Source organism: Sturnus vulgaris, chromosome 5 (assembly GCF_052056855.1).
Source record: "Sturnus vulgaris isolate bStuVul1 chromosome 5, bStuVul1.hap1, whole genome shotgun sequence".
In the NCBI taxonomy this organism is placed as follows: Eukaryota; Metazoa; Chordata; class Aves; order Passeriformes; family Sturnidae; genus Sturnus; species Sturnus vulgaris.
Window position 1 is genome coordinate 23023575 of NC_142247.1, and position 144179 is coordinate 23167753.

Below are 144179 nucleotides of genomic sequence, written 5' to 3' on the forward strand. Positions count from 1 at the left end.
GGCATGCCAAACTTTTCCAAGAAGATATTGTAAATTCTTCTGTACTGGGGACTGAGCTGGAACTGCACCATATTAACTAGTCTTTTAAATTCCAATGACCTCTAAGGAACTAAAAACATTCAAGCTGCAGCATTAAGAAACAAGCAGCAGGTATTCCAAAATACATAATAGGTTGCAATGCAAAATCTATTTATTAGTGGTTTGCTTTTTAACAAACTTTATCACAGCATCAAATTTTTAAATATCCCTGAGTGTTGGAGTTGATAACAATTAATTATTTACTTTCACCGAAAAAAAAGTTGTAATCTACTTGTTTGTGAGGCGTACGTTGTGAAGTCCAGTAGAAGAAAAATAGCTGGATGTATGGTAAAATCTAAGACAAAAATTTAGGGAGTAATATATAACAATAACTGTAATAATTAAGAGATAATTGAATTTGAAAGCAGTTAACCTGTTGCTATTTTTCAGCTGATACGAGTCATAACTAAAATTTGAGAACTTCCATCAGACTTTTCTAGACACCTCAAGAGATAGATAAACCCCTTATTAAAAGGGTTTAGATAGTTATAGCAGAAAATTAAAAGCTGATGATTCATTTTGCTATTACAGAAGAAATAACATTACATTGAATTTATAAATTATTCTTTTTGTCATAGAATGCATAATGAATCACAATTTTGTTCATCACTTGCCTATAATTAATTTAACAAGAATAGAGATGGTGTAATATATTTTCTCCATTCTAATTTTTATTAATAGAATTCTTCCTTTTCAGGTTTAGCATAGTGATCAGGAGGAATGTAATGTTGGGGTTACAAAGGAGCAAATGAAATAAATCTCCTCGAATATCTGTTCTGTTTTACATAGAAGTCTGTTTAACAGATAAAATTATTCTGTTTCTCACAATAGAACATGCACATTATGGAAGAGTGTTGTAAACTGTTTTAATGAAGCCACAGACTACAACACAGGGATTGTGAAAGGATTTTTTGGGTATAGATTCTTACCCAATTGCAGAAACATGCAGATAATGTGTACATTTTGTCTTTCCTCCAGCAAATATGCAAACAGTTGTAAGGGTAATGAAATTAATTGTATTGCATCAGTGATTCCACAGAAAATATTTATTTAAATGTGTTTATATATAAAATGTCAGCTCTCTTTCCATCAAACAACTGTCCTTACTCCTGGAGCAACTTTCAACATTTACCTTTCTCTGGAGAAAACAGTACAAAAGTTAATGAAAGCAGAAGTTAATTTTCTAAAATTTCAAGTTTGAAGATATCAGAGATATATATTAATATATATTAATTATATATATTAATATATATTATATATTATAATATAATTATTAATATAATTATTAATATATATTATATATATTAATATATATTAATATATATTAATTAGATATATATTAATATATATTAATATATATTAATATATATTAAGGCTCCTTGAAATATATTAAAGACAAGGCCTCTAATATTTATGTGGCATTTCTCAAAATGAAAGCAGTTCAAGTCTCAGGAGTTTCAGAGGAATTCTGCAAGGCACAGAACAGCAGATATAGTGAGTCTGTGTTGAGTGGGTGTTTAGATATATCAGCAAAAGAGGAGATTCTGGCTCTGTCCATGTTGCACAGCTGTAGTACCCCCAAAGCTTTTCTTCGGCATTCAGAGTGAATCCTTGGAGTGGCTACAGTGTCTGACTCCAGAAGTGCTCTCCAGGACATCCTGAGCACAGTGTGGCTGGAGGAGGCTGGCAGAGAGCAGCTGCTCTCTCAGGAGCATCAGAATATCCTCAGGCAGCCTGTGAGTGGCTCTGATATGGAGCATGCCAAGTGCACAGTAATCCCCAGCTCAGGTCTCACCTGGGAAAGAGAAAAGGGAGGTCCTGCAGCTACAGCATCCAATAGATGGCTCTCCTTAAGGAATACCTGTGATCCATTCAGCAAATCCATATATTTTTGGTCTCGTCTCACCACAAATGAATCTGTAGTGTCAGCTGATGGTCTCATATTGCAGAATGGTTTGGGTTGGAAGGGACCTTAAAGATCATCTAGTTCCAACCCTCTGCCATGGTCAGGGGCACCTTCCACTAGACCAGACTCAGAGCCCCATTGAACATGCTCTTCAACACTACTTGAGCTGGGCATCCAGCTGCTCTAGACAACCTGTTCCAGTGTCTCACCAACCTCATAGAATTTCTTCCTAATATCTAATCTAAATCTACCCTCTTTCAGTTTAAAGGACAGACATGCATGTGATGTAGCCCAGGTCAGCTGATTATTAAGAGTGAAAAATGCATGGGATCACCATCCTGCTGTGAAAAAGGCAGTGCAAATATCATCACTCTGTACAGTGCAAGCACAAGCTTCTCCAGTACCTAGGCCTCCCCCAACCATTCACCTGTCTCCAGAGCTGAAAACCAGCCACTTCTCAGCTTGGGAACAGCAAATCTACATCTGGGCCCAGACATAATTAGCATAACCAGTAAAGCAAAGACAAATGGCCCTTTTGAGGCAAACTCTTTCTGGAGTAGGTCCTAGAATCTTTGGATTCATCTATTGCTCTTGACACACAAGCAGGTCACATATGTCCCGTGGCTTGTCCAGCAATGAGGTCCTTCACATATTATGCCTTGTTCTTTTCTTGCATGCTCTCTAGGACCTTTATTTTCCCACTATTTTCCAACCTCATCTATGATATTTTGTGACACATACTAACTAATGCAGTGAGTGCATTATAGGGTGTGATGACAGCACATTTTGGAGTAATAAGGTATTTCATGTCATAGACAATACAGAGTAGATGAATACTAAGAGTGTCTTTCTAGACATGCTATGAGGACCTCTGGTATTTCTTGATGAGAAAACCTTATACAGCCGGGTTATGTCTGAGCTACCCCAAAAATGCCCAGGGAATTTGGTACACTGACATTAAATATGAGCATGAAATGCCCTTACTGACATGGTCCTTTTGAAAAGAGTAGTGGCCTCCCAGCCTTTCCTCAGTTGCCACAGGACTCCTGTCCCTTATCTTTTCACTCTCAGAGCTGCTCTAAGACCTTCTAGCCTCCCCTTTTCCATTCATCACTGAACTCTTCCCACCTCAAAGCCTTCCTTGTCTCTGTCTGTCCTGGCCCAGGCTCATTCTCCCTGACACTTCTGACCACAGGCACAGCATTTGGCATTGAGGTCCCTGCACCCCTCTTCTGCATTTTCTGCACCCTGTGGTGTTAGCTGCTGCCACACCAAGCCACACTGTTGCAGGCATCTGCTGGGACCTTTCAGCTCAGTTTCACTCGTCTCTCCAGCAGAAGTTGTGCACCTCATTCTGACAGGGATTTAAAAATACCACTAAGAGACATTTATAAAAGATCACTCTAGATGCATTTCAGAGGAAATGTTCAATAAAAAGGGGGAAAAGAAAGCCCTCCCTGAAAGAGCATTCTCTCCTCCACCAGCCACAGAAATTTTCTGGGATGATCTTTGAGGGTTTATTTAGTTTTCTCTCTTAAAAGGATTGGCAAATGTTTTTAGGAGCCTTTGGCTTTGTCTCAAAACCTTAATAAAGCATTAAGGAGAATTACATAATTTAAAGGCAGCAAAGGCCAAGTAGGTCATCCAGTGCAACTTCTCAGCAGTGCAATCTGGCGTTGTTCAATGTATTTAGTGGTGCCTTTGTCCAGTCTAGATCTGATTTACAAGGGATAAGGCTTCTGACAGTTTACAACTTTTAATCTTTAGAAGTTTACAACATACAAACTGTCATACCAGTGACTTTCTTTAAGATAAAGGAACTTCGCTTTTACACCATACTAATTTCATTTATACCAAAAATCTCAAAAGCCAAAACATGCTTTCATAGCTCAGCAGCAACTTAAATAGAAGTGTAAAAGGGCCATTCAGTGATTCTCTCTTTGCTGCCCATCCACAGGAAAAAGAGCTCTGACTAAGCAAGACCTCGCTATAATTTTCAGTACACCTCACCTGTTTTCAACCCTTCAGCTCTTCTGGATGTGTGTCTTTCTTTTTCTCCTTTCTCTCATTTCTCTTTCCACTTTTGACCTTTTTAGTTATTTCCCAATACCTTTTCTCAGAGGCTTTGGAGGATTTTATTAAATACTTCAGAGTGTTCAGTAAAGCTGTAGGATGCCTGAAATTCACGGTAAGTCTTTTTGATTTACTTTATCAGTAAATCAGAAAACCGCTGTTCCACTGAAACGAACAAGGATTTTTCTGTGGTTCAAATGCCACCTAGTTTCTGCTGTTTTTCAGCTTCACCTTTCACTTCCCACAAAATTTTGAAATCACTAATTTGATCCCAAATTTTAGAGCAGCAAAGACGATGTGCCAGCTTGATTTTTAACACTTGTGTCAAGCAGGATTTTGTTCTAGCAGGCAACAGTACTGCAAATCCACATGCTTAGTTGGGCAGGTAAGAAATATCACATTGATTTGAGCAGGACTGCAAATCAATGGAGGCACAAATTCATAATGGATGATTTTGTGATGGTGTAGTTACTACATGACAGACTGGGACAACTTGGCTTGTGTTAGTGTTGAATAAATAACTTCACAGGATTTCAATTTTGTGCAAAACCTGTATTAAAAGCATTCATAGACTTGTAGAATCATAGAATATTCTGAGTTAACAAGGATCATCAAAGTTCGACTCCTGGTCCTGCACAGGGCAGCCCAAGAGTCACACCATGTGTCTGAGAGCAATGTTCAAAGGCTTCTTGAATTCTGCCATGATGGTGCTGTGACCACTTCCCTGGGGAGCCTGTGCCAGTGCCCATACACCCTCTGGGTGAAGAACCTTTCTCTAGTACATAAACTAATCTCCTCTGACTCAGTTTCATGCTGTTTCCTCGAATTCTGTAACTGGCAACCTGCCAGCTGCCCTTCTGCTTCCTCTTTGAGAATGTTGCAGACTGCAACGAGGTACTTCAGCCTCTTCCTCTCCAGGCTGAACAGATGAGGTGACCTCAGCTATTCCTTGTATGGCTTCCCCTCAAGATCCTTCATCATATTTGTAGCCCTCCTTTGGATGCTTCTAATAGCTCTATTTCTTATACTGTGGCACCCCAAACTGCCCCCAGCACTGGAGGTGAGGCTGCCCCAGCTCAGAGCAGAGGGGACAATCCCCTCCCTTGCCTGGCTGCTGATGCTGTGCCTGATGCCCCAGGACAGCCCAGGTTGTCTGGTGCCTCCTGGCTGCCAGGGCACTGCTGGCTCATGTTCAACTTGCCAGTGACCAGGAGCCCCAGGTCCCTTTCCACAGCTCTCCTCTCCAGCTTCTCATTCCCCATCTGTCCATACATCCAGGAATGCCCCATCCCAGGAGCAGAATCTGTCACCAGCATTATTTGAGTGCAAAGAAGAAAGGTAAGAACTGTACTAAAACTGGAATTGAAATAAGGAGATATTATAAATATTTCTGCTTTCAAGTGCTTGGGGTTCCATTTGAGTTGTCAAGTCTTTTTATATGGAATATATTATCCACAAATTTCACCTGTTGTTGAAAGACATTTCTTTGCCAATATATTTTTAGTGCAACACATTCCTTGTTATGATAATAAATTATGAGATTTACAATTAAATTCTCTGTAAATACTTCACCAAAATATTAAAGTTAAAATGAACAAGATATGGCCTCTGCTTGAATGTGAAAGTGCAGTGGATATGGTATTATCTGTCATACAACAGGCTGGGATCTCTCTTCAGAATTCTATGTGCCCTAGATATATTTGAAATAAATCTGGGTAAAATGTTCCCTATTATATAATGAGCCTTCTGTCCAGTCTACCCAGACAAAACACATACAACTTTTGCCTCATTGTAATTTTATGTGCTCAATTTTTATGACGCACTGCTTTTTACCCATTGGGCTGAAATATTCATAAGTAAAAAAAACCCAAATTTGCAAAACCTGCATTTTTCCATGAATCAAATAAAGTGGAAGCCTAGTAAAAGTTTCAAGTTATAACTTATGAGTCAAGGTGAAAATGGGACATTATATTGCTATGAAAATAATGATTTTGAGTCACCTTCATTGACTTAATCCTCCTGGAATAAAATACTGAATCTCCAAGCTATAATATTCTTTCTAGTAATCTGAATACTAAACAAGATCATTGTGATTAATGGCTATTATAATCAATGTAGAATGAATTAATAATGACTTTTGATTTTTTAGTAAAATGATAACAGGTATCTTCTGTGGTATATTTTATGTCTAAAAGAGATTAAGGTTTATTACAGACCATTAAATTACGTGAAACCGCTATTCTTCATTTGTTTTGAAAAGAAATATATTGTAGCTTACTGTTTATCAGGTAATAAAAGCTCATTAAATTAGGTATATTTCTGCAGGAAGTGTGTAGTTATGTCCTTAAAGAGAAATTAAATTTCTGGACATGGAACATTTATAATGAGATGTAACCAGACTCAGTCTGAATTGCAACAACAAACCTTGTTAAATGAATAATAATTACTTCAATACCTTTTTTCTTAAAACAGGACTTTCAAAATCTAGAGAATTTTATACTCAACAGTATCAACAGATACATATGGATTTTGATAGTCAAATGGTCTTTTTGGAATAATATATGAATGTATATACCGAAGGACATTTATCTTTACTTCTGAGAATATAAATGTTTTAGACAGAGTAAGGATGACAGAAAATAAATAATGGGAACTTGAGAATTTATAGTATAAACATCTCTCCTATTTTTTATTTTGTTTTGTTGTGATATAGAAAATTAAATATTACAAATTCTTTTGTATTTCTGAAAAGTCTGATGAAGCAGAATGCTGGAGCTCTACTCAGACATGGGGCACAAGGTTAGTTTCCTCCTTCTGGAGTTAGCGTAGAAAAGTTGAACTTTTTTTTTTTTTTTTTCACAAGTCCTTCTTGCTACAAAGGGAAAAGCCATCAACTCTTGGGCAAACATTTGACCTTTCCCTCAGTTACCTACAAAAAGCTGCTGTGCATTAATTTCAAAAAAATAGATGTAATTTATCCACTTCAGCAGCTCTTGGATTTTGCACCAACTAAACAGAGCAGTTTACTTTATCCTAATTCAATCAATTTTTTTTTCTACTGGGAGCAAAAATAATAAAAAACAACCTTATTTAAAGACCACTGCAGTGAGCTTAGGACAGTTATCCAATAGTTTCAGTGTTGTAGTAGTCTTTGTTTGATAGTCATGCAGGTTCCCCCTAGGTCTGAACACATTAAAAATCTGAGGAAAGCCATTTTCCTTCTTAATAGGAGAATCAATTTTGCTGAACACCTAGTTCAGGCTGATAAAATTAAATTATATGTACTGAGGAGATGGAATTCTTGCATTTATTTTAGCCTCCGAAGAAACAAATGCTAAAGAGCACTGATATTCAAGCCAGACCAGATAAGAGCATAAAGGTAGACAAGGTGATTTCTCTTTTTTGTCTTTTTGTTGGTGGTGAGGTTTTTTCCTTTTTTAATTTTTTAAATTATTTTATTATTTCAATTTTTTTGTGGTGTGCATATTACAAGCTGCTTTCTTTGATTTATTGCCTTCTGAGATGAAAGAAATCTGAAACCTTATAGTAGGCTTCAAGGATTAGAACTCAGGGTGAAAAGGAACATTTCTTTGTTTTATACTCCTACAAGGTCCATTGGCACATGGAACTAATTTCAAGGTTCTTCATTTCCCCAGACACGGGATCAAAAAATGCTGCATGTAGCGCAAGATGCAAGGGACTAAATTGAGCTCAGAAGTGTAATCTCCAAAGTCCAGCTCCTTGTGATAAAATTATCCCCTTTGGCTGGTCCCCTTTCCACTACTCACAACAATTTGGTGATTTTATGTGTATTGAGATTTGGAGGCATTTAAGTACTAATTTTGCTAATAATGCTAAAATAAACTGTCTTTTTTCACCATTAAATACTTAGAAATCCTATAAACAACACATGAAGGGTATTTCAGTATTTTTTACTCAATTTCTCATCTGTAAATATATAGAATAGTGAACACAGTTTCACTACTTTGTTCCACACCACATCCATGTCAGAATGTTTGTCCTTCCACTAAAAGGCATAAATATCTTCAAAGTTTAATTTTAGATAACAGTGTCAATAACAATGCAGCCTTTGTTTGCACATTTTTTTCCTTTAATGGTAAAAAAATGTGGGTTATCCCACTTTGTTTTTTGCAGTGACCATGTGTTTTATATAACTTGTATCACTTTACAGAAAGAGGAATTTCTTTTCCAGGAATCCTGCTCTTTATTCTTTGAAGACAGTGACTATAGTGCTAGTGAATTTCCTGAAATTAGAATGCAAATGTTCAACCTCCATGTAATCTCTTTTAAATAGATTTGTTTTGTTTGTATTCTATTCGGTTGCCTTTGGTTTGTAATGATTGGTTTCTGGACATTGAAGATCAGTCTTTCAATAAACTATTTAGTAGACCACTGGATTTTCTTAATCTTCCAGATTATTTTTAATGGTCTTTTTTTTTTTTCCTCCTGTGGAAGGAACTTTTCAGCAGTATTCTATAGAAAAAATGCTTAGGTGACATAATAATAATTGTAGAAGTAAAGATTCAGCTAATGCAGAATATGTTCCAACCCAGTTAGAAAGAAGAAGAGATTGGACTTTGTTATTCTGAGCTGTTCTCACATAAACCCAAATTGATGTTTGCTATACAGATCACATGCAAGGTTTTTTAGATATCTGAAGGAAATCAGATTATATGCCCTCTTAAATGTAGAATACTGACACATTAATTTATCCATCTTCTCCTCAGAAAAAGAATAGCTGTATTCAGTTAGATTTTCCTCATTTCATTATTTTGGATGTGAAAGTCATTTATTCATCAATAAAACAAAAAATTATCATGATTTCATCATTGCTAATTGATTATCAGTGTAAAATCGCATAATCACTGAAACAAAACAACGAGGCTCCTAGGTGCAAAATATCCCTGAATCATCTTTGCTTATTTTGGGAATTCTATAGAAACAGGTCCACAGATCTGAGTAATGTCTCCTGAATTTTGTGGCACTTCTCAACCTGTGCTGTGTGTGCTATTGAAACTGCCCACACAAGCATGCAGAGAACTTTCCAGCACCTTCAGCTCAAAGCTAATCCATTTCTCTGTGGTATTACAAAAAGTTGTTTTTCTCTGAGGGGAAGTAAATTTTCAATGAATCTGAGAATAAGGGGCCATCATTTATAGCAGTGGCAGAAAAAGCAGCTTACAAGACTTGGTACATATATTAAGGACTGCAGTGATTATGTAGTTTGACTTTTAAGATTTTAAGGACCACAGCCCCGAGTAAGGAAGGATTTTCTCACTGTGCAACAACATATTTTAGGTACAATGTGACATGACCAAGTCTGCCTAAAAAAAAACAAATATACTTTTTAAACTTATTTTTAAGAAGTATTAAAATAAGTAAATATTATTTATTTAATACCACAACAAAATGTGGTATTAACGAGAATGAATTTATCCCTCAAAAATCAAACGGCAACAACATGGCAAATAGCAAATAACAATCTTATTAATCCCAAATTACACTGCAACCAATTATTTTCTTTAGATTTGCTGGGATTTATATCTTTGTTTCTATGGTAAACTGTCAGAGTAAATGGAATAAAGTTACTAAGCAATGCTTTGCATGATGATCATCTCTAACTCCCCCACAACATGCATATAACTCACTAACTTTGGTGTGTGTGCAGAGAATAGGAGCACAATGTTCTTGCACTTCATCACAGACTACAGACTGGCCTCTAAATCCCAGGATGCCTTCTGCATCCCCTTCCACTGACAGGACTTATGTTTACCATCCAACCCCAACCTAGGTGCTTCTTGCAAATAAATTTGTCAGCATTAATATTGTCAAGTATCAGAGATAAGCAAGTTTGCCTGTTTTATTATCTTGCAGCCTGAGAGATAAAAGATACAATCTTTTTTTAAAAAAGATGTCAAAGGCTTGTTTATAGGCAATGAGATTAACTTGATTAAACATAATTTCTTCAGTTAATACAAATTATTAGCATTTGCTAATCGTAGTTTATTGTATTTGATAAACTCTTAAAAGAAAATGGGTGCTCTTGGGACTCAGTAATTTAAAAGAAGTTGCTGCAAGTCCTAGAAATAATGTCAAGACAAAGGAAATAACGAATTCTGTATTATCTGTTCATGATTTTGCAACAGATTAGAGAATAAAACTAGCTTTAGAAGCAGTAATATTAACAGCAATAATAATAATGACTAAAATGGCAATATGATTATTGGAGATTATAGGTAAGAGCTTTTGGAATATTTTAGCACCTTTAGAATGGAAAAGAACTCTTCTAATATATCCACCTACATTTACAATACAATACAGATACAATAGACGTTATCAGTACCTGCTAGTGGTTAGTAGTTTGTTGTGAAAGACTTTAGTGGGAAAGCATTGTAGTCAATAATTGCTGTCAATTCACCTCATTTCATTGATGTCAGCAGAGTTGCAATTTGATTGACCATATTCGAACCTGTCCCTTACTACTTACAAATGATATATAGAAAACATTTGATCGACTGTAATTATTCATAGATGACTGCAGGATTATGTGTGAGAATTCTGCTGAGTCTGAATTTTTCATACAAAGGTGAATAAAGCTAGGAATCAGTATGCTCATCCTATGCAGATACTGGATTTTTTTTTTTTTTTTTTTTTTTTAGGGAAAAAAACCCAATGAAACACAAAAGTGGAAATGTGTAACATAGCATGGATTTCTTTGAAACAAATTTCAAGCTAGTAAGTAATTTAGGCCATTCTGGCAAAACAGAGAACCCAAGAAGCATTTATTGCAGTTATTCAGCCACTGTAAACCAATGGGAAACAGCTGAATGTATTTAAAACCAAAGCACAAAGCAGCTCAAAATAGTAGCTGTGATTGAATCACTACACAAAATAATCAGCAAAAAGGTATTCTTAAAGAGTGCTAGCAGCTGACTACACAGTACAGGGCTATGGTAAGAACATAACTACTTACTATTATTCTTGTCATGAAATATCATTTGCAGGGAGACAATTTGGGTTTTGTTTTAAAAACATGATGAACAAGCCAAAATATATGTTGGAACTACTTGTCTGTTTCTGAGGAAATTACTCCTAAGAGTTATCTAATATTTTGTCCCAGATGTTTTTGCTGTTATTTCCTGCAGGTCTTATCTGGTCTGCATGTTGTTATCAGAAGCTTCAGAATGCATTCAAAACATATATATAAAAAATAGACTTGAGGATATTTACAGATAATTTCCGGGTTTTTTTTGTTTCCTTCCCTTTCAGCTAAAGGCTGAAGAATACTAATAAACCAAATTCTTTAGCTGTAGAAAAATTAAAATTAGACTAAATCAGTCTAGAAATACTGCTTTTCAGTTCATTTCACTCTCATTCAATAAACATCAGTAGCAAGCAGCACAGGGCTGTCAATTACCTTTAACTTGCTTTAGAAACTTAGAATAAAAGTAATTTTATTCCCCCTGGGTATAAATAAATTAAGGAAAGCAAAGAGCAAATTAATTTGACTGGTCACAGAAAATTAGTTAGATTTATTCATCAGTTTCTAGTGAATAATTATTCAACTCAGAAATTTGGAGGATTCAAAGCAGCCAAGAACAACGAAAAGTGCAGGGAAAAGTGGTCTTCTGGCTCAGAGCTGGGAAGCAGGTTGTCTTTATTCTGCTGCTGGCTTTCATCATGACTGAAAAAAGCCATTAAAAGTTTCTGGTCCTCATATGAGAAATGCTTTAGCAGATCTAGAAAGCGATGCAGAACAATGGAAAGCAAATATTTTACATAACTTTTGGGAATATTGACTAAAAAGGATGATTAAGAGAAAGAGTATTAAAAGAAATAAAACTGTAAAGAAGATATTTAAAAATATGCTATCTATTGTGATGCATGCCACAGCCTTGAGAGATAAATGATACAAATCTTCTTTACAAAACAGGATGATAAATAGTAGTACGGTAAATAACCAAGCATTTGTAAACATTGCAAAAATGCAGTAAAAGCAGCTCAGTGTAAATTAAGGACAAGTCCTGAGCTGTCAGCAGTTATATAAGTGTAAAATCAGCACAAGTGAGGTCAGAGCAGGGTATGGGAATGTTAATGTGTTTGAACTGGAATGTTAATGCATCTGAACAGGAGTGCCAGGTACAACTTTACAATGCAGTGTCTGGAATTAATATTCAGTACTCTTCCCCTCTAATAGACTTTGGTGCTGTGGAAAATACAAGAAGCACAAAAGAGGAAATCTCATTTGTCTGCCAAAACCACAATCAGCAAAGCAAACTAAGAGCTGATAAACAGCTGGTTTTCATTCTGGTGTAATAGGAACAGAAAGAGAAATATGGAGATAAGAAAGCTGCAAATGAGGTTGTTTCCCTTCCTGTTCAATGCTCTAATGTCCCAAGGAACAAACAGCACCTGAGTTTTGGGTGTCCTCCTCTGGCATTGACTTGCTTTTGCTGTTTCAAAGGCCTCCAGCACTCACTTGTATCTCACAAATGAATGCTGTCATGAGTCATCGATATAGAAAGAAATTAGTATTTTTTTTAAAAAAAAGATTGCTGCTGAAGTCACACAGCCAGTAGGAAAACAAAACTAACTAAGCCTCCCCCACCCCCAAGACAACAGCCAAACATCAGACGATGAAAAGTTTTGATTTGAGAGGATCAGAAAAAATAGGGAATGAGAAAGAAAGGATTAGCCTGCATCATTTAGGATAGGGATGATTCAGTGTGGGGGGGTTAAGGCCATCATAAGCTGAAGTAAGATCACAGTGGACTTGTCTGGTTATCTGCTTTGACCTACTTTTTTGGGCCTGAAGTATTTTTCAGGGAATATTATGAATTATAATTGCAGATGTTTGTTTCACAGCATTTTAGCTTTTGACACGTCACAGTTCTGTGCCAAGATACGATTCTATATGAACCACATTGTATTGTGCCACCAACTTAGCAAACATGAAGATTATTAAGTCAAAAGCACACACACATACACACACACAAAAAGTGTCACTCTTTTCCATTCCTTTAAAAGATGCTGCTGAAATGGTTGTGAATAGTTGTTTAGTCGTCCTTTTAAGCTACATACATTTCTCATAAAGCAACAAGAAATGCCAGATTAAAAAAAAGCAAACACTGAAGGGATGCTCTGGATTCAAACCTACCTTTGACCTTGCCTTTTGCTAATATGAGACAAACCATTCCTCTAGCCAGCAGGACCGTGGAGGCCTTGAAATTAATCAGGTCCCTGCCCCAAGGTATTTAACTCAAGGAGCCCTCTTGGGCGATGGGAGTCACATTCCTGTTTGACCGTGCTGGGGAGGGAGGACTGTCTCTTCTGGCACAGCTCCTGGCATGCAGTTGCAAAGCTTCAAGCACAGAGAAGAGGCAAAGATGTAAAATGCTCATCCTCAAGCCATCATCATCATATTCTTATCTGCTCCTTAATGATATCCAGCTGAAGGGCTAATGATAATAATAATAATAATGTTTTGGGCTGAGGAAGCTTGACCTCCCTTGTTGCAGAGAAGGACATTTATCTGCTTCCACAGCTGGCTAGCTGTGAAGTGTACAGTTGTTCTTCCTACACACTGCTGTGTGCTTCCCCAGCTGGGAGCAACAGCAGCCATGCTCACATGTTTTCTGGAGGTGGAATCAGAGAATCACTGGGCTCCATCCCGAAAATGGACAAAAAACCATTGCCTGTCTCTACCTTTATAAATCCTGCTCTGGGCTGTGGCATGGCATTTTCCAGCTGGGGATGCCTCTGCTACTCATGGGGGTTGTCTTAGACAACAGATATGTACTTTTCTGAAAGATTTATTCTTCCCATACCTAAAAGCCCCTCTTTTGTGTTTTTATTTGGGGATTTTTTGTGTGTTTTTGTTTGGTTTTTTTTCTGAGTACTGTACACTTGCATCCTTCATGAGAGGGTAATCCTGGTTATGCTCTTGCAGCTGTGAAGGAGTTTTCAGAGCAGCTGATGAACTGCTTTTTTTCCTCAGTGGGACAATGCCCATATTTAGGTAATAAACCATATTAACTTCTGAAATTTCGGAACTACAGACAAGGAAATGCAACACAGTACATTATCACCTGAAAAAGGCAAAATGAGGCCTAAAGATATCAATGGAGAGAGTTGTAATCTCCACCATTTAAGAAATCAGTGTCTTTGTGGAAAATAAGTAGAAACAGGCAAAGAAGAATACAGTACAGTATGGAAATTATCAGCAGATTTTTGGTTTTCCTGAATAAGGTGCTTTGGAGAAGTCAGGGCTAAGAAAATCTCTTCAGAAGATACAGAGGAAGTGGGTAGATCATGGAGAGGACTTGGCATCATACGTAGGTTATTTTAAATTATCTTAAAATTTAAAAAGCCAAATTGGAGCACCTTTTCTGGTTCTGCATGCTAGATGAATGTCCTTTTGGAGGGGAATAGGTGCACACATCCTCTGAGAGGTGGAGAGAGTTAATTTATCCTGATATGACAGCCTTTACAGTGGGGCTGGACCTCATGAAAACATAAGCAAAGGTTTGTTTTCTGTCTAAAAGGAGGACATTAAATAGTCTTAAGTCATTTAATATGATTTGCTCATTTCATCTGTGTATGGCTTTATCCATCCCGTGTTAATTTACTTAAGTGTTTGCAAGGAGGGGCCAAGGGGAAAATCTTCCATTAGAGCTACAGAACTGCTGAGTTATCTGACAGTAATTCTATTTCAAATTCATTTATTTAAGTACGGAGAAGGTGGGGTTGAGGAGTGACTTTTTCTTTCCCTGATATGGATAGGATAAATAGTTGAATGGAAATATGTGCACTGATGACTGGAATTGCTGAAAGCTCATCCCTTAATGGAGTTGACCCAGTGTACTGCTCCATGGGTTACTGGTTGGGCCTTCTTTTTGTACCTGGCACACATTCCTGCTGCAGACCAGACAAACCACACAAAACAGACAAATTCTCATGTCTACATACAAGCACAAAATCAGAAAAAGCCACAGTGAAAGCTTCACCTGCACTTTTATTTCACTGTGTCTGAGGGCTCCCAAGGGGACGATTTATTTGAGAGAGTATTTCATTCCCCAGGATTATTTTCTATCCTTCTTGCAGAGGCTGCAGAGATGACAGCTGTGGTGCTGGTTACAAAGATGCGCTTACACAGTGCACTGACATTGTACCAAAATTATCAACAGGCTTTTCACTTGAGTACCAGTCTCCTGGGGACAGATTTCAGTCACTATTAACCTTAGCTGTGTTCAAATCATTCACATGGAGATAAAAATCTTCATATCTTGTTACCAATTCTTCGAGTCACCTGCTCCTCCCTTTTATTGGATAAAATAAAACTGACTGGGTATGAGTTGTGGCTTTTGGGATTTTGTGTTTCAGTGGGGTTTTTTGGCTTTCTTTCTCCTCCCTCTCTTTAAAGGGAAAAAAAGAACAGTATTAAATGCTAAAAGTTTAATGTCAACAGCCTCTCTGAGAAGAATGGTTGTGAAGTGTGTCTGCACCTCTCCACATTACTCCTTGTAACCAGAAATATTGTGTAGTTAGTTCTGACTGGGGTTGCTCTACTTCATAAAAGAAACAGAGATAAGGGGCCCTAAATATGACACCTGAAGCAAAATACACTTTTGTTTAAGGTATACAGTTTTATTAGGACATGGTGAATATCCTACTACATGCCAGGATTTTAAATCAAATAATAGCTGAAAAGTGCTAAAGAATTCATAATAAGAAATTCTACTAACTTTAATTTTGCTATCAGGATGCAATATAAAATAAGTTATATTTTTTCCCCCAAATATACTGCTTTTTAAGTGATAGCCTGGCTTGAAAAAAAAAAAAACTTCATTCGCATTCGTTGCTAAAAGTTGAACAATTTTTTTAATTTTAAATTTTAACTCAATTTAGATTTTAAATGAAATTGTTTTATTGTTGGTTACTACACCAGTAAATTAACATACATTAACTTTAAATAGTGGAAATTCTGTAAATATTTAACTTAAAATTTTAAAAACACTTAGTTTTAATTCGTTTACTTTGATAAAACTTAAATACACAATGACCTGAGTAAAAGATAAAACCAGTGTTAAAGGGTTGCTAAATTAAATAAATGAAAACACTAATTGAAGAGGCAATAGCCTCTCTTTAAGCATTTATTCAGCTATAGATACGAAATCTAATCTCATCTGGATTACTTAGAAAGTATCAGTTTATATACATATACACATATATGCCTTGTTTTTATGGATTCCAAAGTTATAAGGCCCTTTATGTCCTTCAGGAACAGCACCCATTAATCTTGTATGCCATTAGGTTTGTCTTGAAGACTTTGAAGTATATTTTCCACATCTGGCTGTGTGGAAGGTCAGGATGTTCCCAGCTTTACTTAACTACAACCAGATTCAGATGACTCTTTTCCAGACCATCTCATTTTTATGTTGTTTGTCATTTTGCATAGCTCCCAACACAATATTAAAACTAAAATCACAATGCTGTTGGTAATTTGAATTACATATTAAATTAAAATACAACAATAAAATAGTTCATTTCCATATCATTCCTCACAATAGCCTTAGACTATATTATAATTCAATCCATATTGTTATTTGTAATAAGTGGAAATTACTTCAAATTTTAATATAGAAAAATGCAGTGCTTTAAGAAATTTACATAGTGAACATCCAATAACTTTGACTCAAATAGCTTTCAATGATAGATAAATAAATCAAATATGAGGTAATTTAAGATGGGTACTTGGCCAGAGTACCCAGCACAGTTTGAAGATAGGATACAGGAGTGGTAGATCCGTGTCAGCCCTTGCCAATGAGTATGCAGTACAGACCTCAGCCCTTATCCGTGCCATCCCATTTTAAATGGGGAAAGTCTCTCTAACAAAAATCATGATATCACTGTATAGTGGAAGAAATTCCAACATTTAATCTGCAATGGCTTTTCACCTCTGTTCTTGTATAATACTCTGTAACAAGAGTGTTGTATATTTGGCTATATTAAAATTGATATATGGTGTACTAATGAAATCTAAATGTCAGATTGTGAAAAGTGGCTCATGTTGCTCCTTTGGTCCAGATTTCCTTTTTGTCTCCATGTCTCCCCAGCTCCTTTCTTTCTTTCCCTCTTTCTAAATAAAGTACACAGACACTATCTGTAATTTAGGGAAAATACTTTTTTAGAAATTCCTCACTTCCCATAAAAAATTATTACAGGCACTTCAGCTCTTTCAAGGAGGTTAAGTGGACATTTACAATCAGCCATTTATTTGCTCTGGGTCTTTTGCATTGTTCTTTTAGAAGGTGCTCACAGCATGCTTCTCTAACTGTTTAGAATTGAATTGCTAAAAGAAGTTTTCTCTCTCCAGCATCTCCAATATCTGCAGCAGTTACCCCTAGTGACTTTAAATAACTTATACTTTCTCTGAAATTTCTTTTTCCATGGTCTAATAAATCTTTCCTCACAACTCAGGACTTGTGCCATCTATTCCAAATGAAATATTTTATCCTGAAATTTTGTTCTATTTTTTACTTTATCTCTTTATATAAAATTTTATTTACAAATTTATTTCATATGAATTGTCATTATAAATATCCAAAGCCTTTACATGCTATCTTTGCATCTCAGTGTCTCACAAATATATTTTAGTTTACCCAACCCATGTACGAATTATTTGCAGGAGTTATTCATTCACTGTATAAAAGTAGGGTGAAATAAAGAAGCACCTCTCAGCATTATGCAATGATTTAAGACAAAAAATGGGGAATGTCATATCAACTGACTCTGGAGGAATGTGGAAAGGCAAAATGCTGTTAACCTAGTTATGGTTTGGGAGAGAGACTTACAGGCATTATGGAGTTTTCTCATAGGGATGTAAAATAGCAGTGACTCATAACTCTCCCAAAGCTACATAAGACTTTTTCCTTCCAGACTTACTGCACCAACAGCATGCTACTGAGGAAAATTTCTACATAAGATATTGTGCATGAAGATAATGAAATTTAGTCAATTCAAAGTACTGTAAACTCTGTGTGTTAAAATGTTCTGTCATGCAGAAAACAATATTTGTAATAAATTCTTCACAAATCTCTAGGATCAAGGAAAGTAGCTTTAGCAGAAACATCTTTAGCCAGAAAGCACCTTTTATCAGAAAGTGAGGAAGTTGAATCTCTGAAAAAAAGCATGCATCAGAAATTGATCTGTGCCTTCTGGAAAACTTTGGCTTAGAGAGAAGTGGAGTTCAACGCACAGAGAGTTCCCAGAGAAAGTTAGAAACAGCTCTGGGACAAGTCACGGCTGTTGGGTGCAGTGACTGAGCAGCAGGTCTCACAGGAAAGCAGGAGAATAAATGAAAGACAGGGCAGGAGGACGTATCCATAAACTCATGCTAACAAATCCTTGTTCATGGGAAGTGGACACTGACTGGCATGACACCCAGGGTTTCCTTCTGCCTGTTCCATGGCATAGCTCCTTCAGTTAGTCATGTCCAAATACATACCTGAAACCCAACCTCTCTAATCCACCTTATGACTTGCCTTTAAATCATCTTAAAACTCTACCTACCAGAGTCCTTCCATCAGCCTCGCACATGCAGCCTGTCTGTGAGCACAGTCTGAAGTGAAGCTTCACGGAATGACAAATAAAGCAGCCCATGTGTGCTCAGGAAAAGATTCACTTTGGAGCACGAGAATGGAAGTCCTCAGTCTCCCATCTATAACAGCTCCACCATCTGTGACAGATCATTCACACACGGGCTCACAGCAACACCGTGGCAGGAGACAATGCATTTCATGCATTAATTCTTTATGAATCATCTACCGAGCTGTACAAAATGTTGCACTCAAACCTGCTGGAATCAGATTTGGATATTTTTATGATCATTAAACTCTGATCATGTTATCAAAGCTTCTACATTCTTATCTGAACTGGAAAGCCAGTCTCCTTCATCTGGAGACAAAGAGGGAGGTAGCAGACAGCTACTATGTTCCAGTGCAGCCTCCCTAGAGGCTACAAGGAGGTTTGTTCTTCAGTATTTAAGACATATTAAACTACAGAGGAAAAAGATCATCACTCCAAATATAGGAGTTCTCAAAATTTCAGGTGTCTACAAGTACATTTTGCACAGGCTTTCGCTTTTTTCACCCCCCCCATATCTGCCTCTCTTAGGTGCCCAGTAACCTCTCTCCCTCAAAATGTAATGTACAATTCTTCCCTCAGCACTTCCACACAGCTGCCATTCCTTTAAATCAACCTGTCAGAGAAGCATTTCCTCATTGCCTCTCCAAGTACAGGCTCCTCTCTCCCTTCTCACTTAATCATCCTGGCTTAATGCCCAGAACGGGCAATGTTCAGTTCTGGACAAATGACAATTTTTCTTTACAGATGAAAATGTGTCTGTGTTTAGCATTTTTTTTGCCAACCACACAAAATTAGGAACAAGAGTTTTATGCATTTGTAGAAGTTGTTTCTGCTTCCTAATACTGACAAGTCCTAAAGGGTTTCTGGTCAACAGATTTCGAAGTTTTATCATTTTTCTGAACAAATGAGTAAATTATTTTGTAAGTTGTTTTGTATTTATTCAATTTAATTTGTCTTTCATTCTGAGACGTGTTGTCAAAGAGAGGAAACAAGAATGAAAAAGAGTGGAGTAAGAGGAGAATAGGAGCCATCTGAAAAAAATTTTAGTAAAATGGCAAAAAAGGCGTGGGAAATGTTGCATGGAAAAGAGCAAAGGCATAGACAGCTAGAAAACAGTGCTGTGGCTGCTGGAAGGAAGCTGTATCTACTCGACATAAGGAGAGAAAATAAGGCTCAAAGTACATATGGCAGTAAAAAAAAAAAAGGAAAAATCCCTGGAATATTAAGGTTCTAGGATCTACCATTATGATCTTTGTGACTATGAGTCTTTTCTGAGTTTGAAAATGAAAAAAAAAAAACAGTTTAGATTTTCTTAGTCACTTCTTGACAATCCATTCTTAAAATCATATGTCGATATGAAGGACTTATCCCTGTAGTGGAATTACCACCTGATACCTTTAAGAAACTCCTAGATTTTACTCCAGTCTTGATACTTCTAATTATGTGCTTTTTGGATGCTGTATCAAGCATATTATCTTAATTTCCCTGCAAGTCTGTCTATAAAGGGACTTTTTCTCAGTGTTGTCACTGAACTAGACTAGCACCTCCAACTCCAGTGAGACATGGAGTCTGCTGTATTTATCAGTTTCTGGCCAGAGTGTGTCAGAAAAAGCCCTTATCATTGTCTCCATGTCCATAAAGAACACACAGTGACACATTTGACGACGTCTCCCTCTTATGACTCCTCCTGGCGTGGTTTCAGAACTGGTCTTCACCCAGAAGAGTGTTTGGGTAACTGTCCGGAAGAACCACCTTGTGCCCAGGGAATCTGTCGATAAAACATCATCCAAAAAGACTCCTAGGCATGGCTGCTTCCTTCTCTGTTCACACAGACAGCAAACAGCCACAGCCTGCCAAATGCTCATGGGCTCACTCATGTGACCAGTGAATTCTCTCTTGTGCCAGTTGAGAACTCCTTCTACTGGCTGCAACACATGCTGACAGCAACCAAGACATTCACTGCAAATAACAACATTGGCAAACAGTTGTATTTACTTCCACTTGCTTCTGGGTGCTCTTCATGGTTACCAGCATACAAATAGCATGCACAGCCCTCACTTTCCTCTAGGTCTTAAATTTATGTTAAAGACTACACTAAAACATTACATAAAGCAGTATAAAAGCTTAATGCTAAGATGCAGCACTGCCTGCTGGTGACAGTGCTGTCTCTTTGGGCATGATGATGCATCTGTATGGATACTTACTGAACTACATTAAATCGACTAAAGATTGCCAAAAGAAACTCTAAAGGAATAACATCGCAATGCACTATTGCGAGCTAGGCTTATTAAAGTTAATCAATTTTTTATGCATGCAGCAAAAAGTTTAGAAGATCTATACTGTAATTCTGTCAGCAGCAAAATCTTGGACTTCTGATATTCAATGAGAAAAGTCACATAAAGAGTGCAAAGTCAGTTTCTAAAGTGCAGAAGTGAATGCATTACAAGCAAATTTGATTTTAAAGTCTTGTAATATCCTCTCATAATTTATATCTGTTATTTAACAAATCACAGCAAAATTGTTTATGTGACCACCCTAGGGATCATTCTGGCAATTAAGATGAGAGAGAGAGCCAGCACTGGGGGATTTTCCATATCTTTTGCTTTAAAATTAAAATCTTAATTCTGCACCTCCCAAGCAGATAATAATTTTTCATCAAAAATAAGGCACTTCATTTTTCACTCTTGAATTTCTTTGCTGCTTCTACCTATTAAGCACATCAAGTCCCAGGTCATGTAATATTCAAAAAAGAAAACAGCATTAATGAAAGTTATCAAGGACATGGAATAAGCAGGCACTATGGGCTTTCAGTTAGGAAGAGAATAAGAAAGATGAGTTCTCAAACACTCTGTAGTCTTGGCAGCATCAGGCTTCCAAAATTAACTCTTAAGGGTTCAGCCAAAAACATGAATGTATTTAACAAAGCTGGACTGCAAAGAGTAGATGAATATTATCATCTTACTGTTAAAGTCTGTATTTTACAGGTATTGTATTCACACAAACATGTACTTCACACATTTTTAATACAAGCTAAATAATAAATTTTGGTCTAGACTTTATCCCAACATATTATTCTAAAATATGAGGTTTTTCAATCAAGGAACATTCTATTGCAGGTCAAGGAAAAACATAATGGAAGTCAATAGCTTCGTGGAAGTCAATAGTAAATTTGAATTAATTTTCAAGCCGTTGCGTTTCACTTTTGTGACTTTGCTAAAAAGCACAGAAGAAGAGAGAGGTAGTGGTCATTTTATGAACAGAAGAAAAAGAAGAAAAGGAAGAAAAGGGAAAAGAGAAGAAAAGAGAAGAAAAGAGAAGAAAAGAGAAGAGAAGAGAAGAGAAGAGAAGAGAAGAGAAGAGAAGAGAAGAGAAGAGAAGAGAAGAGAAGAGAAGAGAAGAGAAGAGAAGAAAAGAAAGAAAAAAGAAAAGAAAAGAAAAGAAAAGAAAAGAAAAGAAAAGAAAAGAAAAGAAAAGAAAAGAAAAGAAAAGAAAAGAAAAGAAAAGAAAAGAAAAGAAAAGAAAAGAAAAGAAAAGAAAAGAAAAGAAAAGAAAAAGAAAAGATTTAAAAAATCTTTTCTATTTTAGAGGCAGAAGGGTCAGGGAAACAATAAAGAGGAAATACATTTGTCTTCCACCTCCCAGCAAAATTTTTCTTTGAACAGACATTATTAAGGAGAAATAAGAGATTAGAGGAAGAAATTGAATTTAGATCAGAGGGAATTGTGTACATTTGGTGTTCACTGAAATGGTCACTGAGGAGCAACTGGGGCACAGCACCTTCAAGAGCAGGACAGTCAAAGCAGCAGCAGGGAAGCAAGCTCATCCAAAGGGTCTCTTTTGGCCAGGAAGGATAAGAACTTCTCCCCTCTTTATTAGACTATGGCTGCTGCAAAATTGACTGTGTTGAGAGTTTACCCAAAAAAATCACATAAAGCATTATGCTTTGGAGACAATAATGTTACAGAGTCTGCCTTTTCATCTGTGAATGAGTTAATGTATAAAGAACACCATTTCCCAGGAAAGTTTTAAGGCCAACACTAGACTATATGTACAAGCTTTTAGTCTCAGAAAACTTTAAAGGAATTATGTAATACTGTACTGAAGGGAAGCCACAGTATGATTTTGTGTTTCTTGATGTTTAGGCTGAATTCATCATTAACAAATGGATTTGTAGTTCCAATAGTCAAACACTTTTAACATTTCTGCTTGTTTTTCAGACCTTGTTTTCTGTAGCATGATTAAAACTAGATTTGCAGTCACTTAACCCTAAATTGTTTACTAGAAAACAGTTAAGGGATGTTTTATACAAGCCTTATGAGCAAAATATAAATGATGGTACAATTCTATTGCAATGAGGCAGTGAGGTGGAATAAGAAACTAAAAATTTCCACCATGTTTTTCTTGAATCAACATTAAACGAAGGTACTATTATTGTTATGTTGTTATGTAATTAATTCATTACAAGATATTAAAAAAAAAATCCACAATATCAGAAAATAATATTAATTAAAATATAGTGCTTTGGGTGCATCTACTACTCAGCCACAAAAAATTAAATATAGACATAGAAATACACCACAAACGCCAAAGCAAAGTAGTATGCCTCATTATAAGTAATGTTTCTGTGCTTGAATATTTAATGTAAATGTTACTTGAGTTGGAAACTGATATTTCCTCATGCACCCATTATCATGCATTTCCCACTTATCAGGGAAACACATGCAGAAAAAGGTAGCTTTTAAAAAATTTTTAGGAAAGAGGTGGTCCTGCAGTCCATTCCCTCTTTCCTGCCTTTACACTGTGTTAGATAAATGCTAGGGCAGAAGCATCTCACAAGGAAAGAAATGCATTAAATTTCCATAGATGTTTGCTCTCGTGAGGCTGCAGACACAGTCTGGTTGTCCAGAAGGTCTGACAGCAGAAGGAAGGACCTCTGAGATGACAGAAGTGTAGTGTAATTGCATGGTGAGGGTGGCCTCCATCAAGGGAGCAAACTGCTCCAGAGATGATAAAGTGGCAATCTCATAAAAATTATTTTCAGTCTCTAACAGCTGCATGCCATCATGAGCCTTAAGTATACATTATCAAGAAAGATCAGAATATGCATGTGCCCTCTCATCATGCACGTTTAATCCTGACTGATTCCAAATACACGTCTGGCGTTGAAGGTTTGAAAATTAAGGCAGCGAAAGACCAAAGTCATAGATACAAATTGACACCTTGTGGCAAGAGCAAGCGAGACAGCAGCCCTCATAATTGCTTTTTTGCCACTTCCACATTAACTTTATCAGGACAAGTTACACCTTTTATATGTTCAGGTTTTTCAGCCTGAGCAGTTCACCATGTTCCCGGGCTCCTTGCATTGCTTTCAACTGAAAAGGGAAGTTGATTATGTGTCAAGCAGCTTAGCTGGAATCATATCTACTCACTAAGAGTGAACAAATGTCCTGATTTTCTGAATGCAACAGGAATCAAGCAATAGCACAGAGCTTCTTTGCTTTAAGTCCCTTTCATTCCAATGTTCTTTATTTTTCCTTAGTAAGTGACTGCTTCAGTTTTTGATCAGCCATGTGCTACATTTCTACTCCTTTGTGATTTATTCTGTGGTGTTTCATACACGTGCAGACTCCTAACTAAAATTTTATTCAATCAAGCCCTGCTCACCAGATAGTTTCAACTCCAGTACTATCTCACATCTTTTTTTAATTGGAACAGTGATATATGCTTGCACTTTGTTTTTTAGGAGGCAGCTCTCACTTCAAAAACCAATTTATCTTTTATGGACTACTTAGATGGAGGAAAGGATTTACTCCTTAGTCTTAGTGTACCCATCAGTCCGTCTCCAAACTGCATGTTTTTGTAGCAACTGGCACAGACTGTGAGTCTAACAGGGGCCATGAGGGTCTAACATTATTAAATCATGAGGAGTACAAATGGCATCTATCCGAGTTTGCATCAATACAGGTTATGATCTCGGCAGAAACTTAGAGATATTTCATGTTCACCAGGTGTCAGAGACTGAAATGGTTCATGCCTTAGACACTGTTATGAAGGAGTTTTGCCCACTATAGCAAAAACTGCACAAAGAAGCTACAGCCACCAAAGCCCACCCCTCTTTGAAGAAGTCTGACTGGAACTTTGGACTGTGAGTTAAGCTGCCCAAGGGAATTCGACATAAGACACCATTGTTCAATCAACTCAGGTCTAGAGAAAAGTAAACAAGGCTGAAGGAAAAGAATACATCCACAAGAAAGCTAAATCCAGCAGAAAATCATCCCTGGCTGGGTTTGGGATGGGGGAGACCACAGCCCACAGAGGCCAGGTTTACACAGACTCACCTCCCCAAAATGAAGTGGGGAGAAGAGTTTTTTGGCATGGGACAACCTCAGATCAGAAGTGGTGAACACCCATCCTCCCTTACATAAACTGGCTCAGCTACAGAGCCTCCAACCCCAGGAAGGCTGCATCCATGGGGCACTCATGTGCAAGGCAGCTGAGGAGGTGTCACAATCCATCAAAGACCCCTGAAGTGCTACCCAGACACATTCCTGTGACCTTGCACCACAGGACTGCGCAAGATACAGAGGGATGCAACAGACAGAGTCTGCTGCAGGAGATTGTGTCAAACTTGCTCCCCCTCAGGAACAATCTGGGCATTCCCACCTGGCCTGAACATATATATTAACCCATAGGATTCTATGTTTTTTGGGGGAACCCTTACCACCAAGGAGAACAGATGGAGAGAATCAATAGAACATTTTGGGATCTATGGCTAGTGATATTCGTTTTAATCTATCTCTGCCTTCCTGTCTTCTACCCCACCTCTTTTCTATTTCTTTCTCTTACTTTTTATCTCTCTCTCTATCTCTCTCTCTCATATTCACTATTAAATAAAATCTATACTATTGACTTTGGAATATGGTCTCATTTGCACCTTAATTCAGGCAGAAGCATTTCTAATAACTTTAAAAACTGGACTGTAATGCAGGAAAGGTGCAGCCTGTGTGATACCAACTGTGTTTTAGCTCAAGCTCTGAAGCCCCAGACCTGCATCCATATGGAGCCAGCAGGAATCTTCCCTTCATCCCACCTATTTGCTTGGGTTCAGCATCCTCAGCATGGCTTCAGAGCTTCTTCACCAGTATTTGGCCAGGCTTGCAGCACTGGTTCATCCAAATATGTAATCACTCGCACCTGCTGAGTGCAACCCAGTGAAGACCTCACAGTGATCCACTGGTGGCTTTTCGTGTGACAGAGCTGCAGTGTATGGGCCAGTCTCGGAAATAGCAGAACACAAAATCTGTTTTTATATGAGCAAAGAAGATGATGATAAAGCTCCAATGCCTTCCGAAAAGCCAGTCTAATTGTTTGCTGTTTGGAGAAGAAGATTTTGTTTTGTGGAATCTATCGGGAAGAAGAGGGAACAAGTCGAGTTCCTTCAGACTCAATGAGAAGTGATTGGCTTTGGTTTGCTGACAGCTGCTGTCTGCTGGCAGACATGGGCTTACACAGGTTTGGTTTCTATGCTTCAGTTTTCTGCAAAGCAAATAAAACAATTTGGAGAGATTGACATGAGTGAACCAAATGTGTTTTCTCCTGTTGGAATACTGAATTTTCTTTGGCGTTGGAATGAGGGAAGAAAGAACTGGACACAATAGATGAGGAACAGTGAGAAGACACAAAGCTGTCTGCTTGAAGAATTAGGGAAGGATAAAATCCTAAAAAAATTTCCATCTGCCTGTCACACATGAGGATTACTGGTGACAAATTGGAGTAGAAGGAAGCAGACTAATTATAGCATGAAGCTTTGCATTACATTTACTTTTTTGGTCAGTGACAAAACCAGAAAGATGGGTAGAATAATGAAACATAATAAAGAGAACTACACTATGTTATTACTACTTCTAGAAAATACTGTTAACTTTTCCAGTTCTCTGAGTTCAGTTTGCTAGCTTTTAGCACATATTCATTTATTATGTATTGTATTTTGAGTATAGAACAGCTGGATGTTGTTCCACAGGAGTTCTTTTTTAGATGAAGCTCTGCTGTTGTACAGCACCCTACAGCCAATGTTTCCTGTGCTGGACCTGCATTGCCTGGTTTAAGTTCAGCTTTGGGGTTAAAACACACGGAGGTGAGGATGAGCATGTGGGATCCAGGCTTTTCTGTGAGCAAGTTCCCAGGGGAATTCTGTTGTTGAGGGAATTTGGAGAGGCGGGAACCAGCACTGATCATCTGCATCTGTAGCCAGATAGTGGATGTCACAGGAGCAAAGTGAAACACATGCTTGGAAAATTCTTTGGAAACCAGCCATATTCAGGAAATAAAGAGTCATTTATATCTGAGATTTCATTGTGGAAAATAAATCCACTAGTTAACTCTCAGAAAACTTTCCAGAAAAACAGGAGTTTTTTCTGACTAAAGTAAAGATGTCTCATGGAAAAGGAACACTGTACTTTCTGTTTTAGGTGTTGTTCATCTATCTTATCCATGTCCTTGAAATTGCTAATAAAACTGGAAACCCTAGACCAGTGTGGATTACAGTACTCTCGTGCCTTATGAGCACTTACATTCCCTTACCAAAGCAGTATAAGAATTGTGCTTTCTAATCCAGTGTAAATGGAGTTGCTATTCCACACTTAAAGGGTCATTTGCACATATTCTCTTTTAGTCATCATCTTTCCCTGCCTCTTCATACCTGTTTTTCTTCCAGCTTAAGTTGGAAATTTTCAAGCTTTTAGGCATGCTTTTCTTTTTTTTTTCTTTAATTCCTCATTTGATTTCCTGAAATATACTTTTCCTATTACAATATTTCTCTGAAGTATAGTTATTTACTATTTTAAAAAGACCCATAGAAGCATGCCAATGATAATAATAAAAAAAGGATTTATATTACTGAATGAAACTCACACCTTAGGTATATTGTAGGTTTGAGTTCCCAAAGAAAACACAGGGTATATTAAGTTATTTATAAGTGCTGCCAACTCTGAACTTGTAAAGTCAATAGATTTGATACTGTAGCAGACAAAGATTATCTTAAAAATTTCTGTCCCTCCAGATGAAGATAGTGGAAGACTCTTGTTTCTTCGTGAAGGTATATCTAATTGCTTAATTTCTTTAGCTTTGTTTGTGTGCAGTCTGAATCACAGTGACTGTTCATTAGTTGCATTTAAACACAAAGATCTTGATTACCACACCTCACCAGGAGGAAGAAAGCTCTCTGTGTGAGGGAAAAATTCATCCCAGTCTTTCAACTCTTTTTCAACCTCTTGCCACTATGAAAAGATAATCTCTGCTTACTTTTTCAGCGAATATCAACCATGTCATGTCTGTTTATGGATGAATGGATTTCAGTCTTGAAATGTTTATTCTAAGCCTCTGTCAGTGGATTATTTTATCCTATGGTAGTGTGTTGCAAGGAGGAGGTGCTCCCTTTACAAATCTGAATGAAGCGATGAAGAAAAAATTGTAAAGGACTGAGACTGGATTGTAGCTTTGAGTGCTGAGCTGAGTTTTGTGGATTTGTAAAACTGCATTATATCCCATTGTGGGAAAGGTGAGGTGCATAGAGTAAAGTATAAATGTAACTTCTAACTAAACAGTTAAGAGAAGTGAAGAGTGAAACTGGAGAGTTGAACAGTGTGACAAAAATACATTTGGTGAATTATTTTCCAAAAAATGTACCTAGTGACAAATTTCTAAACATTGCTAAAAGTGCAAATTAATAAAAATTGTTTAATATAGGCAAGTATAAATACATGTCTCTACAGAAAACGTGTTCAGTTGAAGAGCTAAGGAAAATTAACAGAATGTGAGTGCGAAAATAACAAGTTCAAGTCAGATTAATGACGATCACTTCAATATGTCCACACACAAAGAAATATAATACAAAAAAGATGAATAATATCACAATAAAGAGAAAATGGTACCTAACCCTAAAGGACAGGGTCCCACTCAATTCTTTCATTTTAGTCTTTATTCTCTCTATTAACTGTTGTGGATCAAAGGACAGACTCCTTTAATTCCTCCCTACATCAGTTTTCAAAATCAATATAAAACAGTAAAAAGAGTGAGGGCTCGTTCACCTGTGTTCTTGCTCACTGCTCTACCCAAACTCAGATGGAAACATGTCTTTGCATGTGTGCAACCTGACAGGTAAAATTTTATCTCCATTCGAGATCACTACCTAAACTTTTACTGATTTTTTGATCAATTCTGTCTTTTACCATCCACAAACAGAATGTCAGCTAGCACCACCATCTGCATCTCTTAGTTTTGCCTGCCCTCCTCCTAGAGCGCCTTGAGCAGGCTTTGCCTCTGGCTGTTGTTGTGTGCCCAGAGTCACTGGAGCTCAGACAGCAGTTACCTTTCAGTTCAAAGCCTCCTGAACTGAATAAAAACGAAAACTTTTCCTAAATTGATGTTTTAATGTGTTATGCTGAGTCTGTGACATCAATATGTTCAATCTTCTATTATTAAAGACTAAACTGCAAAATCATAGATTATAAAAAAATTACATGGGTTAGTAATTTTGTCATTGAGAATTTGTGTCACAGTTGCTAGCACTTGCAAATTACTAAAAATTTCAAGACACTTTGTGTCCTTCCTCAAGAAGATGTGTAGTTGCATAACTAAACTCAACACAAATTTGAACATACAGATATAGAGATTTTCATAAGATCTCTTTAACAATTAAATTTAATTCACCATACAACTTGAACAAATGCATTTTCCTCATTTTTAAGACATAATTAGTAACATTCAAATAATTTTTCTTTGAATTAATCTATTTCAAAATAAATGCTGATTTGAAGAAAGTGAAGCCTTTCATAACACAGGTTTAGTTCTGAGCATATCTTTCTTTTTGATGTACTATTAAGAATTTTCCATCTTAAAATTTAAGACACTTTTGAGCAGAAGTAACACATAGACATTGAGACCAGAGCAAAAGTGATGCCAGAGAGATTCTGGGCACTTCTTTCAAGGTTAGAGAGTATCTCAGGGTCCGAGGGAAGGAGTTGTGTCTTTAAGGCAGAAGTTAAAGTTCACCCTGGAGAGGAAAACATCTGGAAGGATGGACTGTATGGGATATTCCCTGGGCACTGGTATGCTTGAAGCACATCCCTTGGTCCTTATAAAAAAAAAGAATATTTAAATCAGAATATTTCAAAACAATGGAAACATTATGGAAAGACAATTAACAGAAACAGTCCAGTAAAAATAGATAAAAATTATAAGAAGTATGTAATTGGGAGTTAGATAAATTATTACAATATGTTGTCTGGGGCCAGTGATTCTGTCCTTACACATAAGTCAAGACATGTCAAAGATTGAAGTCAGAGGGCAGAGCTTTGATGTTTATTTAATGTTAACACTTTTAAAATTAACTAACACATGCGAAACTGCTCTTATGACAGTTTTGATTCCCTTTATTTGTACAAAAAGTGACTTTTCTAACCTAGTCCCGAGAATATTACTTGATAATTTAACATAGACAATTTACTAGCCTCAGCCATGGTATGTACTGCCTATGTGTCTTGTAGCAGGAGTGATTAGACTGAAGCAATTTTTCGTGTTGAAACTTGTTTTGTTTTGTGTTAAAAGATCATTCTCCAAATAAATAACAAGCTTGAATTTTCAGCTAAAAAAAAAAAAAAGTTGTATTTCAATGCTTAATTTAGGGGAAATGAAAAAAACCCAAAAAATACATAGAGTGATTTGATTGACCCAAAATGGGAGTTGACTTAGGATTCTTATGAAAAAGTGGAGAAAAATTCACTTTGTTTCATATCGAAATAGTTGTCAAAGTTCATTTGATCTTAAGGTGCACTATTTAAATCATTGTTTTGTTCAGTGCTAGACAAAACTCATCACAGGGCCTTTTTACCCCAAACACAAAAACATCTTAAATGTGGAAGAGCTTATGGATCATTATGACCATTTTCTCTAACCTGCCTCCTTGAATGTTATTAGTCAGAACTAGGTTCAGAAATGCCTGTCACTGCTGCCTGGGATGGAGTCTGGGTCACTGCTGCAGAGTTGCCATTGTGGCACAGAAGACTGGCCTTCAAATGAACACAATTTAATGCTTGTTTCTCTGTTTCAAGCCCAAAGAATAATAATTTCTATATTTATCTTATCCATAATTGTTGGTTTAATAAAACAGATTTCTTCTCCCGCAAAAATATTTTTGCTAATTTTGCCATCACAGTTAAAACAGCCCAAACACTAAGAGTCAGGCCTGTCTGATATATATATGTGCTGTCCCAGATGGGCAGGTCCACTAAAACATAGGCCTGTAGACCTGTGTCTCTGCTTTACATCTCAACTCTTGAAATCTGTTTTACCTGCAACTCAAGTTTCTGCTAGACTAGCCCTCAAGGGACAAAAACATCTTGCTCTGTCTCTCTTATGAAGTGTACCAACATGTCCCCGTTCTCAGCATCAGGAGGGTATTGGAGAGGCTGTCAGGCACCATACATAATCTGGATGCAATGGCATTTTAATGCAAGCAGAGCTGATCTGTTTGCCTACCTGTGACAAGACCTAGAGCAAACAAGTGAGTTATGTGACTCATTTTGAGCAGTCACTCTAATGGAAATGTGAGAAGCAATCAACCAAATATCAAGCATTTCTACTCAAGAGCTCTACAGGTTTTTTTCCAATCAATCAAAAATAAACGTATTAAATTAACATTGTGTATTCTGCCTTGAAATGTTTCAGTAAAAACACACCCCACATACAAAATACCTGAGTCTGTATTGAAATAAACCAAGGATCTGGAGTAAAAAGACAAAAAATATAGAGAAAAGTCACTGCACTAGTGTAAAGGAGAAAACCAGCCCGTTTGAGACTGAGAGAACCCAAATCTACCTGCTTGAGCTCTGCCTGCTCCTGCTTGTGCACCCTGAGTGCTCCTTTCTATCTCCCTCCATACAACTGATCTCATGTGTGTCTTGTCACTTTCTGCAGTAAAACCATTTAACCTTGCAGTTCCTCTCGTGGCTGGATCACTCCCCAGGGAAGGGGCTGGACTGATGATGGATCTACTCCAGTGTGTTTTCTGGTGGCCACACAGGGACTTTTCCCCATGACCTCTCAGTCTTCCCAGAACCAGTGCATACATGTGGATTCAGGCTTTACATGAGAAAAAGCTAAGAAAATGGCACACTAACTTGCTTTGCTTGCAGATGCCTCTGTTCACCATTGACTCACAGCTGCCTGAAAAAAGTCACAACTGTTAATACTAATAAATGTTTGGTGCATGCAGGGAAATCACACAGTTTATTGCAAATAAAAATTGTAAAAGCTTTATTTCCCTTTGGAAGCAGACACACAAGGTCAAGGAATATTTATAACTAAGGAGCAAATAATCTTCTTGTCACCCTTCACATCTGCCATTTAAGAGGAATGATTGCCCAGGAGATTTCAGTCAATGGCAATAAAATCACCTTGTACATTATAATTTTCTCTAGGCATCACATATATGAAGAATAGTGAGACCAGGTACAATTCAAGAAAAGCACAAGATAATAGAAACTAAAAGCTGCCATATGAAATTAATGTTATTAACAATATTTTTAATTAATCTAAAGACACACAATTCTGGATACATTACAGAGTTTTAAAAATCAGATTACATTTGAGTTCATACGCAATTTTTAATGTTTTTATTAATTAGTGTCTCTCACGACACCTTCTGCTTTTTACTTTTATATTTATTTATATATTTATATTTATTTATATATTTAAACATGTAAAGACAGAGAAATGGTTTTCCCTATTCTATAGTTCTATGCAACTTAAGCTGATAGAGATTCTGAGGTAGCTTTCCAAAATATCTCTATTAACTGGCCTATTGATCCCTACAGTTGTAAATACCCACAACACATTAATTTAGCAGGAATGCAATTTAGTTAGAAAAATTAAAATTGTTAAATGATCCATCTGGAAATGACTGTCTTCTTGCCAAAACACCATTTGGGATGCATTTTATCCAGTCTGGCCCAAGTCACTGACACTATAAAAACAGTCTAGGGGCTGTATTCATTTTAAAATGTTATATATTATGCCATCAAATTAGTCACAGTATCATTCATTTCCAAATATAATTGGGGACTATGAAATGTAACTGTATCATGGAGCAGCTGGGTAGCTGAGGAATCTTTACACAGAGTGAGAACAGCTCTAATCCAGCATTCGAGGCTGATTCCTATTGAGGACCAACACCTGGATTTTCTGAACCTCAAGTGTGCCAGCTGCCCTTGATAATCTCTGCTTGTTCTTGTGTTTGTACATGTTTAATATGAATAAAACATTTGCAGGATCCTACAGTAGCGTGTAGAAAATCTGGTGTTGCTATATTAAATATTGCTGTTACAAATATCTGTGAAGTCTAATTTTGTTAGTCCTTAAGTCAGCTTTTGATTTCGTTGCAATGTGTCATGAGTACATTAAAATTTAGATCCAACCACAGTGTATCTCATTGAAGTCAACTTTTAAAAGTTTAATTAATGAAAGCTGAATGATTAGCCCAGTGAGAGTCGCAGTGCAAATCTAAGCCAGTTTGTCAGACCACTTTACATGGGCTTGATGGCCAGCTAGAAATCTGGGAATTCACAGTCAGTCATTTATGAAGTCTCTTAAACAATTACTCAGAATTGCTCAGAAGCTGCCTGGAATTACAGTTTATTTAGTAAAACTCTGTGTTGCTGGTACTTTTGGAATAATGCTGGCCCTGCCTCCAAACTTCACTCTGGGAGCACAACTGGCTGGAGGCAATCTTTCTTATGCATGGGATGAGAAATTTTAGGTGGGACAGCAATTTTAAAGGGTGTATTCCTCCCAAGTGACATTAGAGATTCCTTAGAAATGACACAGGGGAAAATCTTGGGTGTCTGGGGGAAAAAAAATCAGGGACAGATTCAAGGAACCAAGGTCACATGCAGAAGCCCCAAAGCTGGAGCTGTAACCTTGATTCCTGCTTGCCACTGACCACCAGGCAGCTCCTCTCGTGGCTCACATATCAAGGTTGCAAACAGCTTTCTATGAGAGCTGGCAAAAGGAATCATTTTACCCCAGTGAGCTCTTGCTTCAACAGCCATGATTATACAATGGGAAGTGAATTAAAGCAAGAGATGTCTCTTGTACATAAAGGTGGAATAAATGCCGTAGCCAGAAATTGTACAAAGCACTGGAGTTAGAAAGAGAGCTGGAGTGGCTTCTTAAGGTTGCTGAGACACGACAATTTTCACTTCATTTTGTGATTAGACACAGGTTTTGGGCTATCTCGTGAGCTGTAATAATATTTTGCAGTGCAATCAGGCAGAGGAAAAAAAGCAGTGCACTCCCAATTACCTGCAGGAACTCTTTATGCTCATTCTATTTTAACGCAGCAGGCTGCTGTTTCAGTCTTTCATTCATGTTCTAAGCTGCTGACAAAACAAAAAAAACTGAGATGTGTTTGAGAAGGAAAGTTTATGTACTGAAAATTTTGTTTATTTAAAAGTTAAAATAGGAACCAGGCTTAGGAACAATCTGTGAGTTGCAGGTAGTACTGCAAATGATTCTGCAGAAATACCATAATTTCCCTACCTAGGTGCTCATTTTTACTGTAGGATGCATAGCTATAAGGCACCTATAACTGTAAAAGACAAAACTCTTTGGTATATTCTGAAGAGATCAAACTTATAGAGAATGTTCAGTACTTTTGAAACACTTTATACCCATGAAACTAAACCATTTTAAAGCAATTTCTCTGCAAAAAACATGTGCACAGTTAATCTCAGTTCAGGACAGTTCACAGTCTATGGAAATAGCAAGATAGACACCTTAATCTGACAAAAGATAAATTCTTTTGAACAAGCTCAGGAAAAGTAAGCTAGCTAGTAGGCTAGAGAGTTTTGGGGAAGACTTGGGTTAATAAGAAAGAGATTTCCTCTCTTTCTTGAAAGCAGAGAAAGAAAGGATCAAAAGACTGGCAGGCAGTAGGCCAGTATTTGGGCTGTGATTGGTAATGCTATTATTACAAAATACCTTTACCTTTTTTTTAAAGAAGGAAACCTCTCTTTTCCCATGCAATTACCTACTACAATTCATTGGGTTGGGAATATGACCTTGCCCAACAGAGCACTGTTTTATGTCACTGAAGTGAATGGTAAAACTGCAGAAATTACTTGAAAGGACCAAGAAAAAACACGGAAAATGAAAAAAATAAAGTAAAATTTACTTCCAATAAGATATTTCTATAGCATTTAAGCATGATTTTAATTAATAATTCTGTTTCTTTATTTTAATGCACATTCATTCAATATACCTATATCATCACATTATGATGATAATAAACCTCAAGCAGCTGACAAAAGTTTACACTTTTCATTCATGTATATAACTGATAATTATGAATTATTATCAGTTATATACATGAATGGCAAGTGTAAACTTTTGTCAGCTGCTTGGGGTTTATTTCAACTTTCCTGAACACAAGGGTATTCACAATAATTTCTTTTAATAAAATATGGAGAAAAAAAGTACATGAGTGAGAGAAAAAAGTTAATGCCTGCTATGCATTAAGGAACACAGTACCATAGAATTTTTGGGAAAAGACCTTTAAGAACATTGAGTCTGACCACTAAACAAGCAGTGACAAGTCCACCACTGAACCATGCCTGTAAGTACATCTCTACATCTTTCAAATGCCTCCAGGGAGGTGACTCAAGCACTTCCCTGCAGTGATATTGTCTGGCCATTCATCATGCTTCTATTTTCTTTTCAGATCACTTCCTCTTCATAACCCTGCTTGTAGAAATTAACATCAGTGTGCGTAAATTAACCAGCAGTGATTTTTGCTGGGCCAATAAATTGGTCAGGTTAGAATATTTCAGTGAAAAAGGGGGAAATACGCATCTATGTTTGGGTAAGGAAATTGTACAAAATACCACATCTGATTAGAGCCATTATAGCCAGTAATTAGCAAGATAACACAAAATCTTAGTGTGTTAGACTCTCTTCAAAAACCTATTTATCTTTTATGGACCACCTAGATGGATGACAGAGTTTATTCCTCAGTCTTAATGTATCTATCAGTCCATCTCCAAATTGCATGTTTTTCTAGCACCTTGCACAGAACTATGAATCTATTCACAGCATTTTCCCCTGCTATTTGATTTGATTCTACTGATGAAATTCATTTAATGTATAAAAAAAATCAAAAAAGTTTTGTCCCAATCCTTTACCACTGGTATCTCTGCAGCAGCATGCTGTATCTTTCTAATTTTAATGAATTTGGCTTTTAGGTACCAGTACAAATTAACAAAAATAATCATTTAAAAAATTTATATACACAAAAATATGTCTGTACCCATAATGTTCTTAGAAGAAAAGAAAAATATCAGATACAGTTTTGCTTAAGCTTTCCCAAATGAAAAAAAATCAAAAACAAACAAACAAACAAATCACAAAAAAATCAAAATATTAATTTTAGGAAGTATCCATCAATGTTAGTGTACTTAGAGTCAAAGTTGATATCTTAGCCAGGAAAGGTTTCCACCATAGTTTAGCTACAGGTTTTGTGCAAGAACACAATAGACATTTGAAATTTTGCTTTGAATGGTGTTCGTACAATGATGAGTATAAATTGAACTAATATTAAAACATAAAGTGAAAATTTGTTCATATGAACTGGAAAGTTTGTATTTCCTCTGTTTTCTTGTTGTGTGATATAATTTCTGCTGATTTATTTCAGTTTATACTAGGGCTTTAACTAGTGGTTACAAAATGACTCAAAATGGATAAACACTATTGTTACAATTGCCAATTGAGCTGGTTTATTTCTTTTTTTTTTTTTCAATGTATTTATGAAACACACAGAGGCGATTTCCTCATTGCCAGATAAGCAGGATTGCTGGGAAATAGTGGATTTTGATTAAGTACATGTGTAGGTTTCTATGTACTACCCTTCCAACCCTTTCTATACTAACCAGTGGAGTTGAAGTGTTCTATTACTAGAATGATTTGGAATGTCTTTGATAACATTTAGCATTTCTGAATATTGCAGTTGAATTTACTGTCTCCATTAAGAAGGGAAAACTGTCACATTTTAATAATCAAAGCTTAAATTTAAATTCTTTTTTGTGCTACTTGCTCTCCAGTAATGCAGAGCTAGGATAGACTTTTTAATCATGTTTGGATACAATTAATCCCCAGTTTTTTGGCTTGGGATGGGTTTTTTGGCTGTTTGGCTCTCGGATTGTGCCATCTGCAGGGATGTGGACACCTGGGACCGAATGCAGCTGCCAATGCCTCAAGCAGACAGTAAGGTAAAAACAGCTGCTGTGGAGAGAAGAGACAGGAACAGCAGAAGCCACAGAGACATTTCAGACAACCAGCAGCACATCCAGGTCGACTCCTTCCTGGCTCCTGCAGCCTCCTCTAAAGGACTGCTCTGCTAAAACCAACACACAGCGGTTCCCCCAGCGCACCTCCTGCTGCTCAGCCAAATCTGAAATCAAACACAAGCTGACTCAAAATGTCTTTAGCTAGTCCTAAACAATGTATTTATTGAGCAGCTGCTCAGCTTGAGGATGGTGAAGGTCAAAGAGGGGTACAGCTCCCTTTACAGGACAGTTTCTCTACCTTTTATCTTTAGCAGTTTTCAGGAGCACTTTTTGTTTTGTTTTCAATGAGCATCTGCGCATTTCAATGGGTAAATACAGAACAGTTCATTTTCCAAAACAGAGTCCTTAATGTCCAACATAGGGGTCAGTTTATCTCGAAATGCATGAATGTAATCTGTGTAATGTTTATTTTAACCTGTCTCACAAATAATCAATTTTTTACTCTTTTGAAAGAATCAACAGGGTCTGAGGTCTTCTCTTTTTTCGTTGGTTTTGTGTTTCTGGGACTGAAGTGTTTCATTATCCTTAATTATATGATGAGCTGCTTAGAAAATAAAAGGCACACAGAAAAATAGCTTGAAAAGAACAAAAATAACCCAACAGTTAATTATGTTAAAAATACTAAACACTCATCAGCATTCCATTAACATCTTAATGAGGGGGGAAATAACCCTCATCTGTCTCAAAAAAAAAAAAAAAAAAAAAAAAAAAAAAAAAAAAAAAAAAAAAAGCTGCTTTAAAAAACAAAAATCCCAACCTAGTTTGTAAATTTTCCACCCTGAAAGACACGGATAATTTCTCCTCATTAAAATCCTACTAACTGGGTACCTAAGAGTTACAAAGTGTGAAGAGAACAGTGAGGCTTCTTCTCTGGTTGTTATTCAGTTAGTGTCCTGGAGGAAGATTAATTAGACCGCAAGACCTTGTATTAATAGGACTCATTAGAGCAATAGATCTGTAAGGGAAGGGAATGGAGGCTGGACAGCTATGATTTGTAGGGTGATTTCTCCCACATGGCATAGAAATTGCTCTCAGTCTGCATTCATTTTCTCAGCTTAGCTTCTTCTTATTTCTGTGGTGAGGTTATGTCCTGGGCTGGGCAGGTTAGAAGGATAAACCACAGACCTGATCCCTCTTTTGGTTGTGGAGGGTTGGTAAGCCATGCTCTTGGCAGCAGTGATGGGAAAATGGTTCTCCAGGGCTCTCGCCAGGAGTGACAGAACAGTGAGGAAAACAGTGTGGCTGCACTGCTCTAGCAAACAGCAATACCTGCACTAAGGATGTAACAAAATTATAATTAAAATTATAATAATTAAAATCAAAATAAATTTAAAAATAAAAATAAATTAAAATAATAAAATTATTCAGATATTGCAGTGCTGACATATTAGTCCACAGTTCTTCGAAAGGTTCTTAAAATAACTCTTATTTAACTCTTAACTCTTATAATAGTATTTAAAAGCTACAGCCATTTCACTATACTGTCAATGGTATTTAGCTAAGAAACAAATGCTGGAAATTCATATGGGAAAAAGTAGAAAAAACTTAATTTTGAAAAGTTTAATGATTCACATCTGTTCTCTACATGGAAAAATAAATTTTGTACACCAAAAATAACTTCCATTATATATGTGTCTGTATATATATGTATATATATGTGTGGGTTTACTGACAATAGCTAATTAATAGTTCTAAATATTCTTATATCTCATGAAGAAAAGTTTCTAGTTACTTCTGTCTTTGTAATTATCTGTCACAGTAACAGATTTGCCTGTTTTAATCTGTAGCTGTCCTTCCCATGTTTTGAATAAAAATTAGAACAAATCTTACATCCAGAGCATATTGATTTATGAATACCTAAGAGCAAAAAACCAAACACAAAAACTAGGAAAAAAATTAAAACCACCAGCCTGTGATCTTTATTCCTTTAGGTAGTTAAATGATCTCTTGGCAGTCTAAGCATTTCTCTGAGCAAGACTGTTAGAAGGAAAGAACTTCCTCATGGGCCTTCTCTATGCCTTCACATACAAGTAGACTTTCTTAGGGATTTAAAGGTGCAACTCCAAAAATTCATCTGAATACCCCTTCCTCAACACTCTTCTATTTCACTTCTTGAAAAGTATGCTATCCTGCTGTAAACATGTGGCCTGTTAGGTCGTATTTGTCTGAAGTATTACAAGTTCAACATTGCAGTAGCTGCTCTGCTATGTTCTGATGGATGGAGCAGAGGTGTGCTCTACTGCCTGGTTGCCATGCCTATTGATTACCAAATGAAAATAGGCTTCAGACCTGTTTGTAGAAGGTCTCTGCAGCCCAGAAGAACATCTGCTGATGATCCATATTTTTATCATGTTTTGAACACCAAAGAAACCAGTAACATTTTTAAAAGATTTGGTGTCTGTGATAAACTAAGTTTATACCCCACAGAATTGCCTTTCTCAGAGAGATTTCTGAGTCTCACATACAAAACAATGCATCTTACAGATGATGGAGACAGCAGTGACTGTATGCTACAGCCACTCAGCAGTTAATGCATCACTCTGTGCAAGATGTTACAATTACTCTCTATACTACATAATTATAAATGACATCTACTTGCTTTTTATTTTTGACCACTGTAGCAGTAGAAAGACAATTCTTTTCATAAAAAAGCATTCTAAAAGTACATTATGAATAATACTCATCCATTAATATCCAATAATCAACACTTTTCTCTGTCTGCACATCTTTACAAGGACATTTTTGTCCCCCCAGTTTTTGAAGCACCCTACTGAGACAATCATAGCTACCATTTAGATGAGAAACAAACTAGGGCTTTATTACATTACTTTTCCAAACAGATCACATGATGGTAAGTTGCAGCACATGGAAATACTTTTTGAAAGATACAAAGAGAGGCAGACTTCATATTTTGATGAAATGTACTAGCTAGATTTCCAAATGAAAGGCTTGTTTTATGCTGCAGCCTATTGCTTGTTTAACTGCTTATATATGTTTCCAGCATTTGAAATTATACAACATACAGCTATAGCCAAACCATAAGATGCACAAATTAAACTAGTAAATATGCTGAATTCAGAATGATAGTCATAGACATTCATAATCTCCAGCAGCAAGTTTCTCAGGCTGCCAAATGTTTTTACTTTAAAATGAATGTCAAGGATTTATCTATATTTGTTCTCGAACACACTGCAGGAGTGCAATGCAGTCTCTATTTGCAAACTGTAGGAAATTTTCCCAAGTAAATATATAAATTGGCACAGTCTATATTAATGGAAAACCTATTATTTTAATTACTAATGGGTTGTGTACCCTTCTGCTTTGGATTTTTTTTAAATTAGTAATTAATGACTTCACCACAAACAAATCCCCATTTATTTCTTTAATTTCAGGGAATTAAAATGAAAATAACTCATTTTAGAGAATTTTCCATATTACCCCAGGTTTACCAGAAGGGCAAAGAGTACCATAGGGGAGGAAGGAGGCAGGATGCAGGTTTAGGAGAAACTGAAGCCAGAGAAAAGTTAAATGTGAAATAACATACACAAACATTTCTGATTATTGGTATTAATGACTGTTTATCTTGAAAACTCTGTTGTCAAGAAGTAGAGGTCATCTTCACCAATAAACTAGATATAAAACTTGATCACTGGAGGAAAAAAGAAGAAAAAAATTCCTCAGCACAAGGGTAAAAGAAATCTGGCTAGGAGACATGTCAAGCCCTGGACATTGTCATAAAGAAATTGTCCAGTTTTTCTTTACAGATACCAAAACTTCTTCATCAGGCTTAGTTTTAGAGGCCTCTTTTTGCCATTGCTTGCCCCTACTCCAAGTCACATCAGAGCATACTCCAACAGGAAACCTTTTCCCTCTATTTGATGTTGGTATAACCAGTCTTTGGATAGACTCAAATCATCACAGCTCTTTGGACTCAAAATTATTTTGTGTAGTTGACACTTATTTGAGTTTGCTTCCTCTAGAGAGATGGAAAAGACAATTCCAGTTTACTAAATCCATTGTATTTCCATTAAATACTACCCAAGCTTTAAACGTAAACAGAAAATTTAATCAAGCAAACAGATACATTTTGGCTTGTAAACCAGAAAGCACATATATAAAAGAGCAGCATTTACATAAAAGACAAAGTATAACAAAAAAAAGAGCAGAAAGAAAAAAAATCTAGAAATTTACCTGAAATCAGCCTATTCCTCCAGCTGCTGCTCAAGGTCTTGAAGAGGTCTTTCTCAAGCAAGTACTTAAGGAAACAATTCAAAAATATCTTGCCTTTGCAGCAGTTGGTGTTAACATTTTATGATGTATGGACCACCATGAATTTTTCAGCAGATAAGCAGCTCTTTTGAAGCAAATAGAAGAGGGCTATGTTTTCAGTTATTTTTGTAGTCCCGTTAGGAATAGTTCATGCAAATTATTCAGTAAAGTGTTGTCTTTTAAAGTGGACTCCTGCCTTGGGCTTTCAGGTCCTTATTTGAACCTAAGGATTTGCTTGTAGCAACTAAAGTGAAGTAATTTCTTAGTGTTTTGAAGCTTTTCTATCATAGGTGAATTTAGGTTTTTCTTTTGTTTAGTTTTGTACTTTTATACACACATATACACACGTGTATTTATAACACCATCTTGTGCTTCACTGCTGCTTTGTTTGGGTATTATATTTTTAATAATAACCAGACAATCTTTGAAAAACTTACCTCTTTGCATGTTTTAACCTTTTTCATCTTCAAAAGTCAGTTGAGTTTCAGCTCTTTATTTAACACTTTAATTTTTTTTTCAAAACACTGTTCTTTATTTCTTTTAAGTTTGGGGGGATGTTTTTAATTTTTTGTCTTTTCTTTCTAGCATTCTCTTTTAGAAGACTACATAGAAATTATTCCTATGTCCTGCTTGTTTTAGGAAGTTCCAAGTGACATTACATCAGGTGTAAACAAAGGTTTTTTTCTTATCCCTTGTAGTGATGGTGTCAATGTTCTACCAGCAGAATGCAATTCTAGACATCCATTTTAGGCATTTTCTCCATTTTCTTGATTCATACAATGATATGAAACTTTGTTCTGCTACTTCTCCTTACAGCGATGTTGGAATATAAGCCCAAACAACAACTTGTTTGATTTTTTAATTTCTGAGATGATAGAGAATACTACATATGTTGAACTCTTTCAATTCAAAGAGAAGAAATAACACCCTGATATTTTAAGCAGAAATCACCACGTATAAAGATACGCCTGAAAGTAGGAATAGAATTTAGAAAATTAGACAAACATTTTTGCAGACTGAACATGAGACTTCTTTCTGTTCCTGAGAGCCTAGTTTTCAAGTTAGTGTAGTACAAGCTATGACTATATTTATGTATCTTGTCTTGTCTATGTCCTTAATTTGTCATGACTCCAGCACTAAATTATGGAAGATGAGTATCTTCCATAAAGGCAAGAAATGTAGACAGGGTAGAGAAAAGAAAGGATTTAACAAATGGCTGTGATAGAGGAAAAAGTCACTGAGCTTACTTATTACTGTTATAATAGAAAGCAAGAATTTGTGCTACCCTAACTAGTATTTGATCTTATTTTATAAGACTGTCTGTGAAGTATTTTACTTTCGCTGCTGATATATCTCAGGTACAGTGTCCAAACAAGTGCTTTTTGCTACATAGATCCCAAAACCTGAGCTTCGTGATTCTGCACTCTGAGTTTTGTGGCAAAATTATGCTTTAGTAAAACCAACCAAAATCAATCAGCCAGCCAGTTAGGCTGTAAAGGCTGTCTTTGCACACTACTTTGGTACTGCAATGATTTTTGCCTAGTTCGGGGACTGATTTTTCTCTAACAGGTTTTTGGAAGACATGTCCTACACATTGCATCAATTCACGTCTCTTGCAGTGCTGCATTAATTCCCAAAATCATTTGTAAGGACAGATAGTATTGAATGCATTGTTTGTTCATGATCTGTCTGCATTTTTCTTGCCTTGCCTCCAAACTCAGATGCTCCAAATTTGCAGGCAGTCAATCTGCATGGACAGCCTGGTTTGAGTCATCGAGGAGCATGGGGTGAGATGAACTACAATTCTGAATGCTTCAATAATATGATACACCCTACCAGCTATATTTGCATCAATTTTGAAGAAAAAAAAATATTATTAGATCAACTGCAATATCCTCTAATTATCAACAGTGCAAGTTTGATGAGGATCTGCTGTGATTTAAGTACTCATGCCTGCTGGTCAGGGAATATGATCATTTGTTATTTTCACAGGAAACTTTCCTGATATTATAATTTTGTGTTTTTAAAAATATATTTTATTAAGAATATGCAAGAAAAAATGTATTAGGGTTACAAGACAATGAAGTTATATATTTTATGTGGTTGAAAATATCTAGATAAGGAAACGGTGTATGAATTTTTTCCATGTGCATATTCATGGGATTTTTTTAATTGAGTACCTACTTAATCAAAGACAAATTAGACCCTGTATGATCCTAATTACAGGGCTACTACAGCTACCAGAGTGTCTAAATTCAAACATCTTGAATTAATCAATCTTTTCACACTGCATATTTGAACAGATTTCCTTAACATGACTCTATTTTTGAATGAAAGGAATCAGCTGCTGCAATGAACTGCTCAGGTTCAGTCTAGAGAACAAAAGGGTAGAATGACACCTCCCAGACACTGAGTCATGCTAGTTCTTGAGTGGTTTGCTATGTGGTGTTTCCAAATGAATCCTGAGGACATTATGACTACCCCCAAGTACTCCTGTGTATGATTGAAAAAGACACCTGGATTTTACACAATTACAAGCATATTCAGCAAGGCAGCTCCTGGCCTCAGGATACAAGGGTGGCTTGCAACCCATCACATTAGGTGCAGCTGCTTTTTCTAATGTTCTCATGGATGATTTTGCATTTAGGAACCAAGAAGGAAGACTAGGTGTGATTTTTTTCTTTTTCCCCAAAGTACAAAATAATTTAGATATTAGTCTTGCAAAAGGGACACACTTAGAAATTAATCTAGATCCAGAATCTTTCTTAAAGTAAATGAACAATTCTTTAAGTAAATGAAAAATTAAGACAATGAAAAGACATCCAATTAGCATCAAATGGAGATGAAACCATTTTAGTGATCAGAAGTGTCATCAAATATGCACCACTGTACCTCCAACTGATAACAAGACACCTTTCCTAAATTATGCTCTTCTAGTTGATGTGCCTTGAATAGTCATGTATTATGCATATAGTATTTGTAATAAAAAAATAATTCTGTGTATCTGAAATTGAAATGCATGTCTATACAGCATGATTATTTTGATTAAACTGAAACAGAGAGGCAAATTTTCAGGACTCTTTAGTTTATAGACCTTAAAAATGGGTAAAAAAGGTACCTGTTCCCACCCAGCAACTCAATGACAGTGATGTCACATCTCACTGTGAAGTGGGAGGCACGCCAGGGGCTCATGCCTTCCATGGCAGCTGCCCACGCTGGAAATGCCTGCCCAGACTCAGGTATCATCAGTTGCAACTACTGGACTTAGATGTGGGAAAGATCAGAAGTCTGTCTGTCTGTCCATTTAAGCCTATGAAAATATCATAGTTGTCTCAAATGGAAAGAAGGTTTCTCCTTCTTCATCCCATTGACATGATGAGGAAGACTGGGATCATTGCTAATATTTCAGTTTTAGAATTCATCTCATTTAAAACAAATTAATATCTCCAAGTAGATAACCAAGCTGCAAGGATCCCTTAGGAAGGAATGTGTTTTCATTTTTTTGGCTTGCCCAAAAGCATGTTTTTCAGCCTCTGTTTCTTCTCAAATACTATAAACCAGATTTTGGAATGGAAGTTGTCAGCCCCTTCCATGCATGTGGATGGGCTCCTTAAGGATACCACATATTGATTCTGCAAAAGAAATTCGTATAAGAAAGAAAAAAACATATTAGTTCTCTTTTTGCTCGTAATTCTTCATTCTTCTGAGAGGAGATGCACACAAGCTCTGCCTCTATCTGTTTTTAGTTGCCAACCTAGTAGCCAAAATGTGGGTTGATGGCAGTGTACTGGCATACTTGGATCACTGATATAGATTGAAGGTGCTTCTTATTTTCTCAAGTTTAAATACTTTGTTGCAATCAATCCTTGTTTTCACAGATGCTAATAACACATTGCTTCTTCATTTTTGGGAGTAAAATCAACAGGGCCAGGCAACTGTTTAGAGTAGATGGAGACGGGCCAATGAGCAAAATCAGAAAGTCAAGATATGGACTGAAAGTCTGCATAACAGCATAACCTACAGTGCATGGATTAATTACCTGACAGATATATTTATTTTTCTTTTTGAAAAAAATCTTAGACCATTTCTTAATGACACAGAATACCTTCACTCTACTTTACTCTAGTCCATTAACAGGACTGAAAGACCAAAAATGAACAATTTGTTTTTATTCTTTTTCCATGGTGAAGTTCAGTCACACTCTCTTAACAATTTGAGAAGCTAGGTTAAATTCGGGATCTGACATTATTCACAAAATTGTGGTCATAAAAGGGACAGCCTGATCAAAGAATATATCAGGTAATGAAAAACCCATTGTAGAGGATAATCTGAAAAGGTTTGCTACTATGAAGAAATTCCATTTGTTTTCTTCTAATTCTGCTTATTCAGAACTTTTATCAATTGTTAATTCAGACTGCCAGACATTTCATTTTGTTTTGCATTTCTTTGGAGCTTTAAAACATACAAAAGACCACAAATTTTTCTAGGTTGCTTTCAAAGCCTCAACTAATCCTCTTGCAATTCTTTGAGTATATGACAAGGAAAAATATTTGTGCATATCTGGTTTATATTCTGACTTAATAACAAATGATATGATTAATGATAATCGATGACATTTAGCAGTTCTGATCCTCTAGATGCCAAATCCTTTGATAGCTAGTAACCATTGAGATATACATGTCAAGAAAGCCCCATATTTCACTTTATAGAATAAAAATATCACAGAAGACAGTCCCTAGGCTATGTATAGAACAGATATTTCACAGTAAGATTGATATTAGTGACTTTTTTTCCTGTGAGAATTATCAAGAAAAGCTGAGAGAAAATACTCTGTGTCAGTAAAGAGGTGCTGGGGAGAAAAAAAGGGAAATTGGAGGGATGCACAGTGCAGACACAAATGTTAGGCAAGGCAGAGCACTGGCATAGCTGCTCGTGGCTCAGGTATATCAATGTTTATGTGCCTAGGAAAATACCTTAGCTTTGATTACCAAAATGTATCAAAAATGAAATCAGCATCAACTATTTTTGTGTAGATAAAGAGTAGAGAGAAGAATGTGCTACTCCAGAGGTTTTAATTTCCATCTAATTACAAGTCTGAGAGATAGCAGAACAACTAAAAGGCAGGCAAAATGTGAGAAGGCTGGCATAAACTGCTTTAAATTACCCTTCTCCACTGGCTGGATAGTGACTGCTTTCCTGAGTGAGCTGCTTTCAGCCCAAAGCCAGGTTTAACCCCCACCAGAGCACCACTGGAAGTCTGCTGAAAAGAATACCTCGAAGAAGCCAGTGAAGGGTCTACAGAACAAGTGTTATGAGGAGCAGCTGAGTGAGATGGGGTTATTTAACCTGGAGAAAAGGAGGGTCAAGGGGGACCTTATCACTGTCTACAACTGCCTGAAAGGCGATTGTAGCCAGGTGGGCGTTGGTCTTCTCTCCCGGGTAACAAGTGATAGGATGAATGGAACAACAGGATCCAAGGGAGGTTTAGGTATATATATTAAGGAAAAATTTTTCACAAAAGAAGGTTGTTAAGTGCTGGAACAGGCTGCCCAGAGAAGTGGTGGAGTCACCATACCTGGAGGTATTTAGAAGATGTTTGATTTGATGCATAGGAACATGGTTTAGTGATGGGCTTGGCAGTACTTGGCTAATGGCTGGACTTAATGACCTTCAGGGTCTTTCCCAACATAAACAATTCTAAGAGACTTTGAATATGCATTTTCCTGCTCTGCTTTTTTCTCCTGTAACTTTTGAAGGCTTGGGTTTTTTTTTCCCTGAGTTTGTACTGGTCACCAGTGTGCACAGCTCTCTGCACAGGCAGGTTTAGGCTGTGCTGTGAAGCTGCAAGTGCCTTTTTCTGGTAGACTATCAGTGGCCAGGGACTCCTGCCAGCACTGTGCTGGCATTACACCTGGATCAATCTTTTCTCACTACTGTAGGGGTGTGAAAGGCAACACAAAAACTGGTGGATGTACCTGTAGTTTTCTCTAGACAAATGGGGAAATTAAAGACAACGCATAACCCTGAGTGGCAGACCTTAATATGTGCAGCAGAAGTTGAATTGCTTATGACAAGTGAATTTTCAAAGGATCTGATTGTGTATGACAACAGCAAGGGGAAGGACAAACAAGTCTGCTCATCTGTGTCCAAATTCATGGCAAGGCATATATGGGCTGCTGAAAACTCAGCTAGATGAGACTGTCAAAAGAGCATATCGGTGTTATTTCTGGTGTTCTCAGATCAGAAGCTGATGCAAACTGACAAGTACTGAGTTTGCCTGTGAGGATTCAAATCTCCAGTGATTTTAGTCAGCTTAAGTGAGCTCTTCTTCCTATATTTGCATCACTGCCTTCTGTTTTACTGAGAGAGCATTGGGACACAAATTAAAGAGGTGGGTTTATTACCACTAACGCTTCTGTAGGAAACTTATAGTAGCAGAATGTGAAAAGTGACACGTTGCTCTCAGAATATCAGATGATGCAGCCATTAATTGGCCTCTTGACGAAGGTAATTAATGTGTTTATAATGATGGGAACCAGAATAGGTGCCTCTAGCAGTAACACTGTGGTGTAGTTGTGCTGTACAATGGTCTTCATAGCCCTGACCCGGCACACATTCCAGCTGGTATCATGAAGTAAAATCAGTGTTCACTATCCACTGGCACACATACTGTTTATCCTCTGGAAAAAAAAAAAAAAAAAGGCAGAGGGTGGAGGAAATAAAGCAGTAGTGCTATCTGAACTGAAGAGACATCTGGACTATGGGGGAAAGCACATCTACTCCAGCTTGGAGCCAGAGCTGGAGGTTAGCAGTCCATAAGGTGTGAAGCACATCTCAGTCACTTCAGCAGGAAAACAGGGAAGGCAGTAAGTTGCAGTGACTGCAGAAAGAAAACTGAATTAGAGCTGCTGAGAAAACTCAATCATCAATCAGTAAAGTTGATGAAGACAAAGGCAAATTAATATATTCTTTTTAATTCAAATTAATAATATTCAATATTAATATATTTTTCTGGGAACAGCTTCTTCTTCCACTGTATTATCAGACCTTCCACTGAAATACGTTATAGCAATGAACCAAGAACTCTAAATAACAAATCCCGTCCTTACCCAGGTAAAACAATTTTAAGAAGTCATTCGCTGTTCTGTGGATCTAGAGATCACCACATCATTCAATATCTCTGAAGATAAAAAAGGCAGGGGGTGCATACATGGTGAATATAGATCAGATGAAGACTTACCAGGCTGGCCTACTACCACAAAGCAGTTTCTAAAGAGGTCTTTGGGATAGTATGATGTCTTGTCTGTGATCCACATTTGTGTGCTGTTTCTTCATGGTTCACAGAGAAGGACACACTATTTCACAGTTACCATCCTCAATTCAGTCAGTGCTGCTTCCAGGGAAGAGATTTGTGTGACTGAACAGTGGCTGCTCAGAGCCTGTAGATCAGGTGGCTCAAAAAGGAATCAATTATAACCCATTAAAATACAAGACTGAAATCTGCATTTATGTCGGATAAGATGGGAAGAGAGCTGCCCAAAACTCCTGTAAAGAACTTGGCAGAATAAAATGTGGTTAGCTGTCAAGTAGGTACAAAATTCAGCTTCATTAATTTGAAGGGAAATTTTCATTTGTCTCCTTTTCTCTTTTTACTTTTATAGCAAAATATATGTGAAGAAAGCGTGAATTCAGCTCCTTACATAGGAAAATAATATATTTTAAACAGTGATGTCCTAAAAGGTAATGAGCATAGATGGGACAACCAAATTCAAAGATATCTCTCAGCCCCATATGAGAGTATGTTTCAAGCTTTGTTGACCATGATCAAATGCAGCCTTATAAGTTATCACAGCTTTTATTTACTGGCTGAATTCCACAGCAATTAACATTGGAAATTTTTATGTGGAAAAGCAGACATCTTAACCAGACAGGTTAAGATGTAATTACTTACTTGCACATACTTATCTGGGGTTTGGTATGTACAAACAAATGCCCTCACTCACAGATTTCACAGTACAGTGAAAGGCTGGAACAGCCTTCTCAAACTTCTGTCCTGCTCTTGGTTGTTGTGAAAAATTAGAGAAAATAACAGTAAAGACCCCCTAAAAGTGAGAGGGGAAAAATTAAATGTTTGCTTAACCACTAGGTGACCAATCTTTTACATGATCGACCCTAATAAAGGTAGCGAGGCTGCAGCAGTCTAATTCATCAGGCTAAGGAAAGTGGTCACAATGAGAACCAATAGTAAAATTCCAGTTCATCTCCCACCCTTTGAGGAGAAAACTGGTTCCAGTCACCTGACAAATTGTTCATGGCTTGTTTTCACTGCCATTTTTTTCTCTAACTGTTGGATATTTCTAAAGTCATTATCTGACATCAAATAGCGTTGAAGATTCAGCTCTAGATCCATCTGGCAGACTCCAGGTAGAATTATCCCAGGCTCCAATTTATCTGAAATCTAAAGTAAATATTTTACCATTCATCCCCAAATTGAAATAGTTTTTATAAAAATTGTCTTTTGTGATTGACTTATTTGTCGCTTATTTGTTGAAATTTTTGCTTTTTGAAATGGTTATCTATTCTCTTCAATCCTGTGTAATTCAATATGTATACTGAGACTGCATCTAAAGACGTTATTCCAATAATATTTTGATGACCACAACATTTAAAATTTGTTTTTTCCTTGTCTTGTAACAGATGTCTTTAGTGTGCACACAGAAAAGTAGGCATATATTTCACATTAAAATTTTAAAAATCCTTTTTATTTAATGTGAACTGTTGTAGAACAAAGATAGAGAGTCATATATGAGATAAAATTATGTATGTAAATACCAATAGAAAGACTTATCAGAAAAGTTGAGCTATTCATTAAAAGTCAGAAAAAAATTAACATAATCATTGTTTTCCCTTATTACAGAAACACAAGTAGCTCACCACAGGAATGAAATAAGATATCCTTTCCTGGGGATTTCACACTAATTTCCATGGACATGACCAATTGAAACAAGGTACTGCGCAGTTCCTAAAATAGGTTCAGGTTTTTATAAGTCCTTCTAGCAATATTATCTAAAAACACAACAAACTATTAAGACAATTAATAAGTGTACATTTTTTTTAATCTACTGCAAATAAGCGAAATAAACATTTTAACTGAAGAGAGGAAAATAGTGAAATTAATAATTCATAACATGCCAAAAACCCCAAATATTGCAGGAACTATTCTTGCAGCAAAGTTGGCTTCCAGTACTTGTAGGTATTATTGGTAATAATAAGTACTTTTTTCACATGGATGTAAGAGCTGACATTTTTACTTTAAGCACTCCTTAAAATTGCTTCCTTATTCAATTTTATTTTTAGTGTAGGCAAATGAACAACATTAGGAGACAATAATTTACTATCAGCTCCTGCAGCCACAGGATATCATGGGTTTCTTCAAATCATCCAAGATCATCTGCACCACTTCTGCCCACTTTGGACTCTCCCCAGTTCTGGAATGATTATTGCATCTCAAGGATGATTTTTCTGTGTCACTGGGGAATCCTTTACTGAATTCTCTTAAAATGTTTTCCTTTAAGACTGCAGTGTTACTCTGCCCATATGTCTTTTTTCTCTGTTGTCCTCTTTCATATGACCTGTTCTTTCCTAATTCTGGTACCTCCTTATATTTACCTCATTGACCATCTGTTTTCTTTTTCACATCCAGGATAAACCGAGCATTCTGCAGTGCTGCTGTGTCTGCTGAGATTCAGGTTCTAAGCATGGGCTTCCCACTGCCCCAGCTGCTCGATTCAAGTCTTTTCAAGAGGTGAAATTTCAGGCATGGACACCTTGTTCACTAATTCCTCCCGATTTTAAAGGGACTAAGGGTCCCCATAGTCTGTGGGAACAAAGCATCAGGCACCTACAACAATCGTGAACCACAAAAGTAATGGAAGCATTTAACTTTCCTCCTTTGACTTTTCCTTGTGTGCCAGTGGCAGGGTCAGCTGGAAGTACGGTATTTACAGTACTGAACAAAAGGTGTGTGTTAGGAATGGATAGGTATGAATGGATAGTTATGAATGGATAGGTGCTCTGCCCGAATAGGAGCCTATGTCCAGCATGTGTCTGGCAAGGACTGAGAGCAGTTCCCAGTGCTGTCCTTCCTCCCACTATGTGATCTGGACTTGCAGGGAAGCAAATTTCTCTCAGTAACCAAGAACTAATTCTAGACTTAACAAAGAGAGAAATCACACTTAAGATTTATTTAGAGATGGTGAGTAAGACAATGTTTTGCAGACCATTTATTGGCTTTTCACACAACCACAAACTTCACAGGGCCATGAACGTCACCCTGAAGTGATGGCTTGGCAATGTGTTAAGTCTGACTTTAGAATGTCTTGCGCCAGATCAAAAAATCTGAGCTAAAATATTGATCTGTCATCTTACTGTAACAGTCCAAATGCAATAAAAAAATGTTAGTGTTTGGTCAGGCTTCCTGTAAGATCAGGCACATCTGTCCCTAACATTGTAACTTGAGCATTTTTTTGTGTAAAGAATTTCTCTAAACTTGAAAGCTAACATAATTTTATGTTCTGTCACTCTGCAGAGCCTTCATCTGTACTTTTTTAAGCTGATCTGTTGAAGTTTCCTTGCAGATAATGCAATCCTCAGATTTAAACCCAAGTTTTGCTATGGTTCATTCATGGCCAAGTTCTACATTAAAACCTTCCTCTTGTCTCTAGCATTTGTACACATTTCTTTAATGGTACTATTTGCAAAAGAAAAAGCATTCTGCAATGGATCAAGTTATTTTATTGACCTAAGTGGAATAGCAAAATCCTCTAAAACTGACAAAGAAGAATTTGTGAAAATGTCAAACCTTGATAGCACTCTGCTTTTTACACTTCATATCATCAGCTTAATGGATATGACTTAAGCAAGTAAGTTTTCCCAAGGAAATAATTAGCACCTTTTGTTCAAAAGTTTGCTTTTTTAAAGGTGGTCACCACATTTATCCTCAAATAATGCAGAGGTTTCTCATTATCTATCCACTTGCTTATTTTTCTTTTATGAAAAGTCAATATATGTATATATTGTATAGAAATTCGGCTTTCTGTAGGAGAGAAGAAATATTTGTTTAAAAGTATTTTCTTCAATAGAGTGTTTGCCTTTCAAAATTCAGCATAAAGTCAATGTAAAAAGACAGAAGTTAAAAAGTATATCAGATCCTTGATCAGCATCCCATTAGAAACAGGAAAAAGCTTCCTTGAGGCTCTGATCTGCTCTCCTACCAACTCCCACTAATATTAGAAATTAAACCAAATAGCTATTCTGAGGATTACTCAGGAGCAAATAATGATTTATTGTATTAGAAATCAAGCCCAGTAAGCAGAGGAGAGCAAAGTTAGACAATTACTTTGCTGCCTAATTTTTATTTTGTAAATGCAGGTGTTTGATATCTATGTTTGCAGAAGTACCCTTTCTACATTCAGGATAGGTCATAGAGGTGTTTAACTCATTAGGACGTCACAGATTAAATGAAATTGATCACCTTATTCCAGAGCATACTGCACATTTGTTTTCATTTGATGACTGTCCACTATTCCATTTGGTATGACTGACTGGCATTTCATCAGGAAAGATTAAAGACTTCATTGGATTTAGTATGCACGGGCTTGCATTTCATTGCCAAAACCATGGATAGCTGCACAAACATTAACATGATTCATGGTTGCTGAAATGTAATTTATACAGATCTTTCATTTACTCTTACTCAGCAGCACCACTCATGTTCAAGAAACTGTCATCACATAAATGTTGAGGAGTGAAGGTTTTCCAAAACTACTGCTCAAGCATCCAGCTCATGATCAAAGAGCAAAGATGAGGAGAAAATATCATGGTAAAAGAGGAAAAAAATTTCTCAAATCAAAAATATAAGACATTAATTTCAGGTCAAAGTAAAATAACTGCTTTAGTAATTTCAAATATTGTGTTTTGATTCAATCTTTTAACTCTTTAGCACAAAGTTATATTTCTTTAAAATGTTATTTAAAAAAATGAACTCTGTTTTGAGAGATCAAAATATGCTACTCTGAACTTTCCTCAAATCTTTTTTTTTTTTTTTTCAGTTTTTAGAACTGACGAAAATTGGTCCTTTTCTTAAAAAATCTTTTGGTTGTTTTATGAAGTAAGCTTTTTCTCCTGTGGGTAAAAATTGAGATTCTTTGCTGATAGGAACAATAAGTCCTGGGTTAATAAGCAGCCCATGCATTGTGAATTTAAATGATAAGCAAGTGAATTGCAAGGACCTTCTGTTTAAAACTTTAGGTCTTTCAGGACAGAGCAACAGAGGAGTACTGATGGAGAATGGAGATATTTATGACATACTTCTGTTACACAAATACACTTGGAACAAAGCTCTTCCCCCCCTACCCCCAACCCACTTCTCCCTCTCCTGTAGAGTTTCTTCATCACTGTAATATAAATGATGACACTTTAAATGTCTTGTCATTCTTGACTGAGACACCCTTTGGCGTTACACCTCTGTTATCTTCCCACAGTAATTCTGAGGCTGCAATGATGGATAGCCATTAGTGATGGATGACTTGGTGATTCATGATTTTCACTGTTACATTTGATACTCGGAAAAGACTCTATAACTTGTGAGAAATGAGAGTTATAAAGTAGGTATGCATTTATTTAGCACTGAGGTGCAGGGAGGATAGCTCTTCTCAAAGCATGCACCCTGAAACTTTAAACTACTGCTCTATTTATTCCCTAAAAGCCTAGGATTACACAATATGCTTAATACATATTCATGTCCTAGCCTCGCCTAGTCCTGCCTACTCTCGCTTTGTATTAAAATGAACTAAAAGTCCTTTTGTGTTTGCATCTCCCCAATTTGGGGGTCGTTGGAGGCTTTTAAACTTTTCTTTGTACTTGAACTTTTTAACTTTGTCTTCGGAGTATGCATCTTAGCCTTTTGGTCACATTTGAGATTACTTCTCGTTGGTTTAAGGTTTTGGATTTATTACTTATTACTGGTAGCCTTGCACCCCTCATCCTGTTTGTAAGTTTTGGCTCCATTTATCGCAAACCAGTCTGCCTCTCCTCCTGATTTTGTAAGCATAGTAAATTTTAGGCATTTCTCATTGTCTTGGTTAGTTAATTTTGATGAATTATTTCTTACTTCTCAATTTCTCATCTCACATTAAAGAGGATCACTCTAGGTGGATTTACCATTGATCAGCTTATACACACAGGCTAATGGAGCTGAAGCAATATAGAACCTATAATTGGCATTGCAGCAGAATTCTTAGCTGCATTTCACACCAATTCCTGGCCTGGAGAGGTTCCAGCACTTTTTTTATTGGGCTTGCTCCAGAGCAGGTACATGCAAATACAGGTGATCTGCTGTCTCAAGATTTGCTCATTGTAAGTCAAAATGGTGTGATCTATAAGTTCACAGAAACCACAATTTATAACATAAATGTCCCCTGAACCCTAATCAGTCACGTGAGAAAATGCCATAGGAGTCTTTTTTCTTCTCCAATAATGATGAATCATGTTAAATTTAGTTGTCATGATTATGAAAGACTTTCAGTATTGCACTAAATCAATTTGCTCTTTTTGTCACCAAATCTCAGACAAATGACATTTGACACTGATTAATTCCTACTTTAATAACCATGAAATGAATTGATAGAAACCAAAAATATCACATCTGCCAGTGAAAGCAAAAGTAGCAGGACATTTCTAATTTTCCAGTGTTGAACTTTGAGCCAAGAAATTATCCATCTCTGTGAAACAGTTTACTGTATATATGACAGAAGTAATGCATCTCCCTTTCTAACTGGAGTTGCAAAAACTTGGGAGTATTACTGTATTTATAGAATTAATTGACAGGAGATGAATTGCTACCATTAACAACATGACTGACTAAGACTGACTGTCTGACAAAAATCATTCTAATTCTTTCTTTTCAATCTAAATTTTTTTTTCTCTTGAGTGGAGCTGAATTCACCCTATTTGACTGAATATTAAATAGGTGACAGAAATTAAGCTGTATATAATCTTTAGGGCTTTTATTAACTCAAAGTGAATATTGAAAGTGTATATCCTTTACAGTGAAGACAGAAGAATTCTTTCACTTCTAGGCTTTCACAGAAAAAAGCCCTAAACACCAGAAAAGGGCATCTAAAAACATTAGAGTATTCTGAATATGACATTTACCAACTTTAGTGTACTTGTAATTACGTGCTTTATGCATGTCTGAAGTATATAAAACACTTTTAATGCATACTTGTAGAAAAAGACATAACCAACTTATATATGAGTTTCAAAACTTAATTTGTAAAAGTATTTTTTTCTTTCAGAAGGCAAAAGTAACTTATTTAGTACTCTTCTAATGAAGAGTAACATTAAAAATATAATTATGAACAGTGATACACCTTAATTTAAAAAAGAATACAAAATATTCTGCTGTCAATTATTATCCAAAAATTAGCATCTGAAAGTTCAAAAAACAAGGCATAAGTTGCCTACCCTAAGTCTCCAGACTTTCCTCAGGACACATTGGATGTCACTAAATTAATGAAAATGTTAATACAATTTAGAGCTGCAGTACTTTCTGACTGCTATTCGTTATTAATGATCTCAGAGCACTTTCACAGTTAATGAAATGCTTGGTTTTGAATCAGACTTTATGTTGTCGGCTCTATTTCATTCATCCTATTTTCCTGTGTGTGTTAACTGCCTATGATATTCTTTATATTTTTGTTTGGTATTTTTTCCCCCTTTAACCACATCAGATATAGTTTAAACAGTCTAAGGTATGCCTCTTTTTATTCCAGAAGTAGAGCCTTATTGTAATGGATAGGGCTGTCACCTCAGTGCTTGTTTAATGCATACCACAGCCCTGCAGGCTCCTCCTTGGAACTGTAAGTAAGTAGTTTAAAACAGTTGAATCTGCTTTTGTGTTGCCTTTAATCTACTTTACTCTAGTTCCTTCCAAAATGGACAATATAAATAAATTGAAGAAGATGCAGCAGACTTTGAGGGTAGTACAAGAGCCTCAGGTTCAGAAGGAGAACTGAAGTATGCCTGGGTAGCCTTCCAGCTCCTTACAGTGCATTTCAGTCGTGCCTCAAAACAGCTGCAGGGCTAGACACATTGATGCAAAACTTGTAAATTTGAAGTATGGTTATAAAATGTTTACAGACTTTCCAGATCGCATTCTCATGAAAATATCCACGATACAGGCAATGTCAGCTCTCCTTCTACATAGCACAGCTCAGCAGAGACAGCAGATTTTGAAACGGTATTCTTGGTCATTACTGATTATTACTCTGACTGTTTTCCATAGATCCGAATCCACAGAAGTTCTTTCCATTGGTCAGAGGCAGCTTAGAGCAGATTTGATCCCTTATTCTCCTTTCAAGTTCTGCTAGAGTAAATACCATCATTTTACCCTAGACTTACTGCAACTCACTCCTAACCTTTCTACTCAAGTGGCACACCTCTAATAGCAAAATAATGTTCCCTAACTCTGAAACTGAGTGATGGAACATAGTTCAATTCAGGCTGGTTAGGCTTCCTTCTTTCAGCAAATAGGTGGGCTTCATCCATACCCTTTGCTGGCCCCCACATTTTCTCTCTGATCATGTCCCTAAACCTGCAAATTTGCAGGTAACCTGCAAATATTTAAACGCTGAAGTTCATCATAAAGTAATGCTTGAGGCTGAGCCTGAGCTCAATGAGTTTCTTTGTGAAGCTAGAGCCAGTAATTGCACAAGCACCAAATTCAATTTGTTAGTTAAAAGAGAAATCAGAACGACTGAATTCCCCTTGCAAACACCCACTAAACCTTATTCATGGGAAAAAAGATTAGCCACTGCACTGATTGTTTTTTGAGAGTCACAGTTTTAGAATTCAGGAGGAACTGCAGGGTTTCTATCACTGATGCATTAAATAAAGCAGAAATACACAAAAACAAAGAATCCTTCTTTCTAAATGGAACACAGGTATCGAACCATGAAGAAATTGTACATGAAGTAATTCTAGTGAGCACATTCAAGTGAGAGAGATAGCAAAAACCTGCAAATATTTACTCATTTAATAATCTAAATATCACCAACATTGGAAAAAATTGGTTGATTTAAAAGACAGCTCTCGCTGAGGAAAATTACTTTCTAAAATTTTTTGCCACATCTGTTTCTAATATAATAAACCTGATTTGTTTTATAAAGAAAATGCTCTAAGTGTCTAGCTCTCTAATGAATAAGGTCCATACTAACAGGGCTTCTAATATAACATGATTTTGGTGGTGCCAAATATATCAACCATTCCATTAGAGCACAATAAACTTTCACTATCAGGACTAAGGTTTGTAAATATATGCTGTTTGGAATTGGTCATCAGTTGCTAATTAATGAATAGGAAAGACAAGATGTTTGTTTTGACTATAGAAAGTCATATATTTTTATTCTGGGTGAATATTTAGTAATAAAGTTACCTCTTATTGTTTGGCCAACCTCTGTTTCATCCTACAGCATGGTGAATATTTGGTTCTGAACCTATAGCTCTAAACACATAATTAAGGTTAGCTATGACAGTTCAAACTTGTACTACAAGAAGGACAATGAGTTTTCAAGGCACCTGTTCAGCCAGCCTTAGTGCCATAAGAGCTTGCATGAAGTATTTCAGGACTCCCTTCACTAAAGGAGATTTATGGATTATACATAAAAATGTATTAGAATTTCCAGTACAGATAATTAATGATCTTTATGGCTGCGTAATTTCTACTCTAGGTCAAAATAAAATTGCCTTGAAATTTACTCTCAGCTTGTGATGAGAAGAAAAATACTTGTCTGTCATTCTCCTGCCCATCTGAATATCACAGCCTTCAAGATCTTCATGAAGACAACTCAATTTTACCTATTAGCTAAATCTACTTGCAATATGACTTTATGGATACTGAATTAAAACCCTTGATCAAAACTTACTTGAAGCCTCTAGTTATGTGCTTTTGGAGATATGTGTATATATGATACAAAAATCTCCATAAACAACATAGGTTCTCTTCTATCATTGCCAATATTTTAAGGTAAAGGACATGGTTAAGGTAGAAGACATGGTTTCCCTCATCCAAAGAAAAAGGAAAACCCCACAAAATCTTTCCAAGAGTTTATAATATAGCCTGCCACTTCCCTTCATATCTCCTTACAAAAACAAGGAGACAGCATAAGTTTTGGGAAATCAAATAGAGACATTGGTCTTATATCATATTATGATTTTGTCTAAATAGATAAATTTAGCCACTTTCTGTAATTTGGGTTCATCTCCTGTCTTTTCTGTGTAGATTGCTCTGTCAGCCAACTGGAATTCCCCAGCTCCCAATCTTTTCTCGGTAGAATAATGCAAGACATATTGCACTTCATTCTAGCATATCAAGAATGTTTACACATTGTGAACTAGCTCACTATCTGTATTTTTTATTGCTCTTCAAAAGGCATACATAATTGGATTTTGTCTCCTGTCTCCTGCAGTCCTGAGCATAAATTGGCACTCCTGTAAAATGAATAATTGGTGAGAAACAAAGATCCTCCAAATGTCATACATTCAATTATTTCAGTATTATGTGGTATTATCTAGCAGATGCAGTATGATCTTCAGCCACCCTGGAAACTGATTTTATCTCAATTTTCCACTACATTATTTAAAGAGACTTCTGTGGTGTTCATTGTTCAAGTACTAAACATTCCTAAATACTATTAGAAATGTCTGATTAGGTCTTATTTTCCCTTCAACTGGAGGATATGTTGCTTGTGTTTTGGTGAATTACAGGTTATGCAACATTTCTGAATTGCAGATCTTTTTCAAAGCTCTTAGTGAGCAGAATATTCTCTATAGTATGCAAGAAGTTATCTTGAGAAGCATGTATTGAGGTGAAATATATTTTATCTCATACTTTCACAAGTGAATTATTACCCCACGTCACTTCAGTCAAACTGTATATTTACTAACTTCATAGAAATTAAATTAATAATTTGGACAAAAAAAGTGTTTAGATAAATATTTCAATTAAATACTAAGAATGGTTCACAGATTTTCTGATTTATCTTAATCATTAAAACATATAATTAATCAAGACTTGAATATAGCAAATTTCTCCTTATCAACATGAAGGAAGTTTATCACAAGCACAAACATCTTTATCTGTGGACTCTGTAGGCTTGAATTGGCTTCAATGCTTATGAATAATGTTTAAATTATCATACCAAAGAAATAAAAGTGTAAAAATAAAACCAAATTAATTTCTCTTAATATAGCACAAGATTTTTCCTATAGTAGACTAATATTAGTGTGGAACTGGGAAGTAGATATTTGCTTTAATTATTGTAGTGAGTTGGTCTTGGCTGCATGCCAGGTGCCCACCAAGCTGCTCTATCACTTTCTTGTCAGGATGGGGAGAGGGAGAAGGAAAAAAACCCTTGAGGGTCAAGGAAAAGGGTAATTTAATAAAACAAAAAGCAAAGGCCAGACAGAGAAGCGAAAGAAAAAAAAATATTTATTCTCTACTTTCCATCAACAGGTGATGTCAAGCCACTTCCTGAGAAGCAGAGTTTCAGTATGTGTAGCAATCAGTCCAGAAAACAAATGTCCTAATAACTAATGCCACCTCCATCCCACCCCCTGTCCCATTTCCCTTAGTTTTATTGCTGAGCAGATGCTGTAAAGTGTGGAATATCCCTTTGGTCAGCTTGGGTCAGCTGTCCTGGCTGTGTCCCCTCCCAAGAAGTGGCCACCCTCAGCGTGCTGGTGATGGGACAATGCTGGAGAGACACCTTGGTGCTGTGCCAGTGCTGCTCAGCAATAGCCAAGCACGGGTGTGTTACCAACACCTTTCCAGCACCAACAGGCCAAAGCTATTAATGAAAATGAGTAAAAGTTGAAGATTGGGCATGTCTTAACTGATTTACAGATTTGAAACTCCAGATTTCTGAGCAAAAAATTAAGTCTGCCATAAGAAAATTAATAACATTCATTGTTACACTGAAGAATATCTGTACTTACTCATTTTGTAGTTCAGTTAAATGTTTAGGTGGCTAGCCCAGTATAAATGTAGCCTTAATTAATGTAACTGCATAAACAAAAATAAAAGGTACATTAATACTTAATGGATTAGCAAACTAAATACAATTTTAACCTCACTAGTGGTTTCCTGACAAGTGCAGGAAAAATACAGTAATTAAAGCACAGTATTGTCCTAGACCCAGCCAAGTGCTCTTACCACTGGGCTACAGAGCCAGACCTCATCTAGTTAAATTTTTTCCCCAAAATGTTGAATTTTGCTGGGTTAATAAGCAGAAATGAAAGTTTAAGTATTGAAGGATGTCCTAAACTACAGTCTCCTTTGAACTGATCCTCCCTTTTAGTCATGTGCCTATGTAACTAGTACATGCATCCCAAAGGGGTGAGTTTTAGATTTAAATTTCCACATTTAGTGAAGTGTATGGATTCAGGTTTAGCACTTTGATATGAAAATATTGTAGTGTTAATACATGCTACTATCCACTTCCTCCTTGAAGCTAGGTCTTTGAATGAAAGAGACTGGATTGTCCATTTCTGTGTAGAAATGAGGTGGGTGAGACGTATTTTAAACCTAATTTGAAATCTAAATCAAGGGTTGCTGCTAATATAAGAAATGTTTTGTTGAAAATCTGCATATAATTGATCTTCAATAGAATTTAGGTGGGAAATGGGTCAATAACCTCTCAAATGGATTGTTTATTTAGATTTAGACTTCTATATTTTTGTAATTAGAAAATATCATGATCCAAAATGTTGATGCCAGCAGTGTGCAAAGGTCTCAGATATCTGGCAGCCTTATAAAAGACTTTTCAGGATCATAGTGGATTCTTTCATTGCATAAAATATTTTTAGTATTTACTGCAGATTCTTTGAATATATGTTTTCTCTGCATTATGTTGAATTCAAGGTAAAGTTTTCTGCCTTCAAAGAGCTGTTTTGAGATTGAATGCACTGCTATGAAGCTTCACAGAAAATATTTTCTTCTGCCTGTTAAGTAGGACCAGTAGCAAAAAATGTTTACATCCAAGAGCTTTAATGCAAATATTTTTTTTATATTTGCCAAAAAAATTGGCAACACTTTGGTTTGTAAATAAAAAAATTAAGTATTCCATAAAAAAGATGACTTTAAAAATTATTTCTAACTTTTAAAAATATTTTTTAAAATCATCAGACGGAAGTAATTAAACTGGATTATTACAGTCACAAATATGAATGAGAATGTAGTTAAACCATCATCTTACCATATGCAATAGGGATGAATTCTGCAAGGAAATATTTTGTGGCATATTTAAATCATGGAAGGGATTGGTGTATGTTTCAATTATTTGTGATTAAGCAAAAGCTTAAGACTTCAATAATGCTGAAACTAAATTATTTAAATTGATCTTCTTATTTTCCATGAGCATGATTTCCCTTTTACTGCACTCAATACAATAGAGATGAGCTGAATATACTTTGTAGAGCCAAAACCTCAAGTATTAATAAGTGAAGTGCAGTGGTCAAAGGCAGTCAAACCATGCATTCTAAACAGGTAATTTATGAAAGTGGTATGGTATATACCATACACAGTACACAGTATGCCCTTTGTATTATTGAAATTAAGATACTGTGTATGTCCTGTATACTTGAAGGGTATTATTACCATTCACAGATGATGTTTTCTTGTTAAAAATATAATATTATATAAAAATATAATATTCACAAGGCATGCATCATATAAGTATCTTTAGTAGCATTTTTTTTGTTATTATTATTAATTAGAAATTTCTAACATCTTGATAATCATTATTGTATACTGAATTTAAAAAAATGCTAGTGATTAATTTTTACATATGGTAGGATTTATTAATTTTCTAAATAATTAATCTAATGAAATTATAAAAATTTTCCTTGCATTTTGTTCAGTATCTACTTATTGTATATGGAAAAACATGTCTGGTCTTCAAAATGTGTCCTTTGGCTATTTAAATAGCTCAGCCCTAACCCACAGCTAGTAATTGTGGTCATTACCTTTTATCCAGCTGGAAGGATTGATGATAATTAATTGAAGCAGGAATACTGTAGAGTACATGGGAGGAACTGGAGGTCAGATGTGGCTCTAGGCACAGCTGTTAAAGATAGTGAAATAGCCCTCTGCTCACTTCTTAGCTCCCCTATGGTGATATTGCACAAATGCCAAATAAATGCTATTGATAAAGCAGGACCAATTTAAAGAGTGAAATCAGCTCCTGGTTGTAGACCTTTCTTTTGATTGCAACAAAAGTAAGAAATGTGAGTATCTAGGACTGTGTGTGTCTATCTTTTTTTTTCCTTTGGTGGTTTTGTTTGTTTGTTTGTTTGTCTGTTTTGGTGTTTTGATTATAGTTTTTTGTTTTGATTTTGGTGTTTTCTTTGTTTTAGTTTTTTTTCAGCTTCATAATTTTCGTTTTCTTCTTTCCATCCCATTTTTGGAGTGTGTGAAGAGCCCACCTAAAGAACAATTAAATCTGTTCCGGGCTACTCTGCTGGAAAGATTTGGACTAATTCAGCTGTGGGGTATGGCGCTGTGGAGGACTGAAAAGGAGGAAAAGGATCTAAATGTACTGAAAGTATTAGGAGACACGAATAGAACCTCAAAAATTATATATGCAGGATACTGGGGAAGTGGTAATCTTTACACTCCAATGGAATTCTTCAGGAATAAATCAGAGACACAACTTGCAATAGTTAAAGGAGAAGAGCAGAAGAAGACATTATTATTGCTCTTGTCTTATTGACCACCATGAAAACTTGATAGCCTCCATTCCCAGATGACAAGGAACCATTACTTTCAATGTTCTGTGCAGGATAAAAACTTTGAAACTTTAGCCTACTAAAGCTATATTAAGATTTATTATAAGAAAGTAATTTCAAAAATGTTCCAGGGGTTTAGATTAACAACCATTTAATAACTTACTACTTTCTTAGAACTAGGGTTTAACATATTGGTCCATGGCAGCACCAAGTGAGGTTGAGACTCGGTCATTATTTGTTTTTGAAAGTCTGTTCTTGCTGAGGCATGAATGGTTTTTCTTTTGCATCACAAGAATTCATCTCTTAAACATACTTTTGGCATTCCAATTAGCATTTAGTCAATGCTCAGTTGACTGATATTTGCTCCATAATTAGAAAAGACTTTGCTTAAAAATAATCATCCTGGCACATTTTACTGGTAACAAGGGGGAACAATGTATATAAATTGTGTAACTGAGGAACAATATACAAATTCAAATTAATTTAGATTATTTTTCCCAATGAAGATGATAAAATTTAGTGTCTTTTCAGTATCCATTGGGATTTGATTTTTGATTGGGAAAGGTTTAATTTGTAGAGTAAATAATTTCAGAAATGTCTGTGTAAACATGCAAAGGTGTTGCATAGTGAGTCAAATTTATTAAAGACACCATCAGTAAAGATATAGTGAGTATCTCCATCTTTATTTTACTTTCCAGAGGCATAAAGAAATTCTTATTCTCACATATCCTTTTTGAATTGCTAGTAATTTTTCTGTATTAGCAATTTAAAGTAAGTAAAATTCAGGATTTTTTTTCAGTGATAAAAAAGCCCATTAATATTTACTTTATCTAAATGGCCATTTTGCATATTTTAATTTAATCCACTCTCCTCAGCTATATACAATCCATCTACTTCATCTTTTAAATCAAGTATCAGAATGCATGATTAACTGAAGTCAATCCTTGACCTCCTACGTGAATCTCCCAAAATGAAAATCTAAGCCTGTATATTGCCTTTAAAATTTTATGATGCCACCTAGTTTATTTAGGATTGAAATTACAGGTATTAATGTATTCAAAGCTAATTATAAAGTCATTCTGAGACAGAACAGAGACAACCAAACCAGATGGAATTTATTCCAGTGCTACTTCTACTATTAAAATGTATAATATTTCCATGTAACAGTGTCTGTTGTAATCAGTTTCTGTCTAGGTACCAACATTAGAGCCACTTCTACAAGCTCTTTGTAGAGGTTATCTCTTCTCATTGCAGAAATAGGTCTTGTCATACTTGACTCTTTCATTTGAATTAAATGGACAGTCCAAAATGAATTTGAAGATAGTAGGATGCTTAAAGAGTAACAAAACTGCAGAAAAAATAGTTCTGGATTTGTTGAAATAAAAAGAAATAGGGAAAATATCTTTAACAGATGATAGATAAGACAATAGTACTTTGGATGAATAGAGAAAGAAAATGTTTTCCATTTGGAAGCCCCAAGCAAAAATTTGGAATAAAAAAACCATTTCTTATTAAGATACCTGCTTCCCCTCCCACTGTTTCTTTCATCTTATGGAAGAGAAAGAGTAGGGAAAGAGGACAATAAATGCCACATATATTTTGAGCTTCTCATAAGCATTCAAAATTCATTTGGGAAGACTAAAAGGTATGTCACCATTACTTATTCAGACAGAAGTGTTCTTAAAACATCTGCACTCCAAACTAGTGCAAAGACATTATCAGGTTAAGAGTACAGCCTAATATATCTAACCTCCCATCAAGGCTGGCTAGCTGAATGTTACCCAAACCACTGCTACATCACTTCCAGAGATGCACTTCCAGCAGAGCTGGCTTGGGTCCACAGGGCTCATGGAGACATCTGCTGACTTGCAAAACTCTGCATTAACACAATAGCACAGGAATAGGACTAGATACCTGTAAGAAAGAGAAATTTCATCAGTATGAAATAACTTCAATTAGTTTGAAAAATTATCCACGTCAGATACGAAACTAGGCATAACATTTTACGTTTAATTATCTTAGTAGGAAACACAGCCAACATGTTTACAGGGATAGTGATTATTCTCATTTATTGTTTTAAGTTCATAGCTGAAGAACAGGTTCACAGGACTGAAGATATGGAAAACGAGATTTATCATTTATAAATTAAGATAATGGTGTCTTAAATTTCGTGTCTCAACATGATGCCACTCCCCACTGTACATCACTCACACTTGAACAATTCTCCTGGTTCCTGCTGTTAGCTCATTGGAGAAAGTAAGAAGAGCTTCAAGTTGCTTATTTTGATATATAGTCCATTTTATATAAAATTCATACTGTATATACTTTCTAATTAGATCATTAGTTAAAGATATTGAGAAACAATTTATCAAATACTGTAAAATAACAAAGTAAATTTTTAGTGAGCACCTGCTAAAATATCACATAAAAGCACATAAATGGCAGTAGATTTTGATCCCATTTAAAGAGAGAGCTGGAGGTTAGTCCCTTTTCTTGAAGAATAGGTAGAGTGGACTCAAGATTCCTGAGGCTCATATTGGATTCAACTGTGAAGTCTTTATTTCTAGGCAAGTCTCACCATGTGGACCCAGTATAGAAAAATCTGCCTTCTGCTCTGGTGTGTCAGTGCCTGCCCTCAGGAAAGGATTTAGAGCTCTGAACAAGTGGGTGGAGATGCTCACTGTGATTTCTGAGCTGAAGCTTTCTATTTAGATGCCATCTGATATTTCCTGCAAGCCAGCCTGAAGCAACACCCTCTCCAGCTGCTGAGTTGCAATGCAATATCTTCTAGCTTTTGTGAGGGAAGAAAATGTGCTTCATTTAGAAGCTGTAATCCAAGGTGCAAGTTCAAACCAGGCTGACTTCATGTGTGATCACTTCTGCACAAAAACCCCTCACACCTGGAAGCAAGGGAAAAACAATCCCAACCCTAAAATTTGTCTTCAAAGAGGAAGTTTTCTAATAGGGTAGTATCTTTTCCAAATTACGTGTAAGAAAGTATGTTATAAAGACTACAACAGCACCCAGATTGAATTGGTTTGCGTTATCACCTCTCCGAAGATTTAGCTCTTCATTCATCTAAGATGGGGATGTGTAATACTACCCAAAAATCACATACTCCTGGGTTTCAGGCTACTTTAAAGTTCTCTCATTGAGACAGAATCACCAGCTCAAGTGCTTCTCCACCCACTGACCATAGCAGGGATCTAGATGAACGAGTTCAATCTAGAAGCCTCACTCTTACACAGCAAACTTAGGAGTGATGAATCCCAACTTTACTGCACGGAGGCATATCTAGAAATTTCTCCTAGATCTAATGCTGAATGTGCTAACAGAGAGAGTGAAGGAAAAATATATTTTAGCAGTAGGTATGAATCAAGCTGTGCTCCATAAATTCTAAAATTATTCTTAAAAATAAGAAAGCTTTCTGTGTTTTAGCAATACAAAAATAATTATTCAGCTATAATGGAATGAAAACCAGCTGGTTTCTCTAGCTGCACATTATTGGATTTCTCATTTATGAACTTTTAAATGAATGTGTGCAATAAAGCAGACCAACTGAGCAGAGGTCAATATGAGGGCTATGACAAACAGATCCCTTGCCCTCCTTATCAAGCAGATGGAAGATAGGTAGCACTAAAAAAATACTAATAGGGGAAACTAACAGATTAATGTGGTAAAAATTCCTGCACTTGCAGCACTAATGTGTTTATTGGCAGAGATGCAAAAATGCATGTAGCCTACTTTCAATTTCCCAGAGCACAACTGATTTAATGCTGTCATGTTGCTCAGGGTAACAGACTCCCACCTAAGAGTTCTCCCACGTCACAAGATCAATGGGACCCTGGAAGTCACAGCAGAAAGAAATTATAATGTGCACCAAATTGTTGGAGCTGATAAAGAAAACACATTTGCCCTTCATGTATTTTTAAAGAGGTTCTTTTTCATTATGACTTGTAAATGGTTCCTCTGTGAACTGCACAGATAAAATTAAAATAGGCCTTTTCCCCCCCAGCTTTTGGAAATCTGCATGTCTCCTGTCCCAAAGACACTAATATTTCAGGCTTGTACATTAAACTAGTTCCATTTCCCTGCTTTGAGTCAAGGTCAGGTATAACCGAGCTGACAGATGTTTTTCTTCTGTGTTAATCATAAAACCATTCAGCACATACAGAGATTCAATATCTTCCCAAACTAGCTTGATCCCAATTTGACAATCCATACAGTTAGAAATATTTTCTAATATTTTATCTTATTAACTATTGGAGCAAATTTAAACTGATTTTGCCTTTTTTTTTTTCCCCTTTCCTTTATTTCCCTAGTCCTGTGTTCTAAAACTGTGGAATGTTACTAATTATTGTTTTCTTGCTGTTTTCTTGGTTAACATTTCACATATTTGAACTTTTTTATGGTCCTTACTCTGATTTCCTTCTTAATGCTTTTAGCCTACCTTTCCTTCTGCAGCCTTAAGAATCTCATTCCTTGATTCAGATAATTTACAAATTTCCTTTCTAATTGACTTTCCCTGAGTTTGCATTAAGTAATTGAAAAATATTTGAAACTGTTCTTATAGATGAGAAAGAATTTAGAATAGAATAATTACTGCCTTAACAATAACCCAATGACATCTGGCTTTAATGAAAAAAGCAACTAAGTTGGAAAGATATTTCCAGACTTTGTAGTTCTCCATTTTAGGATTCTGTAACATTCTGTTCAGCTAGTTAATTCTCAATTTGAGGTTATGCATCTGATTTTCTTTTCCGGATGTGATATCTCCATTTGATACTAAGAAAAATCATCTTATTAGTATCACCATTTCTCCAGTTTATCCACATCATTTGAATTCAAATCTGATCCTTCAGAGATTTTTAAGCCTTTTATAGCTAAATATTACACAGAGATTTTAAAAGTCTGGGCCCTATTTTAGCATCCAAACATCCACCAGATCTGTCCTTCTGATTTGACAACTGCACTGAAAATGTTGTTTTCCAACTATTTGTGCATGGGATTATCAGCACTTTGTTTTTTTCTGTTTTCCCTGACTTGCCCACTGCAACACTGGATAGAACTATGTTCAGAGGGCTGTTGGGATCAAGATGCTGCAATCATCCCTCTGGAATTCACAGACCAGTAATCTCATCAAAGATTGCACTGCTCTGACATTAGTTGCTCTTGACAAATTCATATTGGTAGGTTGTAATTACTTCTTTGGTGAATAACCATGTTTCTGCATGGTTTCAGGAGCCAAAGTTAAGTGAACTGTTCTGTAAATCCATCACTCTTGTTTTCTCCATCACAGCAAATTTTATCTAAGTTGAGCATAAGTCCTATCTCTACATCAGAGATGTACAGATGTACTAAGTACCAGAGGTACCTGATGTACTGCTATTAACAATAATAACAGTGTCAGGTCAAAACAGAGCTTTTTAATCTGAAGTATTAAAGCAGAAAAAAAATTGATTAAATTCTTTGTGCCACTTATAATATTTCCAGGCTTAGTCAAATAAATATTGTTTTTTAAAAGAATATTGAAATTATTTATAATTTTTTTTTTATTATGTTGTCAGCTGAAACCCTTTCTGCATGTTATGCATGTTAGGCTTTAGGATTATTTTTTTGTTTTCTGTTTTCTACGTTAATTAATTTTCTATGGTTCTCTTTTAATGATGTTCAGGTCATTAAGTAAATATAATATCTTAACATCCTACTGAAGAAATGTAGGAAATTGGTATATTAGGCAGTTTATGCAATCAATTTCAAAATTGTTTCTTTTCCTTTTAAAAAAATTATCCAAATTAGTGTGAAAGTAACCTACCACTACAAGGCTTATAGGCAAAGACAGAGGGAGGAGGACCAATTAATTTGAAATTAAATTCAAGACAAAAAATGCAGCAATTTAATCATGTGAGTAATATATTCTGACTAAATATATTTTAAAATGTTTCTTATGTTAGAAATCAGTAGAGTTAATCTCAAAATTATTGAAATTTCTGAAAGACTTAAGCCTACAACAACATAGTGTTGGCACAACAATCCCAAGATGGAAACTAATTATTTTTCTTATTCTCTGAGCTTGGTTTGAAACCCTAACAAATAAGAGACCATATATTAACAAATTGTGATAAAGAGCAGATTTCTGTAAACTGTTTACAGAAACAGTGCTCTAAGGTATCTACTGTGAAGCAGTTTAAATTAGTGTCACTTTCTTGAAACTCCTAATGTTTGTTCTCGTAATAGTAATAATTAAGCATGAATTTGTTTATACATACATGAGTAACTGTGTATGCACTGACAGTGCATGTAAAACTAGGCTCTTGCTACAGCTAAAATGTGATGCCTCACAGCATAAAATTCTATTTCTAGTTCCTTAAGAAATTAAGATACATGTATATATCTTAATTATTAATAATTTATATATTTTATATTAAATATAATTAATTTCCAACAAATTTTAAAGTTTAAGTTTCTAGGCTGAAATTTTCCAAGACTGCAATTGAGCTTGGGAACAAGCTCAGTTTTGTTAGAAATTTTCCTCTAGAGCAGGAAATATTAGAAACAAAACAGGAAACAGGAAACTATTATCAGATAATATGTACCACTCTAACAAAAAATGTCATTTTACACTAAGGTACCTATGTACTTTGAAAGATAGAAATGAGACACCATTAGAGTTACAGATACACTTAGTTGATAGTATGAAACTGCATCCAAATACATAATTTAGTCTTAACAAAAAGATCTCTGTTCACAGTCAGCTGTGTACCAAGGAGCCATCTCTATGTATCAGCTTCCATTCACTGTGTTGAATCGTTATTGATGCAGGTCTTTAATGAATGGAAAGATTAAATTTGACATTTTCTTCAGTCACTTCCTTCAGCTGTCTTTAGACCATGACTCTACTTGTAAATATAGTGTGATTCATAAGAGCGTTGTCTTGCCTCTGTTCTGCTAATCTTTTCTATGACCATTATTTGATTAACCATTTCTGCCTGCTTTCTCTTGGAAGATTAACCTTAATAAAATTTATCACAAGGCCAACCTACCTTGCATGTGGCTCCTGGCAGATGCACCTATCAGAATAAGGTTATTCTGTGCTTTACATTTCTACAAGTTTTAAAAAACTTTTTGCTGAATATCATTTTCCCAAATTTAAAGAAATCTCCCAGTACAAGGTGTATTTCTTTCTATATATTACTCATTAATATTCCAATTTGATTTTTTCCAACAAAAATATTTAAAGGACACATCAGGTTTTCTTCTCCTTATTTCTTAATTATTGTTTTTATATATTTTGTCCTTATTCTGGATGTTTTATTCTAGAATCCAGACAGCTAGAGTAGGGAAATAAAAGAGATTCTTTAGGCTGCTTTATTTGTGAGAAAACCTTAGCTGGTAACTGGGTGCCAGAAGCCTGTAGTTCAAGCAACTTTATAAAAGTTAATATAGTTGTGATCTCTCTCACACACACATATGGGCATGCACAATTTCTGATTTTGCTCTGATATGTCAGATTAGATAATGTTTCCAGACTTTTGGATCCTAGTAATGGAAGTTTATGATGTCCTTTGTGCCTCCCTATCAGGTTCATACTAGTGAAAACATACTTTTCTTTTGATAAACATGTATAATGTTTTCTCACATCATAGGCTTTATCTTTGAGACTGTGAGTGATAATTATATTATAAACTTTTAATTTAATGTTAGGTTATAAGACATTCTGAATTGGCATAGTATCATCTGCTTCTGAAATTCTAGAATTTTTTTGCTGGTTTTGGTGGGGCTTTTTGTTTTTACTTTTGTTTTTATAAACACCTCTTTAGAAGGGCACTTTATTACTAAAGGTTAGGTCTAGTTTCTATTTTGTGACCTATGGATGTATATAAAAGTAAAGAGCATAGCATTAAGTTCCCCAAGATGGATGACAGATGATGCAGGATTCATAGTGTGAGGCAGAACACATTACACAATCAGACTGCCAACTTTACTCCTTTGTGCTCAGCTTTATTTTTTAAAGAGGAGGAGATGGAATTTGGGTATGGGAATTTTGCTGTGTGATTGTTTGATAACCACAGACAAATATCACATAATTGCTGTTCATGCACATACAAATATCCCATGATGAGACAATGGGATGAATAATACAGGACAGGGAAAGTGATTGAGGAAGTCCTCCAAGAACTTAGAGAATCACAGGTAAGTCAATATTAGAAAATCATACACTCTCATTTGTACATTCTCAAAGGAAAATACTTCAGCACTTTTAGTTTATCCTGATCTGTGCCACATTTGTTTGCCATGTTCATTTGGCTAACAGCTTCTTAGACAACACGACAAGCAAATAAATTATATTTGCTTAACCCTTGCATTCTGGCACAGAAGGGATTAATCAACAATCTTTGCTCTATTTAATAATAAGAGAAGTATAGCATGTAGTAAAAAATATCAGAGCTCATGACAATTGTATGTATTTGGGTATAAGTAGTTTTAGGGTTTTTTTACTAACATCAATTGTAGTAACCAAAAGAGAAACAGACATATAATGTTACAATTAAACTGATGCATCCAAATTTTAGAGGAAGACTTATAAGAGTGAATGTCCCAAAGAAGAGTACCATGTTGGCCTCTAAATATGAACACGAGCTATGTCTTAAACATAAATCTTTATTTTCTGCAGGAAATTCAGTTAATTGAATTTTTCGTCTTCGTATAAGGTGAATCTTGGTCCTTGTTAACTGTTCTGCATATATTTTCTGCATTAATTCAATTCAAAAAGTACATAACAAGGGATTACTTTAATTCCTCACCTCCATGTATGTATATATCTAAACTTTGTATGTGTACAAAGACATGTTCCTCTGTACATGTGCACATATATATACCTACATGAGTTGAGAGCATATGTGTCTTTAAAACATTATTTTTATTTATTTTGAAAGTCTACAGAGCGAATTTGAAAATTTAGCTTCAGTTCTCATCTCAGCTATTTTGTTTACTACCATGGAGTGTTTCAAAGTGCATCCATCTACAACTCTTCATTCAGACATAATTGTAATGTTTCATGAGTTCCTGTGGCCATTTCTATATTCTGCTCAGCTATCCCGAATAATGAAAAGAATAAGACAAATTGGCACTTAGCAACAGCCAAGGGAGGAAAGGTTTGGAAAAAAAAATTCTCGCTAGAGATTTGAGCAGATTTCACATAAAACCAAACCTAGTAGGAGAAACAGAAAATGAAAAACTGCTTCTGCAGAAGTAACCTGGCCACAAGGGAAGACAGTGGTCCAGTTGCCTGTTCTTGCTATAACCAAAGAGAATTGTAAATTGTTTGGGCTTTCAGATGCGCTCAGGTAAAGGCCATTATTGATTCTGTGATAATTTCTTCTCAGTTTTTATGGTCTACTGTGACATGCAGTGCTAATTATTTCTTGAAGTGTGGAGTTTTCCTGAGAATAAGGTTTATGCAGACCAGAAAAATAGGCACCTGCTGCTCCCATCAAATCCTGCAGTTATTTGTCAACTGTTTCTGCAAATCCATTATATATGCAACAGAAAGCACAATTGACAGAACAAAATAGCAGTCTAAAAAGAGAAACAAAGGTACCATTCTGGCAGTCCAACAGCATTCATTTATTTCCCATTTATCATCATGTAGCTTGACTCCAAATGTTTGGCTATAAAAGCAAACCCAAACTGAGTCATAATATAAAATCTTATTCCTATACACATTAAAGAGCACATACAGCATTCCTCCTCTCCTCCATCATCATCAACAGCAACAGCAGCTTTTGCTCTTTATGACTTAATTATGACATCACATAACTTGCATTAAACCTATTTTTATGAATTCTCTCACCATTGTCAAAAGTTTACTTTATTTCCAAACTGCTTTGACAATGCCTTGAATGGACACGTTAAGTCTGCAGTAGTTTTATGCTACAGACAAAAGTCCCCTAATTCAGAAAGATGAGATTATCAACATTAGGAAGCAAATGTGACTAAGTGAGTTTGTATATATTTCCTTAGAATACTAATTTCAGCAAGACTGGCCTACAGTGAAAGAGAGATTGCTATTTACTTATATAATTTTCATATGTTTCTAGTTCTAGAAATGATAGATTTTTTAGAATGATACTTCAAATAAGAGATGAAAATCTGGAATATCTACTGGAGATTTTACAACCTGATATTGTGTGTACACTTAGTTACTTGAATTCAAGCTGTACAACATTTTGTGAATTCATAATTAGGCTACATAGGAAGGCATTTAATTCAAAATATTTTTGAATCTTAGTTAAGGTTTACCATGCTTGCATCTTATAGTACCATCCTTTTTTGTCCTTCCATTCCATGTGCTATCTGGAGATCACTGCCATTCAACATTATACCTTTGTGTGTCATATCTCTTGTTTGCCATGAACACAGAGAGTTTTCTGAACTCTGGTCTTGCCTTTTCTTTTAGTTTTCTCCTTTTTATTTTAGGGAACTTTTAAAAGATCTTTTTCACTTCTGTTGTATTTTCTGCAGCTGTTTCATGGGCCACAGTCCTTGAACCAATTCTTGTCTGACATCATTTCATGCTAATATCTCCAAATGTGAACTATCTACGAGATCAACTAGTAGCTGAATTGTGTCCAAAACCATCTTGGTCGCCTTCTGGAAGTATTTTGTATAAATCTGCTGTCAGCTGAAGCTCTACTTGGCTAAAATCTCTTTTAATCTCTCCCACACGAATCTTTCCTCCCTAACTTTCTCAACTGTGATGTCATCCTTCTGCTGGCATTTAAAACTGTCTCTGTCTCAGAGAGCTTTCTGGATTTTCATGACTGGGGTATGTTACATTTTATCTTCTGTAAAACCTCTCACTACTTTCTAGCCAGATTGCTTTTGCTCTAAGTCTCTGATGGTACAGTTATTCCTTTCTCTGGACCTAGCAATGCCTTATTCCCCTCCTTACCTCGTGCTCAGAATCATGTTTTCATGTTTACCCACTCAAACCTGGAATAAATATTTTAGTAGAACTAGGAGAGATCCTTCTAGTTAATAATTTAAATGTTTCTTTTGAGAATCATGAGTGAAATAAAATAACGATAGAATGGATTTTATGAAATGGTTTTGTATGTTTTCTATCATATTTCAGTCAACGTCCTCTGTGACTGACATTGCTCATGTGATTCCTTCAGTCCGCCTCACCAATACACACCAGTCTTCTTCATTTGCAATTTCATCTGGACTCAAAGAAATTGGCGAAGGTCTTCCTTTCTTTAGAGCCATTAAACTGTCTTTAATTAGTATCTGCCAAGGTCATTAATGATTTTTCAACATACAGTGACTCATATTAAAAAACAAACTAAAAAAAGACTAAAATAGACCAAGGTAAAACAAACCTAGTAAGCAAACACCCTGAAGTGCATGAGAGATGTTGAAAGCTTCCTGTCACAGAGAAACATAAGAGAAATTTTAACCCAAGTCATTTAATAAAGTTAGCAATAAAAAAAAAGCAGAACAGAAGCAAGAAATTTACTTCAAATACTGCTTCAAGGTCTAGCTATCTCTTGAATATTGTAGAGCATATGTTTTTGTTGTGATTTACCCCCAGCTGGCAGCTAAGTACCACGAAAGAGTCCACTCACTGCCCCCTCACCCCTGATGGGATGGAGAGAAGAAGTGGGAAGAGGTAAAACTTGCAGGTTGAAATGCAGACAGTGATGAACCATACACTTGTTCAGCACCCACTGACTGCAGCCAGCAGCCAAGCAGTGATCACCAGTTCCCCCCAGTCTGCATACTGAACACAGCACTGCAGGCTATGGAATATCCCTCTGGCTAGCTCAGGCCAGCTGCCCTGGCCATGCTCCCTCCCTGCTGCTTGTGCACCTTCTCCCTGGCAGAGCATGGGAAACTGAAAAATGCTTGGACGTGGGACAAGCACTGCTTAGCAATAATTAAAATATCGGTGTGTTATCAAAAGAAAATTTTGAAGGTAGTGCTCCTGCTTTACCTAACAGGTAACAGCAGAAACAAAAAATGGAAATGTTCCATCTTTCAGTCAGGATCTTCCTAGTCTGTTCCAGTCAAAATCAGGAAATGACAAGAGAGTATGTGTTTTCTGATGTAATGCTACGAGCCAGAAAAGAACATTTAAGTAAGTGACTAACATCTTTTAGTCCAATTATTTGTCACATTACTGAGAGGATGACTGGCTCAGTCATTCCATCAATACTTTCTGGATGAACACCAATCAACGTAATTGTTGAATGAACTTTGTTTTCAGCACAAAGTTCACCTTGAAGAAACTTTATTCTTATCACAAAACAAATTGCAAGGTTCTCTTTTTGCTCCATCTTAAGAATATACTAAGCAGCATGCTGGAAACAAAAGGTGAGTTATAGCTTTCTGTTTGATATTCTGTTTGCTGAAGTTGGATATCCCCTCAGGCCTCTTTATAACCCAAATGAGGAAGTGATATCCCTAAGGGAAAAAGAACTGCTGAACTTCAACTGTAGCTACACACAGTTTAAATATTACTAGATATGACTTCTGGTTTCCCCACTAAAGTTCAGTGATTCTTTCCTGCTTAGAAAGGGTTCAAAATATGTTTTAAAGCAGCTTAGGCTAAGAGGCCAGGGATAGCCATGACAAGCTTCTAGCATTTATTATCTAGGCTCCACAGCCCATTATGGAAACACACTTACAGGGCTTCACTGAATGCATTTCTTAGTTTCTCATCACATTTCAGAGCCCTGTGGGAGACACTGAAACCAACTTTGAAGCCCAAACAAGGAATGGATTCCTCAATTCTGATTTGAGGAAGGAATCATCAGTTAACTGAGACTATTTTATGTGTGAAGACTGATAATATAATCTGCTAAGAGAGGCTTTCTTGTGATGTCCCTCACCATAACCTGACATGAAAGTCCTGTAGCACTTCTTGCACCCTGGTGTCTGAGAACAAATCACTTGCTCCATCATTGTTTCAGTAGAGTTCAGAAAATCTTCAAACCTTACACTTGATAACCTACCGTTTTAAAATGAAATATACCTTTATGTGTTTCATATTTATGTGTTTAAAATTATATAAAATTTCATATTTAATTTCAATATTTAAATCTATACCTATCTAGAATCTCTCCTTCCAATGAGAAGACAACATAAGAAAAGTAGAAGGAAGTTAGCAATGTTTTTATTAGCATTTCTTTCACTTCAAGGAAAGGGTGCAGAAGTAAACTCTTCTATAATAATTTAGATAATCTGTCTTTCTCAATAAAATATTGACATGTCTTAAAAATTTTGATACAAGCCTATGTTATTTCACTGTCCCATCATTAACTAATAGACAAATCATCCAGGGCACTTTCCAGTGACATTTTCTTTGTTTTGATTTATGTTTTTACTAACAGTATGGAAGCTTAATCTAACAGGATTTAGTACATCACCTGAGAAAAGGATTTTAAAGCAATCGTTTTCCTGTGAAATCTGATCAGATATTTACAGTCTGTCACTGACAATTATGGCAATTACCAGTTTATGACAAGGCTGATAAATTATTGTACAAAGTCATGAGAAAAGCCTCCATGATCTGACTTGAGGCCACGTAATTGGAGAGATCTGCCTCAAAGTCTTATTTTAGGATGACCAATAAAAAGAAACTTAAAAATGCAGCTCAACAATCTGGACCATTTTGAAAGTAAGGTCAAAAAGGAAACATTTTCTTCAAGGTTATTAAAAATAAATAAATGCTGCAGATGGTCATTAAGATTTATTTAAAATTAGCAGAGAATTTAATGGGACACACAGGAGAAGTATTAAATAAATAAGCTTATTTTTAGCATCTTGGCATTCAGAAGCATTTAAAATGATTCCCTGTGACTTTTCCCAGGTATGCAATTTCAGAAAACTTGAGCCCTTCAGGAAACCTTTCACATTTTCATTTATTATTAAATAAATACATAATAATTTTTTCCTTTCTCTCTGTGCCCAGAAGACTGCATCATTCAGTAGTTTATTTTAGCCACTTATGACATATAGTCATCTGGAAGCTTAAAATTTGAAACTGCATTGTGAAGATAAGGCATAAAAATGACAGTTCAACCTGAATGAAGATACAAAGCCTAGACCATAGGGCCACTCTCATCATAGATGTCTTACAGAGAAATTCTCTGAATATTCCACATTGTTCATCTGTGGTTCCTAGCTAAAAGTGCCATTAATGGATGCACAGTAAGGCAAATTATTGCCTTTCAGGTAAAGAAACCAAACAGCTGTCAGAGATATTTAAAAGTGGTTTTAAAACAGATTTCACTGTAAGAACAGACAATATTTTGTTTTCTTATACTCATTTTACTTTTTTGCTAATGTTAAGTAAGGAAGATTAAAAATGCTCTATTTTTTTTTTCCAAAATGGAAAGCATATTTTTTATTTCTTTGTGCTTTCTTTTTGCTTCTGGTTTTGGTTGTTTTTTTGGTTGTTTTGTTGTATACTTTTGGAGTTTTGTTTTTTTTTTTTTTTAATGATGCTTATATACCACTGTACTTGTGGGATGGGAAATAACACCTTTTTGCAATGAAACACATAAAAGAATATAGATATAGATTGTTTCCAGTATGCCAAGAAGAACATGTTGTGGGGATAGAGATGTTTTCCTCACCATCAGCACTCAAAGGACTTAAGATCAAATTGTCTATCTTTCCAGTTGCAGATTTTATGGAATAGGGACATAAAGACACCTAAATTCAATGGTTTATTTTTAAATTCAGTTCACTACAGCCACAAGATTTGAAAATGTAATATTATCTGCCTATTTATCTGCAGCTTTTTTTGTGGACATCAAGTTTTTAGATATATGTCTAGAAAAATTGCAATGCTGGGTTTTGTACTGTTTTCGTTTTCCCAAAAGTTTGGTAGATCAGAGCTTGTGTAAAATTGTATATGCTGGTAGAAGCACACGATTTAGTGAAATCTCTCCCATTCACACAGGTATAAGTTCAGTCTGGCTTGTGAAAAACAGAACTATGATTTAAAACTATGGTAGAAAATACAGTAGGGATGATACCACTGCACATTTTACTTCAGAAGTTTCAGGGAAGCATTGGGACTTAAGTCCTATGCAGATATTAGAAAAAGTAAAATTGTCTAAGATGAACATTTAAGTTGTAGGAAATGCTTTAGGGTTGAGAAGAGAAAAAAAAAGCACCTTAATTGTGGAGGTCTTGTTATACAGCAAGTTCTTACACCAGCAGTAATTTTTCTAGTCTTCAACAGGAAATAAAATTAAATCAGATAAAAAAACCCTGGGCTCTTCAAAGAAAGAATAAAACAACACCCCTTCTTCCCCCAGCATCCTGAAGCCAACTGTGTTGAATGAAAATTAAGTTATTAAAAATTAATAGCGTTTGGTTGGTTTGGTTTTTTGCTATTTTCCATGTGCATAAATTGTCTTTCCTGACTAAATTAAATTCAGGTTACCAGAAGAACCATCTTGGGTCACAGTTACGTCTTCTGCCTGTGTGCAAATGAGATGAACTATTTATAAAATGTCCTTATGTTTGTTTCTATTCTTTTTCTTCTCCCTGTTACAGCTTTTTCATCCTGTCAGCCCCTTTTTGTGTTTAAAACGCCAGCAAGGTGAAGATTTCAGCCTGTGAAATCCAAAGCTCCTTCAGTCTTCCTTGCTATAAGCCTAGGCTTAGTCTGTGCACCTCAGAGGCTGAATGTTAGCATTTGACACATAAAAAGACAGAGCTTCCATATTTCTGATGGGTACACGAGATGCTTGTGTGCATTGCATGAAACCAACAAATAAGCAACCACTTTGGACTAGTGAGTCCAATGTGTATGGGGTCTGTCACATCTGAATCTCTGCTCTAGAGCTCATGATGTTGAACTAGCCTGATCTCTGACTAAATTAGACATGGTACCCAGTACATCCAGCCCAGTTTGCAAAACAAGCATGTCCATCACTTCATCCTCCACACAGTAGAGTTGGTAAGGTCTGTGGTTCCCAGGTATCACTATAGTGACCTATTAGACAACTGCCATTATACATGCTGAGCTGCCTGGACTCTGCAAATCCCATACTGGTGGTCAAAGAAGCCTTATAGTGGTAAATGATACATTAGAAAATGTGCAGGTAGGGAGGCTGCCTTGGAAACCTGTTCATGGCAACCTTTCTCTCTGGTTGGTAAGCATTTTCAGCTATGAATTTACCATGCGTTTTTGATCTACAGCCAATTTTCTTCAGCTCTTTATTCATATCCTGTGGAGTACACTGCTGAATATATATTTTTCAAAGCCATGTCTTGACTAAAGTTACTGCCATTACACAGTAGAAGTCTTTCCACAGACAAAACTACAAGCACCCCTGAGGAATAGGCGGTTGTGTCTCAAGGGAAATTAAAAAATTTCCCACTCTTTTACTGCCTCTATTTAACCTACTTTATATGGGGATTTTATACCATTAAGCACAAGGGAAATAGTACTGCCAATATTTCAGACCCTTAGGCTTCCATCAGAAACGAGCTGCCACAAAAGGTGCAGTTAAAAAGTATTTAGATCATAATATCAGAATGCCAAAATTGGCTCTCAGTGGAAGTCTGAGATTTTTTCTCCTGAAGAGGGAACCCCTCCATAATTCATTAGCTTCTTTTCTGTATTGCATTGCACAGATAAAAAAAATAGTAAAAAGGCTATTAAGTAATTTTAAGTTTCATGAAATGGATTGCATAATATTAGGCTACTGGTACACAAAAGTTGTAAAATATATACATTTAATAGATATTGAAAAGAAATTCTAAGTATTTTGCTTAGAAAGAAGAAAGTCTTATATTTCAGAAGAGTTTTTCACCTGAGGACAGCCTAGTTTATGAAGTGAGAAAAAAACATTTCCAAGAATTATCTGACCTTTTTGAATCCCATGTTGGCAAAAAAAATTACTGGAGCCTTGTGTACTCATTGACCCAAAAGGCATACCCACCATAGCTGATACCAGTAGAAAGCAGCTGGCAATTTGAAATTCTTCCTGTTCTTTTCTGCCACTCCTGAAAACATACCCTCTTCAAAAGGCATCATGCTGGGAGGTGTGCAGAAGAGTTTCCATGGCTGATTATCTACCTGCAAAGCCTTCTCTGTTTGTGAACTCACAAAGGAATGGGAGCACAGCGAAAATGTCCATGTCCATTGCCTTGTGCTTGCTTTGCTGCCCCCTTAGTGAGGCAAGGAGAGATGTAAGTAACAGCACACAGATGATAAAATTTGTGTGCTGACTTCACTTTTGTAGCACTTTGTAAAACATGGGGCTGTTTTCTGCTAGCAATGATAATTTGGGGCCAATTAGGATAATTAGATAATTTTTGAATCCCTTAATAAAAGCATTCAGTATTGTATGTTAAGCTCCCACATGGACAACGTCATTAATACTTTGACTTTTTCCTCCTGAGGAAGCAGTAGGATGGGTAGCAAAATAATTATGTTGCTAGGAAGTAAGAGTTTTATAAATGCAGCATAATCTGTTCTGAATATGGCTTCAGTGTTTAATTGCAAGGTTTGCAAAAAAGAAAAATTCTGAATGAAAAGTAAAAATATTTTTCTAGAAAAACAATATTCTAGACTTTGTTTAAAATGTCTAGATTATTTAATTGACAAAGAAGGTTTTCTATTTGCCAGACTTGATATAACACTATTGATATTAGAAACTAATTTTACATAAAATTACATTATATTACATGCCACTAATTTTTTTTTACAAACATGAACTTTTTTTCTCTCTTAATCATAATTTTCACAAGTAAATTGTAAGAGAAGAATAAGTCCCTATCATTTAGACAAATAGCAATGAATTGACTAAAGAACTATCACCCGAATGCCATTGTAGATATATTATTTTACAAATCTCCTATAAATAGACATGAATATAAATCTTGGATCTGAACTTTGAATTCAGGACGTACACATCATCCTCCTTTAAGCAGGTGGAACACAAATATTCTGTTCTAAACTTTTATACATGTAGGTTTGGAGACTGAACTCATTGCAGTGTACATCCCAGAAATATTTTAAAATCAGTTGAGTTTGCAAACTGGGACCCTGATCAGGGCTGGTTTTACTTGGTTATCTTTTCCACTGCTTTCAGACTGTTAGTGCCATTTGCTGGGTGTGGCTGCAAGATGGAGCAAGCTGGGTTGAGGTGGGAGATCAGACTCCCTGGCCATCTCTGCCCTCTGGAGAAACAGCACCGTGTAACAAAGGAAGAAAAGACTTGCTCAAGTCATAGGTCCTCATCCAGGAGAGGAATCAAGCACTAAGCAATTTGAAAAGAGATTCTTCATTAAATCCTTATTGATTATAGAACATAGTTGCACATACAGACCAAATTCACCTGAATATCCTAAAACCCCATGGCACTTCTTCTGGGCCTCTAGCTTACAGTAATTTTTTGGCCAATTTATTCCTTTGCAGCTCCTAATAAATTCCATCTGAATTGTTCCGCAGGTGTAAAATTTCCCTATGCCTGCTGTAAAGTGTGTGATTCACTCCTAGTTGTATCCCCACCTCCATAGACAATACTCTAATTTACAATTTTCAGTTTTAAGAATCACATCTTTGTTTTAATGCATAATTGATGTTTGAGGGCACTGTAAGCTTCAAGGCTTTGTGGCATCTAGATAAAAAAAATATTTCATATGGGCAGGAAGCAAGCTGACTTCTCTTTTTTGTTGTTTTTTTATCACTTGTATTGATATCAAATAGGCAGGGATGTAAAGGCAGCCTCTAATTTGTCTCTCTGTACTAAACATAAAAAGAAGAAGAAAGCTTTTAAAATTCACAGCAGTTCTGTCAAAAAATTGCTATACGCAGGTACTTTTTCTACTTCTCATTTACATATGAAATCTTGTCTGACAGGTCTCTGAATGTAGAGTAAATTAGAAAAGTTAACCCTCTTTATCCATTATTTTTGTGCTGCATAGTCTAAAATTACTAAGTTTCCTTCATATACACTGTGCTAAGGTATAAAATTAATATCAAAACTAGATATAGAATAGTTTTGGTTTGTTTTTTTGTTTGTTTGGGGTTTTTTAGTTTTTTATTATTTTGCCAGAAATAAGAGCATAAAAGCATTAGCAATGGTTTTCTTTATAATTAACAACAGGCATTTTAAAGTGTCAAGATATAAGCTGCAAAGGAGAGCTTTAGAACCTACCTTGAAGAGGGAAGAGAAATTATTTTCTAAGTTAATGAACTCAGTTTTGTAATGCACTGGCTAGACGTAAATGATGTGAAGTAATAAGAAAATCTGGCAAAAAGCTGAAAGGGGAAACTACCAGAGAGAATTGATGAGAAAGTCACACAGTAGGTAAGCAGCAGGATCTGTAAAACTGCCACTAGATTTCCTGCTGAACAAAGCTGCACTGAAGAATTGTTGCATGACTTCCACAGGATAAAGGAGTATAAGGCAACGTCTCATCTTGGTCCATAGTAAAATCAAAGAAGAAAGAGTGAAATACATATATTTCAGTTTCAGACATTGTGTTTCTAATTGGACATTTGCTATATTGACTTTGAAAAGAAGATTCAGTAAACTACATTTTGGGCTTCCTTTCAGCAGTGTAACAAGTCTCTCCACCACCCAATTTGACTGAAGTAGGTAGAATTTTCACATAGTCAGAACTGCCATCAACAAGATAATCATAGATATCATTGTGTATATATTTTTGTTGAAGAATCTGCATTACCTTCTCAGATGTGTTTCTACTTGCAAATCCTTTACCTGAAAAGAATTTTTAAGGAATCTTCTACTTCCTCTTGTCCAGAACCATTTATTAATTATATCCTCTCATTCATTATTCACAGAATCATAGAATCATAGGATGGTTGGGGTTGTAAGGGAACTTTAAGGGTTGTCTATGATGACCCTTCAAGGAGGAGGAACATCTTCAACTGCATCAGGTTGCTCAGAGTCCAGTCCAAGCTGATCTTGAATGTTTCCAGGAATGGGTCATCAACCATTTCTCAGGGTAATCTGTGCCAATGTTTCATCATCCCCATTGTAAAAAATTTCTTCCTTATATCTAGGAAAAAATTTCTTCTTATATCTGAAATTATGTCCTTTTAGCTTAAACCTTAACATTTACTCCTAGTTCTATCAGGCCTCTAAAAAAGCCTGTCCCCATCTTTCTTTTAAGTTTACTTTAAGTATTGAAAAGCCACAATAAGATCTCGCTTGAGTCTTCTTTCCTTCAGGCTGGACAGCTCCAACTCTTTCAGCCTCTCCTCATAGGATGGGTGCTCCATTCCTGTGAACATTTTTGTGGCTCTCCCCTGGATCCACTCCAAGAAGTTCATGTCTTTCTTGTGCCAGGTTCCCAGAGTTGTATGCAAAATTTCAGTGGGTCTCACAGAGGTGGGGTTGAGAGGTGGAATCACCTCCCATAACCTGGTGGCCACAGTTTCATTTGATGCAGCCCAGGATTTTCAGCTGTGCAAATGTGACTCCTTGCATGATCATACAGTAAAATGGACCAGGGAAGTTGTCCATTTTTGAAAAAAGCTAATCCTCAAAATCTGATTCTTATATTTAAAATGGAACATTAAAGATAACTTTCAGATGAGCAACTGAACTAGCAGAGTATGAAGGACATTAAGATGTGGAGAAAAGAGATCAGGAGGAGAATGGGATGGCAATTTTTTGGTATGGTGCCCTGAAGTTCGGTTCAGCAGCTGTATGAGTGCTCTCCCAGAAAATCAGAAGCATTAGTTAGCCTGAAAAGATTTAAATCCCAGCTCCCAATTCCTATACTATCATCCTAATTACCATCATGAAAATGTATTGGGGGGACTGGAGTATATAATTCACTGCTTATCTTGATGAAGACAGTTTAGAAGGTTGCAGGGCTATTGAGCAAGCAAGGAGTGAAAACTCTGTTACCTGATGACTCAAGCATTTTTCTGTAGGAAGAGCATCATCTTTTCAAGGATTTGAAATGCATTTCACACTAAACTGTACTGGACAGAAGTAACTACTGGTCTTGATGAGCTAAAAAGTGTTTGATCTGTTAAATTCAATGACATATTTGTATTATTACCATCCAAAGTGTTTAGGCATCTAGTAATGGTAGGATTTAAAAGTCACCCTTATGTTCAGCATCTCCTCTTGGCCAAGTTTGGTAGCTCTCAATCTGACAGACTGACTGCTGTGATCCTCTAACCAGTCCCATGTGCTTCCCCAGCTTAGGAGGAGAGTTGAGATTTACCACTGGCTGTAGATTCCAGCCTCAGTGGCTATGCTTCTAAATTAGGCATTGTAATGCTAGGCAACACAATACATAAAACACCTTGTGAAAGTACCTAAATGCTCTGGGGTTTTTAGTAGCTGCAAAAATGAGTGGCTGGATTATCAGATTTCTACTCTCTATTGCTTCTAATATGTTGCCTGAATTCTCTCTTCAGATGCAAATAACTGATAGAGTTATATTCTAAGTGAAATACCTACAAGTCTTTTTCTGATAAATAAATATAAAGGACAAAGAAAAAAAACATCCCCTCCATCTGAGTCATGTTTCTGGTAGAAGCTTGCCACAACCTGGCAAATTTGCAAGAATGAAACAGTGTGGAATTTTCCATAACCTGGTGCCGCCATAGTATTCACTGTGCAAAGTTCAGTTTATAAATATTTAGGGAAAAAAACCCACAACACCCAGAAGTCTGTAACTTTTGGCAAAGCAGAAAACTAGATTTTCAGTTATGGGTTATCTTCTGAGATTATTCTTTTAACTCTGTGTGAGCTGATTCACATATATTTAAAAGAAAGCAGAATTTTATTATTATCATCAGTGGCATAGGAAGAATATCAGACAAATAATAGAAATTTCATATATACATGTCCCAGCACGTATAAATACTACAATGATGACAAAAGGGTAGTACATTTTTTTCCTTAATTGTTTATGTCTCTGGAATTCATGTATGTGTCTTCAGAATGGTGATAAACCTGAAATGGGTCATTTATCCTAGGCACACTTGTACACAGGCATGTTTCAGTAGTAGGGAAAAGGGTTGCAAAGAGCCTTCTCCTTCCCCAGCCTGCTCCTCCGAGGCAGTGACCCCTGTCCCAGCATCAGTGGCGCCTGTGGGTGTTTGAACTCTAGAAGGAAAGCAAGCCTCATCCCTCTGATAAACAATCTTCAGAAGACACCTGGTCCTGCATGTTGAGAGCTAAACACGAGACTGATGTTTTGAGAACAGCAGCTGGATAATGAAACAGAAATAAGCTCAGACTTGGGCCTAGAGTACTAGAGCAGTAACCCATGTTACTGCATTTAATGCAGTCTTAGGTCTTGAGTTATCCAGTACAGCGTCAGAGAGTCAGGAGTTGAAACTTAAGTTTGGTAGGTGAACATTCCCCCCACTGGTGAGGACAAGAGCACTATAGACTTTTCAGTATCTATTCCTAACAGTTTTAATTGCTGAAATAAAACTACATTTAATTTGTAGTTGAATGGGACATGGGACTAGTCAGAGAGAACTATAATTAACTTAGTATCAGTTTAAAAACAGAAAGAACTGTCCAAAACTTAGTAAGTGTTTGAGATACTGTCTTAATTGTGCTGTTTCCCTGATTTTTACTTTCAAAGCAACTCATAAACAAAACAGATACATAAGGTCACTCTACTAGGATGAGAGCATCTGTTATTCAAGGACAAAACTCTTCTCTGCTATCTTTAAATTAGAATCAACAGGAGCTTAAAGTCACGCATATGTATGAGCAGTATGCTGATTTGAAATAATAATGAGAATTCCATCATTTAAGCCCTGCATGTTTTAAAATATAACTTCAGATATAACTTCAACTAGAAAATTACTTCTCAATGTTCAGTGAAACAAAGAAGAGCAACCAAAAATAGAATAAATGTACTTGTGATTTGCATAAAATTCATACTAAGAAAGAATGTGTTATGGTTAGAAAGATAAAAATGACAATCCAGTGAGAGAAGTGGGAATAATGCCATTCTTTTGTGAATTATTTCCAGTTGGATTCACTGGATATTTTAAAGAAATGCAGAATGTACTACTAAATAATTTTATATCTACAGAGTTCAAAAATGGTGAAATATTGCTGTTTGAGGTCTGAACCTAACAAGCATCAAGAAGGCTTTGCCTCCTTGACAAAGAGCAGCCAAGGGATTACTTAAAGAAGGAGAACAGAAGCAAATTAGTCATTCCAAACAATCTAGATCGTAAGGGAAATGCAAAATAAACTAATAAAAATGCCTGGCAGTGTAATTTTTTAAAATTATGACAATCAAAGTGATATGAGAATATGTGAGAGAAAAATGTAGTATTGACTCTAGATTGTAGTACTGACTAAGATTTTAAGCAAAAACTTCTGTCTATTGATCTTCTAGCGTAATCCCTAGTTCTTCCATTAATGTCTATAATGTTCTCAGCTGTATTCTTATAAACCATGTAACAGAGCATCATCTACCTACAACCACCTGGTCTATCTCAGTATGACATGTTTTTATATTTAGGATTAATTTCATGCTTCAAACTATGATTTTTTTTATATATAACTTTAGTATTAATTTTTGGTGTTGAGTTATAAACACTTTGTCTTGTTTCTTGGACAGTTTAACTGCTCACCATGCACGCAGCATGTATTGCTCATTGCTACCTGTGGCTCATTCAGTAACATGATAATTCCTAGCAAAGGAGAAACTCAAAGCTGGAGGCACCCAGGGCTGAATTCTGAAAGCTACTGAGTAGTCTGGCTCTTGCCCAGTACAGAACTGAAGCACATATTTACAGTTTGGGTAATTGATCTTTTGTCAAAAGTTGCATGAAAATAAAGCACACGACTAAGGCTTTTGCTGATGAAACTCCAGAGTAGTCAGGACCACCTATTTCTGATGATGGCAGATGTTTGCTGGCAAAGTTGATAGCAGGAAAAGACCTGCTTCTAATACCAGCTTTGATTTAATTTTATTCTACCATAAGTAAGAAAACTTTTTCATATTTTTTTGAAGAATGCTGCCCATGATGTAGCACCAATTATACCCTTTCCTTACTCTCAGGATGTTGACATTGATGTGAACCCACATATAGCTATGCCTTCTATCACCATTCCTTCTCTTTTTTCATTCTCTCCTCCCCTTTTTCTCCAAAGCTATTATTGAGGTAAAAAACCCTCTCTATTCCAGTGAAGCTACTATTCACTGGGCAAAGATTTACTACTTTAATTTTAAATGCTGTGTCTGAATGCTTTCACAGATGAGAAATTGAAATGAAGTAGTGTGTACCTAATAAAATCTCTTTAAACTGAGAATCACGAAGAGATTTAAAGAAAACAAACCCCATGCCCACAACTCTAATAGAATACTTGTACTTTTACAACTTAATGAACTTTTTTGAAGATAATTTTCTATTAGGGACAGGTAAAGGGAAAAAAATATGTATCCCATCCAGGCCGAACATGTTTGTAGAACAACTCATCTTACAAAAACATGTTCTCCTGTTCTTAGGTGGCTAAAAGAAAACAAGAAAAAGTAAGTAGAATTTCAATTAAGAAACATCAACTCCATTCTCTTCTCTTCTGATAGAGATGTACTCCATGGTGTCCCTAGCCTGTTGTAGTCTAGATGAAATCAACAGAGGCTGTTAGATATCCAAAATATCTTTATAAAAAGTTTTTGTCTTCCCTTGCATGCTTGAAATGTCTTATTTTTATTGTGTTCAGAAAGAAGAACAAAATGGAGGGGATTAATCACTGTGAGGTGCAATGGTGAGGAAACACAAGGTCATTTATCAAAATATTTTTGCTGTCCGTCTTGGGCCTTGCCACAGGAAACCTCACTCAACCTAGTGACTTTTGAAGAGAATGCTCCAACTGGCCACAGAGAAAGCCACCTGAGTGGCTTGTGCTTGTCATGCAGCTGTCAGGTGTAAGAAGGCCAATAGGAAGGACAGCCACCATATTTCCATGGGGACTTCCCAGTATTAAAGAGCCTGGATTACTCAGAGATGCTATTCAGCAGAAGCACGTTTCTTTATGTGCCATTTACCTATTTTCCTTGTGTCTCACTCCAAAATTTCTACCTGTGTGAAGGATAATGGGAAGGATTAGGCAGAAGGAGGAATTAATAGATGGGGTGCATTGATAACACTGGCAGAGAAAGGTTGTGCATCATTTTCTCTGGAGATTGAAACTGTTTCCAGTCATCCTGTAGTAAGTGCCAAAAGACCTTAGAGAGGATCCAAACTTTCTCGTCTGAGCTCAAAATACAATCTGGAAGCATCTGTCCAACTTTGCTGATCCTCATCCTCACAAAGAATCAATCTATCTTGGTGTCATGTGAGTGCTGCATATAAAGGGCTTGTCAAATTGTTATATTTGGGATCCAGACTCCTTTCCCTTTTAGAACTTAGAGTGCCTAAATTCAGATATTGTCAACTACCACAAAACACATGCACTTCTTAATTTTTTTCTTATTTTCTTTGGTTTTTTTCCTTCTTACTTGCACTCTTACCTCTTCCACGGAAGGAGTACCACATTCTGGCAGCAGCCAAACAAGTAATTCAGCCTTCAGTGGTGCTGCACATTGCTAAATCAAATATTAGAGCTGAAGCATCCCAGATTTGGTCTGGAACACTCATCATCTTTGACTCTGACCTGTAAAAGCATTTAAACATACATTTGATCTTTACCTTTTACTTCCCCTGCTCTGACTGAGACACTAAGGCTCAAATGTGGTAAAAAACATCCATCATTGAGCATGCACATCACTGCTTTGATGGGGGAAGGAACAAATGCCTTCTTAAACTATTTATATAATACTCCCCAATCCTGTAGGTTTGCAGCCTGTGCTCTGTCGTTCAGTTGCATTTGTTTCCATATCCAAATGTCTTTCAAATTTGGTTCTGCTTTCCAGGCAAAACTGGACACTCGTAAGAATACAGTAATTAAACACAATTACAAAGATGTGCACATTCCATGCTGAACAACCACAGGCCGCTTTCCAAGATCCTTTTTTTACTTGCCTCATCATCTGTAATTTTCCTGGCTTCTTATTTACACTCCTCAACTATGAAACCAGTTTTGTGTGACCCCAGGAATTTCTTCATAATTTTGTTGTTGTTGTAGACTCCCACTGCAGCTCCCAACTGCACTTCTCTGATGAGTAAAAAAATACAAATCCAGCAAGGTGAAAAGATTCAGTAATCTGTGGAACCCCAGCTTCCACTGTCTTTGCCAGCTTTTAGTCATGGCAGAATTTATAAAATAGCCTAATAAACCAAAAAAAAAAAAAAAAAAAAAAAAAGGTTTGATGGAATTGGCCCCTGTCAATACCAAAGTTTGTCATGGATTTGTGGGGATTAAAGTTATGAAATAAAAGCCACATATGACATGTCAACAGTGGGAGATGTTGGCCTCTAGGTCACCTGTGCTTCAAACATCATAGATCTTAATATTTTCTGAAAAAATTTTAAATATGTCTGTGTTCTTTATATAGAAATTCAATGTTAAACCTAAAAGCCAGTTGAACAGATACAAGGAAGTTTTAAACAAAAATTATGTTATTTTCATATCAAATTTTTTAATGCATAGAATGGTCTAAATATTGTCAATCACTTCAGAACCCTGGAATATGATTGGAAAAAGAAGTTATGGTGGAAAACTTCAACTGCTATTTGTTGAATGAACAGGTTAGACTGTGGCTAGAAAGAATCAGTCTTTATAGCAGTACTGGACTTTGGGTCTTCAACTGTTAATGAAGTTTGGTTTACTTATCCCAGGTAAGAAAGAAGCTCCGAGGTATTTGTTTTAAATCTTCAAATGAGGGGTCTCACGATCTAGGGAATTTTTTTATTATAGAATAATTAAAATATATAATCATATATATTTTAATATCTCTTCTGTATATAGACTATACTATTCATATAATATATTTAAGATAAGGCAGTATGAGAAGTAATCTAGTTTTCTTGTGCTCTGAAAATAGCCAGTGGATAGATAGATTTCTCTAAAGAGAAATTCAGGGCTCTCTGCTGTGTTTCTGCACTGAAGCATTCTCTCAAGGAGCTCTTTTCCCTGCACCAGTTATACAGGCAGCTCAGAGAGAGAGACAGAACAAACAGCAAAATAAGATGCATGAAATTATGTGATGAAACCATCGCCTGCCAGTCCTAATTCTAACACATCAATGCTCAGGAGAATACTGCACATCACAGTGGTATAAGGGAGAAAATAGGAATAAATGCTCACAGATATCTATGAACTGCTGGTCAAAAAAAAAAAAAAGGAGGGAGCGAAAAGGGAAGATAAGCACCAATTGTTTCTTCCTTCCATTAATGGGAGTTTTGAAATATTTTGTTTGGCAGAGATTCAAAAATATTACTTTTTGGGGTTGCTTCTCATGGGCCCATTGTCAGCTGTGGTGGGGTTTTGTGCTCTTTTTTGTTCTTATTTTGGCTTCTTTTTTTTTTTTTTTTTTTTTTTTTTAATTAGAGTGTCATCGTAATTCAACCCCATAAATCCCACTATTAACTAGATCTCAGGACCTCACACTCAGATTTGCTCAAGTGAGGCCCAAAATGGGAAAAGTAAGTAAAAACAGATCATGGCTGTAGAGCACAGCACTGTTTGGGACAGGCTGTCACCCGCTGATCACTGACTGGTGGCCAAGTCTAGAAGCACAGATGTGCATACCAAACATGGTGAGAGAAATCAGAACCAGAAGAGAAGGGGAAAAGGAAACAAAAATAAAACACATCAACTATAAAAAGAAGGAAAACATACTAAATATCCTCATGGGAAATCAGAAATTCCTGTGCTTCTAAGATTACATTAGATTATTACTTTTTCTGCTTTCTAGAAGTTTTAATGTTTGCTCTTGTCATTTCATGCTGCACAGGAGAGTGCATGGCTGCATAGTTTGAATACTTGTGCCTGACTCTATACTGGAGTGCTCTGTGACTACTTAAGCCAAGGGTCCTGTGCAATGGCAACAGATTCCAAAAACTAAATTTAAGATAATACAAATTGCCTCTTGCCATCTATGAATATGTTGATAGAGACTTTATGCTAACAGGTAGTGCTAAGACTGTGAAAGCATTTTTGAAAATGAAAATTGATCTGGAGCTATAAGGAAGGAAAAGAAACTAAATCTATTTACTTATAGGTCTCACTTGGTTAGGACAAAACATTTAAATCATAATTCTGAAGGGAAATTTCCAGAAAATATTCTCAGCAAAAGCAAGCATTGAAGTGGTGCCTCTGCCTTTGAATCACTAAGAACTTTGTCTCCTCTGCTCACATCATGTGCATCCAACAAAAGCTTTACTGAAACTGTCAAGATTTTCTCAGTAGGAATAAGAGCAGGTCTTTACTTCAGCTCTTCCTGTAGGTATCTGAGGGGCCATTATTTCCTTAGTCTTCAGTTATCACTGATTACCAAAAATCTAATTGTGAATGACATCAGTGAATACTTAATCATCTTTAATACATGATCTTATACATACTTTCATTTAATCCAAATATATAAAGAGTCCTACTGACTTCAGTGAAATTACCCATATAATGTTGTGAGCATATGTATGTGCCTATAATGAGAAACTGTGTGGAGGAAATAAAAAAAAAAAAAAAAAAATTTGGTGAATGAAATACTATCTGAACTTCTATTTCTATCTGGTTGGAACCACTGCAACGAAAAGAAAGAAAAAGTGGTTTTTTTTGCAGAGATTCTTAACATAAACATCAATCCTATAGAAATGCAGCAATAGGTAATGTCAGACTTCCAAAAATAAAAATATCAAAAGTAATTCACTTACTAAATATGCTGTACCACATCTTTTCATCAAGAAGAGGATCTTCTCTAAGGCCTGCTCTCAGAAAAGGTATTAAGAAGCAGTAAGACCTTAAATAATTATAGAGAGTCATTATCTAGAAAAATACATCTGACTTCACAAAATGTTTATATTTAGCTTTAAATTACTTTACTTTGCTAAAAGATATTACAAATACTAGTCAAAATAATGTTTTTTCCAAAATTTTTTCGGTTGTGGGGGTTGTTTTTCCCTCTTCAGTTAAAAAAATTTAAAAGCATAAGGTTTCTTGGAATACTTATCACTGAAAATTATCTGAACATTTACTATTAAATGGAGGGAGAACATTTCATTTACTTAAATAGACACTGAAGTAGACAATGCCATAAAATTGCAAAAACAAACAGATATTTATACATCATTTGGGGTCAGCTCAGCACTGTAATGTTTTCCAAATGTATAAAGTTGCTCTCAGGCAATAAATCAGAGTACAATAAAGGAAATTAAGTGTTAGGTTGTACTAAGCAAAATATATTTTTTATCTTCTCAACAAACTCAAATACAACAATATGGAAATCAAAGTATTTTTTGTTAAGAATACCAATGCAAATGCCATCATGATCTTTCAAAGGCTTCCCAAAAAAATTATGACTTCATATTTTTTTCAAACTTTTAATAAAAACAGTAAGATTTCATTCATGGCAGCAATTATAAATTTTGCTAAAATCTGCTAAAAATTGTAACAGACTCTGATGTGATGGCAGTACATGATAACATGGCTAAACAGATAAAAGGTAAATGCTACCTTACAGCTAAATGGCAACACTCTTTTGGAATTTGAAATCAAAGTATTGGATAAGAATCCTACCTCCTTTGGTCAGCCTTCAGCCACCTATTCAAAAGCTATGATCTGTTTAAAAGCAGAGCATTCTTGAGAACTTAGAATACTTCATCACTGCAATTACTACAATTTATTTATTTATTTGGAAAAAGAAAAAATAGAGTTTTGGACGTTAAAGGAATGAATAAACAAATATAATTGTATTGGAACATAGTATCTGAAGACAAATGACTCAACTGTTATTTATGCTTAATAAATTAGGTAGGAAGAAAAGAATAAATAGCCCTACTTTAAGGTTTGGGGGCTTTTCCTTGTTGGTTTGTTTGGTTTTGTAGTTTTCATTTTTAAAACTTAAGGGTAGCATTTTCTTTCTTCTCTTTTGCTTCTCCTGTTCTATTTCATTCCGTGGATGCTTGTCTGTGCATTGACACCCATTTCAGGGCCTTGCAACCCTTTAAAAGTGGGATATCACACTGCAATTTTCTTTTCAGGTAAGAATTAATATGCACTTGTGTTTACAGGGGAATCAACAGGAGCTGCCACTTACAGTGACAAGATGCTGTTCTGCTGCTCTGTGGTATCTCCCCCTGTGTGAGGCTGAAGCCCCTCCAGGTTATGATTCTCTGCTAAAACTGCTACATGTCTGTCTGCCTGCACCAGCCTTGTGTAAAATATCCATTCTCTAAGCAGTAACTTAGTAAAGATCTGTCTCATGCACAAAAATTCTCACTTCAGGGCATAAGTATTCTATCGCAATGCACATGCATAATCTTACAGCATTATAAAATGAAAAAAGAAATTAGTTGATTTCAGTCTTTCTTACTTGAAATATGATATAATGTATAATAAAGTAAATAAACCTTTTGATTATGCTCTATTTTCTGCCAAATTTAATATTTTATAACACTTTATAAATTATTACTCCAGTGTAATGGAGGCTTGAATCCATTATTCTCACATTTCTCTATGCTTTCTGGGCCAATAACCAGAATAAACCTTGTGCTGAATCATTCAAGGGCTGTATAGATATTGTCAGGAGTTTTCATGGTGGGACTTCAAGTCAGCCAAAGTTCTGAGCTGAAATTTCAAATTTTGTTTTTGAAGTGAGTGCTCTAAAGAACTGAAACTAATATAATTTTCACCAGTTCCCCTTTCCTCTGGCCTTGCTTTCCAAGCCATTGACTTTCCAGCAGTTTTCATCTGAATCAAATTGTACGCAGTTCATTTTGGTTCCTTTTCAATATTTCCTTCTTTCATCTCAAGATTTAAGTCTCTGCTCTTTTCATCTTTCTCTTCCTGCCAGGCTTTCTGCCTCATTTAGACAAGGCAAATGGACTGACTTCTGCTCTGCTGTCAGTCTCTGTACTTTAAATAGTTGTATACTCTTATTCAGGATATAGGCTATTAGCTAGCAAATAAAACAGTTATACCACCCATCACAGTCTAGACTGAAGTAAATCTTACCTAGGCCAAGTTTTCAAAGTCACATCCAGTCCAGTCTCTTAGGAAGAGAGCTAACTAATCTGAGAAGACAACAAAGCAAGAACAAAACAGAAGATTTAGAATCAATGATTTATGCAATAATAGGGCTTTCAATACCCGGTGAAATTTATTTGAAAAAGATTATTTTAATGAAAAGAACATTACTTATATTAGCTTGTCTCTTGAAAAGATAACTCTACCTCTTTACCTACATTATAATATTTTTCAGGTCACTATGGACTTGTCTTATTGCAGTACTTAAACCCCAATCATATGTTGGTTTTATACAATTTTTTTTCACAGTAAGTTTTTAGCATAAGATAAAGCAGAAATTTTTAACTAGTTATATTTGAGGGGGAAAAAAAAAAAGGCTGGCCACACCAGAAGAGCAAAGGTGGCAGGAATGTAGTTTATTGTTAACCAACGTCTTTAAAATAGTGAGTTCCAGGACATGCCAGAGGAAATTCCTTTTAATACTTACTTTACTTGCAAAATGGAAGTTAAGGACTTGCATCAGCAGTTTTATTTTAATCAACTTTTGCATGAAAATATACATGAAAAATATTTTAAACTTTCAGCAGCTATGTATCTCAGTGGCATACTTTCTCACTCTGTTAATGAGAAAACAGAGGTGCATTCTATGCAAGGCAGAAAGAATGAAAACACTCTACAACTTTAAATGGTATCAAGCTATTCTTGGCAGAGCTAGTCATTCTGAGAAGAAAAACACAACAGTTTCCTTCTATTAAATTCAAACTGTGCTCTTCATTGTAAAGCAAGAAAGATAAAGAAACAGGTGAAAGCATTAAGGGTTTACTGCCACAAGAAGTTACACAGTGTACTGTTTTCTCTGCAATGGAAAAAAAGGCACCAGTATGTCAGACTGCATAACAAAACTGCTCAATTAGTTCAAAATGCATACAGAAACCTGCATATTTTTCACGAGAATAAACATTATTGAATCTTCTGTCAAGATAGGCAAATAGTGAAAATGTTTCTGTCAATATTCAGATGACATTTTAAACAAATACTCTGGTTATGTTACACTGTTTTTTTCTGTCACCGAACTTTCTGTCACAAACAGAGAATGAAATTGTAGTTCAAATCACAGCAGTTTTTTGGTAAGTGAACCAAAGTATTTAGCATACATGAATATTGAGCTGAGACATTGCACAGTTTTTCAAGTGTTGCAGGAAAACTATGCTGTAGATATTCTCTAAGCAACCAACAGACTCTCAGCTGTAAATAAGCACAATGAATGAGCAGTGTAAGAGATGTACAAGTTTATTTATAAATAGTTTAAATACTACTAAACTGAAAGCATTATCTATAAGCAGAACATGGAGATGAAGTAATTATGCAGAATCCGCTTGTAAAGTTGTAAATGTTCAGTATGAAGTAGGAAGCAACTGGGTATATAATTTTTGTCACTTTTCCTGATTCCAGAATCTTACAGAAAAATATCAAACTAACTGAGCTATTTTAGAAGTTCTTTTATAGTAGGTTTGCAACAGACTTTAAAAAAGTCAAAAGCTTATTTAAACAAATTTGGATTTCTTCACGTTCCATGTTTCAGAAATGAATACCTAGCCAATCTGCAATGAAGACTTTACAGAGATATTTAAGTTAGAACTTACTGGTGATCTTTTTAAATAAACAGCTATATTAATAGTTGCAGCTGAACAAAACTTTCATAATGGCATTCTCAACTTTATTATGGAAGTGGATCTCTAGAGGGGATAAAACTGATATGATTCACCTTGGGCTAATATAGGATCATCAGTTGCCCCATATCACCTCATTTTTAAATGAAGATCCTCCAGCAAGACCTCATTCCTAGCATATACATCACTGATCTCTTTGTATATTTCCAAATCTGAGATTTTGAGTTTTCAGAGTACCATAGCAACAAAGATTTCCTACCTCCTTCTTCTTGCACGTCTACTGGGATATAACCTCTCTTCCTACCTTTTTAACCAGTTATTACAAAACTAAAAGCTTTTTTCTACATCCATTCTTACAAATAGATACATAAAAACTCCTGCAATATTTTTCCTGGCTTATTGATGAGATACTTGTTTCTAGAGAAAATCTTGGACATCTGAAAGTATTTTTTCTGATAAGAGAACAGTGGAGTGACATTAAACAATGTGAAAGAGAAAGGATGAACAGAATATCCCCATGGTAATGTTCATGTTTATTTGAGCAGCAAAATAACTCAGTCTTTACATTTTTATTTGTTGACATGTAGGCCTGTACTAAAAGAATAAATAATAAAAACCGGAATTAAATTGACATGTAGCCTTCATCATTCTGAACCTTTGCTTATCTGTCCCTTTCTCTATTTAAGCTGTTTTAGATTTAAAGCTTTGGAGGAGAGTGTTTTAATCTTTCTAAGCATTTGCAGCGAACAGGAAGCAGAAATATAAATCTCTGTGTGGTTCTGTGGATACTAACTCAAAAGGATCAATAATGCAGACATTTTATTTGAAGATTTCTACAAATAAAATCTGTTTTTCTGCAATACTGTCTTACCTTGATTATTATGTAGACTACTTTCCTCCACAAATCTGTTTCCTATCACATTAATGGAACACGATACAGGATTTGAAAAAGTAATACGTTAAAACTGTAAAAACCTAATAGAAATATTTTTCTCAGTCCAAAGATCTTTTCCGGTGCATGTCACAATTTAAAAAGGGACAAATATAAATCTGGATAATTTGTCTTAAGCCTCATGAAAAATAGACTAAACAACCTCAGTGTCAAGCCTAACCTGTCTTTATCTTGCTTTAAAAAAATATAGGCAGTGAGACAAATGGGCCATAAATGTTTTCTTTAGTCTTTTATTTTCTTGAAAATTGCAATGAAAAATATTTCATTTTGTAGTCCTTCTAATGCTGGCCAAATAAACAAGAGTCTGAATTCACAGAACAGGAGCAGATTTGATCAGTCCTGTAATGGCACTGATAGCTGTGAAACGTTAACCCCACATGTGGGTACTGGAGCCCAAGTCCAGTATTTCTTAACCAACAGATGAATACATTTCTGGATGGGGCTTTCTAAGTCTTGCTTAACATTTAAAGGGATGTGAGAGGCTGGAGCCCACTTTTCTTTACCTGCCTTAAAATGGTTCTGAAAACTAAGATAGGGAAATATTCTCTGTGGATCCATGCAAAGAGAAAGAGTTCTGGCAGGACACAGTGAGATTAAATAAACTTTTGTTTTGAAAAGTGGAAGGCTGAGCTGGGTTACCTCAGTGGTGAATGAGTTCCCTTAGAGTTCACCTACTAGTTATATAAAGACCACCTCCCAGTATGGAAATTTGGAGAGGTAAAAAGTACTGTACCATAATTTCACAATTCTAATGATAGCCACATTCTGGGGCATATATCTTGTGCTTGTGTCCTCCTATACAGTATTTATCACCTACCATCTCTCATTTTCAAAGGGTTACATTTTTTAACACTTTATTAAATGAGGTACAGTCTCTCTTTATACAAGGTTTTAACCAATAAAAATGGTGCCTTTAGGTAAAGAATAATGCAGGTGAGTGTATATGCCAATACTGGTTTTAGAAAGAAACATGAATCATATTTGATTTTAAATTTAAAAATATATTTAAACAAACAAGGATTATGACAACTTAAAAATTTGCTGTGATTACCAATAGTCCTGCTTATTTGAAAAAAGGGGAGAACGTAATGACTACAAATTACCAGGGCTAAGGCTTTATATTCCAGCTGAGATAGCATTTCCAGAAGGAAATGTTGTCTCCTGCCATGCTGGAATAGTCTTCTATCAGCAGTTTCACAGAGATAAGAGTGACACCTAGTGAATCATTAACACTCCCAACATTATTCTGGGAATGAAAATGGTGGGGAAGGAGCCCTTATTAATCTCTCAACCAATGCTTAGATAATCCTGTTAAAGATCTGATGAAATTTCAGCCTCAAATAGTTTAATAGTATTACATGAGAAGATTAAATATTAAAGAATTATATCCTTTATATACGTGTGCCTGATGGGTCTAATTTTTTAAATTTTGATAATGCATCTGATAAAAGGGTCTAATTACAAGGTTTCACTGAGAAAATAGAAACTCTTCATTCCTTTTCAATAACATTATGATATAAAGAAAGTTCAAGACCCAAATTATTTTCTTTTTCACATCATTTTCATCTTATTCAACAATTAAAAAATAAATCCCTCGGGTCTTACTAAACATTTAGGTTATCTTTATTTTGATGGAACTATAATCAACACATTCTTACCATGGAATACAATGAAGGGGATATTTCAGTCCCTCCTAGTTTGGGTAATTTAGAAATTATTTTAAGTCTGGCTGAAAAGTGACTGCAGTTCTTCATTTTAACAGACTTAATACATTGTTTCATGAGTCTTGAGGCTTTAATGTTTAAATGAACACAAAGTTCCTTTGCTATTAATCCAACATCATCAAAAGTGTTGGCTCTGAAATACTTTTAATGTAATTCAGTTTCTTTTAGCTCTTTGCTGTTCAAAGGAAACAAGGAAGCCAAAACCTATATGCAGGCCAGAAAGGTGTCCTGTAGTTTCCATATATACTGATTTTTAGCACTCAGAGATGGACGGATTTTACTGCAAGAATATCTCTCTTTTTCCAAGGCATTAAAGTTATCTAAGAAGTCACAACAGAGAACAGCATAACTTTATTAATTCATGTTATGAGGAAAGTAAATTTTCCAACTTTTTAAATCAAAAGCATGCTTTAGTTGTAGTTCTGTGAAGACTGCCACTTAAAAAATGGTACAGTTATCAGAATAAAATACTACAATCTTTCAGCAGTCTATATGTTCTGCTTATGATGTTGTTGTAATTGCACATCTAATTCAGCAAAAGCAGTAGATTTTCACATTTTGCCACATACCAGCAAGCCAGGACATTACACTTACTGTAGAGTAGAACTTGCAATCAGGAGACAGTTTTGTGACACAAATTAAAAAATCTATCAGTACAGACTAATGTTTATCACTTATATCAGTTAAAATCTGTGATTCAGTTTCATTATAATTTATTATATGCAGATTTGGAAAACCTCTCAGTGGAATTTTCAAGATCCATTGGGATAAAAATGCTGGCCGGATTTGTATGAACTTTAGTGAAAAAAAACCAGGAAACCTTTTCAGGAAACAATTTTAAGGATGCTGCGTGCCCAGCCGAGTTGCATGTCCAGGCAGCCTTAGATATGAGTGATACTCCCCTTTTGCCACTTTATGAAGAGTGTGTGTGTGCAGGGCAGGGATAGCAAGGTATCACTGCCTTCTTTTCACCTCAATTACTGATGATTCTCCATCTTCAGAGTTACAAAATGACAAAACCTCTTACCCCCAAAATAGAGAAGGCTCTTAATTCTGCCCAGAATCAGTGAGGACTTCTTAATAACAGGACTTTAAATTTGTAGTTAGTTTCCAAAGGACTCTGCATTTCATATCCAGGTTTCCCCAGATCTGGAGCTGCTCTTGAGTCTTTTCACCTGTATGCTGATTTACATAAATGTTATACCATAACATAGCCTCCAGCATGTTACAATACTCACTGCTTACAAAAAAAACCCCTAGCCTCACTAAAGGAGAAAAAAGAGGTTGACAGTAAACTAATTTATAAGCTCAAAGGTATCACAGTAAAAGCACCAGTTCAATTTGTTCAGAAACTGAAAAAAAACCCCAAAAACCGTACCCAGAAGAAATTTCCCAAGAGGGTGTTAATGTTGAAACCTTCAGAAACTTTTAGATTTAACACACAACCGACACATATTCTTTTCAAAAGAGCAGATACTCGATACCCCCAAAAAACACCAAGTACAACTGTGTTTCAACAGGTAATCATTGACTTTTTAACACTAGTATTCAGCTAATTCTTCACTTTTTGTTTTCATGATAATACATTTATTTAAGCATCCACGGACCAGATCTCACGAAAATTTTGACATGTATTTTTTAGACTCCACTATGCCTCACTTTCAAGAATGTGGCCCACAGCAGGACCAGCACCCCACCTAGTAATTGTTTGTAGGTATATCTGCTTTCAGCCAAGCTCTGAGTGCTGCAGAGCATGTAACCTTTGACACTGCACTGTGCAAACCCTGCTAACCTGCTCCTTCAGCTGTGCTGCTCCTGCCTCACCAGCAGAACTGGAATGTTTGCACTTGTCCACAAGTTCTCTCCCGTGCTGCAGGTCTGGGAAGTGTTTGGCCCCTCGTGCTGGAATAGTCCCACTCATGATAGTTAAAATGCAATAAAAGCTATGCCTGAAATCCTGCACCATTGCAGTACTTGGGTAAGAAAGAAGACACTTCCATGCTCTGCAATTTTAGAGCCCAAAATCTCTTCTTGAAGGTAGAGACAACTGTTATGTCAAATACCAAGCAGTATTCCCTGTTTTATTTTTTAAAATTTACTTCTATATTCATAAATTCCATTGAATCTCTTATTCTTCAGTCTTCTAAGGATTCTTTCTATGTCATAATCTGACAGAAGTGGTTCTTCTCTTTGTGATTCTTGTCATATGAAGTATCTGATTTCTTCTAATGGTTTTGCAAATAGAAATTTGCTTCTTTGAGTATGCTTAAATACACAAGAGGAAAGATAAACATAAAATTTAAATTTTAATTTTGTGTGGGCTTACTATACCTCTCATTAGTTTCAACATTTATTTATTCATATTCTCAGAATCCTTATAAGCTAGACAAGCTTATAATCCATTTTATAGATAAAACGGTTTGCTGCTGTCAAACATAACTACTCACCCCAAAAGTTTTACAGACTTATGAATATAATCTGGACATCTTGCCTTGCAGCCAGGGTTTTCTTAGTGTCAAAAAAAAAAAAAAAGAAAAAAAAAAGAGAGAGAGAGAAAACTAGAAAGAATATATATGAATGCCCAGCAATATTTCCTCAGCTGTATTGCATATTATTGAATAACAATGTAAATCAGAGGATAAAAGTCTTTCTATGAAACTACAGGGGAGGTCCAGATGATCTCTCATTGTTTCTGTCTTCATTTAGAAGAATTAGGAACATATCTGCAGAAATCACCACATCTTGTTGAGGACCTTATGTCCATGCTGTATTTGTTCCAGGGTGCTTTGCTTTGAACTGTATCCAGCCTGGTCCCATGCACTGAGTGTTCTCAGCAGCTGGTGTGCTTTAGATGTAATTTGGGAATGCACCTTCTGGCTTGTCTTACCCAAATGAAATTCATTTTGTCTGCTCTGAGTCATCCATGCAATAAGAATCAAAGCCCAGCAAATGGGAACAGCCAGGATATTTGCTGTAGTGTGCTCCAGATTCTTGCAAAAATGCTGAAGAAGATATATCCTTTTTATATGTAGTGCCAGTTAGACCCTCTATCTAGTGTGCCTTAGAGCAGCCTGACCTTGGAATGGCAAGATACTTTGGGAATTCCCTGTCTCCTCTCCACTAGCTACAAGAAAGGCAGCTCCTGGAATTTAAGCACCAAATTGTACAACTCTGCAGGTCTACAGGACCTGCATTTCAATGTCTCCTTTCACAGCAAAAGCAGCATCAACTTGGCCTTCAGACTGTATCCAGGAGTTATAGAGGCAGTTATCAAATGCTGGTTAAAACACAACTGTTACAAAAAACCATTACCAAATCAAGCCAAATATTTAATTAACATCTATATTTGATAAATGTGTTGGATTAAAAGAATTTGCTACCCTAAAAAAAAACCCCAAAAATGCAACATCATCAAAAAACCCCAACCAAGCCAAAACAAAACATACCAAAATGAATGAATCAAAAACCCCAAACATACTCTCTGCCCCAAATCACCATTTTAATATTTCATGATTTGTAGGGTTTGTAAAAAATTAAGAAATTATTGTCATAATTAAAAAAAAAATCAGGACAATTTCTTTTTGAGACTTATTTCTGATTTATTCTAAATGCATTTTGCAGTAATTTTTTATTGCTTTTTTCTTGTCTTGCCATACCTAAAAATAAATACTTGAAATAGATACATACATATGAATACATATTACTGGAAATCCCAACTTTAGTTTCAAATACCATAACATTATAGATATAGAATAATGCAATATTATAAATACTTAGACAATATAAACAGAATAGAACTGATTTCTTCAAAATTTAGGTGGTAAGCAGTAGCATTCTTAATTCATATAGATCTTCTTATTTCTCTTAATATCACACCACATTAATGTCTAGATGTTCTATATTTCTACTATGCCTTAGATATTAAAGGTACTTTAAAAACCTCTAGGAATATAGATTGGAGAAATATTTGCTGATTCTCCTAACTCCACCTGATCAGTTTGCAATATGAAATTACATTTATTATGCCAACCTCTGTTGTCCCACACATCACAGAAGAAAGAATGCAAGAATTAAGGATTCCTCACAGCAAGCCATGCAAAAGAAAAGATTTAATCAATAGAAGTAAAATTAAAACAAACAAACAAAAACAAACATTAAAATTAAAAAAAAAAGAGCCCCAGAGTGTTAACACAAGGTATATATAGAAAAAGGAGATATTTCTGTTAGGAAGGAGCAAAAGAGAAGTCTATGAAGACACTGAAACAGTGAAGCACTGTTCTGAGTGGAGTATGCATAGTAAAACATCTGGTATGCCTGTGCACACACTTAGAAGACAAACAAAATATTTCTTTGGTCCAACGATTAAGAGAATAAGGGATCCGTGGGTTTTAATGCTGCACATGGACAATCTCCTAAGAATGTGCATGGGCATACAATATGAAGGGAGTATAAGGAGCATGAGGTTTCCTCTAGCCATATTTGCTCCTCCAACCAGACTCTCATACCCAGACTGCTATGATGGAGGGAGAAAGTGGGGTATTTTGTGACCATATAAGAGAGAATTAGACAGTGGCATATTCATTTAGCATTTTCATTTCTCCTTGAACAAATAGGAGATAACTCCCACATTTTCTATTTTTTTCTCTTTGCATAGACTAATACTGCTGCTTCATCCTTGTTTAAGAAGGCTAAGAAACCATAAATCGAGTAAGAACCCAGAATTCAACTCTTGGTACTTTTCCTTTTGCTCATCTGATATAAAATTGCATAAGTAATAGGATGCTATTCTTATCTAGATCTTGGGAAGGGGCTTTTCCCTCTTCCACCTAATGGTGATGGGCTACATTCTTTAATTTTGTACTGGGTAGTGGAATCCTTCTGAAGCCCTTCAGAAAAAGTAAAGATATAAGGTGAAGTGTGACATAATCCAGTATAATAATGACCTAACGAAGCTGAATAAAAAAGACCAAAAAACAGCAAAGTGTGTAGTATAACAAAATAAGTCAATAATCTCAGTGTTAACAGTATTAACCCTCATCTGTAGAGTCTGAGTTAGGTGTCAAGTCTGAGAAAGCCTGTGCTATTAGTTTTGACAGGAACGTGTCCAGCTCAGACTCCAGAAGTCTTACCTGAGTCATGTAGAGAAAGTTCTGCTCTTTGGGGGTAAGCTTGGTAAAAGAAAATTGATCTATTTTATAGCAATTTATATAGCTCTTTAAATTTACTTGGGACTGTACAGTATGCTGTTATGACAGCCTCTGGCCAGGAAATCTTACAGTTAAACAGCATGAGCCTGAAACAATATGTTCAATTATGCAAATAAACACAGAGTGGCTCAAAGGGCCAGATGGTGTGAATCAGCCAAGTCTTATACACTTAAGTGGTACTCAGGCAATTTACAGGAGCTAAGAATCTTCCCCAAGATCAGTTCAGATGGCAGACTTTGCAGAACATATGCATTTGCAGCTGTTTTGTGAGAAAAGGGTGAGAAGTCACTGGGACAATGGTGTCCAGGCACCCAAGGAAGAACAAAAGAAATCATTAAAGGCCGAGGAAACAGAGTTCACTTAGTGGAGGGGAGAAGCTCATGTAGCGTGATTAGGTATGCAGTTACAGTGACACTTATTAACTTTAGATGAGCTAATACATCACAGATTTCTCAACAAGTGGTAGTCTATTTCAGAATCTTTTAGAAGAAAAACATTTTAAATTGTCATATTTCCTACAGTAGATTTTTGTTTTGTTTTGTTTCCCTGGAATGTAAACAAACTTTTATCTTCAAATATTTGACAGCTGACATACTGCAGGGAAAATTAATAATAAAAGGGGCAAGCAGCCAGACCTTTTTAAAATTTAAAACCAACACTTCTTCTTGGACATTTGGATGCTCTTTTTCTGTGTGGAGATGCTCCCTACTATGCACTAATGCCAGCTGCTGCCTGCTATACACGAAAGCACCCCCGCAGTTCACATGGGCACCCCATAGGTGTGGGCCCTTCATTTTCTCACCGGCACTGTTGGTCAGCTGGCTGGAATGATGCTCGTGGTGTCTCAGGAAGGAAGCCCTGCCTGGCCTAGGCAGGTTGAAGTGTGGTGGGGTCACTTCTGGCAGCACCATTGCTGTGGCCACTGCAAGGTCTCTCTCCAGTGCTAAAAAAAATCCAGCCTTCCTTCATAGCTCCTTTTCAAGATGACTTTTTTGTTTCCAAAGTCCCTTGGTAATTCCCTAGTTGCTTTATATTCTGTTTTGTGACTATCTTGCTCTACAGTGTAACCTGTTTGGGGCAAATGCCCCATCAGACAGTTTTGTACATTTCATTCACACACGCTGATATTCCCTCCTTAGCACTGATATTCCCTATGCCAACATAATTTTTCCAAGCATAGGTTATACAAGGACCCTCCCAGACTCTGTCCAGGAAAACACCTTGGGATAGTTTATAGTCACCTGAATATAAGCTCCTAAATCAAAGCAGGAGCAAAAGACTCAGTTAAATCTTGCAATTATAGGTAGTTACTATGGAAACATGAAGAAGCTATTTTGCTTTCAACGTAGTCCAGAAACTTGTGTTCAGCTGTACACTACATTCCAAATTCAAGAAAAGTGGTGGGAAAACCATTAGGTGCTCCAATCTTAATGGCAAGAATGACAATTGCATTGAAATGCATTACGTGAAGGTAGAGACATCTGGAATTGCTTAGAGAAAACTGATCTTGAAGTTTAAAGATGTGTACAGAGGAAAAATAAAATCTAGGAAATAAAGACTTCAGAAGCAGGGAGCTGAGGCTAGACAAGTTGAGATTGGAGCAAAAGGTAAACATTTCAAGTGAGTTTCACAATCCTTCCTCTTTAATCAGTTTAATTCTAAATAATTGACTTTGCCTTTTATAATCCAAATTTAAGCATCAAAGTAAAACAATACCCTGAGAACTAAAAAACCACACAAACTCCAGAACACTGTATATAAAATTTCACTCCATGTTTTTTCAAATCTTAATTATAAAATTTGGTAGTGTACAACCGTATATAAAGTTTTTCATGGTACAAATATATGCACATAGTAGCTTAAATCACAGAAATAAAATTATTACCTTGTGATATGCAAGTTCAGATGTTGCAGTTACAAGAGCTGGTTGGAAAATGAAAATAAACTCTGCTCTGTTAACATAGTATAAAAAAATCACACCTTAAAAAACTTAAACTTTAGTGCCTCCTTTTCCTTATTAAATGTGGAAGCTGTTGTACTCAGCAGCATGTCATCCACAGGCCTTAGAAAAGGAATTGTTGATAATTAGGAATATAGCTGGTGAATAGAAGTGCAATTACTTTTAGCCTCCCACAAAAAATCTCTGTAACTGAAAAAAAATTAAAAGTAAAAGAAGCTCAGAAGAAAATATAAAGAATTGATAAATAATTCGCATATGGGCTGATTCAATTACAAAGATATTAATATTAAAGAACTGGAGGGCCTAGATTAATGTCACTCAATAGACAGCAAATGGAGGCGGCACTAAATACCTGTAGGTAGCAAAAAAGAAGTGGGAGGAAGAGAAGTGCTTGCTTTTTGTTCTGAAATCAGCTCACTGAAGAACCTGGTTACAGGCCTGGCTGCTATCAAACCTACATACCTCTTCAAGATAAGCAATATTACCCACCTCTCTTTCTGAAAGATTAAAGTTTCAGAGTTGGATATGTAGGGATTTTTTTCATTTTAAATATTACTTTTATTAGTTTTCCACTTATTTTTCTCAATTAACTCATGAAATTATCTTCATATATTATTTTCATTTGTGCATAATTGTGCTTTTTCTAACAGGCGATTGATGTGAACAAGGAATGCTGAGGCTCCTTAAGTAAAGAGCTGCTGTGGGAAGGAGGCTGTGAAAGGAAGTAGCCATCCTTTCACTCTGCTGATTAAAGTACATGATTCTACAGAGTACATCCATGGAAATTCCACTTGCTCAAATCAGTAAGTGTATGTTTTCTCAGACTCTTCACCCTTTGGATATTTTCTTACTTTCACAATACAGAGTTTAATCTTCTACTCTTCCATTCAACATAAGGAAGACAAACTGTGAAATATTTGCTATGATGAAATCAGTCATTTCCCAGCCCACTTTGTACTAGTGTTATGTAAAAGTCTACCTTTGTCCCTGGCACGAGCAGGGAAGATTAAAAATAATTTTAAAAACCAAACAAGCAATCAAATAAACTTGAAGTTTAAAATGTGGAGTTAAAAACAGCACTATAATTTAATAATGGTTGTATTCCTTTTTTAGTCAATATTTAGGCCACAATAAAGGGCAATGACAGATACTCAGTAAGTACTCTTGGAACAGAAACTGCTTGGCTGTGAAGTGGAAGAAGAGGAATAAAAAGGCACTGTGACTGAAGGAAAGCTTACGTCCTCTGTGCCAGCCACACTATTATTCTGCATATCTCAGAAGTCATAACACCTAGAGGAGCAGCTCTATGCTAATATTTTATTTCATTTTATTTTCATTTTCCCAGGAACCTCTCTAGAATTCCATTCTTTGATGAATATGTTTCCAGGTAACTCTGGTTTTCAGCTCATGAGAAGTCCACTCTGAGACATGTAATACATGCAATGAATTTTCAGTCTGTGCAACAAAAAGTTCTACGGGGTCATGAAATGATTTTAAAATCACACTGAAGCTGGGAACAGAAACAAGCATTATCAACTCTAAATTCTTACTTTTAAGACTCAATTTTTGTGTGCAAACCCAGAACTCATTTCAGAACATCACTGCATATTTATTTGGTTCTTTTCTCAGGGAGAAATTACCTTCTCTTTTGTGGACATAGACCCAAATTTGTTCACAAATGGGTGTAAAAATAAACCATGGATCAATTGAAAATTTATTCTATACTAAGGATAAAAATTGGGAGGGGGATGTGCAAGAAGGTGTAGAAGAAGTACCTCTGATAATGAGGGGAGAGGTAAAAAACCAGAGGTCTTTTGCTCACTGTCTAAGCTTGGCAGGTGGAATCCATCGCTCTGTGTGTCTGTGTGTCTCTCCCTCTGCAGTGGATGGTGTCTAACACAGTGCCCAAACTGGGATAGCCTGCTGTCACTAAGTCCCTGGCAGGGTAGACAAAGTGCCACGTGAGTGGCTGCTTAATCAGCCAGGCAAAAAGTGATTCACAGCTACCTGCCTGGAAAGGTGATGCTTGCTTACTTTGACAAAAATACTGCAGCAAGTTAAACACACGGGAGAGAAAATTAGCGTGCCTCAAGAACAATATTGGCATAACAAATACCAAGAAGCAGATTTGGAATGAAGCTAAAGATGAGACATGCTTTCCAATAACCTTCAGAGAAGTATCCCTGTCTATTCTTTTCAAGGTGATGCTTGCCATATTTATGCTTGGGATTAAATGAAGCCTCTGACAATGGCAAACCAGACAAGGTGCTGTTAGTAGACATTGTGAGTTCTAACAATGTTTTTAGCAAAAGACTTTGATAGTGAATATAATGGGGGACTTGATAGAATTAATTTTCATTAGACTGTATATTAGTACCAAATTTAAGTTGGGGAAATGTATTTGCTTATTACATTAAAAGCACAGCTGGATAAAGAGGTTCTGGGGGTTATCCACTGGATATATCAGAATATACAAATGTATTGGATACACTGGAGTTTTGATTGTTTTCTGATCAAATAAAATTTCTTCAGTTGGAAAAAGCTGCTCTTTTGAATTTCCCATCAATCTCTATTTTTAATGTGTTTTTTTCTGCCTTGTCTGTCCTTTGTGTCTTGGTTACAATACAGTTCTCTAGAGCTTGCCAAAATGAACTGTTAATCAGTTTCTTTCTCTCTTTTTTTTGGCATGCATCCCTTCAGGTCAAGGATTAAATTTACTGAAATCCTATTGAGGTATGAGTTGTTGGAAGAGAAAAATTGGTTTTTCCATGCAGCCAGGATCTTAAAATCTGACACAGATATGAGTCACTATAATTGTACAAATGTAAACTGTATGCCATTTTATTCTAATTGTTCTTATAAGAAAATTAATGTAAGAAGATTTCATTTAATATAGCATTTTGGTGACTAGGACACAAATTACCATAAGTAGGGATGTGGAATTCTGTTATTGAAAAGAAGTGGTAACATCAGAGAAGAGCAATATCGCTTTGGGTGTTGCCTGTTCAAAAGAAAATAATATGTTAAATAGGATTTGTGAAAATCAGATTATGAGGCTTTCAAGTTAGGCAGTTTTCCAGAGGTGAAAAAAATAACGTTCCTCTTTATATCAAAGTAATCAGCTTTTGCACTTACAGCGAGTCCATTTACTGACTCTCATCAGAAAGAGTTGTTTTGGTGCTGAACTCAGCTAATTACTTTACAGGAATAGATTAGTGTAAAATAATCATTCTAATGCCAACAAGTTTGCTTGAGCTTTGGTAGACATGCAAACTATCCATTAATAGGGAGTAAAATATATCATCATAAACATTAAAACATTAAAACTTAAAAGTTCTTTTTGACATCTTTGAAATATTAAAACAATGGCAGCAATGCAAAACTGTTTGAGATCCAGGTGAAACTTAGGTATAATTTCAAATAGATAGCTAAGAACTGAAGATTATAATCTTTCATAGTCAAGGGTTAGATATAATAAAGTATCAGCATCTCTGCATATTGGCATGGCAATGCTTCTGAGTAGAATTCTAATCCCCGAATTAAGTGTCAGGACACTTTACATGAAGAGGTTCAGGAGAGGTTGATTCTCGAAAATGGTGGTTCACAAATCTCATACACTGAGAGGGAAGCCTCTGAAAGTGAAGCACTAGGAAATGCCAACTGTGGCTGAAATCTCGTCTTTCACAATGGAGGCTGAACTAAACCAAAATGCTAATTCCCGAAAGCTTTGCTTTCCCACCTCACATTTTCATTCATTACTCTTCAGGGCTGTCTCAAGTAGAAACAGGGGTAGAAAGGAATTGATTGAAATGGATAAGCTAGCATACAGTCTCAGGCTCTAAACCCAAGGCAGAAAAATAAGACTTTCCTTCTGTCTGGTGTAGACACCTTCTTGGAGATAATCAACATTCTGCTGGAGAAGGTCTACAGTAACTAGACTTAACTTGAATTCCAATGCTATTTTGAGCTGGAGATCCAACTAGATGACTTCTTCATGTACTTTTCAATCTAAATTACCATTTAATTATCTGACTCTGGGAAAGAATAGCCCATAGAACATTCCTCAAGGTGGGGGCCTGTGTAGAAGCTCTGGAATAGCTTGTTTCAGTTCTTCCTATTCAAAGTGAGTCAAGTTAATGTCCTAGGTCAATCATCTACATAGCAAAAAAAAAAACAAAAAACAAACCCAAACATTAATTCAGAGGTAGTCTGAGGTTTCTCAAAAGGTTAGGTGATGCCGTCTGAGGAATGGCAAGCTCTCTGTACCCAGGAAACATCTTAGTAATTGGAGTCTGCAGATTTGGGGGTGGAGAAGTGAAGGCAATGACTTTGCTCTTGTAAGGGGCTTCTCTCACTTCTCCCAGAGCTGCTGCCTGGGTACTTATGCCAAGTGCTCCCTCAGTTGTGGTAACAGCTTGGTTTTCCAGGACCCCAAATATCAACTATTTGCCATGCATAATTTATACAGCCATAACCTCCACCCTTGCTCAGGGCTGGCCATGTCAAAATTAAGTCCACCACTAAAATTAGCTTAAGATCTCTTTTCCTTTATTGACCATGGGTCAAAATAAAGAATGTGTGTAAATTCACTCACCAAAAACAGAGGGAAAGGATGCCTGTAGGACCAGAATCTGAGTTGTCCTATAAAAGAAGTTAAATCCAGGGAAGTAGAGAAGTACTACATGCTGATTCTGCTCTAATACAATTCAGTCCAAATTCTGTGAGAATGAGACAAAGCAAGACTTCTTCTCCAGGATGGGTTGTGTTGACACCTTCCCTCTGGGTAGTCTAAGCTTGCTCTGAGACCCCTGTCTGAGAATAAATTCTGTGAGGACTGTAACATTATTTTTTTAGATCTCAGCCCAATACCTTTGACTGTAGCCTACATCCTAAGCTCTCTCACCTCGAGGTTTTAGAGTAGGGGATTATATCCAGTTTTTCAGTTCAATTAAAAAAACTTTTCAGTGCTGAGAGCAAGCAATAGGATGGCTACTGTGTCCATGAGCTCTACTCCCAGTGCAGAGCCTGCACTGAGTGTGTTTGCTGTACACTGTTCTGTTTTTATCTCATGTGGATGCAAATACTGGTACCTATGCAGAATTTGCAAAACCCTGAATATATGCTTCCAACTTAAAAATACTGTGCTCTCTAAAGTGCAGTCTTTGGTCCCTCAAATTATCCTTTTGAAGGGGATGCTGACAACCACCTTCGAAGTCTTAAAATAGGCATGGTCAAGTCACAAAAGGCTTCTGTGGTTAAGAGCCCTTCCACAGCTTATCCAAAACACAGACTGCAAATGTCAAGGGGAATGTAACATATAATTATTCCAGAAGGACAATAACAATGATGGCATAAAAGCTCTAAATACAGTGTCTTTCTTATTTATATATCTGCCATGGTCACCTACTCTTTTGAGATGAACACAACTCTGAAGTGTAGCTTTTAGTGGCTTAGTAAAAATGGAGATTTTGACGAAGTCTGGGTCACAGGCCCTCTATTAATAACTTAGAGTTTGAACTAGCACTTTTTTTCAATCACTCTAATGACGTTTTAAACTTTTTGTTCTTCTTTGCAATAGTTTCACGACACTTTCCAGTGTGTTTCTGAAAGATTAAGATCTAATACAAGTACATTCAAAGGATTTTTAGCTTCAAATAGCTTTTGTAGATTGTCTCTCATTAGTCCCTCCAGATTTGTAATGGTTCGTGACATTAACTTTGCATCCCTTGGGTTTGTTTCCTCTTATGCATTCTAATATTTGCTTAGCTTGTACAAATAACTCTGTTATTTGTCTTGAAAATTCCTCATGCTAAATGAAATTGGCCTGCTGATTCTTAATTTCACATTAAAGGTTTTTGAAGGAATTATCATCTGGACTAACAAAACTGACAAAGTTAACATAAAAATAATCCCAAACCTTTACAGAAGTTAGGGAAACTTGTTCATGTTTTGGGTTTTTTTTTTTATTTGTCATTTATATACCTTGCAGAGCTTTCTTTTAGGAAAGAGTCACAAGCAGACATACAAAGGAAATGGTTCTGTCACTGAATTTCATGAGCTTATTTTAATTCAGAAAAAAATTGAAACAGGAAAACTCTTGTAAGATATGCAGGAAAATCTGCTTGACATAGTGATTTTTTGTCTATTTTTTAAGCATAAAAATCAGAAAATTAGGTACTTCATAGACTCTCAAGCTTGTGAAATTTAGCATGTCTTTATGATAACTTTGCTTACTCTGTTTTATTCAGGACACAAAAGCCTGTTCCTTGCAGGTGTTAAGTGCTCAGAAATCCGTTTCAATTATGTATTAACTTGCTGAATGTATAGGTATATTCTGTAGCAGCAGCAGTTATTCAGAAGACAAATTTTGAAGTTGTATAAACAAAAAGACAAAGATTATGAGAACATAATCAGTACTTTAAAGGTCCTGCTTTTTTTTTTTTTACTTTTTATTTCTTCCTGTGGTCAATTTTAATTTTAGCTTAATCTGTATTCTGAGGTGGTTTACCTTCTGGGCCCTAAGACCATGACTAGATCTATTGTTCCTACCCAGGCCTTGCAGTCCCTGCACATTACCATCAACCAAGAGACAGTCAGACTGTCACAAAGGAGAAATGAAACCAGTTACAAAGGTCATGAAAATAGTGCCTTATTGTAAACAGTCTTTTTATCCTTTACTCATATTGATGATCTTTCAGCTTGACTGCTCTCCATCACTTTATATTATCACCAAAACTGGATGTTATAAATGACAGCTAGATAGAAGGAAAAAGTGTAGTGTCATAAAACACACTACTGGATAATGAAAATATAAGTTTTTACTAACTTTGTTTCCTTATTTTACATTTTAATTGATCAAAATCTTTTCTATGGTTCTGAAGACAGAGAAAGAGGGCAGCAAAAGTAGATACCAAGAAGAGATTTATGTGATGCAATTATTTCTAAAATAGGTGTTGCTGAAACGGAGTAATGACAGACTGGTTTTACTGTAAAGAAAATGAAGACAACACAAGGATGAAACAAGGGTCTCTGGTGTCTGCCCAAAGCTTAAGGGCTTTGTTATTTTCACTTGGGCTTTGCTTCTGCTTTTCATTCTAAAATAATGTTTCTTTTGTTGTGGATTTCTTTTTTTTTTTTTTTTTAAGGTATCTGACTGCATTTTTTTGTCCATCCCTCAGCCTTTATTGATTATTCAGGAGGCTGTTGTTTGGTCCCCTCTCCCACTGGACATGTGAATTTTAAAGCTTTTTGAGTCTTATTAAAGTCCAATTACTGAGTCTGTCTCTGGGCTTTTAAATATGATGTCTTGAAGGACCTCTGTTTAACATCAGTCTTGAGGACTAGGAATGTCTAATCTGACTGCCAAGGTCCTAGGACTAATGACTCTCTTCCAGACATATATCCTGAGGACACTCATTTTCCAGAAGTCCAGGCATGTAATTACTATGATTTACAATAAACTCTCCAAGGATACAGAGTAATTGAAGCTCATGAAAGCCAAGGGTCTCAACAATTCTACTACTGTTTTTACAATTATAGCCAGAATGAAAACACAGAGAAAAACTACACACTTTCCCCTTCTTTATATTTTTCCCTATCAGAATTGTTTGAGGCTTTGTCAAGAGGTCTTCCAAGATGCATGGGATCAGCCTCCTTAGCTTTGTCTTGCTCTCCCCTTATTTGCCCTTCTTGTTATCAGTGACCTTCTGGTCTCGCTGAAATGGATCATGAAACCTCTTCCCTTTCATATCAGTTCTTCAGGTGAGTTTGATCATTCCCAACAGCTGATCAAAATGCCTAATTGCTTAATCTTCACTAACTCCTTCTCCACACTGACTGTATAGCCTTTGCAGACCTACTGAAAAATGTATGAATGAATCTCAGCAGTTCACCCATCTGGTTCTGATGAAATAAACTTGCTATCCTGTACCACACTCCCAGGTGAAGCATCCTGGGAAAGTAGTTAAACCTTTCAGGACAGATAGAAAATAGATCAAGGTCACAAAGAAAAATGTCAGTGTTATGCTGAAAGGTTAATTCAAGTATAAATTATCACACTTTGCATTAGAAAAAATACAAAACCTCCTTTTTCCTCTATGCATTGCAGGAGTGAGCAAAAAAAATTCTGCAGTGGTCAAGACTATTGCTTGTTAGTGATGATTAATGAAACATGCATTGATGCTTATTACAATGACAAATATTTAATATACCATAAGGAAAGCTAAAAAACATGAGAATAAGTAGTTTGGAAGGGATCAAGAGAGAAGCATTAAAATTCAGGCTGCTCTCACACTTGAGTTTACTACTGATCTTGACTGAAATCCTCTAGTGCAGTTACATTGAAGCCCAAGTTTTTTAATGAATAAATTACCCACTCATCATCAGTTGAGAAAATTCATTTCTCCCTAGTGAATAAACCATTGATTTTCTAGTCATGTTTTGGGGTTATGGTTTTTGTCTTTTGTTTTTTTTTGTTTTAAATATCCTGCATCCACAGAAAAAAAAAATACTTTTACTAGTATCTCTGCTGCACGTCAGGCTTCTAATTAAAATTTCAGAAATTTAGTGGGATAAGAACTGATATTTTGGAAAATGGAGAAAGTAAAATTACACAGGGCACCCAGTGGATCTCAGATTGAAAGAGAGATAAAATGTACTCCTCCTTCTTTGACATGTGAGCAGGAGTAGGTACACAGAGCAATTTTCCAGGCTTAGTAGTTGCTGTGAAGGAGAATTGGAATATACTATTCCCTAAAGGTGGCAAGCATTCCATCCTCTGAGCCACCTAGGAATGTGCATGAGGGGCCATGGAGCTGTGTTGTGAACACAATATGGGTGAACTCCAGTCTATGATGAGCTGCTACAAGAGGAAAGGTGGGCAAGAGAAGGCAGTTGCTCATGTGTGGTTTTGGTCAAAACAACTTGTCAAACAGCTTGTCAAAATAAAGCAATGCTTCTTTTAAAAATCACTTTGAGGGGTTCTCCATAGGATTCTGATATTTACAGTACTCTAAATCTGAATAGTAGTTTAGTAAAAATATGACATATTTGGAACGTTCATTTCAGATTTTAATAGCAAAATTTTTATTCACCACATATATACACAGAAGAAAAAAAGCTCTTTGAAATCAAGATTGGCCTACTACTTTGCATAAAAGCTCATAGACCTTTGGGTGAATTTCCAAATGAACTTCTAAAGATTCTGCTTTTTTTTTTTCTTAATCATTAATGTCTGAAACTATACTTTGAAAGATCCCAGAGGGAAAAAGGGAACAGTTAGCTTTCACCTGCTGCTTTTGTTCACTCTCTATCATCATATTTAGCCATCATATAGAATTAACTGAACTATGTCAGTCATAAAAACAATATAGGAAATAAGCGAAATTACAAGGATCCACCTGGAAAAGGTCTTGTTCCTTTAAGGAAAAACAGAGCTTAAGTGTGACTTCAGTTGAGGTTAATTAGAGTTGGCACTCAGCATTTTGAAACACTAGAGAAGAACAGAGAAATCTGAAAAACTGGACTTTAACTTTGAAAACTTTTGCTTTTAGCAGTAGAATAATCTCTCATGCTTTTTAATAGGAAATTATTTTATGCCTTACTATGACTTTGGCATAGGTTTGATAGTCTATTGCATGGCTTTGATTTCAGGCACAGATAAATATAAAAGAATAGCGGAGACCATTAATTTATTGGTGCATTTGTTTTTCAGAAAACCATGATGCAAAAAAGTAATGGAATTATCAGGCCTATAAATAATATTTTATGACAGAGGGCAATGTCTGGCAACTCAGTAATTTTTTTTTTACCTTCTTTATCAAGCAGAGACTCAGGAAAGGATTACTACTCACAAGTTTTCTGGTTTCCTTTGATGCCCATACTTTTAGCTCTCCAGTCCTGTAAAACATGACCCAAAATAAAGCAGGAATTATTGTCCATTGATGTTCATAAAACAGTAACCATTAGTGTTGTACAGTATGTATTCCAGATTGTCCTGTATTTATTAAAAGTTAAAGATGCCATAATGCTTCTTACCTGAAATATCTAAGGAGGAATGTAAGAATGTGGGGAAAATGTAGAAGAACCATTCACAAGTGGCTGGGTGAGGACAATGAGAATAAAGGCTGTGTTGTAGAAAAACATGAAGAGAAAAAAATAAAAGGGAACAAAAATAGTATTTCTTCAGAAGAGTTTGTTTAGGATATTGTCCTGAAGAACTGCAGATAGCATACAACTGAGTACCAGAAGAAAACACAGCAAATCCTTGAAGAACACTGGTATCAGTGTGGCAGATTTTCAATATTCTAGAAACATGCTCTGGAAGTTGAGTTTAGGCGAGTTTCTCATTAGAAGAGCAAACAACTCCACAGGTTTACAAATGTGTACTAGTCTTCTTCTGTGGATTTTTTTAAAATAAAAATACAGTTTTAATCTGTTAATCCCAAATGAGTCATTAGAAAATGTTCATGAGGGTAACAAGAAACTATCTTCTTCCTTAAAAGAAACCCAAAACATGGTTATGTTTTGAATCTCTAAAGCTTAAAAAATTATTTTACATATAATCTATATGCTTCTCAGGTATCATAACTGTTTTCTTCAAGAGAGGGAAGCCCATCAACATTTATAATAAGCTAGTGCTGCCACCTATAGCAAAAAAGACTGTCTTTTTGCCTACATCAAGAACAGTGCATACTGAGTTGTATTAGAAAGAAAAGAATCTACAGAATTAAAACTGGCATCTAGAAAATGGGTGACAGTTCACTGAAAATTGTGAATGAAATCTATGTGCAACAAGAGCAATTATTTTTATAAATTTCTATTTATCAATTAATTTCCTAGTTGTATCACAGAAGGAAAAGCTGGCAAATTCATATCAATTGCATTCCTCAAAACAGTCTTTTTTTCATCCTATATATCCCAACCTGATCATGATGATAATGTAAAAAATATCTTTAAAATTGAGCTAAACCTTTCTTTTTTAACTACTTAATTTTAACCTAATTCCAGATGTTCTCTTGTAAGCTATCTGGATCTGAGTTCAGGAAATTAAATGTTTTCCATGTTTCACATATTCTTATATTCACACAAGTGACTTTTGTCATGGCAAGTTCTTCAAATTGGCTGGCACCAAGCAGTAATAGATTTAAAGTGTTTCTTTAGAAAACCCTCCTTGCTTTAACATTCATTCTGTAGAATGTCACCTGACCCTGAAGATCTCAAATGTCTGAGCTACAGGACAGTCCTGTTGATAATTGTTTGAAAAAAACCCACAAGCTAACAGATAGCTAGTTGTCAAAAACAATTGTCAACTAGTAAAACACACTGACATATTGACTTCTGCCCTGTTTCTGGGAACTTGATAGATTTTAGTTATTCTTTAAAACAAATTCGTAGACAAAATACCACAGTAACATCGTGAGGTAGCAGTTTTCTTGGCATAAGCCAAACTGTTTTCCTCAGCAATGAGTCACAGCATAGTTTCTCACCTGGTTTTGTAACTTATCACATGATGCCACAATTTATTGCTTGGACATTTCTTTCAGAGACGCAGCTTCTCTTCACACAAAGAAACAGAAAAGAAGGATCACAGCTCATATTGGTGCCCCAGTAGCTGTAGCTAATGCCAGTGAGCAGATTAAGAAATAGAAGTTACTACTGCAGAATTGTAATAGGGAACACAGGCTGGAGTTGGAAGGAATCAGTTTCCAATGCAGTAAGAATATTCTGTTGAATCTTCTGCAGTACTGGGAATGAAGTAAGTGAAGGATGCCATAGCAACGGTAACTCAGCTCAAATTCACAGCACTTTTCCATGTTTGATGCAGGTCTCTATGTTCATTTTGCAAATAAATTTGTAAGAGATTGACTAACTATTTTAATTAGCATAATCATGAGTAGTGTTCCCCAACAGTCCTGAGTCCATAGTGTGGAAACAGCAGGACATAGTCATGCCACTGACAACATGCATTCCTTACAAAGCACAATAATGAAGAGGGGATTTACTTTAAGTAAGAAAGGTACATCAACTGACCAGTAACTGACATATTAATAGGTTTTTAAGCTTGTCACCAGTTACAAGAAGAAATACCACAGAATATTCCTTGGAAATTTGCAAATTGTGGGAAGGCAAAATTTCTGAATTTTATAACAAATGAAAGAAAAATATCTAGGAAATATACAGGTTGTTAATGGCTTACTAATTAATATATATGTGTTCTATTTATTTCTTTTGCAAATTTGCAAATTCTGGGAAGGTAAAATGATCAGTGTATCGTTTAACAGTTACTGAAAGAGAACCATGCCTGTATATCATTACTATAATTTTGTCTATATTTGTGTGGAAATAGAAAGACTTTTAGCTTGTACACTACAACATTCTTGTTACTCTTGATGTCAGTAAAAGGTGATTTCACTTTATTTTGGTAAAAGGACAGAAGAAAAAGGTTTATCTTTGATATGTATTGCTGGTGATCTACTGAACCTAAATTATTCCTCTATGAATGGAAATGGATGGAAAAATTCAGTTCACCCATACATTAGTGTCTCAGATGGGATGACTTCTATCTGTTCCTCTGAAATCACTGTTGAAGAAAACTATATGACTGCCTAAAAATAGATTACTAAATTTTAAGCCTAGGCAAAACACACAGGCATCACTTTGGTTATTGTTTAGCCTTTACAATTGTATCATCATACTTGTGCAGAGAAATCTTTTGACCTCTCAAAGACTTTTGTGCACATGATAAAGTCCACACAGATCACATTTTTATTTGTGGCATTTTCTTAAATACACTGGAAACAGTATTTTTGTAGGAATTTCATGCATATAGAGGTAGATTTTTGCTTATATAGGCTATTGAATAGAAGAAACTCATCTAAACTAACAAGAATGTCTTAATAAACAAGCAACAAGAATGATGAGGTATAACAGTCCTCATGAACAAAAAAACCCAGCAATGCATCTGTGTGAAATGAAATGCTATTTATCTCTAAACAACTGAATGTTTTGAAGGCAACACTACAACTTTTGAGTCAATTAATGGAAGAAAGCTATCATAATGCCTTTATTTTTGTTCCCTTTTCCATTTCAACCAATGTGTTATTTTCAAGATCTTTGTTTCCTCTTAAAGCAGTTACTCACACAATTGAACAAGAAATACAGGTGAAAAGGTATTAATTAACTAACAATGAAATGTGAAGTTCAAAGAAGAATGGCATTCTATTGGAAGGGAAAGGGAGGGGGGGAAAGGCAGCTACATTTAGTCAAATGTAGCTAAACCCAGACCTGCAGAGATCTGTGTGCCTGCTTACCTACTGATGCGTGGGAGTACTTTGACTGTCCATGTGAGCTGAGTAAGCACACAAGCAGCTATTCATTGCTCAGAGCCTTGAGGTGTGCATTTGTTCAATATTTACAAGTGCTGATCGCTCCTCAGGGGGACTGGCACCACTCAAGTCTTCCAAATCTATCACAAATGCCATGTAGAGGGATTGTATTTGAGAAGAGCTGGAATTCAGCTTTTTTCTTTTGCTTTAGTATCAGGCAATGATTTACTCTACTTTTCATGAAACACACACTGCTATGCCATTTCCATTTCTGCTGGAGCAGTATTTTCTCCTGAAGTCCCCTCCCCTAGTTTCTTGCAGCTGATTTCACTGCAGTTTTGAAAATGCACTAGTTACATCTCGTTAAAATGAAGCAGAAACTCAAAATCAGTCAAACTTAACAGTAATTTAGCAAGAACTACCCTTCATCATGAAGCAGATAAGTGACTTGGAAAAATGCCTGCTTGTATGTATTACCATGGATCTGGTCTTGGAAAACCTGGGAGTTTCTGTTTAAGGACTGCACCAGTGGTCAGAACTAATCCTTTCACAAAGTATTTTCACTGTATTGTAAGATGTGGGATCTCTGTCTCTCCTAGGCTCTTTCACTCTTGCCAGGGGTTTTACAGCGTTTATGTGAAGGTGTAACATGGAATGACATCAATTAGTCTCCTTTCTAGGAGTGGAGACATGAATTGTGATTAATCTGTGTCAGAGATTAAGTTTACAAACATAGGTAAATACATTAAACACACTACTAGTAACTGTGTCCCTGTTTTGACTGACTAACAATATGTTTCCATTTCTGGTTAGGCCTTTAAAAAATAATACAAAAAAGAGGTCTGAGGCATCATCTTGACGCTCTCTGTAATTTCAGGTAGCCAAATGAGGCACCTAAACCTAAAACTCAGTTGTCCAAAAGTCCTTGTCTACTCTAAGAAGACACACATTCAATTTCATATGAGCTCATATTCCCCCTCTGTGCACTTTATAATGGATATGCCAGTCTCTTACCCAGAGCAATTAGATGTGCAAAATTAGATGGGATGAAAAAGAATACATGTAAATAATTTGATGGAAAGCATTACTAGATATTTTTTCTTCCTTCATCTTTGATACTTCCTGCTCAACTATTTATTTCAAAATGCCAGAAATGTGTTTTAATGATGTGATGCCTTAACTTTCAGCTTTCATATTATCCACATTCTGTACTGCATTAGAATATAACTCTGAACTTCATATAAAGTATTAGTAAGTTCTCTTCACAGTTTAGTTGAACAAAACAATCCTTTTCCAGCCTGAGAACCAAGGACGTTGTTGCAGCTCCAAGCCCAAAAAGTATAAACAACAGTGATTTGAGGAGAGCAATCTGGGAGGATGGGACTTCATAACCTGAAGCTGTAACTGGACAATTAACCCCAACATGTAAATGGATCAAAACTTATAAAAGTGTGAAAACTCGTGATCTGTCATCCATCTTGGGTAGAGCCATGGCCAGGCTCTTGCACTGCCTTGCACTGCTCAGGCCTTTGAAGGCCTTTTAATAAATACTTAATACCTAAATACCTAATAAATATTTTTTAAATAAATACCAGACTTTATTCCTTTAATACTGTCTAGCCTCTGTTCTAGGTAGCCTCTCAAGGCATCAGACGGATAATAAAACTTAATAAAGACTGACAGTAGAATTATCACACTAAGAAAAAGCAACACTAGAGTTTCATGAAATTTATTCCATGTAGTTGAGTAAATGTATTTGAATCTTCTCTATGTCAAACCTGAGACCAATATTTTTCTTCTGGAAAAGGAAATATAGGAGACTGTAATGGTTTAGTGGTTTAGAAACTCTTTTCTGCAAACTTGGCCTTACACTTTTGTATCAAAAAAACATAAAAACAAAATATGCATCCCATTACTTTTAGCAGACCTATCTTAATATCATAAAATCACTATGTAAATAATTTGTCAGGACAGATCTGAGAAAGCAGAAGATCAGAAGTACACAAAGGATCTTGCAACATGCAGCATCATCTACCTCACACGCTAGTGAGAATTTTGTGTGTAACAAGATTTACTACTTATAAATTTACCATAAAATAAAATAAAATTGTCAAAATTGTGGAAGAAAATACCACCACTGTTTTCTTGCTTATAAGTAGGAGGAATGTTCTTCAAAATGTTCTGTTTGCCATGCTGGGATTTTTAAGATTCTGTGCATTTGTTATGTATGCAACATTTCTCTTTTGTGTACATCATACTTCTTTAATTAATTTCTACCTATTAGCTTGTGAATGCAGGCATCAGTTTCAAATCTGTTACCTAGTTCAAGTGTGAATTAGCACTCATTCTATTAGTTAGGTTTATATGAGCAAATATATGGCAAATCGTGAGATTTGCATATCAAGCATTTATATGTTGCATATATGAAGTACAGCGTGCATTTTAAGGATGCATTATTTAAGTTATCTCCACAAAACAGAAAAATAAAATTGTTGAGACATACAACTATTATCCACACATACTCAATCTTGCAAAAAAATTGGTTTTGTGGCACTTAACGTAACTGGCATATAATTTAGTCAAGATGAGAACTCAGGAGTAGCTGACAAGTTAAGAACGGCTATATGTAAGCTTGAAAACTGAAACAAAAACATACAGGCTTTCCAGTCAGGGCACTATAGAAAACAACAAAAAATATCCATGATAGTTGATATATCATAGTTAACAAGCTCCATTCTAAAAAGACAAATGAAAGAATATCAAAATAAAAAACTTTTGATCCTCCATTCATTTTCACAAGTTCTTCTCTGCTCTGCTCTTTTGAGGCCTCACTTGGAGTTCTACATCCAACTCTGGGGTCCTGAGCACAGGAAAGACATGGACCTGTTGGAGCAGGGCCAGAGGAGAGCCACAAAAAACGATCAGAGGGATGGAACACTTCTCCTACGAAGAAAGGTTGAGAGACTTGGGGTTGCAGAAGAGAAGACTTCCTGCAGAAGAGAAGACCTGGGGGAGACATTTTGCAGTTTTTCAATGCCTAAGTGGGCTTGAAAGAAAAATAGGGACAGACTTTTTAGCCATAGGACAAGGGGTAACAGCTTTGAACTAAAAGAGGGTAAATTCAAATTAGATGCAGGAAGGAAGTTTTTGCAATGAGAGCCATGAAACACTGGTGTAAGGTGACCAGAGAGGTGGTAGATGTCCCATCCCTGGAAACATTCTGAGCCACTTGGCCTAGCTGAAGATGTCCCAGCTCATTGCAGAGGATTGGGCTAATGACCTTAAAAATCTTTTCCCCCTCAATGTTTCCTGTGATTCTATAATTCTACGATCCAACACCCAGCAAATACAATGACTTTTAAATACAGCAAAACGTTCTTGTTTGTCTCTCTTGTTTGTACTCTTGTGTGAGCTTAAATCAAAGTAGAATGTTAATTTCCAAAATAATTTATATAAACCATGGTTTATTTTCAGGGTAAAGATATATATTCTCTAAAGCATATATTAAAGACTCCTGGGAATACTGGACCTATTGTTTAGTACTTCAGCTTCAAAATAAAACTCAAGCATTCAAACAGTCATTTCTGCTTAGTCTCTTATTTTTTACACATGTTTTAAGCTAGCTTAACATATTTTCAATGCATCAGCTTCAGAAAAGAATGTTTTACAGTTGATGCACTGGTATCTTCTCTGTCAAGCAGATGTCAATTACATAAGCCTATCCTAATCCTCTAGTCAGACAAGGAATTAATTTTTCTTTTTTAAAGCAGCCTTAGACATTGTAGCTTAAGGGTAAAAGTCTCAGAGTTATGTTATCTTCAGGTTTCTGATGTATTTCAGAACAGGTATGAAATATGTTACAATTCCCTAAAGGTGAGAGGATACAGAAAGAATGTTTACTAAATGAGAGCCCAGTGGAATACTGTGAAACATCCTAAAACACACTCTCAGCTATTGCAAACTTTTGCAACTAATTTATTATAAAATATTATATTTATTATATATATATATACATATATAATATTTTTCTTGCTTAGGAAAAACCCCATATAATAGTAAGTCACAGAATGGTGCATTAGTGAATTGTTGGTATTGTCCTTGGATGTGTTTTCAGCAACTTGTGCATATCTGAGATGTCACCATAAGCACGTCATAAAATGGCTCAAAATTCTTAGGCACATGTTTTCCTTTTTTTTCTTAACATAACTGATTATCTTATGGAAAAGAATTAAAGGTCATTCCCAACGTAAGAATAAGTGAAAGACAGAACTGCTGTGGGGATTCAGGTAAATCTTGCATGAAAAGAAGATGCCTAACTAACTGTAAGACAATAGATTGGTCAATGTGAAGGTTTGAAATGTGGGGATTGGTCTGAAAAAAATCCCACTCCATTTCAGAGCTATAACCAGAAGCACTGAAGGTTAAAATTATGGTCAGGAGTTATCCAAATGAGATCTTCCCAAAGACCTATATATTCTTTTGTTGGTTAGTGGATTTATGTATCAGCTATGAAATAATCTTTCAGAAATAATAAAAGAAGAGTTAATCCAGTAGCAGCAAACATTACTGAAAATAGCACATGCAGAGTAGTTCTAGGTCTATGCTCATTCTTAGGAAGCAGGCAATTCACACGAAGTTATTTTCTTTATTACTTGGCTTAGCCCCTGAAGTGCTGCTAACTGGCAAGTAGTATTTAAAGCAATTTGATCTAAAGCTGTGTTTGTCTCCTGTAGATGTTTTTAGAAAATTTCAGTGAAGCTGAGGAAGTCAGCAGTGGTCACAATCTCTAGCTTGAGAAAAGGGAGAGAAAAAACCTTCAATTTGTTTAACCAGAAAGGGAATATATTTATACTAATATATGTTACTTGAATAAAGCTTCATCTCAGTGGCCCTGTTTCCAGAAAGCAAACCAATTTTTTGTCAGTCAGACTTCTTACTCTACCCCTGCTTCACTCTGCTGTGAAGCATATTTGCCTTTGAGTACAGCACTGTTCTCACCCATCTGTACCCCTCAGCTCTTCCAGAGTTCAATGACTCTTCCATCTTCTGTCAGCAAGGTGAAGAAATGAGGGATGAAGGTACCTACTTACACTCAATTTGTTAAGGTTCTAAATGACTACACAAATGAAGACAAAAGAAAAACAATTCCAATATATTATCTTCTTTTGGAGAAAATGAAAGCCTCCTGAAAATAATTTGTTTAAAGGGCTTTTCCCATTGAAATACTGCATTTTCATTGATATGAGTTCCTTTGTTATGAACTTTGATAAGAGAGATAGTAAAAATTTGAAATTTTTGTTAAAATAAAAAAAAAGAGATTGTCAAATGACCTAGAGGTACCATAAAATTGTATTATGTTTTATTTTCCACTATGAAAAGAAATTACAATTAATTTCTAATTTGCAACTGAATGAAACAGCTACATTTTTTACAACTAACAAGTATGGAGGAAAAACTGCAAGTGCAATTTGTTCAGTTTCTGAGAAAATGAGGCTACACGTGATTGTGTCAAGGTGATACTGTAATGCATACATGCATGGGTTAAAAAAAAAATGCTGAAAATTCAAAATAGAATATAAGTTTATGCATGCTGGGGAATCTCACAATTTGCACTAGATGCAGCCAGAAGAGATTGTCACTTAAAAAGTAAAAAGATGTTTCAGATACCAAGAGGAGAATGGAGGAAAGTGCTTAACAATGGAAGAAGGCATAAAGTTGCAAAAAAGAACTACAAAAATAGACTGTGTTAACTGGAACAGAGATTTAGATAACGCCATGAATTCACTCATGAGCTGAGAATGAGGTATTTGAACTGCATATGGAATGAAGGAAAAAGAGGTGAAAAAGAGCATAGGAACGTGGAATGGAATTGTAATGGCAAGTATAAAGTGTAGATTCTGAGATAACTGAAGAAGAAAAAGTAAAAATATAGGCAGAGAGCCTAAATGTGATAAAAATAAGGCAGAGGAGATAAGGAGGACTTTTTTTACTGTTATAAATTTTGACTGACACTGTCTGATAAGCACATATTTCATGAGGAACAGTTATTTTAGAAGACAAAGCTGAATTTTAAAAAATAACTTGTAGAGGTTTCTTATTGTCTTGTTGTTGTGGTTTAAACACAGGTGGAAATTAAACATCATGCAGACACTCACTCAACTCTTCTCTCATCCCCCCCCCCCCCCCAGTGGAGTGGGGAGAAGGATCAAAGAGAAATTTATGTGTTGAGATAAGAACAGTTTAATAATTGAAAAGAAAGCAGCATACAATAAAAATGGAAAAAACCCAGCAATTTTACAATAAAAGGGAAACAAATAAGGATGCACAATGCAATGGTTGACCAATGCCAGGCCCCCATTTCTGAACCCAGATCAACCACACTTCCAGCTAACTCCCAGCTAATTCCTCCCAGTTTATGATATTCTGTGGTGTGGAATATCCCTTTGCCCAGCTATGTTCCCTCCCACCTTCTTTTGTTTACCTCCTCATTACAGAGCATGAGAAAAGAAAAAAAGTCCTTGACTCAGGATAACAAGCCTCAGAAAAAAAAACCAAAAAACCAAAAAAACCAAAAACAAACAAAAACAAACAAACAAACAAACCCTCTCCCCCGCCAAAAAAGTAATAGCTACTGAGAAGAAATTAACTCTACCCTAACTGTAACCAGGACACTTGATTTTAAGAAGAGAAAAAGTTAAAATAACTTTTATAAAGAAGATTGATTTTATTTTAGGAAGGCCAGAAATAACTAGTTGATGAGCGGTTAGGAGTAGATCTTCTGTCATGACAAGGACATGTGCCACAGTGCATTCTGTGAAACAACTCCAAAACAATCAACTAACCAAAAATACCACAGACCGTTTAGAACATCTTGTGGAATCCACTGGAAATATGTTCAGTCAAATTGTGAAACCCATCTTTTGTGGACTAGAACATTTGAGTCACTGGGCCAAAGCCCATTAAGTATCTTGTCCCATATAAGACAAGATATTTTCTACTACAAGAAACACTGAATTTTAGTGACTTCCAGTTGGAAAGTTAACTGTTGCTAAAAAAAGGAAGGGATGGAGCTGGGAATTTTCTTTGTTAACCTAGGAGAGAAGAGTGACAGAAACTGCTTTAAAACATTTTTCTAAATATGGAGAACAAAGAAAGAAAGCAGTGCAGTAGTTTAAGAAGGAAGAGAATGCTTCCTTGCCCTATGAACAGTGATCGAATCCTAAACTTATTGGAATGAAGTCAGGATGTTTCATTAAAGGTATCCCTTCTGTCATACACTTCTGGTGAGAAATCCCTTGCTAAATATCCTATTTGGATATGGTGTCCCCAAATGGTTTAACCTGGACCCCACAGGTAGATGAAAACTAATCCCATTTGTACAAACACAGGTTATATGTCAAGTCTGAAGCTCTGACTTCAGACAGCAAGGCAGGAAGCATGGTGTGACAGACATGATACCAGCATTCCCCAACTAACCAAAACATAGTTCTTTGCTGTGCATTGTGCAACCTTGTGTCCAGATAATCTTTCCACCCAGGTCTACCTTTCTATCTAGACCATGAAACCCAGTGCCTTCAGTGTATAGCCCTCTGCACCCTTTGCTAGATGATGAGGCATCCAGAGCAGTGCCCGTGTGCCAGACATTGCCTCCTCCTTCCCTGATGAAGGCTGTGAACGAGCTGAGCATCCAGGGATGCATACAGTGGAATGGGAGTATGATAACATGGAAAGTCTTTTTGAACTATAGCAAATCCAGTGGTAATTTACTAATATATCTTGGTATCATCTATTTAACTCCCTTCTTCCAAAGGATCTGCAGTGTCTTCATACCTTCCTGAATCCTCTAATGATTTCCAGCTTCACCTACTCACTCACCAGTGACATACAATCCACAGCCCACTGCTGCTCAAATTATGTCTTCCCTGACACTGTATCCTTGTAGGTTTTAATTACACCAGATTGCTTGTTTTCTGCTTTGCTAGCAGATTACAGGAGTCAAGGGAAGGGAAGGAGGCAGGGCAGAAAGTGGCTTTATAAGCAGTTGCCTTGGCTCAGGGCAGTGAAATGGTAAGGGCGGGAGAGACAGGGATCAAAGACGCCTGATCAGGGTCTGCATTAAGGACACTACCACTGTGAAAATCTCCTTCCCCTTCCTGCTGAGCCAGGAGCTGCTCTTCTGTACCTTTTCCATCCTCTCCTCAGGGGCCTTCTCCTCCATGATTAAGCTTTTGGTAAAAATTCTTTATTCAGCGAGTGAATATACCTTTTCTGTTTTTTGGTGGACTTTCAAGATCTAGAGTCCCTGCCCCATTGGGTCCTCACTGCCAGATCTCTTGTCTCTCACTGTCTCTCCTCATTCAAAGCACACCAACCCTACCCCTTGTTACTCCTTGTGTCTTATCCCCTGTGCATTCCTTCCAACTTACTACCAGTCAGTGCTTTTACCTGATACTTTCATAGCTGTAATGTTATCCTGTAATAAGAAATCAAATCTATTTTTCTTCTCATGTTGTCCAAAAAATATTTGTGCTAATTCGTAACACTTGTCTCTCAGAATTATTGACTTGATTTTATAGCAAACCTGAACATGAAAAACACACTGACTGAATTATATTTTGATGATGCTGGTGAAGATTTTGTTCCATTTGTAAACCACTGATGGAATATGCCTCTTAGTATTAGTCAGATGTCTCTTTAACTCTTCACACTTAAAATACTCATGATGGATCATCAGTTAATATTTTTATTTCTCAGTTCTTTTTGCTTGTGCAGTAGATGTTGGTCACACTTTTGCCATTATTGTTATTATTACTATTCAAGCTTCTGCTACAGGAATTCTGTGATCAGAAAGTCTCTACAAGAATATTTAATGAATTCAGCTGATGACTGAGAGTGTGTGAGCTATAGATGTGCCAAGGGAAGGCAACAGTTCTTCACTCTCCTGATTCATTCTGTGACAGATGTTACATTCAAGGAGTAGGGGAATGTTAGAAATAAGCATTTATTTATTCATTCCACAGTCTTCTGCAGAAAAAAACTAGAGTAGTGACAGTGCTCACCCACACTGAATAGCTTAGAAATGCCAATTTATGATTAAAAAGAAAGCTGACTGTTCTGTTAACATGGAAACTTTTCAGAGCACAACAAAGGAAAAAATAATCTACTTTCAGGGTCTTACTGGCTACACAGTATGACATGTACCAGAGCACATTACTGCAAGTTTTATTTATTCCAACATGCAGGTCGGGATGGCAGACATTTTTCATGCAAGCCTAGAACTCACGCTGGCCCTTTTGGCCCTTTTCAGAGAGTTGATTTGGGCCCAGTATATGAGATTTCTCTATAAATAACTCTAGCATTTCTTGGCAAAGAGGTGAATTTCATCCTGGATATAGATGCTACTTCTAGACGAATGACACTCTCACCTCTCCCATCTCTTCCTGGAATGTATGCTGCCACAGGTGAGTGCCACTAACAAATTTGTATCAGTGCAAGACCAACTATAATACTCTCACTCTCCTCAATATCTAAAGAGCCAGCAAAGGACAGTCACATGGATTTAGTATTCAGTAGATTTGTGTATTTTGGGATATCAAAGTTCCACTTCCACTGTGATTCTGTAAAATTTTTGATCTTTGCAAGGAGGTGGTAGTGGAAGTGAGTGATGGAGAAGGGTGCATTTGAAAGAAAACCTTACCACTATGTTAATTCCTTTTTTCCCCTAATTTTTTCTTTTTTTAAAGAGATTAACAAATGTTCCAACTCAGAACTTTCAGGAACTTTACACTTTGCTATCCCATTTTGCCTTTAGCTTCAGTTGAAGCTCTGGAAACAGCATGGCATATGAGCTGTGAGTGCCCATGTGGCCTTCACTTTAGATCTCAGCCATGAACAGTGTTATCCAATCTGCTGCTTCCAACAGTAGCAGGAAATCTGTCATTATTGATCTGTTTAGACCATTCTACTACCTAGAAGCTGTGTTAATTGTTGATAATGACAGCTCACTGAAATCTTCTCCTTTACTCTTCCTTTCCATTTCTTCTCTGACTTCCTTCACCAGTCATGAATGTGGAGTGCTTCCCTTTTGGGGTATTCCCAAAGGATAATCTGGTAGGGAAATGTGAACGCCCTCTCAAAGCAACAGCTTACTGGTTGTATGTAAAAAATGTAAAGCCTTTTTTCTCCTGGACTTTTCAAAATAGGTATTTGATGCCTCCCTACAGGAAAGTACCATCTTTAAATACGTCATTTTTAGTGTGATCGTGGTGTGGTTTAGGAATGGACTTCCCAGTGTTTCCACTGTTTCCACTGAAACCCCAAACCACATGCTGTTCATTCTCTGTCCCCCTTTTCCCCTTCCCATCCCCACTGCAGCAGAATGAAGAGGAGAACAGAAGGCACAAAATGCAAATACCACAGACTGAGATAACAAAAATTTACTGGAAGCAAAAATGGCAAACGAAAAACAACAGTGACATCAACAATATTAATAACAAAAGCCTAGCAAATAGAGTGAAGAGCTCAGCCCGCCCTGACTGCTTCCTCCAGCTCAGGACAAGTGTCACCCCACTGCTCTGTCCACCACACTTGCTCGACCCAAAGGCACCCCTTCTCCCTGGAACAGAGTTCCTTTACCCAGCCCTCAGCAATGACATGAGGTTGTGTTGGTCTGTGCTCTAGTAGCCATGTTCCCTCCTGGCTAATGCAAAAAATTAATCCTGTCCTTGCTGGTACTAGGATAGATCTCTTACAGAAAATCACTATTTTTAAATCCAGACAACAACAAGTATACTTGCTTATTTCTTTCCTTATTCTTGAAGGGCATATACAATGGCTGTCTCCTGTCTCCTGAAGCTTTGTAGCTTCATTCTTCAATGGAATTCTGTTATTTGCTTTATTGTTGTATGTATTCATTAGTCCACCATTTGCTCTGTAGCTTTTCATTAAAGGTCTGTGAAACATGCTATCAAAATATCAAGCACCTTGCAGCTCTGATTCCCTTCTGCTCAGTATTCAGGTATTAGCTCCAGCAAACTTTCTGTGAACTTTTAATTGCAGCTGGTACAAACTTTGTGGTCTCCCTGCCTGTCTGCAAACATCTTTTGATACTGTTCTGTGATGCATTTGAAAGCTGAATCTTGTCTTTCTATAGAAAATCAACACTCTTCTTTCCATTTCTCTGACTGGATGAGAGTGCTGTCAGCGCCTCAGAGGATCAATTAGAAACGATTTCATTTGTGTGACTATAGAAAGACAATCTGAGCTCTTTCTCCAATGAAAAAACATATCAAGAGACTAATTTATGTCAGTCCTTCTTTCTGAATTAACCACAGCTATGAATTAGTTCTATTTTCAGTCTTTCAGAAAGCCCACATGCAGACAGTGCAGTATGACAGTAAGGCCACAAACTCTCCACCCTTAGACACTACTCCTAACACTGCCCCACAACTGGTTTGCAGCAGTAGCCCTAAACCGTGTCTGACTGCAGCACACAAGCACCAGAACATCACTGACTATGTGACATACCAGAACTGCTGTACGAGTGCAAAATTCCATGTGCCTTGTACCTTAGCATGGCTTTTCTTTATCCTTTCAACCTTGGTGTATCCAATCATCTACATGCAAAAAGACAGTAAGGTACTGTTCACCAAATGTTAGCTTTTCTGACTGAAGTACAGTGATTTTTGAACAACACGATGTCTTAAGGAATGAACAAGACATCTGTGGGAATGTCTATTAACTGGAAATTAGGAAACCACAGAGACTCATGAGGCGCACATGGAACTTGTATAAAGTATAAACATTCCTGAGTTATGCAGCCACCCAGAAAGTATAAATGAAGGGTTTAATTATCCTTTGCTGTGAGCAAGTAGATTATTAGAAATAGCTGCTCAAAAATTCTATTCCAGGTAAAAAAAAGGCAACTGCTGGTTCCTCAAAAGAGATTTCTGTGGTACACATTAAGGAAAGCTTTGGAAACAAGGACTATCAGTCATGGAAAGTAGAAAACAAACTAAGGAAAGCAAATCTTCTTCATATTTAACACGGGGTTTCCTCAATAAAATCAGTAGCAGAAGGTGCAGTAGAGGACATTACAGACTTTTAGAAAAGATATGGTTTCCTTGCAGAGAAGAATTTCAGAGCTATATAACTGCTTGTCACGTATATTGGTACTATAAACCCTTGAGTTACAATGAATCAGCAGAGATTATGGCAGGCAGGATGCCTATTCTGTCACAAGCGTCGTGTGTGGATGTTAGCTGTGTCTGGTGGTCAAGCCTTTTGTGTCATAGCTCTCCTGCCATGGACTTACTGTCAGCACAGCAGCACTCCTTTTCCCTTCCACATCCATGATTTCTAGAATAGTTTAAAATACTGATAACCTGAAGCATTTTTTATGTTGGAAAGGAAAATCCATAAGGAACTCTTCTAATAGAGGAGAATAATGAAACTACACATAGCTCTCCAAGCTGGAACTGCAATAGAGCACCTTAAGTCCTTAAAATCAGGAAGAGAGAAGAGAAAATAATGTTTTCAACACAAATAATGTTTTTATGAAACTGTTGTCCAGTTCCACTTTGAGTATGAAGAGTGGTTTCTAAAAAAAATTACTATAACATATAGAACTTCTCCTGTACCAAAAAATAGTTTTGAAGAAGTCATTTCCCACTTTATAATAATACTGAGTCACACTCTTGTAGTTTCTCAAATACAGTGGGAATACAGAAACTGAAAGCCTAATTACATAGCTTTTCTTCCTATGAATCTTCCTTTCTTTCTGTTAGTATGCAAGCAGAAATTTAAATGTAAGTCTAAGGATCATCAGGCATAGTAGTCAAGACTGCTATTTTGAAAACGTCATCTTCTTACCTGCAAAGCATTTAGAGTGAAATCCAAGCCTCGGCAATTCTCTTACTGATGTCATTTATTTCAGATGCATACACTGATCAGGAAAAACACTTTTCAATGAGGAAGGAATTGAACCGGGAATGTAACTTTATGAAAAAATGTCTTACATGTTATTGCTACAAGATTTTCCTCTTGCATTTCAGGTTTTAGACCAAAAACTATTTTTTTTTGTTCTCCAAAAAGTTGTATTTAGTTCACCTCTGCCACTTTATGGCACTTTCTTCAAAGCTAGCTTCTATATTGGAAAAAAAATCTTCTGCAGACATTTTAAATTTTAACCTGATTAACTCAATTATTTTATTTTTTTGATTGCCTTCAGGTACCTGACCCACTCCAATTAATTACTACAGATGATAAAAATAATCATCTTATTAACTAGAAGCCACAGCTAACATGGTACCCTCATTTAGTGTGCTACAAGAAAGTCATGCAGAAATGAAAAGCTTTAAAGAAGTTTTAAACATACACAAATTACTGGAAATATGATATTAACCCCCAGATCTACAAAATCTCTTATAGCTGAATTTTACAGTGTCTGAGGACCAGGATCTCCAAAAGAGTAGACCAGAATTTGGACAGGAGATGTGCTACTGTACTTCATAGTTATAAAAAAAAAAGCCTAGAACAAAAAACCCCTACAGCTAAAAGTAGAAAGTCAGACAAGTTAGAGTACTTTTGAACAACCACCTAAGTGCCACCTAAGTGTGCTGAAGGGTCCCTGTGTTATCTCACCTATTACTATAAAAAATTAAAAGGCTAAGAACTCATTTGTGTGTGCCATTTCTAATAAATAATTTTTTTAATTCCACAGTAAATTTTTCAGACACTAAAGTTTAATTCTTTACATATTTCCATTCAGTTTGGAGAATGGTTTGGAAAAGGAGATAGTAATATCCTCTCCATCAGACAGGGTGAAAACTATAAGGTCTATGTCAGGCAGAATGTTGCCTTCTCCGATGGTGAACATCTCTCTATTTCAAGATCAGCTAAAAAAAAAATTGGATGATGGAAAAACTTGGAAATGTTATAACCTTTTTGTAGTTATCTTTGGAATGAGTCAGTTCTGAAGTTCTTTAATTTACAATTGAAAATGTGGCTGGAAGGGTGAAAAATGTTTTTGAAAGTGCCAAACTCTTTGGATACTAAATAATTTTAGTTTGGCTAGTTGGCATTTTAAAAAGCGTTTTCACCAACTAGAAGTATTAACTATTCTCAAAGACTTTGGTGCAGCAAAAAAAAAAAAAAAAAAACAGGTTAGAAAGTCAGGGTTATGCCCTTGAATTGGGAGTCTAAGTTGGAATTTGAGTCTGTCTAAGAAGTCTCTCAGTGCTGCTGGAGAATTGCTGTTTACTGGAAGTACATCCTCGCTTAAAAATACAGGGGATCATAAAGGAGATGTTTTTCCAAAGTTCTTAGGCTATTCAGTTTCATCCTCTGTATCTAAGTTGAAAATGTTTCCTCGTTGGTTTAGGGGAAGTATAAATCAGTGTATCAAGCAAACTATCAGTTCTGCTTTAACTTAATCTCTTATCTCTAATCACGATACATATAAAGATGACAACAAACATTCCTCAAAATAGCAAGGACCAAATCCATTATTCTGTGAAGAAAACTGCTTGACGTTTGTGACATTTAAACCCCATTCTTAAATGTAGTCAGGGAACGTGGTGAGGCGTGATTGTTCTCAACAATCAAGCAACATAGGATGTCAGTCAGTAAAAGACGGGGCAGGGATGCTCTGTAGGTCACAAAATGTGCCTTAAATTGCTGACAGTCACATTTTGCTGGTGTAAAATGATGAACTCTTCTGCTTTTCTTTATTTTTAATCATTAATAGCACAGGACACAGTCATCTAAGGGTGTCCCTCTTTTGAACAGACTAAGGACGATGGTGTTTTCCACTTCTCACAGACCTTCTGATGAAACTTGTAATGAAATAAACCAGAATTTAGATTCTGTATCTGTAGGCTTGGGCCTGCAGTTGCTACAGTCTTATTTCACCCCAACAGTGCAATATTATAAATTATTTCATTTTTAGCAGTTTTCTGAAAAGTCTAATCTTCTAACTACAATAGGAGTATGTGGTAGATGTGCTGGAGCAGTGAATTCCGACTTGTGTGCAGAGACAGTGGAGGAGGCAGCTCTGTGACTGAGGGCTGGAAGAGATTACACTGGTGATGCAATTTTGAAAATGGTGCATGGAAATTTTCAATGCTCTTGACTAAGAGTGTATGCTATGATTCCTGGGCCACCTTAGAGAAATATCTCTCTTTCTTGACAGGCTTAAAAGCTCAATCAATTGCTGTGAACTCTAAAAAGAAATATCAGAGACTCATGTAAATTCTTTTACTATTTACAATAATAGATTTAATTACATTACATTTAATTACAGTGAAGTACTGTTGATGACTGTCTTCTCTTCATCTGTCTCCTGTCAGTCTTAAAACCATTTCATTGATATGCCTGGAAAATAAACTTGTTTTTAGAAACCTCTTCCTATCAAAGCTAAATGAATTTAATTGTAAAGAAAAAGGAATGACATTAAAATAGTTAGTTGTACTTCTAGGTTTTATAGCATACATAATATTTATCATATTAAACTTTGTCAATAGTAATTATTTTTTTTGTTAATAAAAGCACCATGCTGCCTTTTCTTGTGTTAACATCATTTCTTCAATCTCAGGACTATCAAACCATCAAACCTCTATATGTGATACACCTCTTCTGTAGCATTTATTTTTTTATGGCAACTTTATAGGATTTCTCTTTAAAAACCCATATGAATCTTATTGCAGAAGAAGAGCTATTGAGATGGATGTTTTTACAGCCATTTCATTTCTTTTCATTTCCTTTCTTAGCATACACATGCTTTATTTGGTATTTTGCAAGAATTTGAAAGCACCTTGTCAAAGAAAAAGTAGTTATATTTCTAGAATTACATATGTATATGTATATTAGCAGTTCACTGTCCTTGCTACTGTTTCTCAAGTTGCATTGGGGTAAGTTCCAGTGGTAGCAAATAAATCTTTGAATTTTTTAATGTAGGGAGGTGCAGTAAGAAAAATCTATGGCACAATATCACGTGAATTATCTGTCAAGACACTTCAAATCTCTCTGAAGATATAGTGGAATTAATGAATTACTAATATTCACCGTTTCTAAGGCATGTGTTTAAAGCCCTATCTATGTCGCAGATCAATACTTTAGAGTAACAAGAAAAAGGAGGAAAGTATTTCAATGATGAGGCCAAAAATCAATTGTTTTCTGTCAGACTTGATCTATATCAGCAAGACCAATTGAGATGCTCCAAAATGTTGACACAGTATCTTTGAAAAGAAACCAAAACCAAAATAAAACACTAAAGTAATTATAATTTGAAATGGGAAGTCATCACTGATTGCCATAGTAAAGTCAAAACCATTATTTCTAACTTCCTTTAGTTTGGAATTTCATTCATAGATATACTTTTAGTGGTTGTTCAGATGTCGTTTAGCTATTTTATTCAATAAATAAAAATGGTTATATCTCCATTATATCAAAAGGAAAAAAAAAAAAAACCAAAAAACAAATTAACTCTAAATTAGTTTTAGAATTTAGTTTGAATTTGTAGTGAGAGAGGAAGAAATCAGACTCAGTTTGTATATTATGGTACCTAATGTAGTGATCGCTAAGTAGAATTTCAGAATTACATTGAGCAAGGTTTGTGGACTGTCACTACACTGGGGAAATCTACATTCTATTGTGATCTTAGATACGAGTGTGAGCAAAAAAATTATATATCCTAATCTTTAAACTATATTTTAGCTATATTGTTTTACATAGTTATTCATCTTGAAGCTGAATGGTGATTGAGACAGTCATGCAAAAAGGCTATGGCTCCTTTAAGGAGGGGCAAATAAAAGGCTGCATGAGATTCTTGTGATGATCTCTCTGAGCCTGAATTTGGTAATTTTTGGCTGTCATGCAATTTACCTAATTCAATTTTTTCTGTGACCAAGAGAAGAGAAAAATAATTGACAAAGGGCTTGAGGATTGACTGGCTTTCAGCCCATGTATGAGGCTTTCAAAATACAGTTATCAAAATATTATAGACATTATTAACCATCTAGAATAATGAGCTGAATGTATTGGAGACCATCATCTATGGTATTAAACTCTTATTTACTAACCAGAACAGCCTTGCAGCTGCCTAATGAGAGCAATACTCAACCCATGTTAACCCCTGGACAGGGCTCAGGAGGTGTTGGGAGCAGGGATAGCTGACTTGGACCCATCACCACAGCACCTATTCTAACAATTCAGAGTTGTATGCTGATTGCTTTAAGGCCTGGAAGTACATCTTTGTAGTCTTCCGTTTATTACTAGAGATACAGGTTGTATATTTTTCTAGCAACATATTTATAGAAATGTATAAAATCCTGAGTGTTTCTATGCTGTGGCTAAAGACATATTTGGATGCAATAAGACAAGCACACCAATAGATATTTTAGATATCTTTTTAAAGAAAATGAGCAAGATTTCAACTCCATCTAGATGTGCAAGATTCAATATTGTGGAAGAATGCTGCAGATGAGGATCAAAATTATAGAGAGAGTAGAGTTTTAAAGGAAAGATCTTGGAAAATATCCAATTTTCAGTTACTTCAGCAAAGTCAGGGTAGCACTGCCATATATGCTTCTCTCAATAGCCTTAAAGTGATGAGAAATAGAAGATGCCTAAAATGTGCATAATTTGAACTGAATCTTCCTTTTAAAATATCCATCAATTACAAGCATTTAAGCTATAAAATTTTTCATATTTTTTTTATCCTCATATGCCTCCTAATTTGATTGGTTTGGATTATCTTTTTTAAAGTTTTTTAATACTTTATTTTTCAAGTTGTACTTAGTTGGGAAGGATAACATACTTAGTAATGCCTATTTCTGTTCTCCTGAAGCAAAGTAATTAAAACTTGCTGCACTTTCAGTTTGTGTGTTTAGTAGATATCTGTTAACATTCCCTACCTGGATTTTCTTTTTCTCTCCTGTGTATTTTAAGCGTATATTTGCACTTCTGTAGGAATTTGAGCAAGGGCTGAATGTTAAGCAGAGAGACTGTCTGTCACAAACTCCAAGTAATAGAATGGTTGAAGCTGGAAGGGATCTCATCTTGCCCCCAAGAAGGTGACCTAAAGCCATTTTCCCAGGACCATATCTAGAAGGCTTTTAAATACCTCCAATGCAAAAGTCCCCACCATCTCCTTGGGCCACTTGTGCCAGTGGTCTATCAACCTCACAGTAAAAAAGTGTTTCCTGATGTTCAGGAAACCTCCTGAGTTTCAGTTTGTGACCATTGCCTCTGGGGCTGTCACTGGGCACCATGGAAATGAGTGAGCTTACATCCTCTTCCAGTCACCTGCCCTTCATTGTTTTACATACATTGATAAGATCTCTCCAAATCCTTCCCTTCTCCAGGCTGAAAAGTCACAGCTCTCTCAGCCTTTCCTCATAGGTTGGATGCTATAGTCCCCTAATCATTTTTGTGGGTCTTCATTAACTCTCTCCAGGATGTCCATGTCTGTCTTGTACTGAGAAGCCCAGAACAGGACCCAATGCTTTTGAGATGGCCTCACAGCACTGAATAAAAGTGAGGGATGGCTGACTCACATTTCATGTAGTGTCCACCAGGACCCTCAGGTCATTTTCTGCCAAGCAACTCTCCTGCTGTGTGGCTCATGGCACATCTGGGTACCTGGGCTAATTCTTCCCTAGGTGCAGGCCTTCACAGCTCCCTTGGCTGAACTTCACAAGGCTCTTCTTGGCAGCCCATTTCATCAGTCTGTCACGGTTCCTCCAGGTGGTAGCACAACCCTCTGGCCTTTCCTCTCCATTTGGCATTTGAAAAGTTGCACTTTGCCCCATCATCCAGGTCATTAATGAAGAATATTAAACAGGAATGGCTCCAGTATTGATCCGTGGGGTACACCACTAGTCACTGGCCTCCAGCTAGACTTTATGCCACTGTCCATCACCTCTGGGGCCAGCCATTCATCCAGTTTTCAATCTGCCTCACTGTGTGCTCATCCATCCATAACTGCACTTTGGTGAACCCACACCGACTACTTTTGATGACCTTCTCATTCTTAATGTGCCAGGAAAGAGTTTCTGGAATTACCTTCCCAGGGATGAAGGCCAACCAGCCTGTAGTTCCTCAGGTCCTATCTCTTGCCTTTCTGGAAGATGTTGGGGACATTTGCTTTCCTCCAGTCTTCAGACAATTCCCTCAGCCATCATGATCAGTGCCAAGTTTCTTAACTATTCCTTGACCTGATACTCTTCCACTAAGGGTCCATCTCAAACTTTTCCTCGTGGAATTCCTGAAGGCCAGTCTTGCTAGTAAAGAGTGAGACAAAGAAGGTATTCAGTATTTCCATCTTTACCATGTCCTAAGTCCTGTGTAACCAGGTCCCCAACTCAGTGAAGGGCCCACATTTCCTAGTCTTCCTTTGGTCGCCTGTATTTTTCAGGTATCTTAATTCCAAACGGCGAAGGCTCTGTCTATAGGGCCCTTTGCACTATCATAAATTTCACCTTAGAAAAGGCTTAACATGCAGGAATGCAGCTTGGCATACCAAAGTTCCATCTGTAGCACAGTCCTGAAGTCTTGCTTTTTGACTGCAAGTTCCAATTCCCGCTGTATCAGGGCCATATCCTGCACAAGGACAAGTTGTGGTGTTGGAAATGGTCATGTCCTGCTGTCTGAAGACATGTCAAACCAGCAGAGCTGTGCAAGACCTGGCAATGCCAAGTGGTCTCACCTCAACATACACAGCTCCTGGTCTGACTGCCTTGGTAATGCTCTCTGTGAGACCGAGCACCATCATGGATAATGGCAGGCTCAGTGGAGGACCAGACTAAAATGCTTTATGGGCAGCAGGGCCTGGACACATCTGTCTTCTCCATCTAGTTTAGGGATAATTCTTGGCTGAGGCCAGACAGGACATATAGTCTGGAGGGGTTACACAAAACTGACAGCTTGTCCTGGATAACTTCTATGTCATAAACACAGTGATTGATGAGCAGCACATGCTTGGAAAGAATAGCAGGAGTGAAGCTGAAAATACTTCAAAGTATTTTGCTTTGGTGAGCCTAGTGTGCCCTGAGGCTGGTGATGTCAATAGTCAGGTTTTTATAACCTGGTTTTGAGCAGAATTTATTTTATTCTTGTTCATGACAAAAAAAAAAAAATCACAGATATGGTAGTTATGGTCAATGCTCCATGTTGTTTTTTTGTGTTTTGGTGAACTTGGTCTGGTAATTAGAGAAATAGAAATCTTTGTTAAAACTCTAATAACTAACCAGTGTATTCACGTGACACTGGTTACTAATAATGCAGATGAAATAGAAAATTCTGGCAACGCTGAGTTGATTAGAACGATAGTTGTATTAGCAAAGAATATCCCTGATACACAAGTTGGTAATGTATATGCCACCAATTGCAAAAATAATTTGCTAGAGTAGGTGTTATTTGTCACACAATGTATAACATGGTTTTCTTTTTAAGGTAATGAAAAAGTAAATTAAACTCCTTAGAGTGGAATGGAATACAGGCTTTAATAGCTTTGTTAACTCAAACAGTGGCTTCAGTTCACAAAATCTAACACTTAAAAGGGAAAAAGATTTGCATGTGACCTGAACTATTCTTTAGTTTTGCCTTTATGAAAAAAAAAATTAAAAAATCCAACCATCTGCTTCAACTGTTCCAAGTAATAGCCTTTATTAGGTGAAGACTGCTTGATTCATCAAGACAGGGACACTGCAGGCACTTTCAGTGATTCTTACTTGTATTTCTTTTAAAATAAATCAATCAATGATGTGATCTTAAAATTCAAAGTTTTAACTTTCTGACACTTTTTATTGAAGAGTAGTTTATATATAAATAATGAATGACATACTCTTATAATTTTTTCCCAAAAAATACCTTCCAAGGAAAGCAGAAAAACTGATCAGGGATTTTCTTTAGTCATATTGATTGGGTCTTGCCATTTGGCTCCAGAGATTGATTTCAGAAGAAAAAATATTACAAGGTTCAACTACCATCTCTGGAGAAAAAAAAATAAATTGATTTTTCATGAAATTGCAAGGTTTTAGTACTGAGAATTGACAAAAATTAACATTTAGCTTGTTTTTAGGAGTATTGTGTACTGACACATTCATTAGAGTGCAAGGATGTGCTTCAGGAATTTTGTATCAAGAAATGATTTAATATTCTAACTGCAGAATCTCCTGTTCTTAGTTCCTTAAAATTGTAGAATTTATATCTGTCCTCATTGTGAAGAACAAGTGAAAAAATATTGCAGGAAGAGCTGGAAGGGTTGTAAAAACTTGTTAAATTGTAAGTGTCTTAAGACTGAACTTCAAGTCTATTTGTGAGTTTAAAGATTTTTATGAATGGATTTTTAATGTAAGTATATCAGTATTAAAATTAACTGCTGAATGCTAACTGAATTGTGTGAAGACCATGAAATTTCTTTTCCTTGAAGCAATGTATATAATCTGACAACAAAAATGTCTAAAATTTGCAATTGTCCCTACATTATGAATCGTTTCTCCTTACTGCTGTGATGCAGTTCTCAGCCCTTCTGCCATAACCCCCAAAATGTAAATTTCCTTATCAGATCCATAATATGCAATATTATCACAGTGGAATAAAAGGAGAAATAAAACTGATTTTGGAAAAAATTACCTTTGACAACCAGACAGAAATTCCACTAATGTGAAGTTGTAGCAACTCTTCAAAATGTGGCTGCACATTTTTTTAATAGTAATTGTTTAAATGCTACACACAAGATAAAGATTTCATTAAGGTTAAAAAAAAAACCCCAAAAAACCCCCAAAAAACCACAACACCAAAAAAACCAAGCAATAAATGAAGCAAATATTGGCCATTAGGATCTCAGCCTTATCTGACATCTCCGGGATAGTACCTTAGAGTTCTCTCCAGAAAATGCAGTCTTTATTTTCCATGTCAATTATATCCTATCAGTTTTCTGAACAAAGGACAATATATATGCTAAGTTCTATCCAGTGTTGCATTGAAATTTATACAATAAGGAAATTTTAAAGGTTTTTGTTTGCTTATTTGATGACAAACTTGCTATATGTAGATTTTGTGTTTATTTCAAAAAATACTGGTCTGCAAAAAATGCTATACATGTACAGTGTAAATATTCTTAGACTTGCAACAAATATTTTGATTTTTATTCAAGATGCACACTTGAATCATAGCCTGCTGCCATGATTAATATGATTACATATTAAGAACAAAATTTTTGTGGCATAGCATCCACTAACTTTACTCTAAAATATAAAATGCTCATTTTGACATTCCCCACAAAAAAAAAAACAAACCTCTCAAAATAGAAATTTCAATGATGTTCCAGAAAGCCATCATTCAATCTAGAGCAAGCACGTATGAACACCTGCTCTTCCACAGTGGAGAAGTCTTGGAGGCAAGAAAAGAGGCTGTCGTGTGAATCCAAGGATTACTCAGCAATGCCTGCTGGTGTCTTGAGCAAACACAATAGTCTCTTGCTCAAAACAGATGCAGGTCACGTTCTCTGGGCCAACATGTGCAGACAAGACTGTTGAATTGCCATCTGTGCTTAATCTGTCACTGAAGAGCAAACAAGGCTGTTCCAGCCTTTCAAAGGAAATGCTGACTGGTACGAACATGTGCAGCATTAAAAACCCCTCCAGTCACAGGACTCTGTTCACTTATGCCTGCTGTTTGATTGCTTTCTTAATCAATTATTTGGCCAAGATATCTATCTTAATCAGTGTGGGCATTTATTTAAAAGATTAATTGCTAAAGAAACAGGAAAAAATTCTCCTTGAAGACTTTTTTACAGTACACTACAGCAGTTATGTAATTTCTGAACATGCCTGTTCTAATTAGCCATCTTCTTTTAAAAGTCATAGTTTTTTAAAACATGATTCTCTGAAATTACGTGCTTAGGGATGTAAAAATGTACAAGAAGTACTTTCCAGCTACTTTAATATATTATCTAAAGGGTTTTTTTAGAGACAATTCACACCAAAGCATGATTCCAGGAGAAATGTTCTGCCAAAACCATTAGTTTGCCAGTGGGTTTTTTAGTCCTCTTTTCTACAGTAGAGACACTTCTGTGGATTAAAAGTAGACTTTACCTTGCCAAAATCTTTCTCTTCTCTGAGACTCTCCTACATATACACTAATTCATGCAGCTCCCTCCATCTTATTGCCATCACCAAAGAAAGGATGTAATTTCACAAACCATGTATTATGACTCAGCTACTGCAGCAACTAGAAAAACATACCAAATTACTTTCTCTCTGGGGGCAAGATATCACTTTGATAATTAGGCAAGATGGCAGAAAAAGCTGGTGGAAAGATCAAGACAAATCTGCATACATTTTAATTAATATGGATGAAGTATATCTGTATAAAGTGACAGAGTTCCACTGATATAAATGGCACTCTGAAAATTAAAGCCTGAAAATTAAGCTTGATGTGTTTTGGATTTGTTGTAATTTATCTAGCAAACTGCTCAGCTGCCTGCTATAATGGGCTAGGTGCTGAGGGCAGGGAGAGAAGATTAAATATAGCCAGGCAGTTTAGTTCCCCAGGCTGTTAGAGAGTCTTCCTTTCCATGAATTCACATGAACAGTAGAACAATTTTGTTTCACCTTCCATTATGCCACAAACTGAAAGCAAACGAGACAATTTGCTAGCCTTTAAAAAGTCTTCATAAGCTTGGTTACCTATGAAAGAAGCAATATTATGAAGACAAAGACTTCTGAGAACCATTTATCATTTTTCTCTGCCAGTGCATGAAGCTCTCATGAATCTTCCATGATCTCAGATATTTTCTGGCCAAGCACCCCCTTTTTCTGAAAGATACTTCTGTCTCCTCAGATAATCTATTATTAGTAGGTTTTCTTCTACATTTAAGAGCAAGGTATCTCTAACCTTTATTTTACTGAGACTAAAAAGGAGACAATTCAGCCCTAGAATGCTAAAACTGTTTTTTTGTTGCTGTTGTTGTTTTGGTTTGGTTTGGTTTTTTTTGCATCAAACTGCCAAATTCAGTGGTATATTGCACCAGCTATTGGCACCTTTCTAAACAAATCTCTCTCTTATTTTTTTAGGCTGTGGACATAAAATAATCACTGTACTTAATGAATTCAGGATGGTTTCATGCTCTCAAGCTCTATTCCATAGAGATAATGACATTAAAAAAATCAATGTGTAGATTTTTTTTTAAGTCTCCAAAACATTTCTAAAGTAGCTCTTATGCACCCTTTGTGGCATATCCAGAAAACATGGCAGCGGAATATAATGGTCATTCTTAGCAATATTCTTGTGTATACAATATAACTTGATCCTGGTCTTATAATTTATAGAAAATTCAGTTTCTTAAAACTCATGCTAATAGAAATGAAAAAAAATAATTGGAAACAAAACCATAACACATTCCACTTTTGATGGAACCTCCCCTCTGTAACCATTGTTCTTTTCTAAACAGTCACAATTTTTCATTGTGAACCTGAATGACGTTTTAATTTTGACAAACTGTGTGTTTCAAGCAGGAAAGTGCTCTGCTGGGCTCTCTGATTAGCTCTGCATGCTAGAGATGAGCAGATGGAAAGCTTGTACTACTCCCACCAGCAGTGAGTTTCAGAGGGTTGATGCTTTTCACTTCCCAGGAATTTTTACTGGCTTCAAATTTTTCTCTTCCCACTCTCAACCCTCAATCCTCTTTGGGGCTGAAACCAGCCTTTTCTCTTGGCTTTAAGTTCTTGCTTCTTAGTAACAGTCAAAAATACTCCCTACCTGAAAGAAGAGCTGGGATGACCCCTGGATACACAAATGTTTTTATTTCTTTTGCAGTGTGCATCTAGAGTTTTCTAAACAGTTTATGAATAGATTAAACACGCTGGCATAACCATCAGCCTCAAGTAAACGACGGCTGTTTTGTCTGTAGAAAAATCAAACTTTAAATTTGTTTAGCAACTCACTTATCACCATTCAGAATGCCAGGACCAGAGTGG

The 144179-nt window shown here is 36.1% G+C and overlaps 2 long non-coding RNA genes across 6 annotated transcripts; one reads left to right on the forward strand and one right to left on the reverse strand.

Moving 5' to 3' along the window:
- Window positions 1–28362: 28362 nt before the first annotated feature.
- LOC148223583 (uncharacterized) lies at window positions 28363–106051 on the reverse strand. 5 transcript variants are annotated; one of them, XR_015803805.1, is made up of 8 exons: window positions 105800–106051; window positions 94350–94408; window positions 92051–92101; window positions 88750–88892; window positions 38245–65148; window positions 34082–34155; window positions 31900–31945; window positions 28363–29855 (listed from the first exon to the last, which is right to left on the reverse strand). It is a non-coding gene; the product is annotated as an uncharacterized LOC148223583 (long non-coding RNA). The 5 variants fall into 5 exon arrangements; XR_015803802.1 differs by having other exon boundaries at window positions 34082–65148; XR_015803801.1 differs by lacking the exon at window positions 31900–31945 and having other exon boundaries at window positions 34082–65148.
- Window positions 106052–106291: 240 nt separating this feature from the next.
- LOC148223584 (uncharacterized) lies at window positions 106292–108364 on the forward strand. Its single transcript, XR_015803806.1, has 3 exons — window positions 106292–106401; window positions 106525–106677; window positions 106988–108364. It is a non-coding gene; the product is annotated as an uncharacterized LOC148223584 (long non-coding RNA).
- The last annotated feature ends 35815 nt before the right edge of the window (window positions 108365–144179 follow it).